The following is a 107426-nucleotide window of genomic DNA, read 5'->3' as shown; positions in this document are numbered from 1 at the left end:
CTGGGTATATACAGTGTGTGTGTCTGGGTATATACAGTGTGTGTGTCTGGGTATATACAGTGTGTGTGTCTGGGTATATACAGTGTGTGTGTCTAGGTATATACAGTGTGTGTGTCTAGGTATATACAGTGTGTGTGTCTGGGTATATACAGTGTGTGTGTCCGGGTATATACAGTGTGTGTGTCTGGGTATATACAGTGTGTGTGTCTAGGTATATACAGTGTGTGTGTCTAGGTATATACAGTGTGTGTGTCTGGGTATATACAGTGTGTGTGTCTGGGTATATACAGTGTGTGTGTCTGGGTATATACAGTGTGTGTGTCTAGGTATATATAGTGTGTGTATAGGTATATACAGTGTGTGTGTCTAGGTATATACAGTGTGTGTGTCTGGGTATATACAGTGTGTGTGTCTGGGTATATACAGTGTGTGTGTCTGGGTATATACAGTGTGTGTGTCTGGGTATATACAGTGTGTGTGTCTAGGTATATACAGTGTGTGTGTCTAGGTATATATAGTGTGTGTCTGGGTATATACAGTGTGTGTCTGGGTATATACAGTGTGTGTCTGGGTATATACAGTGTATGTGTCTGGGTATATACAGTGTGTGTGTCTAGGTATATACAGTGTGTGTGTCTAGGTATATACAGTGTGTGTGTCTAGGTATATACAGTGTGTGTCTAGGTATATACAGTGTATGTGTCTGGGTATATACAGTGTATGTGTCTGGGTATATACAGTGTGTGTGTCTAGGTATATACAGTGTGTGTGTCTGGGTATATACAGTGTGTGTGTCTAGGTATATACAGTGTGTGTGTGTCTGGGTATATACAGTGTGTGTGTCTGGGTATATACAGTGTGTGTCTGGGTATATACAGTGTGTGTGTCTGGGTATATACAGTGTGTGTGTCTGGGTATATACAGTGTGTGTGTCTGGGTATATACAGTGTGTGTGTCTGGGTATATACAGTGTGTGTGTCTGGGTATATACAGTGTGTGTGTCTAGGTATATACAGTGTGTGTGTCTGGGTATATACAGTGTGTGTGTCTGGGTATATACAGTGTGTGTGTCTGGGTATATACAGTGTGTGTGTCTGGGTATATACAGTGTGTGTGTCTAGGTATATACAGTGTGTGTGTCTGGGTATATACAGTGTGTGTGTGTGTGTCTAGGTATATACAGTGTGTGGGTCTAGGTATATACAGTGTGTGTCTAGGTATATACAGTGTGTGTGTCTGGGTATATACAGTGTGTGTCTAGGTATATACAGTGTATGTGTCTGGGTATATACAGTGTGTGTGTCTGGGTATATACAGTGTGTGTGTGTCTGGGTATATACAGTGTGTGTGTCTGGGTATATACAGTGTGTGTGTCTGGGTATATACAGTGTGTGTGTCTGGGTATATACAGTGTGTGTGTCTGGGTATATACAGTGTGTGTGTCTGGGTATATACAGTGTGTGTCTGGGTATATACAGTGTGTGTGTGTCTAGGTATATACAGTGTGTGTGTCTGGGTATATACAGTGTGTGTGTGTGTGTCCGGGTATATACAGTGTGTGTGTCTGGGTATATACAGTGTGTGTGTCTAGGTATATACAGTGTGTGTGTCTGGGTATATACAGTGTGTGTGTCTGGGTATATACAGTGTGTATGTCTAGGTATATACAGTGTGTGTGTCTGGGTATATACAGTGTGTGTGTCTGGGTATATACAGTGTGTGTGTCTGGGTATATACAGTGTGTGTGTCTGGGTACATACAGTGTGTGTGTCTGGGTATATACAGTGTGTGTGTCTGGGTATATACAGTGTGTGTGTCTAGGTAAATACAGTGTGTGTGTCTGGGTATATACAGTGTGTGGGTCTAGGTATATACAGTGTGTGTGTCTGGGTATATACAGTGTGTGTGTGTGTGTCTAGGTATATACAGTGTGTGGGTCTAGGTATATACAGTGTGTGTCTAGGTATATACAGTGTGTGGGTCTAGGTATATACAGTGTGTGTCTAGGTATATACAGTGTGTGTGTCTGGGTATATACAGTGTGTGTCTAGGTATATACAGTGTATGTGTCTGGGTATATACAGTGTGTGTGTGTCTGGGTATATACAGTGTGTGTGTGTCTGGGTATATACAGTGTGTGTGTCTGGGTATATACAGTGTGTGTGTCTGGGTATATACAGTGTGTGTGTCTGGGTATATACAGTGTGTGTGTCTGGGTATATACAGTGTGTGTGTCTGGGTATATACAGTGTGTGTCTGGGTATATACAGTGTGTGTGTGTCTAGGTATATACAGTGTGTGTGTCTGGGTATATACAGTGTGTGTGTGTGTGTCCGGGTATATACAGTGTGTGTGTCTGGGTATATACAGTGTGTGTGTCTAGGTATATACAGTGTGTGTGTCTGGGTATATACAGTGTGTATGTCTAGGTATATACAGTGTGTGTGTCTGGGTATATACAGTGTGTGTGTCTGGGTATATACAGTGTGTGTGTCTGGGTATATACAGTGTGTGTGTCTGGGTATATACAGTGTGTGTGTCTGGGTATATACAGTGTGTGTGTCTGGGTATATACAGTGTGTGTGTCTAGGTAAATACAGTGTGTGTGTGTGTCTGGGTATATACAGTGTGTGTCTGGGTATATACAGTGTGTGTGTCTGGGTATATACAGTGTGTGTGTCTGGGTATATACAGTGTGTGTCTAGGTATATACAGTGTGTGTGTCTAGGTATATACAGTGTGTGTCTGGGTATATACAGTGTGTGTGTCTGGGTATATACAGTGTGTGTGTCTGGGTATATACAGTGTGTGTCTGGGTATATACAGTGTGTGTCTGGGTATATACAGTGTGTGTCTGGGTATATACAGTGTATGTGTCTGGGTATATACAGTGTGTGTGTCTAGGTATATACAGTGTGTGTGTCTAGGTATATACAGTGTGTGTGTCTAGGTATATACAGTGTGTGTCTAGGTATATACAGTGTATGTGTCTTGGTATATACAGTGTATGTGTCTGGGTATATACAGTGTGTGTGTCTAGGTATATACAGTGTGTGTGTCTGGGTATATACAGTGTGTGTGTCTAGGTATATACAGTGTGTGTGTCTAGGTATATACAGTGTGTGTCTGGGTATATACAGTGTGTGTGTGTCTGGGTATATACAGTGTGTGTGTCTGGGTATATACAGTGTGTGTCTGGGTATATACAGTGTGTGTGTCTGGGTATATACAGTGTGTGTGTCTAGGTATATACAGTGTGTGTGTCTGGGTATATACAGTGTGTGTGTCTGGGTATATACAGTGTGTGTGTCTGGGTATATACAGTGTGTGTGTCTGGGTATATACAGTGTGTGTGTCTGGGTATATACAGTGTGTGTGTCTAGGTATATACAGTGTGTGTGTCTGGGTATATACAGTGTGTGTGTGTGTGTCTAGGTATATACAGTGTGTGGGTCTAGGTATATACAGTGTGTGTCTAGGTATATACAGTGTGTGTGTCTGGGTATATACAGTGTGTGTCTAGGTATATACAGTGTATGTGTCTGGGTATATACAGTGTGTGTGTCTGGGTATATACAGTGTGTGTGTGTCTGGGTATATACAGTGTGTGTGTGTCTGGGTATATACAGTGTGTGTGTCTGGGTATATACAGTGTGTGTGTCTGGGTATATACAGTGTGTGTGTCTGGGTATATACAGTGTGTGTGTCTGGGTATATACAGTGTGTGTGTCTGGGTATATACAGTGTGTGTCTGGGTATATACAGTGTGTGTGTGTCTAGGTATATACAGTGTGTGTGTCTGGGTATATACAGTGTGTGTGTGTGTGTCCGGGTATATACAGTGTGTGTGTCTGGGTATATACAGTGTGTGTGTCTAGGTATATACAGTGTGTGTGTCTGGGTATATACAGTGTGTGTGTCTGGGTATATACAGTGTGTATGTCTAGGTATATACAGTGTGTGTGTCTGGGTATATACAGTGTGTGTGTCTGGGTATATACAGTGTGTGTGTCTGGGTATATACAGTGTGTGTGTCTGGGTACATACAGTGTGTGTGTCTGGGTATATACAGTGTGTGTGTCTGGGTATATACAGTGTGTGTGTCTAGGTAAATACAGTGTGTGTGTGTGTCTGGGTATATACAGTGTGTGTCTGGGTATATACAGTGTGTGTGTCTGGGTATATACAGTGTGTGTGTCTGGGTATATACAGTGTGTGTGTCTGGGTATATACAGTGTGTGTGTCTGGGTATATACAGTGTGTGTCTAGGTATATAAAGTGTGTGTGTCTGGGTATATAAAGTGTGTGTGTCTGGGTATATACAGTGTGTGTGTCTAGGTATATACAGTGTGTGACTGGGTATATACAGTGTGTGTCTGGGTATATACAGTGTATGTGTCTGGGTATATACAGTGTGTGTGTCTAGGTATATACAGTGTGTGTGTCTAGGTATATACAGTGTGTGTCTAGGTATATACAGTGTATGTGTCTGGGTATATACAGTGTATGTGTCTGGGTATATACAGTGTGTGTGTCTAGGTATATACAGTGTGTGTGTCTGGGTATATACAGTGTGTGTGTCTAGGTATATACAGTGTGTGTGTCTGGGTATATACAGTGTGTGTGTCTGGGTATATACAGTGTGTGTGTCTAGGTATATACAGTGTGTGTGTCTGGGTATATACAGTGTGTGTGTCTGGGTATATACAGTGTGTGTGTCTGGGTATATACAGTGTGTGTGTCTAGGTATATACAGTGTGTGTGTCTGGGTATATACAGTGTGTGTGTGTGTGTCTGGGTATATACAGTGTGTGTGTCTGGGTATATACAGTGTGTGTGTCTAGGTATATACAGTGTGTGTGTGTCTGGGTATATACAGTGTGTGTCTGGGTATATACAGTGTGTGTGTCTGGGTATATACAGTGTGTGTGTCTGGGTATATACAGTGTGTGTCTAGGTATATACAGTGTGTGTGTGTCTGGGTATATACAGTGTGTGTGTGTCTGGGTATATACAGTGTGTGTGTCTGGGTATATACAGTGTGTGTCTAGGTATATACAGTGTGTGGGTCTGGGTATATACAGTGTGTGTGTCTGGGTATATACAGTGTGTGTGTCTGGGTATATACAGTGTGTGTGTCTGGGTATATACAGTGTGTGTGTGTGTCTGGGTATATACAGTGTGTGTGTCTGGGTATATACAGTGTGTGTGTCTAGGTATATACAGTGTGTGGGTCTGGGTATATACAGTGTGTGTGTCTGGGTATATACAGTGTGTGTCTAGGTATATACAGTGTGTGTGTCTAGGTATATACAGTGTGTGTCTAGGTATATACAGTGTGTGTGTCTGGGTATATACAGTGTGTGTCTAGGTATATACAGTGTATGTGTCTGGGTATATACAGTGTGTGTGTCTGGGTATATACAGTGTGTGTGTGTCTGGGTATATACAGTGTGTGTGTCTAGGTATATACAGTGTGTGTCTAGGTATATACAGTGTGTGTCTGGGTATATACAGTGTGTGTGTCTAGGTATATACAGTGTGTGTGTCTGGGTATATACACTGTGTGTGTCTGGGTATATACAGTGTGTGTGTCTGGGTATATACAGTGTGTGTCTGGGTATATACAGTGTGTGTGTGTCTGGGTATATACAGTGTGTGTGTCCGGGTATATACAGTGTGTGTGTCTGGGTATATACAGTGTGTGTGTGTGTGTGTCCGGGTATATACAGTGTGTGTGTCTGGGTATATACAGTGTGTGTGTCTAGGTATATACAGTGTGTGTGTGTGTCTGGGTATATACAGTGTGTGTGTCTGGGTATATACAGTGTGTGTGTCTGGGTATATACAGTGTGTGTGTCTGGGTATATACAGTGTGTGTGTCTGGGTATATACAGTGTGTGTGTCTGGGTATATACAGTGTGTGTGTGTGTCTGGGTATATACAGTGTGTGTGTCTGGGTATATACAGTGTGTGTGTCTGGGTATATACAGTGTGTGTGTCTAGGTATATACAGTGTGTGTGTCTGGGTATATACAGTGTGTGTGTCTGGGTATATACAGTGTGTGTGTCTAGGTATATACAGTGTGTGTGTCTGGGTATATACAGTGTGTGTGTCTGGGTATATACAGTGTGTGTGTCTAGGTATATACAGTGTGTGTGTCTGGGTATATACAGTGTGTGTGTGTCTGGGTATATACAGTGTGTGTGTCTGGGTATATACAGTGTGTGTGTGTGTCTGGGTATATACAGTGTGTGTGTGTGTCTGGGTATATACAGTGTGTGTCTGGGTATATACAGTGTGTGTGTGTCTGGGTATATACAGTGTGTGTGTCTGGGTATATACAGTGTGTGTGTCTGGGTATATACAGTGTGTGTGTCTGGGTATATACAGTGTGTGTGTCTGGGTATATACAGTGTGTGTCTAGGTATATACAGTGTGTGGGTCTAGATATATACAGTGTGTGTCTAGGTATATACAGTGTGTGTGTCTGGGTATATACAGTGTGTGTGTCCGGGTATATAAAGTGTGTGTGTCTGGGTATATACAGTGTGTGTGTCTGGGTATATACAGTGTGTGTGTCTGGGTATATACAGTGTGTGGGTCTGGGTATATACAGTGTGTGTGTCTGGGTATATACAGTGTGTGTGTCTGGGTATATACAGTGTGTGTGTCTGGGTATATACAGTGTGTGTGTCTGGGTATATACAGTGTGTGTGTCTGGGTATATACAGTGTGTGTGTCTGGGTATATACAGTGTGTGTGTGTGTGTCTGGGTATATACAGTGTGTGTGTCTGGGTATATACAGTGTGTGTGTCTAGGTATATACAGTGTGTGTGTGTCTGGGTATATACAGTGTGTGTCTGGGTATATACAGTGTGTGTGTCTGGGTATATACAGTGTGTGTGTCTGGGTATATACAGTGTGTGTCTAGGTATATACAGTGTGTGTGTCTGGGTATATACAGTGTGTGTGTGTCTGGGTATATACAGTGTGTGTGTCTGGGTATATACAGTGTGTGTCTAGGTATATACAGTGTGTGGGTCTGGGTATATACAGTGTGTGTGTCTGGGTATATACAGTGTGTGTGTCTGGGTATATACAGTGTGTGTGTCTGGGTATATACAGTGTGTGTGTGTGTCTGGGTATATACAGTGTGTGTGTCTGGGTATATACAGTGTGTGTGTCTAGGTATATACAGTGTGTGGGTCTGGGTATATACAGTGTGTGTGTCTGGGTATATACAGTGTGTGTCTAGGTATATACAGTGTGTGTGTCTAGGTATATACAGTGTGTGTCTAGGTATATACAGTGTGTGTGTCTGGGTATATACAGTGTGTGTCTAGGTATATACAGTGTATGTGTCTGGGTATATACAGTGTGTGTGTCTGGGTATATACAGTGTGTGTGTGTCTGGGTATATACAGTGTGTGTGTCTAGGTATATACAGTGTGTGTCTAGGTATATACAGTGTGTGTCTGGGTATATACAGTGTGTGTGTCTAGGTATATACAGTGTGTGTGTCTGGGTATATACACTGTGTGTGTCTGGGTATATACAGTGTGTGTGTCTGGGTATATACAGTGTGTGTCTGGGTATATACAGTGTGTGTGTGTCTGGGTATATACAGTGTGTGTGTCCGGGTATATACAGTGTGTGTGTCTGGGTATATACAGTGTGTGTGTGTGTGTCCGGGTATATACAGTGTGTGTGTCTGGGTATATACAGTGTGTGTGTCTAGGTATATACAGTGTGTGTGTCTGGGTATATACAGTGTGTGTGTCTGGGTATATACAGTGTGTGTGTCTGGGTATATACAGTGTGTGTGTCTGGGTATATACAGTGTGTGTGTCTGGGTATATACAGTGTGTGTGTGTGTCTGGGTATATACAGTGTGTGTGTCTGGGTATATACAGTGTGTGTGTCTGGGTATATACAGTGTGTGTGTCTAGGTATATACAGTGTGTGTGTCTGGGTATATACAGTGTGTGTGTCTGGGTATATACAGTGTGTGTGTCTAGGTATATACAGTGTGTGTGTCTGGGTATATACAGTGTGTGTGTCTGGGTATATACAGTGTGTGTGTCTAGGTATATACAGTGTGTGTGTCTGGGTATATACAGTGTGTGTGTGTCTGGGTATATACAGTGTGTGTGTCTGGGTATATACAGTGTGTGTGTGTCTGGGTATATACAGTGTGTGTGTGTGTGTCTGGGTATATACAGTGTGTGTCTGGGTATATACAGTGTGTGTGTGTCTGGGTATATACAGTGTGTGTGTCTGGGTATATACAGTGTGTGTGTCTGGGTATATACAGTGTGTGTGTCTGGGTATATACAGTGTGTGTGTCTGGGTATATACAGTGTGTGTCTAGGTATATACAGTGTGTGGGTCTAGATATATACAGTGTGTGTCTAGGTATATACAGTGTGTGTGTCTGGTATATACAGTGTGTGTGTCGGGTATATAAAGTGTGTGTGTCTAGGTATATACAGTGTGTGTGTCTGGGTATATACAGTGTGTGTGTCTGGGTATATACAGTGTGTGGGTCTAGATATATACAGTGTGTGTCTAGGTATATACAGTGTGTGTGTCTGGGTATATACAGTGTGTGTGTCCGGGTATATAAAGTGTGTGTGTCTAGGTATATACAGTGTGTGTGTCTGGGTATATACAGTGTGTGTGTCTGGGTATATACAGTGTGTCTGGGTATATACAGTGTGTGTGTCTGGGTATATACAGTGTGTGTGTCTGGGTATATACAGTGTGTGTGTCTGGGTATATACAGTGTGTGTGTCTAGGTATATACAGTGTGTGTGTCTGGGTATATACAGTGTGTGTGTCTGGGTATATACAGTGTATGTGTCTGGGTATATACAGTGTGTGTGTCTGGGTATATACAGTGTGTGTGTCTGGGTATATACAGTGTGTGTGTCTGGGTATATACAGTGTGTGTCTGGGTATATACAGTGTGTGTGTCTGGGTATATACAGTGTATGTGTCTGGGTATATACAGTGTGTGTGTCTAGGTATATACAGTGTGTGTGTCTGGGTATATACAGTGTGTGTCTGGGTATATACAGTGTGTGTGTCTAGGTATATACAGTGTGTGTGTCTAGGTATATACAGTGTGTGTGTCTGGGTATATACAGTGTGTGTGTCTGGGTATATACAGTGTGTGTGTCTAGGTATATACAGTGTGTGTGTCTAGGTATATACAGTGTGTGTGTCTAGGTATATACAGTGTGTGTGTCTAGGTATATACAGTGTGTGTGTGTCTGGGTATATACAGTGTGTGTGTCTAGGTATATACAGTGTGTGTGTCTAGGTATATACAGTGTGTGTCTGGGTATATACAGTGTGTGTGTCTAGGTATATACAGTGTGTGTGTCTGGGTATATACAGTGTGTGTGTCTGGGTATATACAGTGTGTGTGTCTAGGTATATACAGTGTGTGTGTCTAGGTATATACAGTGTGTGTGTCTGGGTATATACAGTGTGTGTGTCTGGGTATATACAGTGTGTGTGTCTAGGTATATACAGTGTGTGTGTGTCTGGGTATATACAGTGTGTGTGTCTAGGTATATACAGTGTGTGTGTCTAGGTATATACAGTGTGTGTCTGGGTATATACAGTGTGTGTGTCTAGGTATATACAGTGTGTGTGTCTGGGTATATACAGTGTGTGTGTCTAGGTATATACAGTGTGTGTGTCTAGGTATATACAGTGTGTGTGTCTGGGTATATACAGTGTGTGTGTCTAGGTATATACAGTGTGTGTCTGGGTATATAGGGGGAGATTTATCTTAACCTGTGAAGAGGGAAAGTTGCTGAGTTGCCCATAGCAACCAATCAGATCTCTTCTTTCATTTTTCAGAGGCCTTTTCCAAATTGAAAGCAGTGATCTGATTGGTTGCTATGGACAACTCAGCAACTTTCCCTCTTCACAGGTTCTGATAAATCTCCCCATAGAGTTTATCTATCTAGGTATTTATAATGGGGGAGATTTATGAAAACCTGCGCAGAGGTAACGTTGCTGAGTCGCCCATAGCAACCAATCACATCTCTTCTTTCATTTTTGAAAAGACCTCTGATAAATGAAAGCAGCGATCTGATTGGTTGCTATGGGCGACTGGTCAACGTTTCCTCTGCACATGTCAGCTGAATCTACGCGCCGTGGACGCCATGCTGCTTCGTCTTGTGCGCCGGTGCCCGCCAGAGCTGAGAGAGAGAGAGCCCCCTCGACCAAGATCTATGCCCCTCAGGGCTGAAGAAAAGCTGTGTAGTCAGGGTGAGCTTCATTGTAAAGGGACAGGTAGGGGGTTAAAAAAATATATAAAAACTGCCTAATATAAAGACTGCCTTGGTTGTTATGGGTAACTAAGGAAGTCTTTATATTAGGCAGCTTTTCTTTTTTTCTTCTCTTTTACAAATCTTATTTAAATTTCAGCGTTTTCGTTTTTTCCTCCTCGCCTTCTAAAAACCATAACTCTCTTATATTTCCATCCACAGACCCGTATGAGGGCTTGTTTTTTGCGTCACCAATTTTACTTAGTAATGACATCACTTATTCTACCCTAAAATGTACGGCGCAACAAAAAAAAAACATTATTTGTGTGGGGAAATTGAAAAGAAAACCGCAATTTAGCACATTTTGGAAGGTTTTGTTTTCACGCCGTATAATTTACAGTAAAAATGACGTTTTCTTTATTCTGTGGGTCAATACGATTAAAATGATACCTATGTTATATGCTTTTTTATAAAATTGTAATGCTTTAACCCCTTAACGACGCAGGACGTATATTTACGTCCTGCGCCGGCTCCCGTGATATGAAGCAGGATCGTGCCGCGCCGCATCATATCGCGTCGGTCCCGGCACTCATCAACGGCCGGGACCCGCGGCTAATACCACACATCGCCGATCGCGACAATGTGCAGTATTAACCCTTTATTAAAGTGAAAGTGACCCGGCTGCTCAGTCGGGCTGTTCGGGACCGCCGCGGTGAAATCGCGGCATCCCGAACAGCTTACAGGACACCGGGAGGGCCCTTACCTGCCTCCTCGGTGTCCGATCAACGAATGACTGCTCCGTGCCTGAGATCCAGGCAGGAGCAGTCAAGTGCCAATAACACTGATCACAGGCGTGTTAATACACGCCAGTGATCAGGATGAGAGATCAGTGTGTGCAGTGTTATAGGTCCCTATGGGATAACAATGATCAGTATAAGAGATCAATGTGTGCAGTGTTATAGTCTCCTATGGGATAATAATGATCAGTATAAGAGATCAGTGTGTGCAGTGTTATAGTCTCCTATGGGATAATAATGATCAGTATAAGAGATCAGTGTGTGCAGTGTTATAGGTCCCTATGGAATAACAATAATCAGCATAAGAGATCAGTGTGTGCAGTGTTATAGGTCCCTATGGAATAACAATGATCAGTATAAGAGATCAGTGTGTGCAGTGTTATAGGTCCCTATGGGATATTAATGATCAGTATAAGAGATCAGTGTGTGCAGTGTTATAGCCCCCTATGGGATAACAATGATCAGTATAAGAGATCAGTGTGTGCAGTGTTATAGGTTCCTATGGGATAACAATGATCAGTATAAGAGATCAGTGTGTGCAGTGTTATAGGTCCCTATGGGATAACAATGATCAGTATAAGAGATCAGTGTGTGCAGTGTTATAGGTCCCTATGGGATAACAATGATCAGTATAAGAGATCAGTGTGTGCAGTGTTATAGGTCCCTATGGGATAACAATGATCAGTATAAGAGATCAGTGTGTGCAGTGTTATAGGTCCCTATGGGATAACAATGATCAGTATAAGAGATCAGTGTGTGCAGTGTTATAGGTCCATATGGGATAACAATGATCAGTATAAGAGATCAGTATATGGGACCTATAACACTGCAAAAAAAAAGTGTTAATAAAGGTCATTTAAGCCCTTCCCTAATAAAAGTTTGAATCACCCCCCTTTTCCCATAAAAAAAATAAAACAGTGTAAAAAAAATAAACATATGTGGTATCGCCGCATGCGTAAATGTTCGAACTATAAAAATATATCATTAATTAAACCGCACGGTTAATGGCGTATGCGCAAAAAAATTCCAAATTCAAAAAAAGCTTATTTTGGTCACTTTTTATACCATTAAAAAATGAATAAAAAGTGATCAAAAAGTCCGATCAAAACAAAAATGGTACCGATAAAAACTTCAGATCACGGCGCAAAAAATGAGTCCCCAAACCGCCCTGTACGTGGAAAAATAAGAGTTATAGGGGTCAGAAAATGACTTTCTGATTTTTTCCAGAAGTGCGACAAAATCAAACCTATATAAGTAGGGTATCATTTTAACCGTATGGACCTACAGAATAAAGATAAGGTGTCATCTTACCGAAAAATGTACTGCGTAGAAACGGAAGCCCCAAATTTACAAATGTCGTTTTTTTCTTCGATTTTGTCGCACAATTATTTTTTTTGCCGTTTCGCCGTGAATTTTTGGGTAAAATGACTGATGTCACTGCAAAGTAGAATTGGCGACGCAAAAAATAAGCCATAATATGGATTTTTAGGTGGAAAATTGAAAGGGTTATGATTTTTAAAAGGTAAGGAGGAAAAAACGAAAGTGTAAAAACGGAAAACCCTGAGTCCTTAAGGGGGTTAAAAAAAATCTCAAACTATTTTAGTAAAATTAGTATGTTTGAAATCGCCCACCTGTAACTTTTTCTCATTTTTCCGTATACAGTGCGGTATGAGGGCTCATTTTTTTCGCCGTGATCTGTACTTTTTATCGGTACCACTTTTGCTATATTTTACTTTTTAATCACTTTTTATAATTTTTTTCTGGAATAAAATGTGACAAAAAAGCCGCAATTTGAGTTTAAAAAAAAAAAAAGTTTACCACATTCACCATACGGGATAATTAATATTATATTTTGATAGTTTGGACAATTACACACGCGGCAATACCAAATACCGTATTTTTTGCTCTATAGGACGCACCCAATTTTAAAGGTAAAAAACCTAGAAGAAAAAAGATTCTGCACCCAACAGTGATCTTCAACCTGCGGACCTCCAGATGTTGCAAAACTACAACTCCCAGCATGCCCGGACAGCCGTTGGCTGTCCGGGCATGCTGGGAATTGTAGTTTTGCAACATCTGGAGGTCCGCAGATTGAAGACCACTGGTATTGGAGGTAATACTCACGTGTCCCCGCTGCTCCGGACCGTCCCCGTGGTGTCCCCGACGCTTCGGACGTCTTCTTCCCCAGGATCCACGCTCTCCGTCGCCGTCATCACGTCCCTACGCACGCCGCTCCTATTGGATGACGGGACGGCTGTGCGCGACGACGTGATAACGACGAAGGAGAGCGCCGGCCATGCAGGGGGATCTCAGCACAGAACAGACACTGAGGAGGCAGGTAACGTCCCTCCCGGTGTCCTGTAAGCTGTTCGGGACGCCGCGATTTCACCGCGGCGGTCCCGAACAGCCCGACTGAGCAGCCGGGTTAGTGTCACTTTTCCTTCAGACGCGGCGGTCAGCTTTGATCGCCGCGTCTGAAGGGTTAATACAGGGCATCACCGCGATCGGTGATGTCCCGTATTAGCCGAGGGTCCGGCCGTTGATGGCCGCAGGGACTGCCGCGATAGGGGTGTATTTGCCGTATAAGACGCACCGACTTTCCCCCCCCCCCCCCCAGTTTTGAGGAAGAAAAAGTGCGTCTTATACGCCGAAAAATACGGTATGTTTATAAATTTGTATTTATTTATTTTTTTACGCTTTTTAGGGGGTAGAATGGGAAAAGTAACGATTTTATTTTTATTGGGGGAGGGGATTTTTCAAATTTTTTGTACTTTTTTTTATATCCTTTTTATATCCTTTGATTGTTAATACTGATCAGTGCTATGTATAGCACTGATCAGTATTAGGATATAGCATTGATCAATATTATCGGTGATCTTCTGCTCTGGTCTGCTCGATCACAGACCAGAGCAGAAGATCTCGGGAGACGGACGTAGGCGGGTGAGGGGACCTCCGGCTGCCATGCTGGATGATCGGATCCCCGCGGCAGCGCTGCCGGCGATCCGATCATCTATTTTAAGTGCCGCACTGCTGCAGATGCCGTGATCTGCATTGATCACAGCATCTGAGGGGTTAATGGCGGACATCAGTGCGATTGCTGATGTCCGCCATTACTGGTGGGTCCCCAGCTGCTGATAGCAGTGGGGACCTGCTGTGCATGATGCGAGCACCGGTTCAGTCCTCGTGATCATGTATATGATGTCAATGTACGTCAAGGTGCGCTTAGTACCCGCCCCCTCAATGCAAGTCTATGGGAGGGGGTGTGATGGCTGTCACGCCCCCTCCCATAGACTTGCATTGAGGGGTGGGGCGTGACATAATGAGAGGGCGGGGCTATGACCTAACAAGCTCCCGATGCCGGCTCCAGTGTTTGGAATAGTTTGGAGTACCCCTTTAAATTGATACTCCACCTACTCAGTGTTCGGCCACACCCCCTTGTGACATAATGGGTCTAAAGGGCAAAACGCCCCACGGAGGGCCTGTGCCCCAGTATTTTAGGACCCTGGCATCCGAATGTCTCATTCCGTCTTCATAATAAATCCCAGCGGGAAGGATCTTATTGATTCTTTTACACAGTATTTTGGCTCCGTGATTGACAAGGAAATCCGTCTAAAATCTTCTGTTCTATAAGAGTTTTGTGGAGTTTGGGAAAAGTATTAATAATAATGTACGGAGCAATTCATGGGGAATAGAGCTAGAGATAAATATTTGGTTAAAAACTACGTCTGGGGTGACACATTGTAACAAACCTCCTCCTCATGTAATCTCCTTACTACTGGGGTGACACACTGTAACAAACCTCCTCCTCATCTAATCTCCTCTACTGGGGTGACACACTGTAACAAACCTCCTCCTCATGTAATCTCCTTACTACTGTGGGGACACACTGTAACAAACCTCCTCCTCATGTAATCTCCTTACTACTGGGGTGACACACTGTAACAAATCCCCTCCTCATGTAATCTCCTTACAACTGGGGTGACACACTGTAACAAACCTCCTCCTCATGTAATCTCATTACTACTGCGGTGACAGACTGTAACAAACCTCCTCCTCATGTAATCTCCTTATTACTGGGATGACACAATGTAACAAACCTCCTCCTCATGTAATCTCCTTACTACTGGGGTGACACACTGTAACAAACCCCCTCCTCATGTAATCTCCTTACTACTGGGGTGACGCACTGTAACAAATCCCCTCCTCATGTAATCTCCTTACTACTGCGGTGACAGACTGTAACAAACCTCCTCCTCATGTAATCTCCTTATTACTGGGATGACACAATGTAACAAACCTCCTCCTCATGTAATCTCCTTACTACTGGGGTGACACACTGTAACAAACCTCCTCCTCATGTAATCTCCTTACTACTGGGGTGACGCACTGTAACAAACCTCCTCCTCATGTAATCTCCTTACTACTGGGGTGGTACACTGAAACAAACCTCCTCCTCATATAATCTCCTTACTACTGGGGTGACACACTGTAACAAACCTCCTCCTCATGTAATCTCCTTACTACTGTGGGGACACACTGTAACAAACCTCCTCCTCATGTAATCTCCTTATTACTGGGATGACACACTGCAACAAACCTCCTCCTCATGTAATATCCTTACTACTGGGGTGACACACTGTAACAAACCTCCTCCTCATGTAATCTCCTTACTACTGGGGTGACACACTGTAACAAACCTCCTCCTCATGTAATCTCCTTACTACTGGGGTGACACACTGTAACAAACCCCCTCCCATGTAATCTCCTTACTACTGGGGTGACACACTGTAACAAACCTACTCCTCATGTAATCTCCTCACTACTGGGGTGGCACACTGTAACAAACCTCCTCCTCATATAATCTCTTTACTACTGGGGTGACACACTGTAACAAACCTCCTCCACATGGAATCTCCTTACTACTGGGGTGACACACTGTAACAAACCTCCTCCTCATGTAATCTCCTTACTACTGGGGTGACACACTGTAACAAACCTCCTCCTCATGTAATCTCCTTACTACTGGGGTGACACACTGTAACAAACCTCCTCCTCATGTAATCTCCTTACTACTGGGGTGACACACTGTAACAAACCTCCTCCTCATGTAATCTCCTTAGTACTGGGGTGACACACTGTAACAAACCTCCTCCTCATGTAATCTCTTTAGTATTGGGGTGACACACTGTAACAAACCTCCTCCTCATGTAATCTCCTTACTACTGGGGTGACACACTGTAACAAACCTCCTCCTCATGTAATCTCCTTACTACTGGGATGACACACTGTAACATACCTTCTCCTCATGTAATCTCCTTACTACTGGGGTGACACACTGTAACAAACCTCCTCCTCATGTAATCTCCTTACTACTGGGGTGACACACTGTAACAAACCCCCTCCCATGTAATCTCCTTACTACTGGGGTGATACACTGTAACAAACCTCCTCATGTAATCTCCTTACTACTGGGGTTGACACACTGTAACAAACCTCCTCCTCTTACTACTGGGGTTGACACACTGTAACAAACCTCCTCCTCTTACTACTGGGGTGGCACACTGTAACAAACCTCCTCCTCATATAATCTCTTTACTACTGGGGTGACACACTGTAACAAACCTCCTCCACATGGAATCTCCTTACTACTGGGGTGACACACTGCAACAAACCTCCTCCTCATGCAATCTCCTTACTACTGGGGTGACACACTGTAACAAACCTCCTCCTCATATAATGTCTTTACTACTGGGGTGACACACTGTAACAAACCTCCTCATCATGTAATCTCCTTACTACTGGGGTGACATACTGTAACAAACCCCCTCCTCTTGTAATCTCCTTACTACTGGGGTGACACACTGTAAAAAACCTCCTCCTCATATAATCTCCTTACTACTGGGGTGACACACTGTAACAAACCTCCTCCTCATATAATCTCCTTACTACTGGGGTGACACACTGTAACAAACCTCCTCCTCATGTAATCTCCTTACTACTGGAGTGACACACTGTAACAAACCTCCTCCTCATATAATCTCCTTACTACTGGGGTGACACACTGTAACAAACCTCCTCCTCATATAATCTCCTTACTACTGGGGTGACACACTGTAACAAACCCCCTCCTCATGTCATCTCTTTACTACTGTGGTGACACACTGTAACAAACCTCCTCCCCATATAATCTCCTTACTACTGGGGTGACACACTGTAACAAACCCCTCCTCATGTCATCTCCTTACTACTGGGGTGACACACTGTAACAAACCTCCTCCTCATGTAATCTCCTTACTACTGGGGTGACACACTGTAACAAACCCCCTCCTCATGTCATCTCTTTACTACTGGGGTGACACACTGTAACAAACCTCCTCCCCATATAATCTCCTTACTACTGGGGTGACACACTGTAACAACCCTCCTCCTCATGTAATCTCCTTACTACTGGGGTGACACACTGTAACAAACCTCCTCCTCATGTAATCTCCTTACTACTGGGGAGACACACTGTAACAAACCTCCTCCCCGTATAATCTCCTTACTACTGGGGTGACACACTGTAACAAACCTCCTCCCCATGTCATCTCCTTACTACTGGGGTGACACAATGTAACAAACCTCCTCCTCATGTCATCTCCTTACTACTGTAGTGACAATGAACAGCAGGGATCTCCACACAACACAGCAGCAGAGTCTGCCCGACTAGGAGCTGCTCTGTACTAGATGGTGGAGGTGCAGGACCTGTGATGATGTCACAATCATGTGACCAGAAAATGTGAGGGCGGAGCTCAAGAGGATAGTAGAGATTGTGGAAGAAGGACCTGTGAGGATTGTCATGTGACAGCTGTGAGCGGTACTCAGCAGCGTAGAGGTGCAGTGTTATGGCTAAGGTAAGATTACATGAAGAGGTTTGTTACAGTGTGTCACCCCAGTAGTAAGGAGATTACATGAGGGGGAGGTTTGTTACAGTGTGTCACCCCAGTAGTGAGGAGATTACATGAGGAGGAGGTTTGTTACAGTGTGTTACCCCAGTAGTAAGGAGATTACATGAGGAGGAGGTTTGTTACAGTGTGTCACCCCAGTAGTGAGGAGATTACATGAGGAGGAGGTTTGTTACAGTGTGTCACCCCAGTAGTAAGGAGATTACATGAGGAGGAGGTTTGTTACAGTGTGTCACCCCAGTAGTGAGGAGATTACATGAGGAGGAGGTTTGTTACAGTGTGTCACCCCAGTAGTAAGGAGATTACATGAGGAGGAGGTTTGTTACAGTGTGTCACCCCAGTAGTAAGGAGATTACATGAAGAGGTTTGTTACAGTGTGTCACCCCAGTAGTAAGGAGATTACATGAGGAGGAGGTTTGTTACAGTGTGTCACCCCAGTAGTAAGGAGATTACATGAGGAGGAGGTTTGTTACAGTGTGTCACCCCAGTAGTAAGGAGATTACATGAGGAGGAGGTTTGTTACAGTGTGTCACCCCAGTAGTAAGGAGATTACATGAGGAGGAGGTTTGTTACAGTGTGTCACCCCAGTAGTAAGGAGATTACATGAGGAGGGGGTTTGTTACAGTGTGTCACCCCAGTAGTAAGGAGATTACATGGGGAGGAGGTTTGTTACAGTGTGTCACCCCAGTAGTAAGGAGATTACATGAGGAGGAGGTTTGTTACAGTGTGTCACCCCAGTAGTAAGGAGATTACATGAGGAGGAGGTTTGTTACATTGTGTCACTGGTTCTGTGATCCAGGCTCCTCCTCTTCTCCAGGACTATCCCCTCCAGCTGACCCAGTTGTCTCCTCTTCTCCTGAATGATCCCCCAAGGATGGACAAGGACAGGAATGAGATGACTAAGAGAATATTACACTTCACCTTGGAGATCCTCCACCTGCTGACCGGAGAGGTGAGGTGACCCATCTACATTTCCACCATTGTTGTCCCCATCTACATTTCCACCATTGTTGTCCCCATCTACATTTCCACCATTGTTGTCCCCATCTACATTTCCACCATTGTTGTCCCCCATCTACATTTCCACCACTGTTGTCCTCCATCTACATTTCCACCATTGTTGTCCTCATCTACATTTCCACCATTGTTGTCCCCATCTACATTTCCACCATTGTTCTCCCCATCTACATTTCCACCATTGTTGTCCCCATCTACATTTCCACCATTGTTGTCCCCCATCTACATTTCCACCATTGTTGGCCCCCATCTACATTTCCACCATTGTTGGCCCCATCTACATTTCCACCATTGTTGTCCCCCCATCTACATTTCCACCATTGTTGTCCCCATCTACATTTCCACCATTGTTGTCCCTCATCTACATTTCCACCATTGTTGTCCCCATCTACATTTCCACCATTGTTGTCCCCATCTACATTTCCACCATTGTTGTCCCCCCATCTACATTTCCACCATTGTTGTCCCCATCTACATTTCCACCATTGTTGTCCCTCATCTACATTTCCACCATTGTTGTCCCCATCTACATTTCCACCATTGTTGTCCCCATCTACATTTCCACCATTGTTGTCCCTCATCTACATTTCCACCATTGTTGTCCCCCATCTACATTTCCACCATTGTTGTCCCCCCATCTACATTTCCACCATTGTTGTCCCCATCTACATTTCCACCATTGTTGTCCCCCGTCTACATTTCTACCATTGTTTTCCCCATCTTTGGAGCCGCTCTATGTTCTGGATGTCTCTTTGTAGGTGAGGTCTCCAGAACTGACCCCAGTATTCCAGATGTGCTCAATAGAGCTCTATACAGGGGGCACAATCTCCTCTTTGTAGTGAGGGAGAAATACTGGGGTCAGTCCCCTCATTGTCTCTCTCCAAACACAGGATTACACCATAGTGAAGAAGACATGGGGGAGTGTGTGGCCCCCAGCAGCCATCTCTATGAGTCAGGAGGATGGAGCAGGGCCCGGGGCCCCATCATGGAGCCTCCACCTCACTCACTGATACATGAGGAGAAGATCCTAGAACTCATCCACAGGATCACTGAGCTGCTGACTGGAGAGGTGACACTGCTGGGACATTATACAGTAATGGAGGGGTCTGGTGATGACTGGAGAGGTGACACTGCTGGGACATTATACAGTAATGGAGGGGTCTGGGGATGACTGGAGAGGTGACCCTGCTGGGACATTATACAGTAATGGAGGGGTCTGGTGATGACTGGAGAGGTGACACTGCTGGGACATTATACAGTAATGGAGGGGTCTGGTGATGACTGGAGAGGTGACACTGCTGGGACATTATACAGTAATGGAGGGGTCTGGTGATGACTGGAGAGGTGACACTGCTGGGACATTATACAGTAATGGAGGGGTCTGGTGATGACTGGAGAGGTGACACTGCTGGGACATTATACAGTAATGGAGGGGTCTGGTGATGTCTGGAGAGGTGACACTGCTGGGACATTATACAGTAATGGAGGGGTCTGGTGATGATTAGAGAGGTGACACTGCTGGGACATTATACAGTAATGGAGGGGTCTGGTGATGACTGGAGAGGTGACACTGCTGGGACATTATACAGTAATGGAGGGGTCTGGTGATGACTGGAGAGGTGACACTGCTGGGACATTATACAGTAATGGAGGGGTCTGGTGATGACTGGAGAGGTGACACTGCTGGGACATTATACAGTAATGGAGGGGTCTGGTGATGATTGGAGAGGTGACACTGCTGGGACATTATACAGTAATGGAGGGGCCTGGTGATGACTGGAGAGGTGACATTGCTGGGACATTATACAGTAATGGAGGGGTCTGGTGATGACTGGAGAGGTGACATTGCTGGGACATTATACAGTAATGGAGGGGTCTGGTGATGACTGGAGAGGTGACACTGCTGGGACATTATACAGTAATGGAGGGGTCTGGTGATGACTGGAGAGGTGACACTGCTGGGACATTATACAGTAATGGAGGGGTCTGGGGATGACTGGAGAGGTGACACAGCTGGGACATTATACAGTAATGGACCGGTCTGGTGATTATTAGAGAGGTGACACTGCAGGGACATTATACAGTAATGGAGGGGTCTGGTGATGATTAGAGAGGTGACACTGCTGGACATTATACAGTAATGGAGGGGTCTGGTGATGACTGGAGAGGTGACACTGCTGGGACATTATACAGTAATGGAGGGGTCTGGTGATGACTGGAGAGGTGACACTGCTGGGACATTATACAGTAATGGAGGGGTCTGGTGATGATTAGAGAGGTGACACTGCTGGGACATTATACAGTAATGGAGGGGTCTGGTGATGATTAGAGAGGTGACACTGCAGGGACATTATACAGTAATGGAGGGGTCTGGTGATGATTAGAGAGGTGACACTGCTGGGACATTATACAGTAATGGAGGGGTCTGGTGATGACGAAAGGTGACACTGCTGGGACATTATACAGTAATGGAGGGGTCTGGTGATGACTGGAGAGGTGACACTGCTGGGACATTATACAGTAATGGAGGGGTCTGGTGATGATTAGAGAGGTGACACTGCTGGGACATTATACAGTAATGGAGGGGTCTGGTGATGATTAGAGAAGTGACACTGCTGGGACATTATACAGTAATGGAGGGGTCTGGTGATGACTGGAGAGGTGACACTGCTGGGACATTATACAGTAATGGAGGGGTCTGGTGATGATTAGAGAGGTGACACTGCTGGGACATTACAGTAATGGAGGGGTCTGGTGATGACTGGAGAGGTGACACTGCTGGGACATTATACAGTAATGGAGGGGTCTGGTGATGACTGGAGAGGTGACACTGCTGGGACATTATACAGTAATGGAGGGGTCTGGTGATGATTAGAGAAGTGACACTGCTGGGACATTATACAGTAATGGAGGGGTCTGGTGATGATTAGAGAGGTGACACTGCTGGGACATTATACAGTAATGGAGGGGTCTGGTGATGACGGTATCATTGTGTGTCAGGTTCCTATAAGGTGTCAGGATGTGGCGGTCTATTTCTCCATGGAGGAGTGGGAGTATGTAGAAGGACACAAGGATCTGTACCAGGACATAGTCATGATGGAGGATCACCGGCCCCTCACATCACAAGGTAAGAAGAGACATATATATAGATATCACTCTCACTGCCTAGTGACATAGAAATCTATCCAGCACTGATGTATTCATTCCCTGTGTGTTCCCTACAGATGGAGTCATTGATAGAAATCCACCCGAGAGGTGTCCCCGCCCTCTGTATTCCCAGGACTGTCCAGAGGGAAATTTCCCAGAGAAGCATCAGGTAGATGAGGCTTATCCTATATCTCTATAGGGGGGTCCTGCAGTCATAGATGTGGGGATAGATTTTGGGGGTCTCTGTTGCTCCTCCTGTCTGCTGTATTGTAGTGAATTGTTCTATATGTCACATCAGGGGGGAGATCTGACTAATAATAAAGTGGAGGATGAAGAAGAGAGGATGAGGGGCCATCACCCGTGTATGAGGGAAGTGAAGGAGGAAATTCCAGGAGGTGTTACCCCAGGTATGTAATAATTCCAGGAGGTGTTACCCCAGGTATGTAATAATTCCAGGAGGTGTTACCCCAGGTTTGTAATAATTCCAGGAGGTGTTACCCCAGGTATGGAATAATTCCAGGAGGTGTTGTCCCGGGTATGTAATAATTCCAGGAGGTGTTGTCCCGGGTATGTGATAATTCCAGGAGGTGTTGTCCCGGGTATGTGATAATTCCAGGAGGTGTTACCCCAGGTATGTAGTAATGGATTACAGATGGAATTCCAAGGTTTCTTCAGGGGAGGCTCCACCTTAGATCTACATTACATTAACCCTTCAGGCCCCAGTGATCCCCTGTGTTATGTATAGTCAGGACCTGAGGGAGGTGACTGCACATAGAGATCCTCTCCAAGGTCATCTATGGATCCTGTCATGCTCCAGGTATAACACTAGGGGCAGCATCAGGAATTGGGGCTCTTCAGATGTGATGAACAGCCGCACTATCCCATGGGAGCAGAGAACTTAGTGTAACCCCTTAAGCTTCACAATGGATGGTGATAGGGGCCCCTGTGACACTTACTAGCTGTAAGATAACAGCACTCTACAAAGCATCTACATATAACATGCATTAGTCTGTTAAAGCATTTTACGTACATGTTCTTGGTTTAATCAAACATACTTTATTTTTACCTGGTTGTAAAATAACAGCGCTCTACAAAGCATCTACATATAACATGCATTAGTCTGCTAAAGCACTTTACGTACATGTTCTTTGTTTATTCTAACACAGTTTATATTTACCTGGTTGTAAGCTAACGGTGCAATAAAAAGTATCTAGGTATAATGCGCGTTAGCCTTCTAAGTTGCTTTACTTACATATTTGTGGTTTAATCAAACACAAGTTATAGTTACCTGGTTGTAAGATAACAGCGCAGTTCAATGTGTTGAAAGTTACAGTTGCCAAGGAGAGGGTTGGACGGAGACTCTGTGGGGATGTCAGCCTGTCTGCTGCAGCAGTTACTTCATAGTCCCTTCCTTTATGAATCTTTGGAGGCCCATATTTTTAAACTGCAGGGGCTGGCTGCCCCACACTTCTAATGCATAATGTGTAGTAGAAAGTTAGGGATTTGCAGGACCTCTCTGGTGTTATGCAGTATACCTCAGTCTGGAACACCCCATGGCTTCCCAGTTAGTTGTTTTGTCTGGTTTCCAGGGCTGTCAGGGGATTGGCCTACGGAAGGTGTGACATCTATTCCTTAAAGGGGTACTCTGCTGCTCAGCATTTGGAACAAACTGTTCAGAACGCTGGAGCCGGTGTGAGGTGGAATTTTCAAACCTATGCAGAAGTCGGACCACTCCTCCCCTCCTCTCTCCGAAGTTTTCCGAAGCTAGAGCGGCGAGGAGCGAGGGCAGAGCCCGAGGTCGCACGTCTGCAGGAGATAATTAAGCCACGCCCCTTATCTCCCCCTCCCGGAGGATGGAGTACGCAGCTCTGCATTACACAAGAAGACACAGCAGGGGGAGAGAGAGGACTCACACAGCTCCCTCCCCTCCCATGTCTTCACAGGACCTAACTTACCACGGAGAGGTTGAGAGTTTGCATGGGGAAAACACAGAGCAGGGGGAGGGGAGAGAGGACGTACTTGCACAGCTCCTCCCCTCCCCCTGCTCTGTCTACGGAGGACATAAATTTTCTGCCCTTACTCCTCACCGCTTTAGCTTTGGAAAACTTTGGAGATCGGAGGGGTGGAGCGGTCCGACTTCTGCATGGGTTTGAAAATTCCACCTCACACCGGCATCGGGAGCTCGTGATGTCATAGCCCCGCCCCCTCATGACGGTGGGACTATGACGTCACGAGCTCCCGGTGCCAGCTCCAGCGTTCAGAACAGTTTGTTTGAAATGCTGAGCAGCGGAGTACCCCTTTAACTTGGTTAATAAGTATGTCCTGTTGTATAGAACCCTTTTATATTAGTTGTAAATGCCCCAAAAAGTTTTTGATAAAGTTTGGATGCCCTGGCTAATTTTGGGGTAGTCGGTAGTCCCCTCTGAACAGGTGAGTTCCCCTCAGTAGATATCTATGGCACCTACTTTTGAAAGAGATATTGGGTTCCAAGGGTGTTTGACTGTGTGTTTGTATGGTTGTTGTTGGGCTGTTTTCTCCGGGGACTCCTTGATTATGCTGTACCTGGTATTGTTTGGTATTATTTTCCTCATGAATGTAGTGGCGCTCTTCTGAAGCTCCCTTGGGCGTTGTTCTTTTATTGATTTGTTGTGTTTATGCAAAAATTCTAAATAAATACTTAAAGGGTACCTCTCATCAAAAAAACTTTTGATATATTATAGATTAATGTATGCAGAATAACTTGTTATTAAAAAATCTGCTTCTTTCTATTTAATTTTCCACTTTGAAGAAATGACCACTAGGGGTCTCCCTACCAGTCCTGGCAGCAAGCATTTCAGACTCATGCTGGAGTCCTAAACACTACGAGCTGCCAGTCTGCTTTGTTCACAAAGGAGAACACTCAGAGCTGCCAGCCTGCTTTGTTCACAGCCTGTTTGGCTGTGAACAAAGCAGGCTGGCAGCTCTGAGTGTTTAGGACTCCAGCATGAGTCAGCAATGCTTGCTGACAGGACTGATGGGGAAAAATACAAAAGAAAGAAGCATATTTTTCATTAACATGCTATTGGAAAGTTATTCAACATTCATTAATCTAAAATATATCAAAAGTTTATTTGATGAGAGGTACCCTTTATAAAAAAAAAAAAAAAAAAAAAAAAAAAAAGAATTAGGCCTCTACGTCAGCGCATGAAGAGGCATCACAAAGCTTGGCTACAGGTATCCCTAGTCCACCAATACCTACCGTCCGCTGTCTACAGTTACTAGTTCCCACTGTGCACAATGTTGCGGTGCAGAGGGTGGGCCATTCCATGCAGTTGTCGGTGTGCAGCACAGTGCATACAGTGCAAAATTTGAAAGACCTAATTTTTTTTTAAATCTGCTGGCAACTACAAGTCCCTTTAGTTCGGCCTCATCCTTTGCTGCTGCTAATTCTAGTTAGGCCTTGAAAAAATTGAAAAACCTCAGTTTTAAAACCTCCTGCTGTCCACTGGCTACTGTTAGAAGCTGCTCTTTGGCGTAACTATAGGGGTTGCAGAGGTAGCAGTCACATCGGGGCCCTGTGACTGAAAGGATACAACAGTATTATTAATGGTACATGGTAGACAAGGGGCCCTGATTTTCCATTGGGGCCCACAAGCTACAAGTTATGCCTCGGACACTGGCTGCTACCAGTCCCTCTAGTCCGTCATCACTCTTGCTGCTGCTACTTCCAGCCATGGCTGTAAAAATTTGTACGACCTAAATTATAATTTTTTTTAAACCTCCTTCTGTACGCTGGCTACTACGGCCCGCCACCTTCTGCTGTCTTCTGGGCTGCTATCTGTCCTACCATTCCGCCATCACCCTTGCTGCTTCTACTTTCAATCAGGCCTACACATACACAACCCACGTTCATCTAAGGCCAACATGTACCACACTGGAAAGAAAGGACAAACCCAAAATGCAAAGTGTGTTCCTGTCTACCGTATATTTTCTTCCAAATTTTCAATCCAAAAACATCCCAAACCACTCCTTGACATTATACCCCTGATAACACCTTTTAGGGTACATTTTCCAAAAATGGGTCACCAGGTCCCTTTCATGGGGGTTTCCAAGTTAGGCCTTGGTTTGTGACATTACTATTCTCTGCCTACAGATTTGCCTTCCTCTGGATCAATACAGTAGGGTTTCAGGTTGGACTTGATGAACTCCTGTCTATGATTTGGTACCTGTTATGTCTGTTTGGACCTGGCTTGTTTGACCATTCTCTATTTGTTGGTGTGTTTATGCCCTGTGTTTTGTTCCTTGTACTTTGCCTGTTCACGCTTTGTACCCTGACCTGCTTCCCTAACAATCTGTACGGTGTTGTTCATGATTTTTGGACTTTGTTGCATTTTCTGAGAACAGGGACCGCTGTCCAGTTAAGGATCTGTTGTTTAAAGCGGAAACTTAAGTAGTCAATATTTTTAAATGCTGTTATAAGCAGAAAAGTCTCTGGTGAACATTCCCTGGGGTCAGTGCCCGGAGTGACCCAAAAAAGAAGGAAACTATAAAGGGGGGATCATCTCCTCTCCTTTGTATTCTCTTCTGGGGTCAGGTGACCATTAAGATACTGCATCAAAACCTCGTGTGTTTCCAACCTATTAAAATGTTATAGATTTCTCTACTTGGTGGTTTAAAATAAAAAAGTCTCATCATCCATTTTATCCCAACAGGCAATTTCAGTAAGAACATGTTATCCCTGAATGATAAAGGAGAAGATGAAGATATGATGGAGCGCTCCTCAGGAGAAGACCTCCTTACCCCTAATGTCCATCCAGATCTATCCTATAATAATACACCTGATCATGAGGAACCTTCTCCTGACCAACCACACATTGTTACCACAAGGACAGATCAGGAACATGGGAAAGGTTTATATTGTGATGAATGTGGAAAACAGTTTACAAACAGATCAGATCTTGTTACACATAGAAAAAGTCACACAAGAAAGAAGCTGTATGTGTGTTCAGAGTGTGGGCAACGCTGTATAACACAATCGCATCTTATTATACATGAGAGAATTCACACTGGAGAGAAGCCATATTCATGTTCAGAATGTGGGAAATGCTTTACGCGTAATTCAGATTGTGTTTTACATGAGAGAACTCACACTGGAGAGAAGCCATATTCATGTTCACAATGTAGAGAATGTTTTATAAGTAAATCAGATCTTGTCAGGCATGAGAGAAATCACACAGGAGAATATCCATATTCATGTGCAGAATGTGGTAAATATTTTATACGGAAATCACATCTTGTTAAACATGAGAGAACTCACACAGGAGTGAGGCCATATTCATGTTTAGAATGTGGGAAATGTTTTACAAGCAATTCAAATCTTGTTAAACACGAGAGAACTCACACTGGAGAGAAGCCATATTCATGTTCAGAATGTGGGAAATGTTTTACAAGTAAATCAGATCTTGTTTTACATGAAAGAATTCACACAGGAGAGAAGCCGTATTCATGTTCAGAATGTGGGAAATGTTTTACAAGGAAATCAGATCTTGTTAGACATGAGAGAAGTCACACAGGAGTGAGGCCATACCAGTGTTCAGAATGTGGGAAATGTTTTACAAGTAATTCAAATCTTGTTATACATAAGAGAATTCACACAGGAGTAAAGCCATTTTCATGTTTAGAGTGTGGGAGATGTTTTCTACATAAATCACAGCTTTCTAGACATGAGAAAATTCACACAGGAGAGAGGCCGTATTCATGTTCAGAATGTGGGAAATGTTTTATACAGAAATCACAACTTTCTGGACATGAGAGATGTCACACAGGAGACAGAAATGCAAAATAATCTTAAAAATATGATAATATAGAGACTGGAATTATGAGAACTCGTGATGTTTCTAAATTCTGATGTGAGAATTAACCCTCGAATAAACTTCATAATGGAACCTAAGCAGAAGCTAAAGCCAACATCATCTCTTGGTCATCAGCACCTGGGGTCATGTGACCTTTGTAGGTAAATAACGGTAATGAGAAGTAATATGTAATGCTATTGTGTATCATTTAGTAGTGACTTGTAGCTCTACACTACAGTATGATTGGATGATTTCTATGGATGATAATGATAATAAAATTAACATTTTCGAGAATACAAACCGGAAGCGCGCGCAGTCCTCGTACAGATCAAATCATCAAACCGCGGTAGACAAGGCAAATAAGGTCTGAATACTGGAAATACCATATTTGAGGACGGGTTCCACCTTGTGAATTGCGCCGCCAGTAAACATCACTTTCCATCACTCGCTTATGTCTCAATGAATTATCTTATTTAAAGAGTAGCTCCCACCAGCTGTATTTGTTTTCTGTCCATACCTATTGCTAATCCATCCCTAACCCCATCCCTGCCTTTAAAAAAAAAAAAAAATTCTACCTTATAAATGTCTCATTTTTTGCTCGTCTGTCTAGCTCTGGAGGAAGTCGACTTCCCCAGCAGGCGGGGGTGCTGGGTTCTGGGAGATGAGTACAGGGCTTCGGCTCTCCCATAGAGATACATGGAGGGTCAATTACATTTTGTATGACCTTCCCGAAACCTTTGTGTCCTAGCCTATCAAGGGCCTTTCTTTCTCCCTGAGCCTGTAGATCCTGCACACTCATAGGTTGCTGAAGCTGGCGCCATAAATACTTGATTGGTAAGTACCCGGAAATTGTCTGGGCACAGACGGGGGTGTAATTAAGAGACAAGGGCGTGTAATGAAGAAACAGGAGGGGTGTAATAGAAGGGTGTATAATGAAGAGGCAGGAGTATAATGAAGAGACGGGGAGTGTAATGAAGAGATGGGGATTAATTAAGAGACTGGGGTGTGTAATGAAGAGAAGAGTGTGTAATAAACAAACAGTAGGGTTGTAATAGAGAGACAGGGAGTGTAATAAAGAGATGGCTGTGTAATGAAGAGACAGTGGTGTGTGAGGAAGATACAGGGGAGTGTAATGAAGAGATGGGTGTGTAATGAAGAGACGGGTGTGTAATGAAGAGATGGCTGTGTAATGAAGAGACAGTGGTGTGTGAGGAAGATACAGGGGAGTGTAATGAAGAGACGGGTGTGTAATGAAGAGACAGGTGTGTAATGAAGAGGGGGTGTAATTAAGAGACTGGGGTGTGTAATGAAGAAAGTGTAATAAACAGAAGGGTTGTAATAGAGAGACAGGGAGTGTAATAGAGAGATGGGGAGAGTAATGACGAGGGGGTGTAATGAAGACACTGGGGTGTGTAATGAAGAGACGGGGGTGGAATGAAGAGAGTGTAATAAACAAACAGAAGGGTTGTAATAGAGAGATGGGGAGTGTAATAAAGAGTGTGTAGATTGATGCTCTGGAGATAGGCGTCTATGTCATTATTACTAATCATCCTCTGTATATAGATTCTTATAATAGGTAGTAATAATATTGTTAATTAACTCTTTATTCACTTGCTCTACTCCATCAGCATCAAGCAAACTGGTCCTGAGCTTTTTAGAAACTCTATTCCTGCAGGCTACATGGGGGTCCGGGATATGTACACCCCAACTGTCAAACTCCCCTGTACACCCCAACTGTCAAACTCCCCTGTACACCCCAACTGTCAAACTCCCCTGTACACCCCAACTGTCAAACTCCCCTGTACACCCCAACTATCAAACTCCCCTGTACACCCCAACTGTCAAACTCCCCTGTACACCCCAACTGTCAAACTCCCCTGTACACCCCAACTGTCAAACTCCCCTGTACACCCCAACTATCAAACTCCCCTGTCCACCCCAACTATCAAACTCCCCTGTCCACCCCAACTATCAAACTCCCCTGTACACCCCAACTGTCAAACTCCCCTGTACACCCCAACTGTCAAACTCCCCTGTACACCCCAACTGTCAAACTCCCCTGTCCACCCCAACTATCAAACTCCCCTGTCCACCCCAACTATCAAACTCCCCTGTACACCCCAACTGTCAAACTCCCCTGTACACCCCAACTGTCAAACTCCCCTGTCCACCCCAACTATCAAACTCCCCTGTACACCCCAACTGTCAAACTCCCCTGTACACCCCAACTATCAAACTCCCCTGTACACCCCAACTATCAAATTCCCCTGTACACCCCAACTATCAAACTCCCCTGTACACCCCAACTATCAAACTCCCCTCTGCTTTTAGGGACTTCGGCCGATCATACTGGAGTCCTCACATCTCCATCTTGACCTGATTTATCTTCGCGTAATTAATAACTTCCCCATTGTTCATTTTTGAGTACATCCTGCTGAGTGTTCGCCATAGTGTACAATACCGCATATACTTCTTATTGCCGCGTCTTTTGGCTGCAAACATGAAAAACTCCTTAATATCCTTCTTCACACACTCCCACCAGCCTGCCATGCTATCATATATACAGTCTGTTGTCCTTCTATCCTTATAAAAGGCTGTGAACTCCCCTCTAAGCCTCATATCATGGAGGACAGTACTGTTCAGCTTCCAATATCCTTTCCCAAACACTACAGTCCCAGTCAGGTCCACGGTCACCCTCACCATACAATGGTCAGAGAACTCCATAGGAGTCACCCTGCAGTCAGAACTGTTCACCTCGCTCTTTATATGTGTATATATATATATATATATATATATATATATATATACATGGTCTATCCTGCTGGCCTTCCTCCCCTGACGATACGTATAACATGCCTGACCTGAGAGATGACGCCGGCCGACATCCACCAGCCCGGCCTGCTGGACCATAATATTCATATAGGACTCATCGTACCTCAGCCTGTGGACATGTGACGCGCGGTCATACCTCAGCCTGTGGACATGTGACGCGCGGTCATACCTCAGCCTGTGGACAGCCTGTGGACATGTGACACGCGGTCATACCTCAGCCTGTGGACATGTGGCGCGCGGTCATACCTCAGCCTGTGGACATGTGACGCGCGGTCATACCTCAGCCTGTGGACATGTGACGCGCGGTCATACCTCAGCCTGTGGACATGTGACGCGCGGTCATACCTCAGCCTGTGGACATGTGACGCGCGGTCATACCTCAGCCTGTGGACATGTGACGCGCGGTCATACCTCAGCCTGTGGACATGTGACGCGCGGTCATACCTCAGCCTGTGGACATGTGACGCGCGGTCATACCTCAGCCTGTGGACATGTGACGCGCGGTCATACCTCAGCCTGTGGACATGTGACGCGCGGTCATACCTCAGCCTGTGGACATGTGGCGCGCGGTCATACCTCAGCCTGTGGACATGTGGCGCGCGGTCATACCTCAGCCTGTGGACATGTGGCGCGCGGTCATACCTCAGCCTGTGGACATGTGGCGCGCGGTCATACCTCAGCCTGTGGACATGTGACGCGCGGTCATACCTCAGCCTGTGGACATGTGACGCGCGGTCATACCTCAGCCTGTGGACATGTGACGCGCGGTCATACCTCAGCCTGTGGACATGTGACGCGCGGTCATACCTCAGCCTGTGTACAGCCTGTGGACATGTGACGCGTGGTCATACCTCAGCCTGTGGACAGCCTGTGGACATGTGACACGCGGTCATACCTCAGCCTGTGGACATGTGACGCGCGGTCATACCTCAGCCTGTGGACATGTGACGCGCGGTCATACCTCAGCCTGTGGACATGTGGCGCGCGGTCATACCTCAGCCTGTGGACATGTGACGCGCGGTCATACCTCAGCCTGTGGACATGTGACGCGCGGTCATACCTCAGCCTGTGGACATGTGGCGCGCGGTCATACCTCAGCCTGTGGACATGTGGCGCGCGGTCATACCTCAGCCTGTGGACATGTGACGCGCGGTCATACCTCAGCCTGTGGACATGTGACGCGCGGTCATACCTCAGCCTGTGGACATGTGACGCGCGGTCATACCTCAGCCTGTGGACATGTGACGCGCGGTCATACCTCAGCCTGTGGACATGTGACGCGCGGTCATACCTCAGCCTGTGGACATGTGACGCGCGGTCATACCTCAGCCTGTGGACATGTGACCCGCGGTCATACCTCAGCCTGTGGACATGTGACGCGCGGTCATACCTCAGCCTGTGGACATGTGACGCGCGGTCATACCTCAGCCTGTGAACATGTGGCGCGCGGTCATACCTCAGCCTGTGGACATGTGGCGCGCGGTCATACCTCAGCCTGTGGACATGAGACGCGCGGTCATACCTCAGCCTGTGGACATGAGACGCGCGGTCATACCTCAGCCTGTGGACATGAGACGCGCGGTCATACCTCAGCCTGTGGACATGTGACGCGCGGTCATACCTCAGCCTGTGGACATGTGACGCGCGGTCATACCTCAGCCTGTGGACATGTGACGCGCGGTCATAGATCAGCCTGTGGACATGTGACGCGCGGTCATAGATCAGCCTGTGGACATGTGACGCGCGGTCATACCTCAGCCTGTGGACATGTGACGCGCGGTCATACCTCAGCCTGTGAACATGTGACGCGCGGTCATACCTCAGCCTGTGGACATGTGACGCGCGGTCATACCTCAGCCTGTGGACATGTGACGCGCGGTCATACCTCAGCCTGTGGACATGTGACGCGGGGCCATACCTCAGCCTGTGGACATGTGACGCGCGGTCAGACCTCAGCCTGTGGACATGTGACGCGCGGTCAGACCTCAGCCTGTGGACATGTGACGCGCGGTCAGACCTCAGCCTGTGGACATGTGACGCGCGGTCATACCTCAGCCTGTGGACATGAGACGCGCGGTCATACCTCAGCCTGTGGACATGTGACGCGCGGTCATACCTCAGCCTGTGGACATGTGACGCGCGGTCATACCTCAGCCTGTGGACATGAGACGCGCGGTCATACCTCAGCCTGTGGACATGAGACGCGCGGTCATACCTCAGCCTGTGGACATGTGACGCGCGGTCATACCTCAGCCTGTGGACATGTGACGCGCGGTCATACCTCAGCCTGTGGACATGTGGCGCGCGGTCATACCTCAGCCTGTGGACATGTGACGCGCGGTCAGACCTCAGCCTGTGGACATGTGACGCGCGGTCATACCTCAGCCTGTGGACATGTGACGCGGGGCCATACCTCAGCCTGTGGACATGTGACGCGCGGTCAGACCTCAGCCTGTGGACATGTGACGCGCGGTCAGACCTCAGCCTGTGGACATGTGACGCGCGGTCAGACCTCAGCCTGTGGACATGTGACGCGCGGTCATACCTCAGCCTGTGGACATGAGACGCGCGGTCATACCTCAGCCTGTGGACATGTGACGCGCGGTCATACCTCAGCCTGTGGACATGTGACGCGCGGTCATACCTCAGCCTGTGGACATGAGACGCGCGGTCATACCTCAGCCTGTGGACATGAGACGCGCGGTCATACCTCAGCCTGTGGACATGTGACGCGCGGTCATACCTCAGCCTGTGGACATGTGACGCGCGGTCATACCTCAGCCTGTGGACATGTGACGCGCGGTCATACCTCAGCCTGTGGACATGTGACGCGCGGTCATACCTCAGCCTGTGGACATGTGACGCGCGGTCATACCTCAGCCTGTGGACATGTGACGCGCGGTCATACCTCAGCCTGTGGACATGTGACGCGCGGTCAGACCTCAGCCTGTGAACATGTGGCGCGCGGTCAGACCTCAGCCTGTGGACATGTGACGCGCGGTCAGACCTCAGCCTGTGAACATGTGGCGCGCGGTCATACCTCAGCCTGTGGACATGTGACGCGCGGTCATACCTCAGCCTGTGGACATGTGACGCGCGGTCATACCTCAGCCTGTGGACATGTGACGCGCGGTCATACCTCAGCCTGTGGACATGTGACGCGCGGTCATACCTCAGCCTGTGGACATGTGACGCGCGGTCAGACCTCAGCCTGTGGACATGTGACGCGCGGTCAGACCTCAGCCTGTGGACATGTGGCGCGCGGTCATACCTCAGCCTGTGGACATGTGACGCGCGGTCATACCTCAGCCTGTGGACATGTGACGCGCGGTCATACCTCAGCCTGTGGACATGTGACGCGCGGTCATACCTCAGCCTGTGGACATGTGACGCGCGGTCATACCTCAGCCTGTGGACATGTGACGCGCGGTCATACCTCAGCCTGTGGACATGTGACGCGCGGTCATACCTCAGCCTGTGGACATGTGACGCGCGGTCATACCTCAGCCTGTGGACATGTGACGCGGGGCCATACCTCAGCCTGTGGACATGTGACGCGCGGTCAGACCTCAGCCTGTGGACATGTGACGCGCGGTCAGACCTCAGCCTGTGAACATGTGGCGCGCGGTCATACCTCAGCCTGTGGACATGTGGCGCGCGGTCATACCTCAGCCTGTGGACATGTGACGCGCGGTCATACCTCAGCCTGTGGACATGTGACGCGCGGTCATACCTCAGCCTGTGGACATGTGACGCGCGGTCATACCTCAGCCTGTGGACATGTGACGCGCGGTCATACCTCAGCCTGTGGACATGTGACGCGCGGTCATACCTCAGCCTGTGGACATGTGACGCGCGGTCATACCTCAGCCTGTGGACATGTGACGCGCGGTCATACCTCAGCCTGTGGACATGTGACGCGGGGCCATACCTCAGCCTGTGGACATGTGACGCGCGGTCATACCTCAGCCTGTGGACATGTGACGCGCGGTCATACCTCAGCCTGTGGACATGTGACGCGCGGTCATACCTCAGCCTGTGGACATGTGACGCGCGGTCATACCTCAGCCTGTGGACATGTGACGCGCGGTCATACCTCAGCCTGTGGACATGTGACGCGCGGTCATACCTCAGCCTGTGGACATGTGACGCGCGGTCATACCTCAGCCTGTGGACATGTGACGCGCGGTCATACCTCAGCCTGTGGACATGTGACGCGCGGTCATACCTCAGCCTGTGGACATGTGACGCGCGGTCATACCTCAGCCTGTGGACATGTGACGCGCGGTCATACCTCAGCCTGTGGACATGTGACGCGCGGTCATACCTCAGCCTGTGGCCATGTGACGCGCGGTCATACCTCAGCCTGTGGACATGTGACGCGCGGTCATACCTCAGCCTGTGGACATGTGACCCGCGGTCATACCTCAGCCTGTGGACATGTGACGCGCGGTCATACCTCAGCCTGTGGACATGTGACCCGCGGTCATACCTCAGCCTGTGGCCATGTGACGCGCGGTCATACCTCAGCCTGTGGACATGTGACGCGCGGTCATACCTCAGCCTGTGGACATGTGACGCGCGGTCATACCTCAGCCTGTGGACATGTGACGCGCGGTCATACCTCAGCCTGTGGACATGTGACCCGCGGTCATACCTCAGCCTGTGGCCATGTGACGCGCGGTCATACCTCAGCCTGTGGACATGTGACGTGCGGTCATACCTCAGCCTGTGGACATGTGACCCGCGGTCATACCTCAGCCTGTGGACATGTGACGCGCGGTCATACCTCAGCCTGTGGACATGTGACCCGCGGTCATACCTCAGCCTGTGGCCATGTGACGCGCGGTCATACCTCAGCCTGTGGACATGTGACGCGCGGTCATACCTCAGCCTGTGGACATGTGACGCGCGGTCATACCTCAGCCTGTGGCCATGTGACGCGGTCAGTATTACTGGACACACAGTTAAAATCACCTCATAGAATAAAGACTTTAGCAGTAAAACAATAGGGTTTGATCTGACTAAACAAGTCCCTTCTGTCTTTACGTGACTGTGGAGCATAGATATTAAAGACTCTATAACGAACCTCATCCCATATGAAATCCACCATCAGACATCTCCCAGCGCTGATCTCTAAGATCCTTTCTATGTTTCCATCATGTCTGTCCAGTCCAAAAGACCAGTAAGTCGCCCCGTGCGTCCAATCTCTTTTTGATGAGAAGACCTCAGAGTTATTCTTCAGTCTGGTCTCCTGTACATATATAGGTCAATGTTCTCATCGGCCATCGCTGGTATATGGCCGGATGTCTGGCCCCGGCCTTCAGACTGTTCACATTACGGGTGCAGATCTTTAGGTGCATTCAGGTCACCTCACTTTCTTTGTCCTTTGACTGTGTCCTTTGGCCCCCCCATCTCTTAGAGGACACAGGCACCTCAATGTCTTTCTCCTCCTGCTCCTGGACACTTGGGGGACACATTTCATCGCCATCTTCTCCCAAGACACTGAACCTCCCTGGTGAGATTTCTACAGCAGACGACGCCTGGGACTTTACATGTTTGGTGAACTCAAACTCAAAAGATGTATTTTTACCACCTGAAATCCGTCCTCCACATCACACTCCATGGCTCCTCCTCCTCCACATCACACTCCATGGCTCCTCCTCCTCCACATCACACTCCATGGCTCCTCCTCCTCCACATCACACTCCATGGCTCCTCCTCCTCCACATCACACTCCATGGCTCCTCCTCCTCCACATCACACTCCGTGGCTCCTCCTCCTCCACATCACACTCTGTGGCTCCTCCTCCTCCACATCACACTCCATGGCTCCTCCTCCTCCACATCACACTCCATGGCTCCTCCTCCTCCTCCTCCACATCACACTCCATGGCTCCTCCTCCTCCACATCACACTCCATGGCTCCTCCTCCTCCACATCACACTCCATGGCTCCTCCTCCTCCACATCACACTCCATGGCTCCTCCTCCTCCACATCACACTCCATGGCTCCTCCTCCTCCACATCACACTCCATGGCTCCTCCTCCTCCACATCACACTTCATGGCTCCTCCTCCACATCACACTCCATGGCTCCTCCTCCACATCACACTCCATGGCTCCTCCTCCACATCACACTCCATGGCTCCTCCTCCTCCACATCACACTCCATGGCTCCTCCTCCTCCACATCACACTTCATGGCTCCTCCTCCACATCACACTCCATGGCTCCTCCTCCACATCACACTCCATGGCTCCTCCTCCACATCACACTCCATGGCTTTGCTGGTATTGGGTCCTGATGCCCGTATGAGGCCTCTGCAGGTACCTCAGATGTCTTCTCAGAGGACTCGCTGACAGGTGACACTTCTTCTTGCAGATTCACCTCCTGATGGTCACTTGATTTTTGGTGGATTCTGGGGTGGGGGCACCTTGTGCCTGAGAGCTGCGCTCCCTTTGTATATCCGATGTTACAGGCAGATCCCAGGAGGCTTGTTCTTCAGGCTCACCCAATAGACCGTCATCATTCAGGTTATGTTGTGCAGAGGGACATTCCTGGAACGTATGGCCACGCTCTGAAAATAGATTACAAATAACCTGTACAAGTGTCTCGTGTGCCCCAAATCTCCACACATAGAACATTTGACATGAGGACAGGTATAGGCCAGGTGTCTGCCCCCACATCTATGGCAAAGTCTCGGTTGCCCCGGGTAATAACAGATACCCCTGTCCGCTCCTAAATAAAAGACATGAGGCAGATGTCTGGTGACGCCCCGTTCCTGGTGGAGTTGGACTTTAATTCTGTAGCCACCATTCCAAATCCCCTCTTCATCGTAGATCTTATGCGATGAGCTGAGAACCGTACATGGTCTTTTTAGCCAGTGCAGCAGGTCGGCCAATGCCACCACCTCCGACTGGAAGAGGATGGTGACCACCACGGTCAGGGGGTTAGGACAGCTGAATGACCTGTAGATCTCTCCACATCTCATTTTGGTTGGTGGAATGATACCTTCATCACCTACCTTCACGTTCATATCTATCCTGCTCACAGGAAATTCTTGAGGGTTGCTGTCACCATAAAAGGAGTGGTAAGGCACCTCCAGTTTGCTGTCCTGCCCTTCGGCATTACTTCTGCTCCCCACACTTTTACAAAGGTTGTGGCTCCAGTTGTTGCTGCTCTCAGACTAAGAGGTCTAGAGATTAATCCTTACCTGGACGACTGGCTTCTAAAAGCTGCTTCTCCAGAGGTCTTACAATCTCATCTTCATCTGGCTCTAGATTTCCTTCAGCGTCTGGGCTGGATTATAAACTGGGAGAAGTCCGAGGTTATTCCCTCCACAACCAGGAAGTTCCTCTGCTTCATAATCAATTCCTCCCGTATGACTTTATCTCTGACTCCAGAGAGAAAGGGTCGAGTGGTAAAAGTCGCAGAGTTTCTGAGGAGTCCTCGCAAAGTCTCCATCCAAACTATGATGATGTTGGGCCACATGTCAGCATCTGCAGAGGCAGTTCCTTGGGCACTTTGGCATCGACCACTTCAAGATAAAGTCTCGTCTGTCTGGAATCGCAACCCCAAGGGGTTGGACAAAAGATGCAGCCTGTCTCCTGAAGTCCGAGCATCCCTCAAATGGTGGAGGGATCTGACAGATGGGAAGTCCTTGATTAAACCTCTTGGATCATTTTGACCACGGATGCCTCCCTTCTGGGTTGGGGAGCCCATCTGAACGAGCATCCTGTTCAGGGTACTTGGACCTCTCTGAAGAGACTTCTCTTCTCCAACATGAGAGAACTAAGAGCAGTTCGTCTAGCTCTCCTCCATTTCGCACCCCTTATCCTAGGAAAAGCGATAAGAGTTCGGTCAGACAACACCACTGTGGTGGCTTACATTAACAGACAGGAAGGTACAAACTCACAAGCACTCCTCAAAGAGTCCGGACTAATTCTCTCTTGGGCAGAGACCAACTTAACCCACCTTTCAGCGATCCACATCAAGGGGAATCTCAACACAGTTGCAGATCGTCTAAGTCGCGGCCTTCCAGTCCAGGGCGAATGGTCCCTCAACGAAGAAGTTTTCAAGAAGATAACTCTGCGGTGGGGAGTGCCAGAGATAGATCTCATGTCAACACGTCTGAACGCCAAAGTGAGCAAGTTTTGCTCTCTTTACAAAGAGGACAATCCTGTGGCGATAGACCCTCTGTCCATTCCATGGAGGTTCAGGCTGGCCTACATATTCTCTTCACTTTCCATGATACCAAGGGTATTGATGAAAATCAGTCAAGACCAGGCCTCAGTGATTGCCATCATACCATTGTGGCCCAAGAGGTCCTGGTTCACCCAACTCATGAGGATGAGTCAAGGGTGTTATTGGAGGCTTCCCCCCATGCAGAACCTAGTGTCTCACCACACAGGCTCCTGCCTAGATCTGAGGAGACTCAATATGACAGCATGGAGATTGACAGGACCCTACTAGATAGTGGGCTTCCTGCAGAGGTTTTGAGAACCATTGCTCATTCTAGAGCACAATCAACAAACAAAGTTTATTCCGGGATAAAACGGATCTTTCATCAGTGGTGTACTATGAAAGAGGTAGTAGCCTCAAATCCTCCTCTTTCTGCATTATTACGTTTTCTCCAGGATGGCCTTGTCAAGGGTCTAAGCCCATCTACTCTAAAGGTTCAAGTCTCAGCGCTCTCTGCCTTTTTAGGCAGGTCTTGGTCAGAAGAACCCCTAATCAAAAGTTTTTTCAGGGGAGCTAAAAGACTTAAACCAAGGGTTCTCAGACCTATCCCCAGATGGGATTTATCCACTGTTCTTAAGGGGTTATGCTCTCCCCCCTTTGAACCTCTGGAAGAAGCTGACTTTAGGTATTTAACCCTAAAAGTCACCTTTTTGTTGGCCATAACCTCAGCCAAAAGAATTGGTGAGCTTCAGGCCCTTTCGGCTTTTGATCCTAATACACTGTTTCTCCAGGACAGAGTCCTATTGAGATATCTGCCTACATTTGTTCCTAAGGTCCCAACTTTCTCAAACATCAACCAGGTCATATCTCTCCCAGTTCTATGTCCTAACCCATCTTCTCCTGAGAAAGCTGCTCATCATACTCTGGACATTTCAAGAATTCTGAAAATCTACATCGCAAGAACTGGAGAAATCAGAAGATCAGAATACCTTCTTGTTTCTTTTTCAGGGAAGAACAAAGGTTTTAAAGCCTCTAAACCCTCTCTGAGTAGATGGATTAAAGAGGCAATCCGAGAGGCTTTTGTAGTTGACTCCTCCTGCCTTTGTAACTGCCCATTCTACCCGGGCAATGTCTAACTTCCTTTGCCGAAAGGAAATCTGTTCCTTTGGAACAAATCTGTGCTGCTGCTGCCTCTTGGGGCACCCATAACACATTTGTCAGTCATTACAGGGTTAATACCAAACATTCGGAAGAGTTGGCCTTTGGGCAGTCTATCCTAAGTGCCGCTCTGCCGTAGTCCCTCCCTATTTGTGTTATTACTTGCTAAGTCCCCACTTGTGCTGCTGGTTAGGACGTAAGGGAAGCGTTAATTTTGAACGTAAATTTGTTTTCCCTTAGTCCTAACAGCAGCACACAAATTTCCCACCCTTGATTGTTTTGTTACTTGTTATATAAGCAATGTGGCATAAGGGAGGAGGCCTTTTATGGAGGAGTTAATTAAAATGTTAATTACTTGGGCGGAATTAAAAATTCCACCGTCCTGCCAGCTTCACAGGGGCAGAACACCCCACTTGCTGCTGCTGTTAGGACTAAGGGAAAACAAATTTACGTAAAAAATTAACACTTATACATCTCCCCTCCAGCTCTCTATGTATTCTGTGGCTATATCTATGGGATCAGGATATATAGTAGTTATACACCTCCCCTCCAGCTCTATCTGTATACTGCGGCTATCTCTATGGGATCAGGATATATATAGTAGTTATAAACCTCCGTACCAGCTCTTTCTGTATACTGCTGCTGCTATATCTATGGGATCAGGATACATAGTAGTTATTCACCTCCCCTCCAGCTTTATCTGTATACTACTGCTATCTCTATGGGATGTAGATCAAGAAGAAAACAGCATTGGCACCGCTGCCATATAATTACCCAAACAAATAATGGTAAGGTTGCTATGTAAACGCCATCCACAGGTACTGCCAATAATTAGGTGGCGTTCACGTCAAAAGTATGAGTCCATGTAAAACATCAACAGCCAGAGAGTGAAAATGGAGCACTCACCTCTTGGAGCACTCACTTCTTCCGCGCAGCAATCTGATAGACGTGTGCTGTGTCCTTGTTAAAGGGGTACTCCTGCGCCTCAGCCTTCTGAACATTCGGTTCCAAAGGCTTGGAGAAGCAGCCGCTGTTGCGACGACATGACCACGCCCCCTCAATTGATGTCTATGGGAGGGGGCGTGACTGTCGTCACGCCCCCTCCCATAGACATCAATGGAGGGGGCGTGGCCGTGACGTCGCAACCACGGCCGCTGCCCCAAACCTTCTGAACAGGATGTTCAGAAGGCTGGGGCACAGGAGTACCCCTTTAATCCAACGGCTTCAGGATGGCATCAGCGGGTGACAGTGTTTCGCACCGGTCTGGCGCTTTCTTAATGTCGTTGTAAAAAATTGTTTAAAGGGGAAATCTGACGCTAAGACATCTTATCCCCTATCTAAAGGATAAGGGAAAGGATGCCTGATCGCAGGGGGTCCCGCCGCTGGGGACCCCCGTGATCATGCATGCGGCACCCCGTTACCATCAGCCCCCGGAGCAAGTTCACTCTGGGTCTGATGACTGGCGATCGCGGGGCCGGAGTATTGTGACGTCACGGCTCCGCCCCCGTGTGACGTCACGCTCCACCCCCTCAATGCAAGTCTATGGGAGGGGGCGTGACAGCTATGGATAACACGTCTAAATGCCACCGGCCCACTTCGACTTAAAGGGGTACTCCGGTGGAAAACTTGAACTGGTACCAGAAAGTAAAACAGATTTGTAAATTACTTCTATTTAAAAATCTTAATCCTTTCAGTACTTATTAGCAGCTGTATGCAACAAAGGAAATATTTTTTTTTTTCATTTCTTTTTTTGTCTTGTCCACAGTGCTCTCTGCTGACACCTCTGTCCGTGTCAGGAACTGTCCAGAGCAGCATAGGTTTGCTATGAGGATTTTCTTCTACTCTGAACAGTTCCTGATACGGGCACTGTGGACAAGACAAAAAAGAAATTCAAAAAGAAAAGAATTTCCTCTGTAGCATACAGCTTCTAAGAAGTACTGGAAGGGTAAAGATTTTTTAATAGAAGTCATTTACAAATCTGTTTTACTTTTTGGCACCAGTTGATTTAAAAAAAAAAAAAAATTCCACCGGAGTACCCCTTTAAATGATAAAAACGAGTTTGGAGCACTCCTAAGAATACTATCATTCACACATATGTTTACCGCAGGTTGTGCATCGTTCCGTTTGTAATCGTTTACTATGTCTGAAGATGACGTAACGCTCTTCTCCGTGTCCATTCATTCATAGAAACATCCTATTACGTCGATGCTGCGCGCGTAACTTTGGACAACTTTATTTAAACAGGTGAACAGAGCGACACCAGCAAGGGCTTGAGAAAGCGCCAGACCGGCACGAAACACTGTCACCCGCTGATGCCATCCTGAAGCCATTGGATTAACCAGGACGCAGCACACGTCTATCCGATTGCTGCGCGGAAGAGGTGAGTGCTCCAAGAGGTGAGTGCTCCAAGAGGTGAGTGCTCCAAGAGGTGAGTGCTCCATTTTCACTCTTTGGCTGTTGATATCTCTTTGGAATCATGATATAAAGTAGTTATACTCCTCCCCTCCAGCTCTCTGTTTACTGCTGCTAGATCTATGGGATCAGGATATATAGTAGTTATACCCCTCCCCTTCAGCTCAATCTGTATACTGCTGCTATCTCTATGGGATCAGGATATAAAGTAGTTATACATCTCCCCTCCAGCTCTATCTGTATACTGCTGCTATCTCTATGGGATCAGGATATATAGTAGTTATACACCTCCCCTCCAGCTCTATCTGTATACTGCTGCTATCTCTATGGGATCAGGATATATAGTAGTTATACACCTCCCCTCCAGCTCTATCTGTATACTGCTGCTATCTATGGGATCAGGATATATAGTAGTTATACACCTCCCCTCCAGATCTATCTGTATACTGCTGCTATCTCTATGGGATCATGATATATAGTAGTTATACTCCTCCCCTCCAGCTCTATCTGTATACTGCTGCAGCTATCTCTATGGGATTAGGATACATAGTAGTTATACACCCAAATTATTTTCTCCTCATGGTAAAATTGTTGTATAGACTACGCACTATGAATAAGAAAACACATCAAAACTGCACATGATGTGAACTGACCTCAACCCACTTATCAGTCTAATCAAACCGCCTATGGACTATTTAGGTGTTCAGCAGATTTAGGCGAGTTCCACAGGGTAGATAAACATTTTATTGGCTACGTAATGTCTATGTATAACCAGATATGAGAACATTTCCCACATTCCAAAGAAGAAAATGGTTTATTCTCCATGGGAATTCTCTGAGGAGTCTCAAAATTGGTTTTCCTTGTAAAATATTTTCTACAAATAAAACATCAAAAAGTCTTCTTCCTTTTGTGACTTCTCTTGTGTACTACAAGATTTGATTTATCTGTAAAACATTTCCCACATTCTGTACACGAATACGGCTTCTCAACCGTGTGAGTTCTCTGATGTAGAACAAGACTCCGTTTATCTGTAAAAAGTTTCCTACATGCTAAACATGAATACGGCTTCTCTCCTGTGTGACTTCTCTCATGTCTAACAAGAGTTGATTTACTTGTATAACATTTCACACATTTTGGACATGAATATGGCTTCTCCCCTGTGTGAGTTCTCTCGTGACTCCTTAAGTTGAATTTAGTATTGAAACATTTTCCACATTCTAAACAAGAATGCGGCTTCTCTCCTGTGTGAATTCTCTTGTGTGTAGCAAGATGTGATTTATCTGTAAAACATCTCCCACATTCCGAACACGAGTACGGCTTCTCACCAGTGTGATTTCTCTGATGTTTAACAAGATGGGATTTTTGTATAAAGCACTTTCCACATTCTGAACATGAATGATTTTTCTCCCCTGTGTGGATTCTCTCATGGTCGATAAGATTTGATAGTTTTTTGAAACATTTCCCACATTCTGAACATGAATACGGCTTATCTCCTTTGTGAGTTCTCTCATGTTCAGTAAGATTTGATTGTCTTTTAAAACATTTCCCACATTCTGAACATGAATATAACTTTTCTCCTGTGTGATTTTTTGTGTGAGTAATAAGACTTGATTTTCTTGTAAACTCTTTCCCACATTCATCACATTGAATCCTTTTCCTCCCTTTCTGATCAGTCCTTGGGGTAAGAATGTGTGGTTGGTCAGGAGAAGGTTCCTCATGATCAGGTGGATTATTATAGGATAGATCTGGATGGACATTAGGGGTAAGGAGGTCTTCTCCTGAGGAGCGCTCCATCATATCTTCATCTTCTCCTTTATCATTCAGGGATAACATGAAGTTTCCCTCAGAATTCTTACTGGGATTTTCTGTTAAAAAACATTATTTAAGAATTTTGTTACAAACCAATAAGTAAAAAAGATTTATAATAATTTACTATTCAGGTAGAAATACACAGAGTTGTTTGTAGCCACTTCTGTGGTAAGATGGACAATAAACATGGACCAAACCAATGGAAACGATATAAATGACTATTTGGAATTCTGATGAAGAATAAAGCCCGACAGATGTGTGTGATGTATAAGGAAAAGGTATGAAGTTGGGGAACACAGTACCCACATATCTAGTCCTGGGGGATTACAGCAGTTACACTTAAATCTAAGGCTTAAATATTACTGCAATTGAATATGGTCAATATCTATATATCTATATATATGTCTCTGCTTACCTTGTGATGTGAGGGGCCGGTGATCCTCCATCATGACTATGTCCTGGTACAGATCCTTGTGTCCTTCTACATACTCCCACTCCTCCATGGAGAAATAGACCGCCACATCCTGACACCTTATAGGAACCTGACACATAATGATACCGTCATCACCAGACCCCTCCATTACTGTATAATGTCCCAGCAGTGTCACCTATCTAATCATCACCAGACCCCTCCATTACTGTATAATGTCCCAGCAGTGTCACCTCTCTAATCATCACCAGACCCATCCATTACTGTATAATGTCCCAGCAGTGTCACCTCTCCAATCATCACCAGACCCCTCCATTACTGTATAATGTCCCAGCAGTGTCACCTCTCCAGTCATCACCAGACCCCTCCATTACTATATAATGTCCCAGCAGTGTCACCTCTCTAATCATCACCAGACCCCTCCATTACTGTAAAATGTTCCAGCAGTGTCACCTCTCTAATCATCACCAGACCCCTCCATTACTGTATAATGTCCCAGCAGTGTCACCTCTCCAGTCATCACCAGACCCCTCCATTACTGCATAATGTCCCAGCAGTGTCACCTCTCCAGTCATCACCAGACCCCTCCATTAATGCATAATGTCCCAGCAGTGTCACCTCTCCAGTCATCACCAGACCCCTCCATTACTGTATAATGTCCCAGTAGTGTCACCTCTCCAGTCATCCCCAGACCCCTCCATTACTGTATAATGTCCCAGCAGTGTCACCTCTCCAGTCATCACCAGACCCCTCCATTACTGTATAATATCCCAGCAGTGTCACCTCTCCAGTCATCACCAGACCCCTCCATTACTGTATATTGTCCCAGCAGTGTCACCTCTCCAGTCATCACCAGACCCCTCCATTACTGTATAATGTCCCAGCAGGGTCACCTCTCCAGTCATCACCAGACCCCTCCATTACTGTATAATGTCCCAGCAGTGTCACCTCTCTAATCATCACCAGACCCCTCCATTACTGTATAATGTCCCAGCAGTGTCACCTCTCTAATCATCACCAGACCCCTCCATTACTGTATAATGTCCCAGCAGTGTCACCTCTCTAATCATCACCAGACCCCTCCATTACTGTATAATGTCCCAGCAGTGTCACCTCTCCAGTCATCACCAGACCCCTCCATTACTGTATAATGTCCCAGCAGTGTCACCTCTCCAGTCATCACCAGACCCCTCCATTATTGTATAATGTCCCAGCAGTGTCACCTCTCCAGTCATCACCAGACCCCTCCATTACTGTATAATGTCCCAGCAGTGTCACCACTCCAGTCATCACCAGACCCCTCCATTACTGTATAATGTCCCAGCAGGGTCACCTCTCCAGTCAGCAGCTCAGTGATCCTGTGGATGAGTTCTAGGATCTTCTCCTCATGTATCAGTGAGAGAGGTGGAGGCTCCATGATGGGGCCCCGGGCCCTGCTCTGTCCTCCTGACTCATGGAGATGGCTGCTGGGGGCCACACACTCCCCCCATGTCTTCTTCACTATGGTGTAATCCTGTGTATAGAGAGAGACAATGAGGGGACTGACCCCAGTATTCCTCCCTCACTACAAGGAGACATCCAGAACATAGAGCGGCTCCAAAGATGGGAACAACAATGGTGGAAATGTAGATGGGGGGACAACAATGGTGGAAATGTAGATGGGGGGACAACAATGGCGGAAATGTAGATGGGGGGGGACAACAATGGCGGAAATGTAGATGGGGGGGGGGCAACAATGGTGGAAATGTAGATGGGGGACAAATATGGTGGAAATGTAGATGGGGACAACAATGGTGTAAATGTAGATGGGGACAACAATGGTGGCAATGTAGATGGGGAAAACAATGGTGGCAATGTAGATGGGGAAAACAATGGTGGAAATGTAGATGGGGACAACAATGGTGGAAATGTAGATGGGGACAACAATGGTGGAAATGTAGATGGGGGGGACAACAATGGTGGAAATGTAGATGGGGGGACAACAATGGTGGAAATGTAGATGGGGGGACAACAATGGTGGAAATGTAGATGGGGGGGACAACAATGGTGGAAATGTAGATGGGGGGGACAACGATGGTGGAAATGTAGATGGGGACAACAATGGTGGAAATGTAGATGGGGGGACAACAATGGTGGCAATGTAGATGGGGACAACAATGGTGGCAATGTAGATGGGGACAACAATGGTGGCAATGTAGAAAGGGACAACAATGGTGGCAATGTAGATGGGGACAACAATGGTGGCAATGTAGATGGGGAAAACAATGGTGGCAATGTAGATGGGGAAAACAATGGTGGCAATGTAGATGGGGAAAACAATGGTGGCAATGTAGATGGGGACCATAATGGTGGAAATGTAGATGGGGATAACAATGGTGGAAAATGTAGATGGAGACAACAATGGTGGAAAATGTAGATGGGACAACAATGGTGGAAATGTAGATGGGGGAACAACAATGGTGGAAATGTAGATGGGGACAACAATGGTGGAAATGTAGATGGGACAACAATGGTGGAAATGTAGATGGGGGGACAACAATGGTGGAAATGTAGATGGGGGGACAACAATGGTGGAAATGTAGATGGGGGGACAACAATGGTGGAAATGTAGATGGGGGGACAACAATGGTGGAAATGTAGATGGAGACAACAATGGTGGAAATGTAGATGGGGGGACAACAATGGTGGAAATGTAGATGGGGACAACAATGGTGGAAATGTAGATGAGGGGACAACAATGGTGGAAATGTAGATGGGGGGACAACAATGGTGGAAATGTAAATGGGTCACCTCACCTCTCCGGTCAGCAGGTGGAGGATCTCCAAGGTGAAGTGTAATATTCTCTTAGTCATCTCATTCCTGTCCTTGTCCATCCTTGGGGGATCATTCAGGAGAAGAGGAGACAACTGGGTCAGCTGGGGGGGGATAGTCCTGAAGAAGAGGAGGAGCCTAAATCACAGAACCAGCGACACAATGTAACAAACCTCCTCCTCATGTAATCTCCTTACTACTGGGCTGACACACTGTAACAAACCTCCTCCTCATGTAAACTCCTTACTACTGGGGTGACACACTGTAACAAACCTCCTCCTCATGTAATCTCCTTACTACTAGGGTGACACACTGTAACAAACCTCCTCCTCCTCATGTAAACTGCTTACTACTGGGGTGACACACTGTAACAAACCTCCTCCTTATGTAATCTCCTTACTACTGGGGTGACACACTGTAACAAACCTCCTCCTTATGTAATCTCCTTACTACTGGGGTGACACACTGTAACAAACCTCCTCCTCATGTAATCTCCTTACTACTAGGGTGACACACTGTAACAAACCTCCTCCTCCTCCTCCTCATGTAAACTGCTTACTACTGGGGTGACACACTGTAACAAACCTCCTCCTTATGTAATCTCCTTACTACTGGGGTGACACACTGTAACAAACCTCCTCCTTATGTAATCTCCTTACTACTGGGGTGACACACTGTAACAAATCTCCTCCTCATGTAATCTCCTTATTACTGGGGTGACACACTGTAACAAACCTCCTCCTTATGTAATCTCTTTACTACTAGGGTGACACACTGTAACAAACCTCCTCCTCATGTAATCTCCTTACTACTGGGGTGACACACTGTAACAATGCTTCCCAACAATGGTGGCAATGTAGATGGGGATAACAATGGTGGAAATGTAGATGGGGACAACAATGGTGGAAATGTAGATGGGGACAACAATGGTGGAAATGTAGATGGAGACAACAATGGTGGAAATGTAGGTGGGGACAACAATGGTGGAAATGTAGATGGGGGACAACAATGTTGGAAATGTAGATGGAAGGACAACAATGGTGGAAATGTAGATGGAGACAACAATGGTGGAAATGTAGATGGGGGACAACAATGGTGGAAATGTAGATGGGGGGACAACAATGGTGGCAATGTAGATGGGGGGACAACAATGGTGGCAATGTAGATGGGGGGACAACAATGGTGGCAATGTAGATGGGGGGACAACAATGGTGGCAATGTAGATGGGGGGGACAACAATGGTGGCAATGTAGATGGGGGGACAACAATGGTGGCAATGTAGATGGGGGGACAACAATGGTGGCAATGTAGATGGGGGACAACAATGGTGGCAATGTAGATGGGGGGACAACAATGGTGGCAATGTAGATGGGGGGACAACAATGGTGGCAATGTAGATGGGGGGACAACAATGGTGGCAATGTAGATGGGGGGACAACAATGGTGGCAATGTAGATGGGGGACAACAATGGTGGCAATGTAGATGGGGGACAACAATGGTGGAAATGTAGATGGGGGACAACAATGGTGGCAATGTAGATGGGGGGACAATAATGGTGGCAATGTAGATGGGGACAACAATGGTGGAAATGTAGATGGGGACAACAATGGTGGAAATGTAGATGGGGACAACAATGGTGGAAATGTAGATGGAGACAACAATGGTGGAAATGTAGATGGGGGGACAACAATGGTGGAAATGTAGATGGGGGACAACAATGGTGGAAATGTAGATGGGGACAACAATGGTGGAAATGTAGATGGGGACAACAATGGTGGAAATGTAGATGGGGACAACAATGGTGGAAATGTAGATGGGGGACAACAATGGTGGAAATGTAGATGGGGACAACAATGGTGGAAATGTAGATGGGGACAACAATGGTGGAAATGTAGATGGGGGACAACAATGGTGGAAATGTAGATGGGTGACAACAATGGTGGAAATGTAGATGGGGGACAACAATGGTGGAAATGTAGATGGGGACAACAATGGTGGAAATGTAGATGGGGGACAACAATGGTGGAAATGTAGATGGGTGACAACAATGGTGGAAATGTAGATGGGGGGACAACAATGGTGGAAATGTAGATGGGGACAACAATGGTGGAAATGTAGATGGGGACAACAATGGTGGAAATGTAGATGGGGACAACAATGGTGGAAATGTAGATGGGGGACAACAATGGTGGAAATGTAGATGGGGGACAACAATGGTGGAAATGTAGATGGGGACAACAATGGTGGAAATGTAGATGGGGGACAACAATGGTGGAAATGCAGATGGTTACAACAATAGAGGAAATGTAGATGGGTCACCTCACCTCTCCGGTCAGCAGGTGGAGGATCTCCAAGGTGAAGTGTAATATTCTCTTAGTCATCTCATTCCTGTCCTTGTCCATCCTTGGGGGATCATTCAGGAGAAGAGGAGACAACTGGGTCAGCTGGAGGGGATAGTCCTGAAGAAGAGGAGGAGCCTAAATCACAGAACCAGCGACACAATGTAACAAACCTCCTCCTCATGTAATCTCCTTACTACTGGGGTGACACACTGTAACAAACCTCCTCCGCATGTAATCTCCTTACTACTGGGGTGACACACTGTAACAAACCTCCTCCTCCTCATGTAATCTCCTTACTACTGGGGTGACACACTGTAACAAACCTCCTCCTCATGTAATCTCCTTACTACTGGGGTGACACAATGTAACAAACCTCCTCCGCATGTAATCTCCTTACTACTGGGGTGACACACTGTAACAAACCTCCTCCTTATGTAATCTCCTTACTACTGGGGTGACACACTGTAACAAACCTCCTCCTCATATAATCTCCTTACTACTGGGGTGACACACTGTAACAAACCTCCTCCTCATGTAATCTCCTTACTACTGGGGTGACACACTGTAATAAACCTCCTCCTCATATAATCTCCTTACTACTGGGGTGACACACTGTAACAAACCTCCTTCTCATGTAATATCCTCAATACTGGGGTGACACACTGTAACAAACCTCCTCCTCATGTAATCTCCTTACTACTGGGGTGACACACTGTAACAAACCTCCTCCTCATGTAATCTCCTTACTACTGGGGTGACACACTGTAACAAACCCCCTCCTCATGTAGTGTCCTTACTACTGGGGTGACACACTGTAACAAACCTCCTCCTCATGTAATCTCCATATTACTGGGTGACACACTGTAACAAACCTCCTTCTGATGATAATCTTACCTTAGCCTTTATTTCTATCATACATTGCTGAACACCGCCCACACCTGTCACATGACCATCCTCACAGGTCCTTCGTCCACAATCTCGTCAATCCTGCTGAGCTCCGCCCTCAAATGTACTGGTCACATGATTGTGGCATCATCACAGGTCCTACACCTCCAGCATCTAGTAGATACAAAGCAGGTCCTTGTCGGAAGTCACTGAGGAGCAGAGATCTCCACACAACACAACAGCAGAGACTGCCCGACCAGCTTTGTATCTGCTAGACGGGGGAGCAGTAGGACCTGTGAAGGTGTCACAATCATGTGACTAGTACCTGTGGGGGCGGAGCTCAGCAGGATAGGAGAGATTGAGTATGAAGGACCTGTGAGGATGGTCATGTGACAGGAGTGGGCGGGGCTCATCAGTGCATGATAGAAATAAAGGCTAAGGTAAGTTTACGGGAGGAGGTTTGTTACAGTGTGTCACCTCAATAGTAAGGAGATTACATGAGGAGGGGGTTTGTTACAGTGTGTCACCCCAGTAGTAAGGAGATTACATGAGGAGGAGGTTTGTTACAGTGTGTCACCCCAGTAGTAAGGAGATTACATGAGGAGGAGGTTTGTTACAGTGTGTCATCCCAGTAGTAAGGAGATTACATGAGGAGGAGGTTTGTTACAGTGTGTCACCCCAATAGTAAGGAGATTATATGAGGAGGAGGTTTGTTACAGTGTGTCACCCCAGTAGTAAGGAGATTACATGAGGAGGAGGTTTGTTACAGTGTGTCATCCCAGTAGTAAGGAGATTACATGAGGAGGAGGTTTGTTACAGTGTGTCACCCCAATAGTAAGGAGATTATATGAGGAGGAGGTTTGTTACAGTGTGTCACCCCAGTAGTAAGGAGATTACATGAGGAGGAGGTTTGTTACAGTGTGTCCCCCAGTAGAGGAGATTACATGAGAAGGAGGTTTGTTACAGTGTGTCACCCCAGTAGTAAGGAGATTACATGAGGAGGAGGTTTGTTACAGTGTGTCACCCCAGTAGTAAGGAGATTACATGAGGAGGAGGTTTGTTACAGTGTGTCCCCCAGTAGTAAGGAGATTACATGAGGAGAAGGTTTGTTACAGTGTGTCACCCCAGTAGTAAGGAGATTACATGAGGAGGGGGTTTGTTACAGTGTGTCACCCCAGTAGTAAGGAGATGACATGAGGAGGGGGTTTGTTACAGTGTGTCACCCCAGTAGTAAGGAGATTACATGAGGAGGAGGTTTGTTACAGTGTGTCACCCCAGTAGTAAGGAGATTACATGAGGAGGAGGTTTGTTACAGTGTGTCACCCCAGTAGTAATGAGATTACATGAGGAGGAGGTTTGTTACAGTGTGTCACCCCAGTAGTAAGGAGATTTCATGAGGAGGAGGTTTGTTACAGTGTGTCACCCCAGTAGTAAGGAGATTACATCAGGAGAAGCTTTGTTACAGTGTGTAACCCCAGTAGTAAGGAGATTACATGAGGAGGTGGTTTGTTACAGTGTGTCACCCCAGTAGCAAGGAGATTACATGAGGAGGAGGTTTGTTAGTGTGTCACCCCAGTAGTAAGGAGATTACATGAGGAGGAGGAGGTTTGTTACAGTGTGTCACCCCAGTACTAAGGAGATTACATGGGGAGGAGGTTTGTTACAGTGTGTAACCCTAGTAGTAAGGAGATTACATGAGGAGGAGGTTTGTTACATTGTGTCACCCCAGTAGTAAGGAGATTACATGAGGAGGAGGTTTGTTACAGTGTGTCACCCCAGTAGTAAGGAGATTAGATGAGGAGGAGGTTTGTTACAGTGTGTCACCTCAGTAGTAAGGAGATTACATGAGGAGGAGGTTTGTTACAGTGTGTCACCCCAGTAGTAAGGAGATTACATGAGGAGGAGGTTTGTTACAGTGTTTCACCCCTGTAGTAAGGAGATTACATGCGGAGGAGGTTTGTTACAGTGTGTCACCCCAGTAGTAAGGAGATTAGATGAGGAGGAGGTTTGTTACAGTGTGTCACCTCAGTAGTAAGGAGATTAGATGAGGAGGAGGTTTGTTACATTGTGTCACCTCAGTAGTAAGGAGATTACATGAGGAGGGGGTTTGTTACAGTGTGTCACCCCAGTAGTAAGGACATTACATGAGGAGGAGGTTTGTTACAGTGTTTCACCCCTGTAGTAAGGAGATTACATGCGGAGGAGGTTTGTTACAGTGTGTCACCCCAGTAGTAAGGAGATTAGATGAGGAGGAGGTTTGTTACAGTGTGTCACCCCAGTAGTAAGGAGATTACATGAGGAGGAGATTTGTTACAGTGTGTCACCTCAGTAGTAAGGAGATTACATAAGGAGGAGGTTTGTTACAGTGTGTCACCCCAATAGTAAGGAGATTACATGAGGATGAGGTTTGTTACAGTGTGTCACCCCAGTAGTAAGGAGATTACATGAGGAGGAGGTTTGTTACAGTGTGTCACCCCAGTAGTAAGGAGATTACATGAGGAGGAGGTTTGTTACAGTGTGTCACCCCAGTAGTAAGGAGATTACATGAGGAGGAGGTTTGTTACATTGTGTCACCCCAGTAGTAAGGAGATTACATGAGGAGGAGGTTTGTCACAGTGTGTCACCCCAGTAGTAAGGAGATTACATGAGGAGGAGGTTTGTTACAGTGTGTCACCCCAGTAGTAAGGAGATTACATGAGGAGGGGGTTTGTCACAGTGTGTCACCCCAGTAGTGAGGAGATTACATGAGGAGGAGGAGGTTTGTTACAGTGTGTCACCCCAGTAGTGAGGAGATTACATGAGGAGTAGGAGGTTTGTTACAATGTGTCACCCCAGTAGTAAGGAGATTACATGAGGAGGAGGAGGTTTGTTACAGTGTGTCACCCCAGTAGTAAGAAGATTACATGAGGAGGGGGTTTGTTACAGTGTGTCACCCCAGTAGAGGAGATTACATGAGGAGGAGGTTTGTTACAATGTGTCACCCCAGTAGTAAGGAGATTACATGAGGAGGAGGAGGTTTGTTACAGTGTGTCACCCCAGTAGTAAGGAGATTACATGAGGAGGAGGAGGTTTGTTACAGTGTGTCATAGGGATGTAAGAAAAAATCGATTCTCGCGATAATTGCGATTTTTCATTTGCCGATACAGAATCGATTCAAAATATTTTTGAATCGATTCTTTTAGGGATGTGGAATTTTTATCTCCTGACGCCCGGAACAGCTTGTCCTGTCCTGTCCTGTCCTGTCCCGGGCATCAGGAGATACAAGTTCCACATTTGTGGAGCCGGGCAGGCCGGATCTGACACGGCTATGGAGCGGGCTCCGACTCGTGCCCACTCCGTACTATGCGACCCCTGGCTGATTTCAGTAGCCGGGGGCCGCCGCTAATAGCCAGCATGCGGCAATCGCCGCGGCTGGCTATTAAAGGAGTATCCGGTGCGCACTTTTCTCATTTTATCCCATCCAGGCTGCAAAATAAAACGCACTTTGTCTTACCTGCCAACGAGCCCCCGGAGCTCCGGTACAGGTGTTCGGTCCCCGGGCTGTATTCTTCTTACTTCCTGTTAGTCCGGCACGTCACATGGAGCTTCAGCCTATCACCAGCCGCAGCGATGTCCCGCCTCCGCTGGTGATAGGCTGAAGCTCCATGTGACGTGCCGGACTAACAGGAAGTAAGAAGAATACAGCCCGGGGACCCAACACCTGTACCGGAGTGTACCGGAGCTCCGCGGGCTCGTTGGCAGGTAAGAGAAAGTGCGTTTTATTTTATTTTGCAGCCCGGACGGGATAACATGAGTAAAGTGAGCACAGGAGTACTAGATCGCCGCTGTCAAAGCTGACAGCGGCGTCTATTGGGATCTGTGAATGCTCCCAGGTGGGCGATGTATCGGGATATATCGAATCGCCACACTGGTATCGCGAATCGAATCGCCAAATTCTTGGCGATTCACACCCCTAGTGTGTCACCCCAGTAGTAAGGAGATTACATGAGGAGGAGGTTTGTTACAGTGTGTCACCCCAGTAGTAAGGAGATTATATGAGGAGGTTTGTTACAGTGTGTCTCTCCAGTAGTAAGGAGATTACATAAGGAGGAGGTTTGTTACAGTGTGTCATCCCAGTAGTAAGATTACATGAGGAGGAGGTTTGTTACAGTGTGTCACCCTAGTAGTAAGGAGATTACATGAGGAGGAGGAGGTTTGTTACAGTGTTCCAGTAGTAAGGAGATTATATGAGGAGGTTTGTTACAGTGTGTCACCCCAGTTGTAAGGAGATTACATAAGGAGGAGGTTTGTTACAGTGTGTCACCCCAGTTGTAAGGATATTACATGAGGAGGAGGTTTGTTACAGTGTGTCACTACAGTAGTAAGGAGATTACATGAGGAGGAGGTTTGTTACAGTGTGTCACCCCAGTAGTAAGGAGACTAAATGAGGAGGAGGTTTGTTACAGTGTGTCACCCCAGTAGTAAGGAGATTACATGAGGAGGAGATTTGTTACAGTGTGTCACCCCAGTAGTAAGGAGATTACATGAGGAGGAGGTTTGTTACAGTGTGTCACCCCAGTAGTAAGGAGATTATATGAGGAGGAGGTTTGTTACAGTGTGTCACCCCAGTAGTAAGGAGATTACATGAGGAAGAGGTTTGTTACAGTGTGTCACCCCAGTAGTAAGGTGATTACATGAGGAGGAGGTTTGTTACAGTGTGTCACCCCAGTAGTGAGGAGATTTCATGAGGAAGAGGTTTGTTACAGTGTGTCACCCCAGTAGTAAGGAGATTACATGAGGAGGAGGTTTGTTACAGTGTGTCACCCCAGTAGTATGAAGATGATCCGTATGCACAGAGTGGCAAAAATACCTTGTTCCGGCGCTCACTTCTATGATTCTTTGTAGCCGATGCACAGGTAAGTTGACATATATACCAAGTAACTGATGCGTACAAAAATAATAAAAGTAAATCAGGATTTATTAGTAACACAAACGGACTATGCGTTTCAAGGGGCTTGATCCCCTCTTCCTCAGGTCCAGTGATCTTACAATGTTCAATAGCGGCAATATATACAGTAAAAACCCGCAAACAAATGGGTTCATCATATATCATAGACCTGTCCGGAGTTATATCAGCATTACAAAACGATAGTAAAAACCTCTACTTTATAGTATGTACACAGAAATGAGAGAAGAGCAGTGTCTGTACAGTTATCTCTGCTAATAATTACCAAAATTCTCATTGTGCCACAATAAGCCAATGGGCTTCAACCATATATATTTCTTAGTTCTATTATATCCCTCGTATCACAACAAGAAGACTAAACCAAGGAGAACGACGTGCAGCAGGTATTTCTGGGGTTAAAAGTGGTATGGGAGACCTGTACGCCGGGTTGTCCAAATGTCATGTGACTCAGTCTAGTAGTAGACACAAAGACCGCTATTTTCTGTTATAACATTAGTACTAGGGATCAACCGATATTGTTTTTTTTAGGGCCGATACTCTGTGGAAGTTAGGGCCGATGCCGATAATTATCGACTATTTATACACCCCCAACCCCCACCCCCCCGGCGACACCGCTGCAAATCATTGATTTGAAGTGGGCGCTTTAAATCAATGAACTGCTGCGGCTTTTGCTGGGCCAAAGACCGCCGCCCGCTTCTCTCCCCCCTGCCTGTCCTAGGGTCCTCCTGGTTCCTATCACCGCCACCGACAAAACCACCACCCCCCCACCACCACCACCACCACACTGCACCCACCACCCCCCCACCACCACCACCACACTGCACCCACCACCACACCACCCCGGCCAGAGACCGCCACAGCCGCTGCCCCATTGCCTCCCCCTTTCCTGGTTTATAATTACCTGTTCCCGGGGTCCGCGCTACTTCTGGCTCCGGCGGCGTCCTGAGCTGCCACTGTTGGCACTGACGGTGACGTCGCATTGAGGAAATCACTCGTCATTGCGCAGCGCACAGCGTAACACAGGACGCCCCCCCCCCGCCCCCCCCCCCCCCGGGAACAGGTAATTATGAACCTGGGAATGGGGGAGGCAATGGGGCAGAGGCGGCGGCGATCTCTGGCCGGAGCGGGATGGGGGGTGCGGCGCGGTGCAGTGGGGGCGGAGCGGGGGACGGGGCATTATAGGATTATTGACATGGTAATTGCTAATACCGATAACTTCCAAAATCGTGAATGTCGTGAATGTCGACCGATAATATATCGGCTAAACCAATAATCGGTCGATTCCGAATTAGTACCATAAAATACCGAAAAATTAAATAAAAGGGAGGGGAGAGAAGGGACGTATGAATCCTTTATGTATTAAATATGGCGAGTGAATAAGTTCTGTCGCTTCGTTTAAACCACATGGGGAGGAGGTTTGTTACAGTGTGTCACCCCAGTAGTAAGAAGATTACATGAGAAGGAGGTTTGTTACAGTGTGTCACCCCAGTAGTAAGGAGATTACATGAGGAGGAGGTTTGTTACAGTGTGTCACCCCAGTAGTAAGGAGATTACATGAGGAGGAGGTTTGTTACAGTGTGTCCCCCAGTAGTAAGGAGATTACATGAGGAGAAGGTTTGTTACAGTGTGTCACCCCAGTAGTAAGGAGATTACATGAGGAGGGGGTTTGTTACAGTGTGTCACCCCAGTAGTAAGGAGATGACATGAGGAGGGGGTTTGTTACAGTGTGTCACCCCAGTAGTAAGGAGATTACATGAGGAGGAGGTTTGTTACAGTGTGTCACCCCAGTAGTAAGGAGATTACATGAGGAGGAGGTTTGTTACAGTGTGTCACCCCAGTAGTAATGAGATTACATGAGGAGGAGGTTTGTTACAGTGTGTCACCCCAGTAGTAAGGAGATTTCATGAGGAGGAGGTTTGTTACAGTGTGTCACCCCAGTAGTAAGGAGATTACATCAGGAGAAGCTTTGTTACAGTGTGTAACCCCAGTAGTAAGGAGATTACATGAGGAGGTGGTTTGTTACAGTGTGTCACCCCAGTAGCAAGGAGATTACATGAGGAGGAGGTTTGTTAGTGTGTCACCCCAGTAGTAAGGAGATTACATGAGGAGGAGGAGGTTTGTTACAGTGTGTCACCCCAGTACTAAGGAGATTACATGGGGAGGAGGTTTGTTACAGTGTGTAACCCTAGTAGTAAGGAGATTACATGAGGAGGAGGTTTGTTACATTGTGTCACCCCAGTAGTAAGGAGATTACATGAGGAGGAGGTTTGTTACAGTGTGTCACCCCAGTAGTAAGGAGATTAGATGAGGAGGAGGTTTGTTACAGTGTGTCACCTCAGTAGTAAGGAGATTACATGAGGAGGAGGTTTGTTACAGTGTGTCACCCCAGTAGTAAGGAGATTACATGAGGAGGAGGTTTGTTACAGTGTTTCACCCCTGTAGTAAGGAGATTACATGCGGAGGAGGTTTGTTACAGTGTGTCACCCCAGTAGTAAGGAGATTAGATGAGGAGGAGGTTTGTTACAGTGTGTCACCTCAGTAGTAAGGAGATTAGATGAGGAGGAGGTTTGTTACAGTGTGTCACCTCAGTAGTAAGGAGATTACATGAGGAGGGGGTTTGTTACAGTGTGTCACCCCAGTAGTAAGGACATTACATGAGGAGGAGGTTTGTTACAGTGTTTCACCCCTGTAGTAAGGAGATTACATGCGGAGGAGGTTTGTTACAGTGTGTCACCCCAGTAGTAAGGAGATTAGATGAGGAGGAGGTTTGTTACAGTGTGTCACCCCAGTAGTAAGGAGATTACATGAGGAGGAGATTTGTTACAGTGTGTCACCTCAGTAGTAAGGAGATTACATAAGGAGGAGGTTTGTTACAGTGTGTCACCCCAATAGTAAGGAGATTACATGAGGAGGAGGTTTGTTACAGTGTGTCACCCCAGTAGTAAGGAGATTACATGAGGAGGAGGTTTGTTACAGTGTGTCACCCCAGTAGTAAGGAGATTACATGAGGAGGAGGTTTGTTACAGTGTGTCACCCCAGTAGTAAGGAGATTACATGAGGAGGAGGTTTGTTACATTGTGTCACCCCAGTAGTAAGGAGATTACATGAGGAGGAGGTTTGTCACAGTGTGTCACCCCAGTAGTAAGGAGATTACATGAGGAGGAGGTTTGTTACAGTGTGTCACCCCAGTAGTAAGGAGATTACATGAGGAGGGGGTTTGTCACAGTGTGTCACCCCAGTAGTGAGGAGATTACATGAGGAGGAGGAGGTTTGTTACAGTGTGTCACCCCAGTAGTGAGGAGATTACATGAGGAGTAGGAGGTTTGTTACAATGTGTCACCCCAGTAGTAAGGAGATTACATGAGGAGGAGGAGGTTTGTTACAGTGTGTCACCCCAGTAGTAAGAAGATTACATGAGGAGGGGGTTTGTTACAGTGTGTCACCCCAGTAGAGGAGATTACATGAGGAGGAGGTTTGTTACAATGTGTCACCCCAGTAGTAAGGAGATTACATGAGGAGGAGGAGGTTTGTTACAGTGTGTCACCCCAGTAGTAAGGAGATTACATGAGGAGGAGGAGGTTTGTTACAGTGTGTCATAGGGATGTAAGAAAAAATCGATTCTCGCGATAATTGCGATTTTTCATTTGCCGATACAGAATCGATTCAAAATATTTTTGAATCGATTCTTTTAGGGATGTGGAATTTTTATCTCCTGACGCCCGGAACAGCTTGTCCTGTCCTGTCCTGTCCTGTCCCGGGCATCAGGAGATACAAGTTCCACATTTGTGGAGCCGGGCAGGCCGGATCTGACACGGCTATGGAGCGGGCTCCGACTCGTGCCCACTCCGTACTATGCGACCCCTGGCTGATTTCAGTAGCCGGGGGCCGCCGCTAATAGCCAGCATGCGGCAATCGCCGCGGCTGGCTATTAAAGGAGTATCCGGTGCGCACTTTTCTCATTTTATCCCATCCAGGCTGCAAAATAAAACGCACTTTGTCTTACCTGCCAACGAGCCCCCGGAGCTCCGGTACAGGTGTTCGGTCCCCGGGCTGTATTCTTCTTACTTCCTGTTAGTCCGGCACGTCACATGGAGCTTCAGCCTATCACCAGCCGCAGCGATGTCCCGCCTCCGCTGGTGATAGGCTGAAGCTCCATGTGACGTGCCGGACTAACAGGAAGTAAGAAGAATACAGCCCGGGGACCCAACACCTGTACCGGAGTGTACCGGAGCTCCGCGGGCTCGTTGGCAGGTAAGAGAAAGTGCGTTTTATTTTATTTTGCAGCCCGGACGGGATAACATGAGTAAAGTGAGCACAGGAGTACTAGATCGCCGCTGTCAAAGCTGACAGCGGCGTCTATTGGGATCTGTGAATGCTCCCAGGTGGGCGATGTATCGGGATATATCGAATCGCCACACTGGTATCGCGAATCGAATCGCCAAATTCTTGGCGATTCACACCCCTAGTGTGTCACCCCAGTAGTAAGGAGATTACATGAGGAGGAGGTTTGTTACAGTGTGTCACCCCAGTAGTAAGGAGATTATATGAGGAGGTTTGTTACAGTGTGTCTCTCCAGTAGTAAGGAGATTACATAAGGAGGAGGTTTGTTACAGTGTGTCATCCCAGTAGTAAGATTACATGAGGAGGAGGTTTGTTACAGTGTGTCACCCTAGTAGTAAGGAGATTACATGAGGAGGAGGAGGTTTGTTACAGTGTTCCAGTAGTAAGGAGATTATATGAGGAGGTTTGTTACAGTGTGTCACCCCAGTTGTAAGGAGATTACATAAGGAGGAGGTTTGTTACAGTGTGTCACCCCAGTTGTAAGGATATTACATGAGGAGGAGGTTTGTTACAGTGTGTCACTACAGTAGTAAGGAGATTACATGAGGAGGAGGTTTGTTACAGTGTGTCACCCCAGTAGTAAGGAGACTAAATGAGGAGGAGGTTTGTTACAGTGTGTCACCCCAGTAGTAAGGAGATTACATGAGGAGGAGATTTGTTACAGTGTGTCACCCCAGTAGTAAGGAGATTACATGAGGAGGAGGTTTGTTACAGTGTGTCACCCCAGTAGTAAGGAGATTATATGAGGAGGAGGTTTGTTACAGTGTGTCACCCCAGTAGTAAGGAGATTACATGAGGAAGAGGTTTGTTACAGTGTGTCACCCCAGTAGTAAGGTGATTACATGAGGAGGAGGTTTGTTACAGTGTGTCACCCCAGTAGTGAGGAGATTTCATGAGGAAGAGGTTTGTTACAGTGTGTCACCCCAGTAGTAAGGAGATTACATGAGGAGGAGGTTTGTTACAGTGTGTCACCCCAGTAGTATGAAGATGATCCGTATGCACAGAGTGGCAAAAATACCTTGTTCCGGCGCTCACTTCTATGATTCTTTGTAGCCGATGCACAGGTAAGTTGACATATATACCAAGTAACTGATGCGTACAAAAATAATAAAAGTAAATCAGGATTTATTAGTAACACAAACGGACTATGCGTTTCAAGGGGCTTGATCCCCTCTTCCTCAGGTCCAGTGATCTTACAATGTTCAATAGCGGCAATATATACAGTAAAAACCCGCAAACAAATGGGTTCATCATATATCATAGACCTGTCCGGAGTTATATCAGCATTACAAAACGATAGTAAAAACCTCTACTTTATAGTATGTACACAGAAATGAGAGAAGAGCAGTGTCTGTACAGTTATCTCTGCTAATAATTACCAAAATTCTCATTGTGCCACAATAAGCCAATGGGCTTCAACCATATATATTTCTTAGTTCTATTATATCCCTCGTATCACAACAAGAAGACTAAACCAAGGAGAACGACGTGCAGCAGGTATTTCTGGGGTTAAAAGTGGTATGGGAGACCTGTACGCCGGGTTGTCCAAATGTCATGTGACTCAGTCTAGTAGTAGACACAAAGACCGCTATTTTCTGTTATAACATTAGTACTAGGGATCAACCGATATTGTTTTTTTTAGGGCCGATACTCTGTGGAAGTTAGGGCCGATGCCGATAATTATCGACTATTTATACACCCCCAACCCCCACCCCCCCGGCGACACCGCTGCAAATCATTGATTTGAAGTGGGCGCTTTAAATCAATGAACTGCTGCGGCTTTTGCTGGGCCAAAGACCGCCGCCCGCTTCTCTCCCCCTGCCTGTCCTAGGGTCCTCCTGGTTCCTATCACCGCCACCGACAAAACCACCACCCCCCCACCACCACCACCACCACACTGCACCCACCACCCCCCCACCACCACCACCACACTGCACCCACCACCACACCACCCCGGCCAGAGACCGCCACAGCCGCTGCCCCATTGCCTCCCCCTTTCCTGGTTTATAATTACCTGTTCCCGGGGTCCGCGCTACTTCTGGCTCCGGCGGCGTCCTGAGCTGCCACTGTTGGCACTGACGGTGACGTCGCATTGAGGAAATCACTCGTCATTGCGCAGCGCACAGCGTAACACAGGACGCCCCCCCCCGCCCCCCCCCCCCGGGAACAGGTAATTATGAACCTGGGAATGGGGGAGGCAATGGGGCAGAGGCGGCGGCGATCTCTGGCCGGAGCGGGATGGGGGGTGCGGCGCGGTGCAGTGGGGGCGGAGCGGGGGACGGGGCATTATAGGATTATTGACATGGTAATTGCTAATACCGATAACTTCCAAAATCGTGAATGTCGTGAATGTCGACCGATAATATATCGGCTAAACCAATAATCGGTCGATTCCGAATTAGTACCATAAAATACCGAAAAATTAAATAAAAGGGAGGGGAGAGAAGGGACGTATGAATCCTTTATGTATTAAATATGGCGAGTGAATAAGTTCTGTCGCTTCGTTTAAACCACATGGGGAGGAGGTTTGTTACAGTGTGTCACCCCAGTAGTAAGAAGATTACATGAGGAGGAGGTTTGTTACAGTGTGTCACCCCAGTAGTAAGGAGATTACATGAGGAGGAGGTTTGTTACAGTGTGTCACCCCAGTAGTAAGGAGATTACATGAGGAGGAGGTTTGTTACAGTGTGTCACCCCAGTAGTAAGGAGATTACATGAGGAGGAGGTTTGTTACATTGTGTCACTGGTTCTGTGATTCAGGCTCCTCCTCTTCTCCAGGACTATCCCCTCCAGCTGACCCAGTTGTCTCCTCTTCTCCCGAATGATCCCCCAAGGATGGACAAGGACAGGAATGAGATGACTAAGAGAATATTACACTTCACCTTGGAGATCCTCCACCTGCTGACCGGAGAGGTGAGGTGACCCATCTACATTTCCACCATTGTTGGTCCCCATCTACATTTCCACCATTGTTGTCCCTATCTACATTTCCACCATAGTTGTCCCCCCATCTTCATTTCCACCATTGTTGTCCCCATCTACATTTCCACCATTGTTGTCTCCACCTACATTTCCACCATTGTTGTCCCCATCTACATTTCCACCATTGTTGTCTCCATCTACATTTCCACCATTGTTGTCCCCCCATCTACATTTCCACCATTGTTGTCCCCCCATCTTCATATCCACCACTGTTGTCCCCCATCTACATTTCCACCATTGTTGTCCCCATCTACATTTCCACCATTGTTGTCCCCCATCTACATTTCCACCATTGTTGTCCCCCATCTACATTTCCACCATTGTTGTCCCCCATCTACATTTCCACCATTGTTGTCCTCCATCTACATTTCCACCATTGTTGTCCTCCATCTATATTTCCACCATTGTTGTCCCCCCATCTACATTTCCACCATTGTTGTCCCCCATCTACATTTCCACCATTGTTGTCCCCATCTACATTTCCACCATTGTTGTCCCCCATCTACATTTCCACCATTGTTGTCCCCATCTACATTTCCACCATTGTTGTCCCCATCTACATTTCCACCATTGTTGTCCCCATCTACATTTCCACCATTGTTGTCCCCTCATCTTAATTTCCACCATTGTTGTCCCCCCATCTACATTTCCACCATTGTTGTCCTCCCATCTACATTTCCACCATTGTTGTCCTCCCATCTACATTTCCACCATTGTTTTCCCCATCTACATTTCCACCATTGTTGTCCCCATCTACATTTCCACCATTGTTTTCCCCATCTACATTTCCTCTATTGTTTTCCCCATCTACATTTCCACCATTATTGGCCCCACTCATTGTCTCTCTCCATACACAGGATTACACCATAGTGAAGAAGACATGGGGGGAGTGTTTGGGCCCCAGCAGCCATCTCCATGAGTCAGGAGGACAGAGCAGGGCCTGGGGCCCCATCACGGAGCCTCCACCTCACTCACTGATACATGAGGAGAAGATCCTAGAACTCATCCACAGGATCACTGAGCTGCTGACTGGAGAGGTGACCCTGCTGGGGCATTATACAGTAATGGAGGGGTCTGGTGATGATTAGAGAGGTGACACTGCTGGGACATTATACAGTAATGGAGGGGTCTGGTGATGACTGGAGAGGTGACCCTGCTGGGACATTATATAGTAATGGAGGGGTCTGGTGATGACCGGAGAGGTGACACTGCTGGGACATTATACTGTAATGGAGGGGTCTGATGATGACTGGAGAGGTGACACTGCTGGGACATTATACAGTAATGGAGGGGTCTGGTGATGACTGGAGAGGTGACACTGCTGGGACATTATACAGTAATGGAGGGGTCTGGTGATGACTGGAGAGGTGACACTGCTGGGACATTATACAGTAATGGAGGGGTCTGGTGATGAATAGAGAGGTGACACTGCTGGGACATTATACAGTAATGGAGGGGTCTGGTGATGATTAGAGAGGTGACACTGCTGGGACATTATACAGTAATGGAGGGGTCTGGTGATGACTGGAAAGGTGACACTGCTGGGACATTATACAGTAATGGAGGGGTCTGGTGATGACTGGAGAGGTGACCCTACTGGGACATTATACAGTAATGGAGGGGTCTGGTGATGATTAGAGAGGTGACACTGCTGGGACATTATACAGTAATGGAGGGGTCTGGTCATGACTGGAGAGGTGACACTGCTGGGACATTATACAGTAATGGAGGGGTCTGGTGATGATTAGAGAGGTGACACTGCTGGGACATTATACAGTAATGGAGGGGTCTGATCATGACTGGAGAGGTGACACTGTTGGGACATTATACAGTAATGGAGGGGTCTGGTCATGACTGGAGAGGTGACACTGCTGGGACAATATACAGTAAAGGAGGGGTCTGGTGATGATTAGAGAGGTGACACTGCTGGGACATTATACAGTAATGGAGGGGTCTGGTGATGGAGAGGTGACACTGCTGGGACATTATACAGTAATGGAGGGGTCTGGTGATGGAGAGGTGACACTGCTGGGACATTATACAGTAATGGAGGGGTCTGGTGATGACTGGAGAGGTGACACTGCTGGGACATTATACAGTGATGGAGGGGTCTGGTGATGATTAGAGAGGTGACACTGCTGGGACATTATACAGTAATGGAGGGGTCTGGTGATGACTGGAGAGGTGACACTGCTGGGACATTATACAGTAATGGAGGGGTCTGGTGATGATTAGAGAGGTGACACTGCTGGGACATTATACAGTAATGGAGGGGTCTGGTGATGACTAGAGAGGTGACACTGCTGGGACATTATACAGTAATGGAGGGGTCTGGTGATGACTGGAGAGGTGACACTGCTGGGACATTATACAGTAATGGAGGGGTCTGGTGATGACTGGAGAGGTGACACTGCTGGGACATTATACAGTAATGGAGGGGTCTGGTGATGACTGGAGAGGTAACACTACTGGGACATTATATAGTAATGGAGGGGTCTGGTGATGACTGGAGAGGTGACCCTGCTGGGACATTATACAGTAATGGAGGGGTCTGGTGATGACTGGAGAGGTGACACTGCTGGGACATTATACAGTAATGGAGGGGTCTGGTGATGAATAGAGAGTTGACACTGCTGGACATTATACAGTAATGGAGGGGTCTGGTGATGACTGGAGAGGTGACACTGCAGGAACATTATACAGTAATGGAGGGGTCTGGTGATGACTGGAGAGGTGACACTGCTAGGACATTATACAGTAATGGAGGGGTCTGGTGATGACTGGAGAGGTGACACTGCTGGGACATTATACAGTAATGGAGGGGTCTGGTGATGACTGGAGAGGTGACACTGCTGGGACATTATACAGTAATGGAGGGGTCTGGTGATGACTGGAGAGGTGACACTGCTGGGACATTGTACAGTAATGGAGGGGTCTGGTGATGACTGGAGAGGTGACACTGCTGGGACATTATACAGTAATGGAGGGGTCTGGTGATGACTGGAGAGGTGACACTGCTGGGACATTATACAGTAATGGAGGGGTCTGGTGATGATTAGAGAAGTGACACTGCTGGGACATTATACAGTAATGGAGGGGTCTGGTGATGATTAGAGAGGTGACACTGCTGGGACATTATATAGTAATGGAGGGGTCTGGTGATGATTAGAGAGGTGACATTGCTGGGACATTATACAGTAATGGAGGGGTCTGGTCATGACTGGAGAGGTGACAGTGCTGGGACATTATACAGTAATGGAGGGGTCTGGTGATGACTGGAGAGGTGACACTGCTGGGACATTATACAGTAATGGAGGGGTCTGGTGATGACTGGAGAGGTGACACTGCTGGGACATTATACAGTAATGGAGGGGTCTGGTGATGACTGGAGAGGTGACACTGCTGGGACATTATACAGTAATGGAGGGGTCTGGTGATGACTGGAGAGGTGACACTGCTGGAACATTATACATAATGGAGGGATCTGGTGATGACTGGAGAGGTGACACTGCTGGGACATTATACAGTAGTGGAGGGGTCAGGTGATGACTGGAGAGGTGACACTGCTGGGACATTATACAGTAATGGAGGGGTCTGGTGATGACTGGAGAGGTGACCCTGCTGGGACATTATACAGTAATGGAGGGGTCTGGTGATGATTAGAGAGGTGACAGTGCTGGGACATTATACAGTAATGGAGGGGTCTGGTGATGACTGGAGAGGTGACACTGCTGGGACATTATACAGTAATGGAGGGGTCTGGTGATGGCCGGAGAGGTGACACTGCTGGGACATTATACAGTAATGGAGGGGTCTGGTGATGACTGGAGAGGTGACACTGCTGGGACATTATACAGTAATGGAGGGGTCTGGTGATGATTAGAGAGGTGACACTGCTGGGACATTATACAGTAATGGAGGGGTCTGGTGATGACTGGAGAGGTGACACTGCTGGGACATTATACAGTAATGGAGGGGTCTGGTGATGACTGGAGAGGTGACACTGCTGGGACATTATACAGTAATGGAGGGGTCTGGTGATGACTGGAGAGGTGACCCTGCTGGGACATTATACAGTAATGGAGGGGTCTGGTGACGATTAGAGAGGTGACACTGCTGGGACATTATACAGTAATGGAGGGGTCTGGTGATGACTGGAGAGGTGACACTGCTGGGACATTATACAGTAACGGAGGGGTCTGGTGATGATTAGAGAGGTGACACTGCTGGGACATTATACAGTAATGGAGGGGTCTGGTGATGATTAGAGAGGTGACACTGCTGGGACATTATACAGTAATGGAGGGGTCTGGTGATGATTAGAGAGGTGACACTGCTGGGACATTATATAGTAATGGAGGGGTCTGGTGATGATTAGAGAGGTGACATTGCTGGGACATTATACAGTAATGGAGGGGTCTGGTGATGACTGGAGAGGTGACAGTGCTGGGACATTATACAGTAATGGAGGGGTCTGGTGATGACTGGAGAGGTGACACTGCTGGGACATTATACAGTAATGGAGGGTCTGGTGATGACTGGAGAGGTGACACTGCTGGGACATTATACAGTAATGGAGGGGTCTGGTGATGACTGGAGAGGTGACACTGCTGGGACATTATACAGTAATGGAGGGGTCTGGTGATGACTGGAGAGGTGACACTGCTGGGACATTATACAGTAATGGAGGGGTCTGGTGATGACTGGAGAGGTGACACTGCTGGGACATTGTACAGTAATGGAGGGGTCTGGTGATGACTGGAGAGGTGACACTGCTGGGACATTATACAGTAATGGAGGGGTCTGGTGATGACTGGAGAGGTGACACTGCTGGGACATTATACAGTAATGGAGGGGTCTGGTGATGATTAGAGAAGTGACACTGCTGGGACTTTATACAGTAATGGAGGGGTCTGGTGATGATTAGAGAGGTGACACTGCTGGGACATTATATAGTAATGGAGGGGTCTGGTGATGATTAGAGAGGTGACATTGCTGGGACATTATACAGTAATGGAGGGGTCTGGTGATGACTGGAGAGGTGACAGTGCTGGGACATTATACAGTAATGGAGGGGTCTGGTGATGACTGGAGAGGTGACACTGCTGGGACATTATACAGTAATGGAGGGGTCTGGTGATGACTGGAGAGGTGACACTGCTGGGACATTATACAGTAATGGAGGGGTCTGGTGATGACTGGAGAGGTGACACTGCTGGGACATTATACAGTAATGGAGGGGTCTGGTGATGACTGGAGAGGTGACACTGCTGGAACATTATACATAATGGAGGGATCTGGTGATGACTGGAGAGGTGACACTGCTGGGACATTATACAGTAGTGGAGGGGTCAGGTGATGACTGGAGAGGTGACACTGCTGGGACATTATACAGTAATGGAGGGGTCTGGTGATGACTGGAGAGGTGACCCTGCTGGGACATTATACAGTAATGGAGGGGTCTGGTGATGATTAGAGAGGTGACAGTGCTGGGACATTATACAGTAATGGAGGGGTCTGGTGATGACTGGAGAGGTGACACTGCTGGGACATTATACAGTAATGGAGGGGTCTGGTGATGGCCGGAGAGGTGACACTGCTGGGACATTATACAGTAATGGAGGGGTCTGGTGATGACTGGAGAGGTGACACTGCTGGGACATTATACAGTAATGGAGGGGTCTGGTGATGATTAGAGAGGTGACACTGCTGGGACATTATACAGTAATGGAGGGGTCTGGTGATGACTGGAGAGGTGACCCTGCTGGGACATTATACAGTAATGGAGGGGTCTGGTGACGATTAGAGAGGTGACACTGCTGGGACATTATACAGTAATGGAGGGGTCTGGTGATGACTGGAGAGGTGACACTGCTGGGACATTATACAGTAACGGAGGGGTCTGGTGATGATTAGAGAGGTGACACTGCTGGGACATTATACAGTAATGGAGGGGTCTGGTGATGATTAGAGAGGTGACACTGCTGGGACATTATACAGTAATGGAGGGGTCTGGTGATGATTAGAGAGGTGACACTGCTGGGACATTATACAGTAATGGAGGGGTCTGGTGATGACTGGAGAGGTGACACTGCTGGGACATTATACAGTAATGGAGGAGTCTGGTGATGATTAGAGAGGTGACACTGCTGGGACATTATACAGTAATGGAGGAGTCTGGTGATGATTAGAGAGGTGACACTGCTGGGACATTATACAGTAATGGAGGGGTCTGGTGATAAGAGGTGACACTGCAGGGACATTATACAGTAATGGAGGGGTCTGGTGATGATTAGAGAGGTGACACTGCTGGGACATTATACAGTAATGGAGGGGTCTGGTGATGATTAGAGAGGTGACACTGCTGGGACATTATACAGTAATGGAGGGGTCTGGTGATGATTAGAGAGGTAACACTGCTGGGACATTATACAGTAATGGAGGGGTCTGGTGATGATTAGAGAGGTGACACTGCTGGGACATTATACAGTAATGGAGGGGTCTGGTGGTGATTAGAGAGGTGACACTGCTGGGACATTATACAGTAATGGAGGGGTCTGGTGATGATTAGAGAGGTGACACTGCTGGGACATTATACAGTAATGGAGGGGTCTGGTGATGACTGGAGAGGTGACCCTGCTGGGACATTATACAGTAATGGAGGGGTCAGCTGATCACTGGAGAGGTGACACTGCTGGGACATTATACAGTAATGGAGGGGTCTGGTGATGATTAGAGAGGTGACACTGCTGGGACATTATACAGTAATGGAGGGGTCTGGTGATGACGGTATCATTGTGTGTCAGGTTCCTATAAGGTGTCAGGATGTGGCGGTCTATTTCTCCATGGAGGAGTGGGAGTATGTAGAAGGACACAAGGATCTGTACCAGGACATAGTCATGATGGAGGATCACCGGCCTCTCACATCACAAGGTAAGAAGAGACATATATATAGATATCACTCTCACTGCCTAGTGACATAGAAATCTATCCAGCACTGATGTATTCATTCCCTGTGTGTTCCCTACAGATGGAGTCATTGATAGAAATCCTCCCGAGAGGTGTCCCCTCTTAGATCTACATTACATTAACCCGTCAAGGAAATATTTTATTAGGAACTGACCTATTGTTTAGATCAAATTTTCTTGTAAACTATTTGGTATCTGGTGATGGTTTTTACTAAGTTTCCATTCTGGCCACTAGGCCTTACACTAAGCTGTGACTGTTTTGTACTGATCATTTTCCAGTAATGCCTTTTTATTGTTAGTACAGACAAGGAGTACAGTAAATGTTTACACTGTTATATATATATATATATATAGATATATAAAAATAAAACACTGGATCCACCACCACTCACAGCAGAGATCAGCCTTCCCCTCCCTTTATATAGATAAGACTGGATTCACCACCATTCACAGCAGAGATGAGCCTCACCCTCCCTTTATATAGATAAGACTGGATTCACCACCATTCACAGCAGAGCTCAGCATCATCCCCCTCCCTGTAGATAGATAACACTTGCCAAGACACATTCCACTAAGACATTACTGTCTGTTGCATCCAAATGCCGCATGGCACCCACGCCCACGCTCCTGCGCCCACGCTCCCGCGCCCACGCTCCCGCACCCACACTCCCGCACCCACACTCCTGGACCCGCGCCCACGCTCCCGCGCCCACGCTCCCGCGCCCACGCTCCCGCACCCACACTCCCGCACCCACACTCCTGGACCCGCGCCCACGCTCCCGCGCCCACGCTCCTGTCTATTAGCTGCTGCTTGCGGTGACAGTTCTGTAGGTGTTTCAAGAACATGGGACTATTTCTACATTCATGACCCCAACTGCTGCATCAGATGTTCTCGTGGACCTTTATGAAGGAAAGGGAGACGACCGCCCATAGAGGCGGCAATGATTCGCCACATAGTTTTGTCAAATTTTTGGGATTACTTCCTACTTAGCCCCGTGACCGGCAGGCGGTCGCGATCATTGAGCATTACTGATCCAGAAATCTCTGACTGTGCACCAGTAGTGTAAGAACTCCAGCCGTCTCGCCCGAGAGGCTCCAGCTTTATCTGGAGAGTTCCGTCCTTCCTTCCTTGTTAAAGGGGTATTCCGGGCTTCGACATCTATCCTTTGGATAGGGGATAAGATGTCTGATCGCAGGGACCCCCACGATCTCGGTACAAGCCCCCCCCCCCCCCGGCATTGTGTTCCGGGCGCTGCTCCTGAGATGAGATGTGACGCCCCCTCTTATAGACATGAAAGGAGGGGGAGTGACTTTACAAGGGGGCTGCACAAGATCGTGGGGGTCCCAGTGGGACCTCTGCTATAAGATGTCTAAGGCCCGAATACCCCTTTTAGGATGTATCTTTTAAGGATTAGGTCCCCGAGGCTATTGGGACAGACTTAGAGGTAAGTATAGGTTATGTTTAAAGGGGTGCTCCAGCATTCTGAACATTTTCTTCAGAATGCTGGGAGCTGGAGGCCATGATCGTGATGTCACGGCCACGCCACGCCCCCTCTATTCATGTCTATGGGAGGGAGCGTGGCAGGAGGGGGCGTGACCATGACGGCACGACCACTGCTTTAGGAGATTGGAGGGGGCCCCAGCAGCGGGACCCTCACGATCAGACATCTTATCCCCTATCCTTTGGAAAGGTGATAAGATGTCTAGCTGCGGAGTACCCCTTTAAGGCCTAATCGAAATGTTTTAAATCTCTTCACTAAGTGGTTTGAAATTTATAAAAATAACAAATTCTGTGTTTTATCCCAACAGAAAATCTCAGAAAATATTCTGAAGAAAACTTCATGTTATCCCTGAATGATAAAGTAGAAGATGAAGATATGATGGAGCGCTCCTCAGGAGAAGACCTCCTTACCCCTAATGTCCATCCAGATCTATCCTGTAATAATCCACCTGATCATGAGGAACCTTCTCCTGACCAATCACAGATCACAAGGACACATCCTAAACAGAGGAAAAGGTTTCTAAAAAGCTCAAGTCTTTTAACACAGAGAAAGCACACAGGAGAGAATTTATATTCATGTTCAGAATGTGGGAAATGCTTTACAAGTAAATCAGATCTGGTTATACATGAGAGAAGTCACACAGGAGAAAAGACCCATTCATGTTCAGAATGTGGGAGATGTTTTGCATTTAAATCACAGCTTGTTAAACATGAGCGCAGTCACACAGGAGAGAAGCCTTATTCTTGTTCAGAATGTGTGAAATGTTTTACAAGTAAATCAAATCTTATTACGCATGAGAGAAGTCACACAGGAGAAAAGCCGTATTCATGTTCAGAATGTGGAAAATCTTTTATTACTAAAGTCAAACTAAGAAATCACCACAGAATTCACACAGGGGAGAAGCCATTTGCATGTTCAGAATGTGGAAAAGGTTTCATTACTAAAGTCAATCTAAGGATTCACCAGAGAATTCACACTGGAGAAAAGCCATATTCATGTTCAGAGTGCGGTAAATGTTTTACAAATAGATCTTATGTTCTTACACATGAGAGAATTCACTCAGGAGAGAAGAGGTATTCCTGTTCAGAATGTGGGAAATGCTTTATTACAAATGTTAAACTAAGGAATCATCATAAAACTCACACAGAGGACAAGCCATATTCATGTTCACAATGCGGGAAATGTTTTAAAGATAAATCAAGTATTGTTAGACATGAGAGAATTCACACAGGAGAAAAGCCCTATTCATGTTCACAATGTGGGAAATGTTTCGTAAATCAATCAGACCTTGTTAGACATGAGAGAAGTCACACAGGAGAGAAACCTTATTCGTGTTCAGAATGTGGTAAATGTTTTGTGAATCAATCAGACCTTGTTAGACATGAGAGAATTCACTCAGGAGAGAAGCTACATTCGTGTTCAGATTGTGGGAAACGTTTTATAAATCAATCAAATCTTGTTAGACATAAACGAATTCACACAGGAGAGAAGCCATATTCGTGTCCAGAATGTGGGAAATGTTTTACAAACAAATCACATCTTGTTTCTCATGGGAGAACTCACTCCGGAGAGAAGTCCTTTAGCAGCGTTGACCTTCATCCGTCTTCCGCTCTTACAGGTTCTGAGTATCGCTTGAATTTGTAAATATCATAAATTTTATAAAGAAGTTCTACGTTGTGGTGACTCAGTGCCGTCGCCTTCCCTAATTCTATATAACCCCCTAACCTGTAGTGATCGGACTGCCCCACGCTTTTTTTTTTTCTATCTTGGATTATCACGTGCTGTACATATTATCAGACTGATTCTTAGATGTTATAGATAGTAATATTTTAAGTAACCTTTTAGATCATTTTAACAATATCTAAAAGATCCCGTTGTACGTTAGTTGGATTACATGTATGTTATGGTTTATCCTTCATTAATAAACTGTAATAGAATGGGACAGTCTTGTCGCCCGTGCATACTTGGAGTAAAAAAAAGAGAGGAGGTAAGTAGCTGTTTAGTCCTACCATTTTTTTTTTTTTAGGCAGTTTTGGGGGGTGACCCAGCTATGGATGTGGGAATCAACAACATACATGGTGTTCTCTGATAAGGAATAAATGGAATACTTGGTCACCAAGACCTCCTCAACCTAATGCAGATCTTATCTTATTGGTTGTCCGTCGCCCCACCGGGTCACACTTGGTACTCCGGCTTCCGTCAAGTACCTCTGGGTGGGTCCCCGGTTTCGGCACCAAGGTTGATAGGGAAACTTAGCCCAAGTTCTGGGTTACCCACTGTGAGGTCTGAATTGGAAGCTTTTGTCTGACCGGTCAGAAATACATAACATAACCACATACAAAGGCTGTATGTTAGGCTTGAGAAGAATCTGGGTGGGGGTGAGTGGTAATGCAGGTAGGTCAAGACAGCTAGTGGTTGTGGGAGATTCTATGATCAGGAACATAGGGAATACTTGGTCACCAAGACCTCCTCAACCTAATGCAGATCTTATCTTATTGGTTGTCCGTCGCCCCACCGGGTTTCACTGCTTGTGGTCTGAGAAGGTCACACCTGGTACTTCTGCTTCCATCACGTACCTCTGGGTGGGTCCCGGGTTTCGGCACCAAGGTTGATAGGGAAACTTAGCCCAAGTTTTGGGTTACCCACTGTGAGGGGGGGGGGGGGGGGGTACTGCAGGTTGGCCAAGACAGCTATTTGTTATGAGGGATTCTATGATCAGGAATTGGGTAGAATAATTTGATGCCAAGGTCGCCTCATCCTGTTTGCTGTCTCCCAGAAGACCCGTCTGTCGTGGTCCATATGGGAACCAATGACAGAATACTAGGGGGGGGAGGTCCCAAAGGGAAACATTATAGAGAACTAGGTGTCAGGCTGAAGGGGAGGACCCATAAGATTATATGCTCAGCAATGGTGCCATGCAGGAGTGAGCAGGATCTGCTCTTGGTTTCTGGGGTGTCTCTGATTTCCCTGAGAAAGACATGGGATGGAGAGTGACCCCATAAGTATCAGCATGAGATGGGTTGTTTTTTTAAGGTGGACCACCACAGCACACACTGACTCAATGCTCTTGTAGAATATGCATGGTCGGCTTGAAAAGAATCCATGGCCGGCTGGCTTAATTGTTTGACTGGTTTCGTTGGCTTGGGTAGCTTCGTCAGCTTCCATTATGTTGTAGGAGAATAGTTATACTCCTATGGTATCCCACAGTGGCCCGCCTTTTGTGGGGCCGATGACCTGGTCCTCTGCGTCACTTCTGGTGCACCTGATGAGACCTCTGTCTTTAGTGTGGGACACGTAAGGTTACATCCCTCACACATCAGCGTTCAGCCAGTCACTGGACCGGACTCGTGCCGAGCTCTTCCTCCACCTTTCCCAAACAGAGCGATGTTTTGCACCAGGGGGCTCCCGCCCAGCGGAGGAGGAAGGAAGACCGATCTGGAGAAGGAGACCCCGATAAACCTTCCCTTGTTAGTTGCTCACATTGGCCTTCTGATGGCGAACTGCCAGGTAATTTGTTATATCTGTTACTGTATCTAAGTCTATACTGAATGTATCTAAGCCTGTAGTGAAGCCTTTAATTGTTCCTGCTGTGATTTTTCCCAATATTTTTAGAATAGGCCATTGCTTTGTACAGACAATGGCTTCTCAAGGATAAAATGTTTTTTTATACCCCTTAACCCCTTGTTACCCCTTAACGACAATGGACGTAAATGTACATCATGGTCCGGTGATACTTAACGCACCATGGCGTAAATTTGCGCTCCGCCATGACCACGAGCATCAGACCGGTGCTTGCATCATGCGGGGCAGGTCCCGGCTCCTATCAGCAACCAGGGACCCACCGGTAATGGCGGACATCTGCAATCGCACGGATGTCCGCCATTAACCCCTCAGATGCCGTGATCAATACAGATTCACTTTTGGTGACATATTATAAGAATGTCTAATCTGTAATTTGATCCTTCTGGAGATTTTTCCATCTTTCCTTGGCTTCTTTATGCATTAATACACATTTATACCTGGGGGGCCCAAACTTTTCATCCCCACTGTATATACTTAAACGAAAATAACAAATGAGTATGTAAAAATATAGTATATAAGAATATATAGTATCTAGAAATCTCAACGCTGATCATATAATCTCCTTACTACTGTGGGGACACACTGTAACAAACCTCCTCCTCATATAATCACCTTACTTCTGGGGTGACACACTGTAACAAACCTCCTTCTCATGTAATCTCCTTACTACTGAGGTGACACACTGTAACAAACCTCCTCCTCATGTAATCTCCTTACTACTGGGATGACACACTGTAACAAACCTCCTCCTCATGTAATCTCCTTACTACTGGGGTGACACACTGTAACAAACCTCCTCCTCATGTAATCTCCTTACTACTGGGGTAACACACTGTAACAAACCTCCTCCTCATGTAATCTTCTCACTACTGGGGTGACACACTGTAACAAACCTCCTCCTCATGTAATCTCCTTAATACTGGGGTGACACACTGTAACAAACCTCCTCCTCATGTAATCTCCTCAATACTGGGGTGACACACTGTAACAAACCTCCTCCCCGTGTAATCTCTTTACTACTGGGGTGACACACTGTAACAAACCTCCTCCTCATGTAATCTCCTTACTACAGGGGTGACACACTGTAACAAACCTCCTCCTCCTCATGTAATTTCCTTACTACTGGGGTGACACATTGTAACAAACCTCCTCCTCGTGTAATCTCCTTACTACTGGGGTGACACACTGTAACAAACCCCCTCCTTGTGTAATCTCCTTACTACTGGGGTGACACACTGTAACAAACCTCCTCCTCATGTAATCTCCTTACTACTGGGGTGACACACTGTAACAAACCTCCTCCTCATGTAATCTCCTTACTTCTGGGGTGACACACTGTAACAAACCTCCTCCTCGTGTAATATCCTTACTACTGGGGTGACACACTGTAACAAACCTCCTCCTCATGAAATCTCCTTACTACTGGGGTGACACTGTAACAAACCTCCTCTTCATGTAATCTCCTTACTACTGGGGTAACACACTGTAACAAACCTCCTCCTCATGTAATCTTCTCACTACTGGGGTGACACACTGTAACAAACCTCCTCCTCATGTAATCTCCTTAATACTGGGGTGACACACTGTAACAAACCTCCTCCTCATGTAATCTCCTCAATACTGGGGTGACACACTGTAACAAACCTCCTCCCCATGTAATCTCTTTACTACAGGGGTGACACACTGTAACAAACCTCCTCCTCATGTAATCTCCTTACTACAGGGGTGACACACTGTAACAAACCTCCTCCTCCTCATGTAATTTCCTTACTACTGGGGTGACACATTGTAACAAACCTCCTCCTCGTGTAATCTCCTTACTACTGGGATGACACACTGTAACAAACCCCCTCCTTGTGTAATCTCCTTACTACTGGGGTGACACACTGTAACAAACCTCCTCCTCATGTAATCTCCTTACTACTGGGGTGACACACTGTAACAAACCTCCTCCTCATGTAATCTCCTTACTTCTGGGGTGACACACTGTAACAAACCTCCTCCTCGTGTAATATCCTTACTACTGGGGTGACACACTGTAACAAACCTCCTCCTCATGAAATCTCCTTACTACTGGGGTGACACTGTAACAAACCTCCTCTTCATGTAATCTCCTTACTACTGGGGTGACACATTGTAACAAACCTCCTCCTCGTGTAATCTCCTTACTACTGGGGTGACACACTGTAACAAACCCCCTCCTTGTGTAATCTCCTTACTACTGGGGTGACACACTGTAACAAACCTCCTCCTCATGTAATCTCCTTACTACTGGGGTGACACACTGTAACAAACCTCCTCCTCATGTAATCTCCTTACTTCTGGGGTGACACACTGTAACAAACCTCCTCCTCGTGTAATATCCTTACTACTGGGGTGACACACTGTAACAAACCTCCTCCTCATGAAATCTCCTTACTACTGGGGTGACACTGTAACAAACCTCCTCTTCATGTAATCTCCTTACTACTGGGGTGACACACTGTAACAAACCTCCTCCTCATGTAATCTTCTCACTACTGGGGTGACACACTGTAACAAACCTCCTCCTCATGTAATCTCCTTAATACTGGGGTGACACACTGTAACAAACCTCCTCCTCATGTAATCTCCTCAATACTGGGGTGACACACTGTAACAAACCTCCTCCCCATGTAATCTCTTTACTACAGGGGTGACACACTGTAACAAACCTCCTCCTCATGTAATCTCCTTACTACAGGGGTGACACACTGTAACAAACCTCCTCCTCCTCATGTAATTTCCTTACTACTGGGGTGACACATTGTAACAAACCTCCTCCTCGTGTAATCTCCTTACTACTGGGGTGACACACTGTAACAAACCCCCTCCTTGTGTAATCTCCTTACTACTGTGGTGACACACTGTAACAAACCTCCTCCTCATGTAATCTCCTTACTACTGGGGTGACACACTGTAACAAACCTCCTCCTCATGTAATCTCCTTACTTCTGGGGTGACACACTGTAACAAACCTCCTCCTCATGTAATATCCTTACTACTGGGGTGACACACTGTAACAAACCTCCTCCTCATGAAATCTCCTTACTACTGGGGTGACACTGTAACAAACCTCCTCTTCATGTAATCTCCTTACTACTGGGGTAACACACTGTAACAAACCTCCTCCTCATGTAATCTTCTCACTACTGGGGTGACACACTGTAACAAACCTCCTCCTCATGTAATCTCCTTAATACTGGGGTGACACACTGTAACAAACCTCCTCCTCATGTAATCTCCTTAATACTGGGGTGACACACTGTAACAAACCTCCTCCTCATGTAATCTCCTCAATACTGGGGTGACACACTGTAACAAACCTCCTCCCCATGTAATCTCTTTACTACAGGGGTGACACACTGTAACAAACCTCCTCCTCATGTAATCTCCTTACTACAGGGGTGACACACTGTAACAAACCTCCTCCTCCTCATGTAATTTCCTTACTACTGGGGTGACACATTGTAACAAACCTCCTCATGTAATCTCCTTACTTCTGGGGTGACACACTGTAACAAACCTCCTCATGTAATCTCCTTACTACTGGGGTGACACACTGTAACAAACCTCGTCCTCATGTAATCTCCTTACTACTGGGGTGACACACTGTAACAAACCTCCTCCTCATTTAATCTCCTTACTACTGTGGGGACACACTGTAACAAACCTCCTCCTCATATAATCACCTTACTTCTGGGGTGACACACTGTAACAAACCTCCTTCTCATGTAATCTCCTTACTACTGAGGTGACACACTGTAACAAACCTCCTCCTCATGTAATCTCCTTACTACTGGGCTGACACACTGTAACAAACCTCCTCCTCATGTAATCTCCTTACTACTGGGGTGACACACTGTAACAATCCTCCTCCTCATGTAATATCCTTACTACTGGGGTAACACACTGTAACAAACCTCCTCCTCATGTAATCTTCTCAATACTGGGGTGACACACTGTTACAAACCTCCTCCTCATGTAATCTCCTTAATACTGGGGTGACACACTGTAACAAACCTCCTCCTCATGTAATCTCCTCAATACTGGGGTGACACACTGTAACAAACCTCCTCCCCATGTAATCTCTTTACTACAGGGGTGACACACTGTAACAAACCTCCTCCTCATGTAATCTCCTTACTACAGGGGTGACACACTGTAACAAACCTCCTCCTCCTCATGTAATTTCCTTACTACTGGGGTGACACATTGTAACAAACCTCCTCCTCGTGTAATCTCCTTACTACTGGGGTGACACACTGTAACAAACCCCCTCCTTGTGTAATCTCCTTACTACTGGGGTGACACACTGTAACAAACCTCCTCCTCATGTAATCTCCTTACTACTGGGGTGACACACTGTAACAAACCTCCTCCTCATGTAATCTCCTTACTTCTGGGGTGACACACTGTAACAAACCTCCTCCTCGTGTAATATCCTTACTACTGGGGTGATACACTGTAACAAACCTCCTCCTCATGAAATCTCCTTACTACTGGGGTGACACTGTAACAAACCTCCTCTTCATGTAATCTCCTTACTACTGGGGTAACACACCTCCTCCTCATGTAATCTTCTCACTACTGGGGTGACACACTGTAACAAACCTCCTCCTCATGTAATCTTAATACTGGGGTGACACACTGTAACAAACCTCCTCCTCATGTAATCTCCTTAATACTGGGGTGACACACTGTAACAAACCTCCTCCTCATGTAATCTCCTCAATACTGGGGTGACACACTGTAACAAACCTCCTCCCCATGTAATCTCTTTACTACAGGGGTGACACACTGTAACAAACCTCCTCCTCATGTAATCTCCTTACTACAGGGGTGACACACTGTAACAAACCTCCTCCTCCTCATGTAATTTCCTTACTACTGGGGTGACACATTGTAACAAACCTCCTCATGTAATCTCCTTACTTCTGGGGTGACACACTGTAACAAACCTCCTCATGTAATCTCCTTACTACTGGGGTGACACACTGTAACAAACCTCGTCCTCATGTAATATCCTTACTACTGGGGTGACACACTGTAACAAACCTCCTCCCCATGTAATCTCTTTACTACAGGGGTGACACACTGTAACAAACCTCCTCCTCATGTAATCTCCTTACTACTGTGGGGACACACTGTAACAAACCTCCTCCTCATATAATCTCCTTACTACTGGGGTGACACACTGTAACAAACCTCCTTCTCATGTAATCTCCTTACTACTGAGGTGACACACTGTAACAAACCTTCTCCTCATGTAATCTCCTTACTACTGGGCTGACACACTGTAACAAACCTCCTCCTCATGTAATCTCCTTACTACTGGGGTGACACACTGTAACAAACCTCCTCCTCATGTAATCTCCTTACTACTGGGGTAACACACTGTAACAAACCTCCTCCTCATGTAATCTTCTCACTACTGGGGTGACACACTGTAACAAACCTCCTCCTCATGTAATCTCCTTAATACTGGGGTGACACACTGTAACAAACCTCCTCCTCATGTAATCTCCTCAATACTGGGGTGACACACTGTAACAAACCTCCTCCCCATGTAATCTCTTTACTACAGGGGTGACACACTGTAACAAACCTCCTCCTCATGTAATCTCCTTACTACAGGGGTGACACACTGTAACAAACCTCCTCCTCCTCATGTAATTTCCTTACTAATGGGGTGACACATTGTAACAAACCTCCTCCTCGTGTAATCTCCTTACTACTGGGGTGACACACTGTAACAAACCCCCTCCTTGTGTAATCTCCTTACTACTGGGGTGACACACTGTAACAAACCTCCTCCTCATGTAATCTCCTTACTACTGGGGTGACACACTGTAACAAACCTCCTCCTCATGTAATCTCCTTACTTCTGGGGTGACACACTGTAACAAACCTCCTCCTCGTGTAATCTCCTTACTACTGGGGTGACACACTGTAACAAACCTCCTCCTCATGAAATCTCCTTACAACTTGGGTGACACTGTAACAAACCTCCTTCATGTAATCTCCTTACTACTGGGGTAACACACTGTAACAAACCTCCTCCTCATGTAATCTTCTCACTACTGGGGTGACACACTGTAACAAACCTCCTCCTCATGTAATCTCCTTAATACTGGGGTGACACACTGTAACAAACCTCCTCCTCATGTAATCTCCTTAATACTGGGGTGACACACTGTAACAAACCTCCTCCTCATGTAATCTCCTCAATACTGGGGTGACACACTGTAACAAACCTCCTCCCCATGTAATCTCTTTACTACAGGGGTGACACACTGTAACAAACCTCCTCCTCATGTAATCTCCTTACTACAGGGGTGACACACTGTAACAAACCTCCTCCTCCTCATGTAATTTCCTTACTACTGGGGTGACACATTGTAACAAACCTCCTCATGTAATCTCCTTACTTCTGGGGTGACACACTGTAACAAACCTCCTCATGTAATCTCCTTACTACTGGGGTGACACACTGTAACAAACCTCGTCCTCATGTAATATCCTTACTACTGGGGTGACACACTGTAACAAACCTCCTCCTCATGTAATCTCCTTACTACTGGGGTGACACACTGTAACAAACCTCCTCCCCATGTAATCTCTTTACTACAGGGGTGACACACTGTAACAAACCTCCTCCTCATGTAATCTCCTTACTACAGGGGTGACACACTGTAACAAACCTCCTCCCCATGTAATCTCCTTACTACTGGGGTGACACACTGTAACAAACCTCCTCCTCATGTAATTTCCTTACTACTGGGGTGACACACTGTAACAAACCTCCTCCCCACGTAATCTCCTTACTACTGGGGTGACACACTGTAACAAACCTCCTCCTCATGTAATCTCCTTACTACTGGGGTGACACACTGTAACAAACCTCCTCCTCCTCATGTAAACTTCTTACTACTGGGGTGACACACTGTAACAAACCTCCTCCTCATGTAATCTTCTCACTACTGGGGTGACACACTGTAACAAACCTCCTCATGTAATCTCCTTACTACTGGGGTGACGCACTGTAACAAACCTCCTCATATAATCTCCTTACTACTGGGGTGACACACTGTAACAAACCTCCTCCTCATGTAATCTCCTTACTACTGGGGTAACACACTGTAACAAACCTCCTCCTCATGTAATCTCCTTACTACTGGGGTGACACAATGTAACATACCCCCTCCTCATGTAATCTCCTTACTACTGGGGTGACACACTGAGGAGTTGAGATCTCCACACACAACTAAACGTAAGATTTGTGATGATGTCACAATCATGTGACCTGTACATATGGGGGCGGAGCCCAGGAGGTTAGGTCAGATTGTGGATGAAGGACCTGTGAGGATGGTCATGTGACAGGAGTGGGCGGAGCTCAACAGTTCAAAACGAGACGTTTTCTAAAGTAATCTTATATGTGGAGGTTTGTACAGTGTGATAAGTGAGGATGTGTATGTGATATATGATGTGGTCCCTGTATGATATATATAATAAGTGAGGATGTGTATGTGATATATGATGTGATCCCTGTATAATATATAATAAGTGAGGATGTGTATGTGATATATGATGTGATCCCTGTATGATATATATATAATAAGTGAGGATGTGTATGTGATATATGATGTGACCCCTGTATGATATATATGATAAGTGAGGATGTGTATGTGATATATGATGTGATCCCTGTATGATATATATATATAATAAGTGAGGATGTGTATGTGATATATGATGTGATCCCTGTATGATATATATATAAGTGAGGATGTGTATGTGATATATGATGTGATCCCTGTATGATATATATAATAAGTGAGGATGTGTATGTGATATATGATGTGATCCCTGTATGATATATATAATAAGTGAGGATGTGTATGTGATATATGATGTGATCCCTGTATGATATATATAATAAGTGAGGATGTGTATGTGATATATGATGTGACCCCTGTATGATATATATAATAAGTGAGGATGTGTATGTGATATATGATGTGATCCCTGTATGATATATATAATAAGTGAGGATGTGTATGTGATACATGATGTGATCCCTGTATGATATATATAATAAGTGAGGATGTGTATGTGATATATGATGTGATCCCTGTATAATATATAATAAGTGAGGATGTGTATGTGATATATGATGTGATCCCTGTATGATATATATAATAAGTGAGGATGTGTATGTGATATATGATGTGATCCCTGTATGATATATATAATAAGTGAGGATGTGTATGTGATATATGATGTGATCCCTGTATGATATATATAATAAGTGAGGATGTGTATGTGATATATGATGTGATCCCTGTATGATATATATAATAAGTGAGGATGTGTATGTGATATATGATGTGGCCCCTGTATGATATATAATAAGTGAGGATGTGTATGTGATATATGATGTGATCCCTGTATGATATATAATAAGTGAGGATGTGTATGTGATATATGATGTGGCCCCTGTATGATATATATAATAAGTGAGGATGTGTATGTGATATATGATGTGGCTCCTGTATGATATATATAATAAGTGAGGATGTGTATGTGATATATGATGTGGCCCCTGTATAATATATAATAAGTGAGGATGTGTATGTGATATATGATGTGGCCCCTGTATGATATATATAATAAGTGAGGATGTGTATGTGATATATGATGTGGTTCCTGTATGATATATATAATAAGTGAGGATGTGTATGTGATATATGATGTGACCCCTGTATGATATATAATAAGTAAGGATGTGTATGTGATATATGATGTGACCCCTGTATGATATATATAATAAGTGAGGATGTGTATGTGATATATGATCCCTGTATGATATATATATAATAAGTGAGGATGTGTATGTGATATATGATGTGACCCCTGTATGATATATAATAAGTAAGGATGTGTATGTGATATATGATGTGACCCCTGTATGATATATATAATAAGTGAGGATGTGTATGTGATATATGATGTGACCCCTGTATGATATATATAATAAGTGAGGATGTGTATGTGATATATGATGTGATCCCTGTATGATATATATAATAAGTGAGGATGTGTATGTGATATATGATGTGGTCCCTGTATGATATATAATAAGTGAGGATGTGTATGTGATATATGATGTGACCCCTGTATGATATATATAATAAGTGAGGATGTGTATGTGACATATGATGTGATCCCTGTATGATATATATATAATAAGTGAGGATGTGTATGTGACATATGATGTGGCCCCTGTATGATATATATAATAAGTGAGGATGTGTATGTGATATATGATGTGATCCCTGTATGATATATATAATAAGTGAGGATGTGTATGTGATATATGATGTGATCCCTGTATGATATATATAATAAGTGAGGATGTGTATGTGATATATGATGTGGCCCCTGTATGATATATATAATAAGTGAGGATGTGTATGTGATATATGATGTGGCCCCTGTATGATATATAATAAGTGAGGATGTGTATGTGATATATGATGTGACCCCTGTATGATATATAATAAGTGAGGATGTGTATGTGATATATGATGTGACCCCTGTATGATATATAATAAGTGAGGATGTGTATGTGATATATGATGTGACCCCTGTATGATATATATAATAAGTGAGGATGTGTATGTGATATATGATGTGATCCCTGTATGATATATATAATAAGTGAGGATGTGTATGTGATATATGATGTGATCCCTGTATGATATATATAATAAGTGAGGATGTGTATGTGATATATGATGTGATCCCTGTATGATATATATAATGAGTGAGGATGTGTATGTGATATATGATGTGGCCCCTGTATGATATGTATATAATAAGTGAGGATGTGTATGTGATATATGATGTGACCTCTGTATGATATATATAATAAGTGAGGATGTGTATGTGATATATGATGTGACCTCTGTATGATATATATAAGTGAGGATGTGTATGTGATATATGATGTGACCCCTGTATGATATATATAATAAGTGAGGATGTGTATGTGATATATGATGTGGCCCCTGTATGATATATATATAATAAGTGAGGATGTGTATGTGATATATGATGTGACCCCTGTATGATATATATAATAAGTGAGGATGTGTATGTGATATATGATGTGGTTCCTGTATGATATATATATATAATAAGTGAGGATGTGTATGTGATATATGATGTGGTTCCTGTATGATATATATATATATATATATATATATATATATATATAAAATAAGTGAGGATGTGTATGTGATATATGATGTGACCCCTGTATGATATATAATAAGTGAGGATGTGTATGTGATTTATCATGTGGTCCCTGTATGATATATAAGTGAGGATGTGTATGTGATATATGATGTGACCCCTGTATGATATATATAATAAGTGAGGATGTGTATGTGATATATGATGTGACCCCTGTATGATATATATAATAAGTGAGGATGTGTATGTGATATATGATGTGGCCCCTGTATGATATATATATAATAAGTGAGGATGTGTATGTGATATATGATGTGACCCCTGTATGATATATAAGTGAGGATGTGTATGTGACATATGATGTGGCCCCTGTATGATATATAAGTGAGGATGTGTATGTGATATATGATGTGGCCCCTGTATGATATATATAATAAGTGAGGATGTGTATGTGATATATGATGTGACCCCTGTATGATATATAATAAGTGAGGATGTGTATGTGATATATGATGTGACCCCTGTATGATATATATAATAAGTGAGGATGTGTATGTGATATATGATGTGGCCCCTGTATGATATATATAATAAGTGAGGATGTGTATGTGATATATGATGTGACCCCTGTATGATATATAATAAGTGAGGATGTGTATGTGATATATGATGTGGCCCCTGTATGATATATATATAATAAGTGAGGATGTGTATGTGATATATGATGTGATCCCTGTATGATATATATAATAAGTGAGGATGTGTATGTGATATATGATGTGACCCCTGTATGATATATATATAATAATTGAGGATGTGTATCTGATATATGATGTGATCCCTGTATGATATATAATAAGTGAGGATGTGTATGTGATATATGATGTGACCCCTGTATGATATATATATAATAAGTGAGGATGTGTATGTGATATATGATGTGACCCCTGTATGATATATATAATAAGTGAGGATGTGTATGTGATATATGATGTGATCCCTGTATGATATATATAATAAGTGAGGATGTGTATGTGATATATGATGTGACCCCTGTATGATATATATATATAATAAGTGAGGATGTGTATCTGATATATGATGTGATCCCTGTATGATATATAATAAGTGAGGATGTGTATGTGATATATGATGTGACCCCTGTATGATATATATATAATAAGTGAGGATGTGTATGTGATATATGATGTGGTCCCTGTATGATATATAATAAGTGAGGATGTGTATGTGATATATGATGTTAACCCTGTATGATATATAATAAGTGAGGATGTGTATGTGATATATGATGTGGCCCCTGTATGATATATATAAGTGAGGATGTGTATGTGATATATGATGTGATCCCTGTATGATATATAATAAGTGAGGATGTGTATGTGATATATGATGTGACCCCTGTATGATATATATAATAAGTGAGGATGTGTATGTGATATATGATGTGATCCCTGTATGATATATATAATAAGTGAGGATGTTTATGTGATATATGATGTGATCCCTGTATGATATATATAATAAGTGAGGATGTGTATGTGATATATGATGTGGCCCCTGTATGATATATATAATAAGTGAGGATGTGTATGTGATACATGATGTGATCCCTGTATGATATATATATAATAAGTGAGGATGTGTATGTGATATATGATGTGTCCCCTGTATGATATATATAATAAGTGAGGATGTTTATGTGATATATGATGTGATCCCTGTATGATATATATAAGAAGTGAGGGTGTGTATGTGATATATGATGTGGCCCCTGTATGATATATATAATAAGTGAGGATGTGTATGTGATATATGATGTGGTCCCTGTATGATATATATATATAATAAGTGAGGATGTGTATGTGATATATGATGTGGCCCCTGTATGATATATATCATAAGTGAGGATGTGTATGTGATATATGATGTGGCCCCTGTATGATATATATAATAAGTGAGGATGTGTATGTGACATATGATGTGGTCCCTGTATGATATATAATAAGTGAGGATGTGTATGTGATATTATATATATCATACAGGGAGCACATCATATATCACATACACATCCTCATTTATTATATATATCATACAGGGACCACATCATATGTCACATACACATCCTCACTTATTATATATATCATACAGGGGCCACATCATATATCACATACACATCCTCACTTATTATATATCATACAGGGATCACATCATATATCACATACACATCCTCACTTATTATATATATCATACAGGGGCCACATCATATATCACATACACATCCTCACTTATATGATGTGACCCCTGTATGATATATATAATAAGTGAGGATGTGTATGTGATGTATGATATATAATAAGTGAGGATGTGTATGTGATATATGATGTGGCCTCTGTATGATATATATAATAAGTGAGGATGTGTATGTGACATTTGATGTGATCCCTGTATGATAAATATAATAAGTGAGGATGTGTATGTGATATATGATGTGGTCCCTGTATGATATATAATAAGTGAGGATGTGTATGTGATATATGATGTGATCCCTGTATGATATATATAATAAGCGAGGTTGTGTATGTGATATATGATGTGACCCCTGTATGATATATATAATAAGTGAGGATGTGTATGTGATATATGATGTGATCCCTGTATGATATATATAATAAGTGAGGATGTGTATGTGATATATGATGTGATCCCTGTATGATAAATATAATAAGTGAGGATGTGTATGTGATATATGATGTGATCCCTGTATGATATATATAATAAGTGAGGATGTGTGGATGTATATGTGATATATGATGTGATCCCTGTATGATATATATAAGTGAGGATGTGTATGTGATATATGATGTGATCCCTGTATGATATATATAATAAGTGAGGATGTGTATGTGATATATGATGTGGTCCCTGTATGATATATATAATAAGTGAGGATGTGTATGTGATATATGATGTGGCCCCTGTATGATATATATAATAAGTGAGGATGTGTATGTGATATATGATGTTATTCCTGTATGATATATATAATAAGTGAGGATGTGTATGTGATATATGATGTGGTCCCTGTATGATATATATAATAAGTGAGGTTGTGTATGTGATATATGATGTGATCCCTGTATGATATATAATAAGTGAGGATGTGTATGTGATATATGATGTGACCCCTGTATGATATATATAATAAGTGAGGATGTGTATGTGATATATGATGTGATCCCTGTATGATATATATAATAAGTGAGGATGTGTATGTGATATATGATGTGATCCCTGTATGATATATATAATATGTAAGGATGTGTATGTGATATATGATGTGATCCCTGTATGATAAATATAATAAGTGAGGATGTGTATGTGATATATGATGTGATCCCTGTATGATATATATAATAAGTGAGGATGTGTGGATGTGTATGTGATATATGATGTGATCCCTGTATGATATATATAAGTGAGGATGTGTATGTGATATATGATGTGATCCCTGTATGATATATATAATAAGTGAGGATGTGTATGTGATATATGATGTGGTCCCTGTATGATATATATAATAAGTGAGGTTGTGTATGTGATATATGATGTGATCCCTGTATGATATATATAATAAGTGAGGATGTGTATGTGATATATGATGTGGTCCCTGTATGATATATATAATAAGTGAGGTTGTGTATGTGATATATGATGTGATCCCTGTATGATATATAATAAGTGAGGATGTGTATGTGATATATGATGTGACCCCTGTATGATATATATAATAAGTGAGGATGTGTATGTGATATATGATGTGATCCCTGTATGATATATATAATAAGTGAGGATGTGTATGTGATATATGATGTGATCCCTGTATGATATATATAATATGTAAGGATGTGTATGTGATATATGATGTGATCCCTGTATGATAAATATAATAAGTGAGGATGTGTATGTGATATATGATGTGATCCCTGTATGATAAATATAATAAGTGAGGATGTGTATGTGATATATGATGTGGTCCCTGTATGATCTATATATAATAAGTGAGGATGTGTATGTGATATATGATGTGATCCCTGTATGATATATATAATAAGTGAGGATGTGTATGTGATATATGATGTGGTCCCTGTATGATCTATATATAATAAGTGAGGATGTGTATGTGATATATGATGTGATCCCTGTATGATATATATAAGTGAGGATGTGTATGTGATATATGATGTGGCCCCTGTATGATATATATAATAAGTGAGGATGTGTATGTGATATATGATGTTATTCCTGTATGATATATATAATAAGTGAGGATGTGTATGTGATATATGATGTGGTCCCTGTATGATATATATAATAAGTGAGGTTGTGTATGTGATATATGATGTGATCCCTGTATGATATATAATAAGTGAGGATGTGTATGTGATATATGATGTGACCCCTGTATGATATATATAATAAGTGAGGATGTGTATGTGATATATGATGTGATCCCTGTATGATATATATAATAAGTGAGGATGTGTATGTGATATATGATGTGATCCCTGTATGATATATATAATATGTAAGGATGTGTATGTGATATATGATGTGATCCCTGTATGATAAATATAATAAGTGAGGATGTGTATGTGATATATGATGTGATCCCTGTATGATATATATAATAAGTGAGGATGTGTATGTGATATATGATGTGACCCCTGTATGATATATATAATAAGTGAGGATGTGTATGTGATATATGATGTGATCCCTGTATGATATATATAATAAGTGAGGATGTGTATGTGATACATGATGTGATCCCTGTATGATATATATAATAAGTGAGGATGTGTATGTGATATATGATGTGATCCCTGTATAATATATAATAAGTGAGGATGTGTATGTGATATATGATGTGATCCCTGTATGATATATATAATAAGTGAGGATGTGTATGTGATATATGATGTGATCCCTGTATGATATATATAATAAGTGAGGATGTGTATGTGATATATGATGTGGCCCCTGTATGATATATAATAAGTGAGGATGTGTATGTGATATATGATGTGATCCCTGTATGATATATAATAAGTGAGGATGTGTATGTGATATATGATGTGGCCCCTGTATGATATATATAATAAGTGAGGATGTGTATGTGATATATGATGTGGCTCCTGTATGATATATATAATAAGTGAGGATGTGTATGTGATATATGATGTGGCCCCTGTATAATATATAATAAGTGAGGATGTGTATGTGATATATGATGTGGCCCCTGTATGATATATATAATAAGTGAGGATGTGTATGTGATATATGATGTGGTTCCTGTATGATATATATAATAAGTGAGGATGTGTATGTGATATATGATGTGACCCCTGTATGATATATAATAAGTAAGGATGTGTATGTGATATATGATGTGACCCCTGTATGATATATATAATAAGTGAGGATGTGTATGTGATATATGATCCCTGTATGATATATATATAATAAGTGAGGATGTGTATGTGATATATGATGTGACCCCTGTATGATATATAATAAGTAAGGATGTGTATGTGATATATGATGTGACCCCTGTATGATATATATAATAAGTGAGGATGTGTATGTGATATATGATGTGACCCCTGTATGATATATATAATAAGTGAGGATGTGTATGTGATATATGATGTGACCCCTGTATGATATATATAATAAGTGAGGATGTGTATGTGATATATGATGTGACCCCTGTATGATATATATAATAAGTGAGGATGTGTATGTGATATATGATGTGATCCCTGTATGATATATATAATAAGTGAGGATGTGTATGTGATATATGATGTGGTCCCTGTATGATATATAATAAGTGAGGATGTGTATGTGATATATGATGTGACCCCTGTATGATATATATAATAAGTGAGGATGTGTATGTGACATATGATGTGATCCCTGTATGATATATATATAATAAGTGAGGATGTGTATGTGACATATGATGTGGCCCCTGTATGATATATATAATAAGTGAGGATGTGTATGTGATATATGATGTGATCCCTGTATGATATATATAATAAGTGAGGATGTGTATGTGATATATGATGTGATCCCTGTATGATATATATAATAAGTGAGGATGTGTATGTGATATATGATGTGGCCCCTGTATGATATATATAATAAGTGAGGATGTGTATGTGATATATGATGTGGCCCCTGTATGATATATAATAAGTGAGGATGTGTATGTGATATATGATGTGACTCCTGTATGATATATAATAAGTGAGGATGTGTATGTGATATATGATGTGACCCCTGTATGATATATAATAAGTGAGGATGTGTATGTGATATATGATGTGACCCCTGTATGATATATATAATAAGTGAGGATGTGTATGTGATATATGATGTGATCCCTGTATGATATATATAATAAGTGAGGATGTGTATGTGATATATGATGTGATCCCTGTATGATATATATAATAAGTGAGGATGTGTATGTGATATATGATGTGATCCCTGTATGATATATATAATGAGTGAGGATGTGTATGTGATATATGATGTGGCCCCTGTATGATATGTATATAATAAGTGAGGATGTGTATGTGATATATGATGTGACCTCTGTATGATATATATAATAAGTGAGGATGTGTATGTGATATATGATGTGACCTCTGTATGATATATATAATAAGTGAGGATGTGTATGTGATATATGATGTGACCCCTGTATGATATATATAATAAGTGAGGATGTGTATGTGATATATGATGTGGCCCCTGTATGATATATATATAATAAGTGAGGATGTGTATGTGATATATGATGTGACCCCTGTATGATATATATAATAAGTGAGGATGTGTATGTGATATATGATGTGGTTCCTGTATGATATATATATATAATAAGTGAGGATGTGTATGTGATATATGATGTGGTTCCTGTATGATATATATATATATATATATATATATAATAAGTGAGGATGTGTATGTGATATATGATGTGACCCCTGTATGATATATAATAAGTGAGGATGTGTATGTGATTTATCATGTGGTCCCTGTATGATATATAAGTGAGGATGTGTATGTGATATATGATGTGGCCCCTGTATGATATATATATAATAAGTGAGGATGTGTATGTGATATATGATGTGACCCCTGTATGATATATAAGTGAGGATGTGTATGTGACATATGATGTGGCCCCTGTATGATATATAAGTGAGGATGTGTATGTGATATATGATGTGGCCCCTGTATGATATATATAATAAGTGAGGATGTGTATGTGATATATGATGTGACCCCTGTATGATATATAATAAGTGAGGATGTGTATGTGATATATGATGTGACCCCTGTATGATATATATAATAAGTGAGGATGTGTATGTGATATATGATGTGGCCCCTGTATGATATATATAATAAGTGAGGATGTGTATGTGATATATGATGTGACCCCTGTATGATATATAATAAGTGAGGATGTGTATGTGATATATGATGTGGCCCCTGTATGATATATATATAATAAGTGAGGATGTGTATGTGATATATGATGTGATCCCTGTATGATATATATAATAAGTGAGGATGTGTATGTGATATATGATGTGACCCCTGTATGATATATATATAATAATTGAGGATGTGTATCTGATATATGATGTGATCCCTGTATGATATATAATAAGTGAGGATGTGTATGTGATATATGATGTGACCCCTGTATGATATATATATAATAAGTGAGGATGTGTATGTGATATATGATGTGACCCCTGTATGATATATATAATAAGTGAGGATGTGTATGTGATATATGATGTGATCCCTGTATGATATATATAATAAGTGAGGATGTGTATGTGATATATGATGTGACCCCTGTATGATATATATATATAATAAGTGAGGATGTGTATCTGATATATGATGTGATCCCTGTATGATATATAATAAGTGAGGATGTGTATGTGATATATGATGTGACCCCTGTATGATATATATATAATAAGTGAGGATGTGTATGTGATATATGATGTGGTCCCTGTATGATATATAATAAGTGAGGATGTGTATGTGATATATGATGTTAACCCTGTATGATATATAATAAGTGAGGATGTGTATGTGATATATGATGTGGCCCCTGTATGATATATATAAGTGAGGATGTGTATGTGATATATGATGTGATCCCTGTATGATATATAATAAGTGAGGATGTGTATGTGATATATGATGTGACCCCTGTATGATATATATAATAAGTGAGGATGTGTATGTGATATATGATGTGATCCCTGTATGATATATATAATAAGTGAGGATGTTTATGTGATATATGATGTGATCCCTGTATGATATATATAATAAGTGAGGATGTGTATGTGATATATGATGTGGCCCCTGTATGATATATATAATAAGTGAGGATGTGTATGTGATACATGATGTGATCCCTGTATGATATATATATAATAAGTGAGGATGTGTATGTGATATATGATGTGTCCCCTGTATGATATATATAATAAGTGAGGATGTTTATGTGATATATGATGTGATCCCTGTATGATATATATAAGAAGTGAGGGTGTGTATGTGATATATGATGTGGCCCCTGTATGATATATATAATAAGTGAGGATGTGTATGTGATATATGATGTGGTCCCTGTATGATATATATATATAATAAGTGAGGATGTGTATGTGATATATGATGTGGCCCCTGTATGATATATATCATAAGTGAGGATGTGTATGTGATATATGATGTGGCCCCTGTATGATATATATAATAAGTGAGGATGTGTATGTGACATATGATGTGGTCCCTGTATGATATATAATAAGTGAGGATGTGTATGTGATATTATATATATCATACAGGGAGCACATCATATATCACATACACATCCTCATTTATTATATATATCATACAGGGACCACATCATATGTCACATACACATCCTCACTTATTATATATATCATACAGGGGCCACATCATATATCACATACACATCCTCACTTATTATATATCATACAGGGATCACATCATATATCACATACACATCCTCACTTATTATATATCATACAGGGATCACATCATATATCACATACACATCCTCACTTATTATATATATATATCATACAGGGACCACATCATATATCACATACACATCCTCACTTATTATATATATCATACAGGGGCCACATCATATATCACATACACACCCTCACTTCTTATATATATCATACAGGGATCACATCATATATCACATAAACATCCTCACTTATTATATATATCATACAGGGGACACATCATATATCACATACACATCCTCACTTATTATATATATATCATACAGGGATCACATCATGTATCACATACACATCCTCACTTATTATATATATCATGCAGGGGCCACATCATATATCACATACACATCCTCACTTATTATATATATCATACAGGGATCACATCATATATCACATAAACATCCTCACTTATTATATATATCATACAGGGGCCACATCATATATCACATACACATCCTCACTTATTATATATCATACAGGGATCACATCATATATCACATACACATCCTCACTTATTATATATATCATACAGGGGCCACATCATATATCACATACACATCCTCACTTATATGATGTGACCCCTGTATGATATATATAATAAGTGAGGATGTGTATGTGATGTATGATATATAATAAGTGAGGATGTGTATGTGATATATGATGTGGCCTCTGTATGATATATATAATAAGTGAGGATGTGTATGTGACATTTGATGTGATCCCTGTATGATAAATATAATAAGTGAGGATGTGTATGTGATATATGATGTGGTCCCTGTATGATATATAATAAGTGAGGATGTGTATGTGATATATGATGTGATCCCTGTATGATATATATAATAAGCGAGGTTGTGTATGTGATATATGATGTGACCCCTGTATGATATATATAATAAGTGAGGATGTGTATGTGATATATGATGTGATCCCTGTATGATATATATAATAAGTGAGGATGTGTATGTGATATATGATGTGATCCCTGTATGATATATAATAAGTGAGGATGTGTATGTGATATATGATGTGACCCCTGTATGATATATATATAATAAGTGAGGATGTGTATGTGATATATGATGTGACCCCTGTATGATATATATAATAAGTGAGGATGTGTATGTGATATATGATGTGATCCCTGTATGATATATATAATAAGTGAGGATGTGTATGTGATATATGATGTGACCCCTGTATGATATATATATATAATAAGTGAGGATGTGTATCTGATATATGATGTGATCCCTGTATGATATATAATAAGTGAGGATGTGTATGTGATATATGATGTGACCCCTGTATGATATATATATAATAAGTGAGGATGTGTATGTGATATATGATGTGGTCCCTGTATGATATATAATAAGTGAGGATGTGTATGTGATATATGATGTTAACCCTGTATGATATATAATAAGTGAGGATGTGTATGTGATATATGATGTGGCCCCTGTATGATATATATAAGTGAGGATGTGTATGTGATATATGATGTGATCCCTGTATGATATATAATAAGTGAGGATGTGTATGTGATATATGATGTGATCCCTGTATGATATATATAATAAGTGAGGATGTTTATGTGATATATGATGTGATCCCTGTATGATATATATAATAAGTGAGGATGTGTATGTGATATATGATGTGGCCCCTGTATGATATATATAATAAGTGAGGATGTGTATGTGATACATGATGTGATCCCTGTATGATATATATATAATAAGTGAGGATGTGTATGTGATATATGATGTGTCCCCTGTATGATATATATAATAAGTGAGGATGTTTATGTGATATATGATGTGATCCCTGTATGATATATATAAGAAGTGAGGGTGTGTATGTGATATATGATGTGGCCCCTGTATGATATATATAATAAGTGAGGATGTGTATGTGATATATGATGTGGTCCCTGTATGATATATATATATAATAAGTGAGGATGTGTATGTGATATATGATGTGGCCCCTGTATGATATATATCATAAGTGAGGATGTGTATGTGATATATGATGTGGCCCCTGTATGATATATATAATAAGTGAGGATGTGTATGTGACATATGATGTGGTCCCTGTATGATATATAATAAGTGAGGATGTGTATGTGATATTATATATATCATACAGGGAGCACATCATATATCACATACACATCCTCATTTATTATATATATCATACAGGGACCACATCATATGTCACATACACATCCTCACTTATTATATATATCATACAGGGGCCACATCATATATCACATACACATCCTCACTTATATGATGTGACCCCTGTATGATATATATAATAAGTGAGGATGTGTATGTGATGTATGATATATAATAAGTGAGGATGTGTATGTGATATATGATGTGGCCTCTGTATGATATATATAATAAGTGAGGATGTGTATGTGACATTTGATGTGATCCCTGTATGATAAATATAATAAGTGAGGATGTGTATGTGATATATGATGTGGTCCCTGTATGATATATAATAAGTGAGGATGTGTATGTGATATATGATGTGATCCCTGTATGATATATATAATAAGCGAGGTTGTGTATGTGATATATGATGTGACCCCTGTATGATATATATAATAAGTGAGGATGTGTATGTGATATATGATGTGATCCCTGTATGATATATATAATAAGTGAGGATGTGTATGTGATATATGATGTGATCCCTGTATGATAAATATAATAAGTGAGGATGTGTATGTGATATATGATGTGATCCCTGTATGATATATATAATAAGTGAGGATGTGTGGATGTATATGTGATATATGATGTGATCCCTGTATGATATATATAAGTGAGGATGTGTATGTGATATATGATGTGATCCCTGTATGATATATATAATAAGTGAGGATGTGTATGTGATATATGATGTGGTCCCTGTATGATATATATAATAAGTGAGGATGTGTATGTGATATATGATGTGGCCCCTGTATGATATATATAATAAGTGAGGATGTGTATGTGATATATGATGTTATTCCTGTATGATATATATAATAAGTGAGGATGTGTATGTGATATATGATGTGGTCCCTGTATGATATATATAATAAGTGAGGTTGTGTATGTGATATATGATGTGATCCCTGTATGATATATAATAAGTGAGGATGTGTATGTGATATATGATGTGACCCCTGTATGATATATATAATAAGTGAGGATGTGTATGTGATATATGATGTGATCCCTGTATGATATATATAATAAGTGAGGATGTGTATGTGATATATGATGTGATCCCTGTATGATATATATAATAAGTGAGGATGTGTATGTGATATATGATGTGATCCCTGTATGATAAATATAATAAGTGAGGATGTGTATGTGATATATGATGTGATCCCTGTATGATATATATAATAAGTGAGGATGTGTGGATGTGTATGTGATATATGATGTGATCCCTGTATGATATATATAAGTGAGGATGTGTATGTGATATATGATGTGATCCCTGTATGATATATATAATAAGTGAGGATGTGTATGTGATATATGATGTGGTCCCTGTATGATATATATAATAAGTGAGGTTGTGTATGTGATATATGATGTGATCCCTGTATGATATATATAATAAGTGAGGATGTGTATGTGATATATGATGTGGTCCCTGTATGATATATATAATAAGTGAGGTTGTGTATGTGATATATGATGTGATCCCTGTATGATATATAATAAGTGAGGATGTGTATGTGATATATGATGTGACCCCTGTATGATATATATAATAAGTGAGGATGTGTATGTGATATATGATGTGATCCCTGTATGATATATATAATAAGTGAGGATGTGTATGTGATATATGATGTGATCCCTGTATGATATATATAATATGTAAGGATGTGTATGTGATATATGATGTGATCCCTGTATGATAAATATAATAAGTGAGGATGTGTATGTGATATATGATGTGATCCCTGTATGATAAATATAATAAGTGAGGATGTGTATGTGATATATGATGTGGTCCCTGTATGATCTATATATAATAAGTGAGGATGTGTATGTGATATATGATGTGATCCCTGTATGATATATATAATAAGTGAGGATGTGTATGTGATATATGATGTGGTCCCTGTATGATCTATATATAATAAGTGAGGATGTGTATGTGATATATGATGTGATCCCTGTATGATATATATAAGTGAGGATGTGTACGTGATATATGATGTGGCCACTGTATGATATATTTATATCATACAGGGGCCACATCATATATATCACATACACATCCTAACTTATATGTAAGATTTACGGACCCTTCTTCTCTCATAAATGCCTCGGCAGGACTATCCCCTCCAGCTGACCCAGTTGTCTCCTCTTCTCCTGAATGATCCCCCCAAGGATGGACAAGGACAGGAATGAGATGACTAAGAGAATATTACACTTCACCTTGGAGATCCTCCACCTGCTGACCGGAGAGGTGAGGTGACCCATCTACATTTCCACCATTGTTGTCCCCATCTACATTTCCACCATTGTTGTCCCCCATCTACATTTCCACCATTGTTGTCCCCCATCTACATTTCCACCATTGTTGTCCCCCATCTACATTTCCACCATTGTTGTCCCCCATCTACATTTCCACCATTGTTGTCCCCCATCTACATTTCCACCATTGTTGTCCCCCATCTACATTTCCACCATTGTTGTCTCCATCTACATTTCCACCATTGTTGTCCCCCATCTACATTTCCATCATTGTTGTCCCCCATCTACATTTCCACCATTGTTGTCTCCATCTACATTTCCACCATTGTTGTCCTCCATTTACATTTCCACCATTGTTGTCCCCATCTACATTTCCACCATTGTTGTCCCCCCATCTACATTTCCACCATTGTTGTCCCCCATCTACATTTCCACCATTGTTGTCCCCATCTACATTTCCACCGTTGTTGTCCCCCCATCTACATTTCCACCATTGTTGTCCCCATCTACATTTCCACCATTGTTGTCCCCATCTACATTTCCACCATTGTTGTCCTCCATCTACATTTCCACCATTGTTGTCCTCCATCTACATTTCCACCATTGTTGTCCCCCCATCTACATTTCCACCATTGTTGTCCCCATCTACATTTCCACCATTGTTGTCCCCCCATCTACATTTCCACCATTGTTGTCCTCCATCTACATTTCCACCATTGTTGTCCCCTCCATCTACATTTCCACCATTGTTGTCCCCATCTACATTTCCACCATTGTTGTCCCCATCTACATTTCCACCATTGTTGTCCCCCCATCTACATTTCCACCATTGTTGTCCCCATCTACATTTCCTCCATTGTTGTCCCTCCATCTACATTTCCACCATTGTTGTCCCCCATCTACATTTCCACCATTGTTGTCCCCCATCTACATTTCCACCATTGTTGTCCCCCCATCTACATTTCCACCATTGTTGTCCCCATCTACATTTCCACCATTGTTGTCCCTCCATCTACATTTCCACCATTGTTGTCCTCCATCTACATTTCCACCATTGTTGTCCCCCATCTACATTTCCACCATTGTTGTCCCCATCTACATTTCCACCATTGTTGTCTCCATCTACATTTCCACCATTGTTGTCCCCCCATCTACATTTCCACCATTGTTGTCCCCATCTACATTTCCACCATTGTTGTCCCTCCATCTACATTTCCACCATTGTTGGCCCCCATCTACATTTCCACCATTGTTGTCCCCATCTACATTTCCACCGTTGTTGTCCCCCCATCTACATTTCCACCATTGTTGTCCTCTCCATCTACATTTCCACCATTGTTGTCTCCATCTACATTTCCACCATTGTTGTCCCCATCTACATTTCCACCATTGTTGTCCCCATCTACATTTCCATCATTGTTGTCCCCCATCTACATTTCCACCGTTGTTGTCCCCCCATCTACATTTCCACCATTGTTGTCCTCTCCATCTACATTTCCACCATTGTTGTCTCCATCTAAATTTCCACCATTGTTGTCCCCATCTACATTTCCAACATTGTTGTCCCCCATCTACATTTCCACCATTGTTGTCTCCATCTACATTTCCACCATTGTTGTCATCATCTACATTTCCACCATTGTTGTCCCCCATCTACATTTCCACCATTGTTGTCCCCCCCATCTACATTTCCACCATTGTTGTCATCATCTACATTTCCACCATTGTTGTCCCCCATCTACATTTCCACCATTGTTGTCCCCCCATCTACATTTCCACCATTGTTGTCCCCCCATCTACATTTCCACCATTGTTGTGTCCCCATCTACATTTCCACCATTGTTGTGTCCCCATCTACATTTCCACCATTGTTGTGTCCCCATCTACATTTCCACCATTGTTGTCCCCCCATCTACATTTCCACCATTGTTGTCCCCATCTACATTTTCACCTATGTTGTGTCCCCATCTACATTTCCACCATTGTTGTCCCCCATCTACATTTCCACCATTGTTGTCCCCCATCTACATTTCCACCATTGTTGTCCCCAGTCTACATTTCCACCATTGTTGTCCCCCGTCTACATTTCCCCCATTGTTGTCCCCATCTACATTTCCGCCATTGTTGTCCCCCGTCTACATTTCCGCCGTTGTTGTCCCCATCTACATTTCCACCATTGTTGTCCCCCATCTTTGGAGCTGCTCTATGTTCTGGATGTCTCTTTGTAGGTGAGGTCTCCAGAACTGACCCCAGTATTCCAGATGTGCTCACTAGAGCTCTATACAGGGGGCACAATCTCCTCTTTGTAGTGAGGGAGGAATACTGGGGTCAGTCCCCTCATTGTCTCTCTCCAAACACAGGATTACACCATAGTGAAGAAGACATGGGGGGAGTGTGTGGCCCCCAGCAGCCATCTCCATGAGTCAGGAGGACGGAGCAGGGCCCGGGGCCCCATCACAGAGCCTCCACCTCACTCACTGATACATGAGGAAAAGATCCTAGAACTCACCCACAGGATCACTGAGCTGCTGACTGGAGAGGTGACCCTGCTGGGACATTATACAGTAATGGAGGGGTCTGGTGATGACTGGAGAGGTGACCCTGCTGGGACATTATACAGTAATGGAGGGGTCTGGTGATGATTAGAGAGGTGACACTGCTGGGACATTATACAGTAATGGAGGGGTCTGGTGATGACTGGAGAGGTGACACTGCTGGGACATTATACAGTAATGGAGGGGTCTGGTGATGACTGGAGAGGTGACACTGCTGGGACATTATACAGTAATGGAGGGGTCTGGTGATGACTGGAGAGGTGACACTGCTGGGACATTATACAGTAATGGAGGGGTCTGGTGATGACAGGAGAGGTGACACTGCTGGGACATTATACAGTAATGGAGGGGTCTGGTGATGATTAGAGAGGTGACACTGCTGGGACATTATACAGTAATGGAGGGGTCTGGTGATGACAGGAGAGGTGACACTGCTGGGACATTATACAGTAATGGAGGGGTCTGGTGATGACTGGAGAGGTGACCCTGCTGGGACATTATACAGTAATGGAGGGGTCTGGTGATGACTGGAGAGGTGACACTGCTGGGAATGCTGGGACATTATACAGTAATGGAGGGGTCTGGTGATGACTGGAGAGGTGACACTGCTGGGACATTATACAGTAATGGAGGAGTCTGGTGATGACTGGAGAGGTGACACTGCTGGGACATTATACAGTAATGGAGGGGTCTGGTGATGACTCGAGAGGTGACCCTGCTGGGACATTATACAGTAATGGAGGGGTCTGGTGATGATTAGAGAGGTGACACTGCTGGGACATTATACAGTAATGGAGGGGTCTGGTGATGATTAGAGAGGTGACACTGCTGGGACATTATACAGTAATGGAGAGGTCTGGTGATGATTAGAGAGGTGACACTGCTGGGACATTATACAGTAATGGAGGGGTCTGGTGATGATTAGAGAGGTGACACTGCTGGGACATTATACAGTAATGGAGGGGTCTGGTGATGACTGGAGAGGTGACACTGCTGGGACATTATACAGTAATGGAGGGGTCTGGTGATGACTGGAGAGGTGACACTGCTGGGACATTATACAGTAATGGAGGGGTCTGGTGATGACTGGAGAGGTGACACTGCTGGGACATTATACAGTAATGGAGGGGTCTGGTGATGACTGGAGAGGTGACACTGCTGGGACATTATACAGTAATGGAGGGATCTGGTGATGACTGGAGAGGTGACACTGCTGGGACTTTATACAGTAATGGAGAGGTCTGGTGATGATTAGAGAGGTGACACTGCTGGGACATTATACAGTAATGGAGGGGTCTGGTGATGATTAGAGAGGTGACACTGCTGGGACATTATACAGTAATGGAGGGGTCTGGTGATGACTGGAGAGGTGACACTGCTGGGACATTATATAGTAATGGAGGGGTCTGGTGATGATTAGAGAGGTGACACTGCTGGGACATTATACAGTAATGGAGGGGTCTGGTGATGACGGTATCATTGTGTGTCAGGTTCCTATAAGGTGTCAGGATGTGGCGGTCTATTTCTCCATGGAGGAGTGGGAGTATGTAGAAGGACACAAGGATCTGTACCAGGACATAGTCATGATGGAGGATCACCGGCCCCTCACATCACAAGGTAAGAAGAGACATATATATAGATATCACTCTCACTACCTAGTAACATAGAAATCTATCCAGCACTGATGTATTCTTTCCCTGTGTGTTCCCTACAGATGGAGTCATTGATAGAAATCCACCCGAGAGGTGTCCCTGTCCTCTGTATTCCCAGGACTGTCCAGAGGGAAATGTCCCAGAGAAGCATCAGGTAGATGAGGCTGATCCTATATCTCTATAGGGGGGTCCTGCAGTCATAGATGTGGGGATAGATTTTGGGGGTCTCTGTTGCTCCTCCTGTCTGCTGTATTGTAGTGAATTGTTCTATATGTCACATCAGGGGGGAGATCTGACTAATAATAAAGTGGAGGATGAAGAAGACAGGATGAGGGGCCATCACCCGTGTATGAGAAAAGAGGAGGAAATTCCAGGAGGTGTTGTCCCAGGTATGTAATAATTCAAGGAGGTGTTGTCCCAGGTATGTAATAATTCCAGGAGGTGTTACCCCAGGTATGTAATAATTCCAGGAGGTGTTGTCCCGGGTATGTAATAATTCCAGGAGGTGTTGTCCCAGGTGTGTAATAATTCCAGGAGGTGTTGTCCCAGGTATGTAATATTTGCAGGAGGTGTTGTCCCAGGTATGTAATAATTCCAGGAGGTGTTACCTCAGGTTTCTTCAGATGATGTTATACATGTGGCCACTGAATAAAAACCACTACACAATATACAGTAGGACGATGGACACTATATCTGCAGTTGGTACGTTGACCATGGTGGATGTGTCTAGTGGGACTTGTGTTATAATATATATTTAGCCTAATCAGAAATTTTTTAAGTCTATATACGAAATGATTTAAAATTAAAAAGAAAAAAAATCAATGTTTAACCCTAACAGAAAATTTGGGAAAGGATTCCGAAGAAAGCTTCATGTTATTGATCAATTGTATAGTAGAAGATGAAGATATGATGGAGCGCTCCTCAGGAGAAGACCTCCTTACCCCTAATGTCCATCCAGATCTATCCTGTAATAATCCACCTGATCATGAGGAACCTTCTCCTGACCAACCTCAGATGGTTACCAGAAGTAAAGATAAGAAACTTGTAGAAAATTTTCTACGTGATGAATGTGAAAGAGAGTTTCCAAAAAGCTCAAGTCTTCTTACACACAGAATTCACTCAGGAGAGAATTCTTATTCATGTTCAGAATGTGGGAAATGCTTTATAAATAAATCAGATATGGCTAAACATAAGAGAAGTCACACAGGAGAGTTGCCATATTCGTGTTCAGAATGTGGGAAATGTTTTATAAGGAAATCACATCTTGTTAGACATGAGAGAAATCACACAGCAAAAAAGTCACATTCATGTTCAGAATGTGGAAAAGTTTTTTCAAGGAAATCACATCTTATTACACATAAGAAAAGTCACACAGGGGAAAAGCCTTATTCATGCTCGGAATGTGGTAAATCCTTTGTTGCTAAAGACAAACTAATAAATCACTACAAAACTCACACAGGGGAGAAGCCATTTGCATGTTCAGAATGTGGAAAAGGTTTTATTACGAAAGTCAGTCTAATGACTCACCGAAGAATTCACACTGGAGAGAAGCCATATTCATGTTCTGTATGTGGAAAATGTTTTGCAAGACAATCAAATCTTATTAGACATAAAAGAATCCACACAGGAGAGAAGCCATATTCATGTTCAGAATGTGGGAAACGTTTTACAAACAGATCACATCTTGTTTCACATGAGAAAATTCACACCGGAGAGAAGCCGTATTCATGTTTAGAATGTGGGAAAAGTTTTGTACATCAATCGGACCTTGTAAGACACGAGAGAGTTCACACAGGAGAGAAGCCATATTCATGTGTAGAATGCAAAAGAGGTTTTGTAACTCATTCAGAGCTCGCTAGACATGTGAGAATTCACACAGGAGAGAAGCTATGTTCATGTTCAGAATGTGGGAAATGTTTTGTAAAAAAATCGAATCTTGTCAGACATAAAAGGATTCACACAGGGGAGAGGCCGTTTTCGTGTTCAGAATGTGAGAAGTGTTTTAGAAACAAATCACATCTCGTTTCGCACGAGAGAATTCACACAGGAGAGAAGCCGTATTCATGTTCAGTGTGTGGGAAATGTTTTATACAGCAATCAAATCTGATTTCGCATGAGAGAATTCACACTGGAGGGAGGCCACTTGGCAAGGTTTCAGTATCCTGACATTTTACATATTATTAATGTTTTAATTAACCATTTATATTTTTATAAACAGTTAATAGATCCCATTGTATGTTAGATATATTACATGTATGTCATGGTTTTAATTTTGTTAATAAACTATTATAGAATGATTCAATCCTATGGCTCAGTGGAATGTTCTTAAGTGGAGTTTAGCAGGTGTTATGTCCCTGTAAGTCAGTGTTTCCCAACCAAGGATTACCAAAGGCTGTCCGGGCATGCTGGGAGTTGTAGTTTTGCAACAGCTGGAAGCACCCTGGTTGGGAAACACTGCATGTAAGTACTACCATTCATTTTCACCAACTTTTATCAGTTTATTTATTTATTTATTTTTTTTTAATATCCAGGATAACGGATAGGATGATTGGAGCTATATTCATGTTCAGAATGTAGGAAATGTTTTGCAAAAAAATCGAATCTTGTCAGACATAAAAGGATTTGCATATTGACGGTCTTGAGAGAAGGGCTACTGAGCATGCAGTTAGTAGGATAGACCTGGAGGATGAAGTAGACATGGAGGGTGACGAGGACCAAGTAAAGCGCTGGGTTAATGTAGTGAGGAAGACTGAAAAAGGGTTCTAAGAAAATGAAAGCCACTCGTACTTCTGAGCTCTGGAGCAGAATCGTATTGGATGATACCAGGGACTCCTATCAGAAATGACAACCCTAGTGGAGATTGGTCTCTCTAACAGCGGTGAGAACAGTCAGAATCGTAGTATAGGGGGTGGTAATGGAGGTAGGCGGAGACAGCTAGTGCTTGTAGGGGATTAATCAGGAAGACGGATACCACATACCCCTTCATCCACCCGTACCCCTCCCCTTCATCCACCCATACCCCTCCCCTTCATCCACCCGTACCCCTCCCCTTCATCCACCCATACCCCTCCCCTTCATCCACCCGTACCCCTCCCCTTCATCCACCCATACCCCTCCCCTTCATCCACTCATACCCCTCCCCTTCATCCACTCATACCCCTCCCCTTCATCCACTCATACCCCTCCCCTTCATCCACCCCTACACCTCCCCTTCATCCACTCATAACCCTTCTCTTTATCCACTCATACCCCTCCCCTTCATCCACCCGTACCCCTCCCCTTCATCCACTCATACCCCTCCCCTTCATCCTCCCATACCCCTCCCCTTCATCCTCCCGTACCCCTCCCCTTCATCCACCCGTACCCCTCCCCTTCATCCACTCGTACCCCTCCCCTTCATCCACCCGTACCCCTCCCCTTCATCCACCCGTACCCCTCCCCTTCATCCACTCGTACCCCTCCCCTTCATCCACCCGTACCCCTCCCCTTCATCCACTCGTACCCCTCCCCTTCATCCACTCGTACCCCTCCCCTTCATCCACCCGTACCCCTCCCCTTCATCCACTCGTACCCCTCCCCTTCATCCACCCGTACCCCTCCCCTTCATCCACTCATACCCCTCCCCTTCATCCACTCGTACCCCTCCCCTTCATCCACCCGTACCCCTCCCCTTCATCCTCCCGTACCCCTCCCCTTCATCCACCCGTACCCCTCCCCTTCATCCACCCGTACCCCTCCCCTTCATCCTCCTGTGCCCCTCCCCTTCATCCACCCGTACCCCTCCCCTTCATCCACTCATACCCCTCCCCTTCATCCACCCGTACCCCTCCCCTTCATCCACCCGTACCCCTCCCCTTCATCCACCCGTACCCCTCCCCTTCATCCTCCTGTGCCCCTCCCCTTCATCCACCCGTACCCCTCCCCTTCATCCACCCGTACCCCTCCCCTTCATCCACCCGTACCCCTCCCCTTCATCCACCCGTACCCCTCCCCTTCATCCACCCGTACCCCTCCCCTTCATCCACTCGTACCC

At 44.3% G+C, this 107426-nt stretch overlaps 3 protein-coding genes and 1 long non-coding RNA gene across 5 annotated transcripts; 3 read left to right on the top strand and 1 right to left on the bottom strand.

The window, feature by feature from the left end:
- The first annotated feature begins 17873 nt into the window (after positions 1-17873).
- LOC130290465 (uncharacterized) lies at positions 17874-19684 on the top strand. The gene is made up of 2 exons (XR_008847613.1): positions 17874-17981; positions 18850-19684. It is a non-coding gene; the product is annotated as an uncharacterized LOC130290465 (long non-coding RNA).
- Positions 19685-22742: 3058 nt separating this feature from the next.
- LOC130287730 (gastrula zinc finger protein XlCGF17.1-like) lies at positions 22743-28510 on the top strand. Its single transcript, XM_056537376.1, has 2 exons — positions 22743-22827; positions 26888-28510. The coding sequence occupies exon 2, from the start codon at positions 26905-26907 to the stop codon at positions 28018-28020; it is 1116 nt and encodes a 371-aa protein (XP_056393351.1). The 5' UTR covers positions 22743-22827; positions 26888-26904; the 3' UTR covers positions 28021-28510.
- Positions 28511-43121: 14611 nt separating this feature from the next.
- Positions 43122-47761, bottom strand: LOC130286535 (oocyte zinc finger protein XlCOF6.1-like). Of its 2 annotated transcripts, XM_056537284.1 has the most exons (4): positions 47646-47761; positions 46184-46363; positions 44836-44962; positions 43122-44476 (listed from the first exon to the last, which is right to left on the bottom strand). In XM_056537284.1, the coding sequence occupies exons 1-4, from the start codon at positions 47721-47723 to the stop codon at positions 43500-43502; spliced, it is 1362 nt and encodes a 453-aa protein (XP_056393259.1). In that variant the 5' UTR covers positions 47724-47761; the 3' UTR covers positions 43122-43499. The 2 variants fall into 2 exon arrangements, with proteins under 2 accessions (XP_056393259.1, XP_056393265.1); XM_056537290.1 differs by lacking the exon at positions 46184-46363 and having other exon boundaries at positions 47646-47729.
- A 3143-nt stretch (positions 47762-50904) lies between these two features.
- LOC130306607 (zinc finger protein 420-like) lies at positions 50905-105684 on the top strand. Its single transcript, XM_056552114.1, has 12 exons — positions 50905-51329; positions 62936-63088; positions 64015-64194; positions 69964-70090; positions 71935-73267; positions 74948-75134; positions 99110-99178; positions 101547-101726; positions 103232-103358; positions 103456-103547; positions 103677-103782; positions 104232-105684. Exons 1-12 carry the CDS (start codon positions 51309-51311, stop codon positions 105557-105559), a joined length of 3903 nt encoding a protein of 1300 aa, XP_056408089.1. The 5' UTR covers positions 50905-51308; the 3' UTR covers positions 105560-105684.
- The last annotated feature ends 1742 nt before the right edge of the window (positions 105685-107426 follow it).

This window comes from Hyla sarda, chromosome 1 (genome assembly GCF_029499605.1).
Source record: "Hyla sarda isolate aHylSar1 chromosome 1, aHylSar1.hap1, whole genome shotgun sequence".
NCBI classification, from domain to species: Eukaryota; Metazoa; Chordata; class Amphibia; order Anura; family Hylidae; genus Hyla; species Hyla sarda.
The sequence above is the reverse complement of the archived record's forward strand: the minus strand, read 5'-3'. Positions and strand labels throughout refer to the sequence as shown.

Bases quoted from the DNA above. Each gene is read 5' to 3' on its own strand.
- LOC130306607 (XM_056552114.1), top strand. From the start codon at position 51,309: ATGATAGAAATAAAGGCTAAG. The intron at 73,268-74,947 runs GTAAATATCATA...CTCACACATCAG, and splicing joins TCTGAGTATCGCTTGAATTT to CGTTCAGCCAGTCACTGGAC. The intron at 103,359-103,455 runs GTAAGAAGAGAC...TGTTCCCTACAG, and splicing joins CCGGCCCCTCACATCACAAG to ATGGAGTCATTGATAGAAAT.
- LOC130287730 (XM_056537376.1), top strand. From the start codon at position 26,905: ATGTTATCCCTGAATGATAAAGGAGAAGATGAAGATATGATGGAGCGC.
- LOC130286535 (XM_056537284.1), bottom strand. From the start codon at position 47,723: ATGGACAAGGACAGGAATGAGATGACTAAGAGAATATTACACTTCACC. The intron at 46,364-47,645 runs GTGAGGTGACCC...CTCTATACACAG, and splicing joins TCCACCTGCTGACCGGAGAG to GATTACACCATAGTGAAGAA. The intron at 44,963-46,183 runs GTGACCCTGCTG...ATTATGTGTCAG, and splicing joins CTGAGCTGCTGACTGGAGAG to GTTCCTATAAGGTGTCAGGA.